General features: G+C 44.3%; 2 protein-coding genes across 2 annotated transcripts; both read right to left on the bottom strand.

The window, feature by feature from the left end:
* Positions 1-1,241: 1,241 nt before the first annotated feature.
* Positions 1,242-82,704, bottom strand: huwe1 (HECT, UBA and WWE domain containing E3 ubiquitin protein ligase 1). The gene is made up of 84 exons (XM_084187819.1): positions 82,583-82,704; positions 79,975-80,024; positions 79,670-79,739; positions 79,309-79,407; positions 78,607-78,813; positions 77,495-77,647; positions 75,637-75,699; positions 75,397-75,474; positions 75,214-75,261; positions 74,788-74,956; positions 74,372-74,472; positions 71,080-71,230; positions 70,695-70,822; positions 70,161-70,301; positions 64,896-65,016; positions 60,969-61,076; positions 60,705-60,806; positions 55,930-56,010; positions 55,602-55,708; positions 52,121-52,313; positions 51,829-51,920; positions 51,013-51,233; positions 50,783-50,840; positions 50,258-50,434; positions 48,958-49,203; positions 48,507-48,640; positions 48,217-48,326; positions 47,732-47,920; positions 47,254-47,470; positions 46,825-46,947; positions 46,280-46,517; positions 42,497-42,719; positions 38,098-38,282; positions 37,664-37,726; positions 36,732-36,854; positions 36,531-36,626; positions 36,014-36,283; positions 35,692-35,844; positions 35,434-35,561; positions 35,104-35,185; positions 34,745-34,921; positions 34,386-34,527; positions 33,791-34,037; positions 33,318-33,498; positions 32,825-33,020; positions 32,346-32,513; positions 31,888-32,036; positions 29,769-29,877; positions 29,385-29,608; positions 28,733-28,944; positions 28,279-28,461; positions 27,733-27,908; positions 27,320-27,541; positions 26,178-26,279; positions 25,917-26,044; positions 25,523-25,682; positions 24,840-25,068; positions 24,296-24,474; positions 23,983-24,072; positions 23,588-23,791; positions 22,108-22,464; positions 17,190-17,400; positions 16,763-16,887; positions 16,267-16,490; positions 14,587-14,796; positions 14,225-14,409; positions 13,444-14,107; positions 12,486-13,197; positions 12,142-12,233; positions 11,705-11,861; positions 10,402-10,537; positions 9,224-9,426; positions 8,736-8,962; positions 7,647-7,749; positions 6,725-6,874; positions 6,175-6,420; positions 5,769-5,886; positions 5,376-5,516; positions 4,775-5,062; positions 4,350-4,455; positions 3,589-3,706; positions 3,044-3,225; positions 2,411-2,601; positions 1,242-2,140 (listed from the first exon to the last, which is right to left on the bottom strand). The coding sequence occupies exons 3-84, from the start codon at positions 79,712-79,714 to the stop codon at positions 2,038-2,040; spliced, it is 13,950 nt and encodes a 4,649-aa protein (XP_084043945.1). The 5' UTR covers positions 79,715-79,739; positions 79,975-80,024; positions 82,583-82,704; the 3' UTR covers positions 1,242-2,037.
* A 9,069-nt stretch (positions 82,705-91,773) lies between these two features.
* On the bottom strand, positions 91,774-119,812 carry LOC311150382 (histone lysine demethylase PHF8-like). The gene is made up of 21 exons (XM_084187823.1): positions 119,535-119,812; positions 118,358-118,730; positions 117,420-117,505; positions 117,005-117,125; positions 116,408-116,568; positions 114,210-114,351; positions 113,753-113,939; positions 113,278-113,440; positions 112,936-113,023; positions 112,481-112,587; positions 112,275-112,366; positions 110,420-110,509; positions 109,906-110,181; positions 109,645-109,727; positions 109,376-109,551; positions 107,243-107,450; positions 106,530-106,873; positions 99,026-99,121; positions 98,708-98,817; positions 97,197-97,554; positions 91,774-93,707 (listed from the first exon to the last, which is right to left on the bottom strand). Exons 2-21 carry the CDS (start codon positions 118,453-118,455, stop codon positions 93,619-93,621), a joined length of 3,075 nt encoding a protein of 1,024 aa, XP_084043949.1. The 5' UTR covers positions 118,456-118,730; positions 119,535-119,812; the 3' UTR covers positions 91,774-93,618.
* Between the last annotated feature and the right edge of the window lie 3,302 nt (positions 119,813-123,114).

The following is a 123,114-nucleotide window of genomic DNA, read 5'->3' on the forward strand; positions in this document are numbered from 1 at the left end:
GTCGGCCCACCAGACACCTCAGACCACATGACCAGTCTCTCTCCTCTTCATGTGTCCTTCTGACCAGGGGTGGACGTCACAATCTCATCAATCACTCAGTCGATGGGAAAATCATTATGAACCAGCTCAAAATGTGACACCGCACTGGAGATTGCATCTGCAATGGAGTTGTGGTTGTTACTGTCAACTCCAGAGGACCACATGATGAAATGATGAATCCTAGTGATGCTGCAAATCAATACCTTCATGGGTGAATGAATTAGAACGATATGACAAAATGCCCCAATCAAAATTCCACTCACTGTCACCCAGTCTGTCCAAGTGAATGGTCCAGACTCTTGGTCCTGTCAATTCCCTCAGCAGTGAGAGTGGCGCTGAGGGCTGAGATGAGGCCCAGACTACAGATCAGTAGTACTGCAGGCATATAGTCGCTGTCTGTGTAACATGACCAAGGGTGAATACAACACAGCTGTGGCTGGAGGACTCGCGGTCATCTCTAGTTGCACCAGCATGTCTGAACAGGAGAGCTAGCCTGGTCCCAGATCGGTTTGTGCTTTCTTGGCATCGTCACGTCGTGACAACGCCCAAAGGAGTTGGCAAGACAGCACAAACAGATCTGGAACCAGGCCAGGAAAGGGCTGATGTGAGATGGTGACAGCTCCGGGCAAAGTCAGCCCACTTGCTTCCTTAGCTGCACCCCTCCCCTCTTTCCTCTCCACAGCCCAGTGGCTCCTGTCTGGTACAGTACCCATGGGAAATGGTCCTTCCTTCTCCACTAACACATAGCAAAGGCCAGGACGGGGGACTGAGGAGCATGATAAAGATACAATACAAAACAGTTTTTCCTCTTATGCCAATGAACCAGTTAAAAATGTGTAGATTGCGATTGCTTGTGGACAGCGTTGACTTCAGTGACCTTGTGAGGATGGATTCCGACTGGTCCCACACCTTGACCCATTCATGCTCTTTGGAAAGGTTCACCATCACTGGTTCAATTTGATCTGCCAGGGAAATCTCAATTACAATTCAAAGGATGACCACACCATCTTCAGAAAGATACTTCACAAAATGAAACAATTGTCTCCAATTTGCATCAGTGCGACAGCACACTAATAGAAGAGTAAATACCTTTATAATTAAGGTATAGTATGATTGGCTATAGTTTGTTTCAGATGAAGGGTGAGATAGGTTGCTACATATATAAGAATTGGTAAAACAATGTTAAAAGAGACAAATGGGACTCAATTTTATGCATTTATTCATGTAGTTATTTCACTGATTCAAAGGCTCAAGGCTGGGTCAGCGATTTAATAGCCAAAAATACTCTAGAATTGGTGGTTAATTTCTTTATCTGCTTTCTTCACTTGTACTCTTCATTTTCTTTGTACCATCCTTCCTTAAAAATGCCACAACTTTGAAAAGTGCATTTCTTCAAAACTTCTCAAGTACTTTTTTCTCCTTCCTTCCCCATAAAAACATTTCCCCCATCTTCAAGGCTTATGAGGTCACAAATTCGCAACAAGAAACAACCAACATTTTCCCCCAAAGGTTTTATAACCATCCTGTTCACACACAAACAGCCTTCTCCTTTTTACACAGCCAGAGAAGAACAAAAAAGATTAAACATAAACTCCCAAACCTTTTGTACAGAGAAATCAAACTAAACAGAGAATGTATTTTATATTAGTCCATGTTTTAATCCTCTGAATCCACTCCCTCTCAGGTTTCTACCATTTTAATGTGGGAGGGGAAGGAGACTCACATACCAGATACAGGTCTGTGTGTCTATCGACATGAGGCTCTGTGTGTAGTAGGTAATATCAGTCAGTCAGTCCATCATATACCGCTCTGCTGGTCTGTCTTTCTTTATATGGATTAGGAACCAGTTGTATGTCTAGAGGCCATTTTTCCAACAGGTCACCCAGTAATGTATATCATGGTGCGTCTATGTGTCATCAGTTTCAATCTTTCAGAGCAGGCAAGTTAAATCATGTGTGTATCCGCGTGTATATGTTAAGAGTCTCAGTGTGGGTAGGTCTAAGCCAGTCCGAAACCCTCTGAGCATTCCTGAATGGCCAGCAGCAGCATGTGTCTCAGTTTCTCATAGCTCTCGTAGGCTGGGAGGTCCAGCTGGTTAAAGCTATAGGAGAGAAGGAGAGGTTAGGAAGGAATCAACATCAATGAACAATAGATTAGATATGTTAATTAAACACATGGATGCATGGGGTGAATCTCCAGTCTCTCTCCTCACCTCAAAACATCAGGGGGAAGAGAACATAAGAGTATTTCCTTGCTTCACGTTTTGAGGAGGACAGGAGCACTAGACTAAGGACTTTTTGAGATCCAGTTGTGTGTGTGTGTGCTTGTGTTATTTACCAGGTATGAGCTGTGTGGGTGTATATTTCTTTACCAGGTGTGAGCTGACGGTAGGCGGTCGGTGGAGCGGTCGTCACGGTGGATCTGGAACTTCTGTATTCCGTTCATGCCCTCCAGAGCTGCAAAGCCCTGCAGAGGAACCTTGGACGTGCCCGTCACGAACTGCAGGAACTTGGCTCTGTCCGCCTGGTCAAAGGAACGCAGGGCCCGCCAGAACCACTGGATCTGAGGTGAGAAACAGTCAGGTTTACTCCTACACTACACAGACCAGTAGCACACAATCAATATGAATGCATAGTATATAATACAACCAATAGACTCATCTGGCATGTGTGACATCATTGGTGCTATTCATCAGGCACCAAACTACAGACATCTGACTGCAAAAGGAAGGGACTACCTGGAACTTGTCCAATAAGATTTCCCTTTCTGTTGCTAAATGTTTCGCTACATTTTGCTCTAACGAATACGACCCTGGTGTCTATGTGTCTCTGTATGCACCTGTATGGAGCTGGACTGGTACTCTGTGTGAGTGAGAGAGTGAGTGAGAGAGTCAGTGAGAGAGAGAGAGAGAGTGAGAGAGAGTGAGAGAGTGAGAGAGAGAGAGAGAGTGAGAGAGAGTGAGTCAGTGTGCATTGTACTGTAGCGTGTGTCTGTCTCTCTCTACCTGTATAGAGCTGGACTGGTACTTGTGGTACTCTGTGTTGGCCTTGAGGTCGTCTATATCTATAGTGGGCAGGCCAGATATGAGCAGCTCCAGCTCCTGCTCTGTGAAGATGGAGATGAGCCTCTTGGGGATGATCTCATAGAAACCCTCCAGATAGGCCGACAGCTGCTTACGGATCGCACCTACAGAGGGAGGAGGAAGAGAGGGAGTGAGAGTAGAGACTAACACACTTTTACAAAGCTACCATTTCACACAAGTAGTACTTCACTACTACAAGACATTCAGCTGTGCAACATTTGACTACGTATGCACCTATTTTATAAGGCTACCTCTAATAAATTATTACTATGTATAAACATTTATGATATTACTTTGGGTGCTTGACTGGACGTTCACAAATATACCGCGCCAATTAAATATGTACTTTTCAATGCTGGGTATCTGTAAAGCACTTTGTGACAACTGCTGATGTAAAAAGGGCTTTATAAAATACATTTGATTGATAAATGTGTCCGGTTCCTATGTGGTGGTGTGTCTGTTCTCACCAGTCATCTTCATCTGACAGACCAGGTGGACATACTCCTTCTTGTTCTCCTCGGTGACAATGATGTTGCCTCCGTTAGGCTTCAGGTCCCGCACCTCACACACACCAAACTCCTGGACCTGGAGGGAGAGAGAGGGGGGGGGGGGAGGGCGGAAAGAGAGAGGAGGGAAGGAGAGAGCGACAGAGATGGAGAGAGATAGATTCTATTTAATTCTGTGGCGGCTCTGCTGAACTATGAGGGGTTCACTGGCGAGGGCGAAAAGATAAATGTAACTATTTACCATAATCTATCCAATTAAATTTTTAGTCATGGCTGGCATCTGTTAGTCATAATTTAGGCAAGTCAGATTTTTAATAAGCATCCCGAGGCACTCAGTCGCATACTTAGCAGTTTTCTGACTTTGGTTAAAGGGACATTTTAAAAATGTTCAACTTCACATTCATCATGTCCAGCACTACCCCAACATCATCAAATGTGAAAATGGCGTGTTTCTATGGTTTGTAGTCAAAAATAAGCTGCTTTGCATCATGTGATTTCAACCAATTAGTTGGCAATTAGTAGGCAACGCCTACGCATAATTGGTTGAAATCACATGATGCACACAAGATGATTCCATTGGAAAAACATATCTTCCTCCCATCTTTTTTCATACAAAAGATACATAGAAACGCGCCATTTTCACATACGTTGGGTTGGGGTAGAGCTGGACATGATGAATATGAAGTTGAACATTTTGGAAATTGCGCGCACACACGACGTACCTCAGTGCTGAACGTCAGCTCATAGCCCAGAGTGGAGACATCATTCTCCAGCAGGTAGACCAGGCCCTGGAAGAAGGGGTAGTCCTCACTCTCCATGTCTGTGTACCTGAGGACACAACACAGACACACAATAACACCAGCAGCTAAATCAACTACTGAAATACTCCACAAATTAACAAAACACTTGCTACGTACAAGTACATCTCGATGATCTGAACACCGTTTCCCTTAGTGGGATAAAAACGTTGTATTGAATTGAACAATCGTTCACAGATGAAGGGTTATACTGAGTACATGTCATTGTCTGTGTATCTGGAGCCGAGAGGTAAGGCACAGTACCTGCCGCTCTTACCCAGGAACTGCTTGTAGAAGCTACTTGTGAAGTAGTATGTGTGTGTGTGTGTTTGTGTCCACAGCCCCCCTACCTGACACTCTTGCCCAGGATGTGCTTGTAGAAGCTACGTGTGAAGTAGCACTCTAGCAGTCTGTTGTCGTAGACGGCCTTGGCCACCACGCGACCTACGAACTTGAAGTAGCTGAGGTGGTTGGGGTTGCAGTGGGACGAGGGGTTAATGGTGTAGGTGACCCTGTCGCCGGGCGAGGTGCGGAACAGAGCGTACATGGCGTTAAACATCTCCCTGGAGATGATCATGTACCACTCTCTTAACAGGCCTCCGGCATCCTGACCCTCCTCCCCTTCAAACACTATGTACCTGGAAGGTGGGGGAGGGGATTGGAGGGATGAAAGAGAGAAAGGGGGGAGAGGGAGAGAGAAGGAGGTCAGTACACTTGACTGTCATTATGTCATGTGGAGAAATAGGCAGAGAACAGAAAGAGAAAGAGGGATATGAAAAGAGAAAAGGAGAGGCAAAAATAGATGGAGAGAGAAAGACCAAAAGACACAAAGACAAGACAGATAGAGAGAGGGAGAGAGAGAAAGACAGACCGAAACAGAGAGAGAAAGACAGACCGAAACAGAGAGAGAAAGACCAAAACAGAGGGGGAAAAAGAGTCCCTGTTCCTTACAGTCTGTTCTTCATGTCCTCGGGGCTCTTGCGGTGCAGCTCTCTGTAGGAGTCTTCAAATACGTGATCTCTCCTGACATGAACAGCCATGTCCTCCTTCCTCAGACCCTCGTCCAGACGCTCCAGCTCCTGACGGAAGTACCTGGAGGGAGTCAAATTAGTAAAGAAAGAAGCTACAATGTTATCATGAAAGAGACACGTGTTCCACCTAAAGGACCAGTGTTTGACCTGGAGCGATCAGTGGTGTTCATTAGGGCAAGTAACCGTATTAAAATGTTTTGCAACGGAAGATGAAATTATAGCTTTTTTATTGGGCAAGTCCAGGATGTCCCTCCCGGTTTCATTCTATTTTCTTCCATTAGGTGCCTGAAAACAAAAAAGAAGCCTTCCTTACTTTCGCTTGACGTCAAAGTCGAGGATGCGGATGTAGTCGACCAGCACAGCGAAGGGTCCGTCGGCCAGGTGGGTGGTGGACTGGCGCAGAATCTGGTTAAGCACGGTGCGGTGAGTCTCTGTAGGGGGAATGAAGGAGGGAGGGAGACAAAGGGAGAGAGAAAGAAAGGAAACATGTCAGTCGCATTGTAGGTCTTCAATGATCCAGGGTGAATCTCAACATTTTCCTTGACTCCTCACGTCCGCTCTCCTTGTCTCCAAGGGGGAAGCAAGGAAATCACTGGAGGAAAATATCAGCTTTCCTTTTGATGTTTTGAGAGACTGGCAAGGAGAGTGGATGCAAGGAAAATACTTGAGCCACCCCCTGCTATACCCTCCCATCGCTCCTCTCCAGTCCCAAAACTCACCGGCGAAGCGGAGGAACTTCTGTGTGTCCGGAGGCAGGTTGGAGGAAATGTGCATGGAGGAGGGTTCCCTGGAGAAGAAGGGGTCCAGAGAGGAGGGGGTGGCGGGGGTGAGGGGCGCGGGGGACAGGGGGGGAGGCTCGTCTTTGATGTGGGACAGTTGGCTCTCCCTGGTGTCCCTGACGGGGGGCTTGCTCTCCCTCTCTGTGGCGTGGACCAGGAAGAAGGCCTCCACCGCCGGCTGAAGAACTGAGGGAGAGAGAGAAAGAAGGGGAGGGATGTGAGTAGACTGCTGAATTCAAGTACCCAAACTCGTCCAATAACACTCATTTCAATTTTTACAAAGTCGTATTTGTACCATTTTGTGGCTATTAACAAAACCCAGTTCCAACGTTTCATTGCCTGAATGTAAAATCAATACCACTACTTTTTAATACTTTAAGCACATTGGTTCAGGTTACACCATGGACGATAAACACTGAACATATAGTACCCAGTAAGGTGTGGTAAAACTTAGTGCCACACTTTGCGGTTTACTACTGTTAACACATACCCAAAACGGCGTGCTGATCATGTGACTCCTCCAGTTCCTTCAGGCACTCCCCGAGCATGTCCCACAGCTCGTCCAACAGCAGCTGCTCGCTTAGCAGGGGGAGGTCTGGGAGACGCTCTTCTGTCTCCGATTGGTTGTTGCCTTCTTCATCTGCACAAGAGAAGGAAATACAAAGCACACGTGTTAAGACTAACTGAACAAGGTCAAATTACACCCATAACATGGTATTTATCTTGTAGTTCGATTGGCTCTGGCTGCATTCCAGGTCCTCTTTTTGGCAGTTGTGCCGCACATCTTAGAAAATGTATGGTTTATCATGTGAATATAGGTCCTGAGACGTTAACATCTTTAAGTATTATGAGATGTGATAATCTGTGCAGTGTGACTGCAATGAAGACGTCCTGGAACACACCCACTGTGGTGTGTTTAAAGGCTCAATGCAGCCATTTTATATCAATATCGAAACATTTCTGGGTAACAATTAAGTACCTTACTGCAATAGATTTCCATTAAAATGGGCAAAAATAGCTTTTTAGCAAAAAACTATTTCTCAAGCAAGAATTTAGCTAGGACCGTCTGGGAATGGTCTGAGCGGGGAGGGGAAAACTAGCTGTTATTGGCAGAAAGGTTTAGAACGTTTTGTTATTGGCCAATTAACCAATTTACCGCATGGTGACTTCACCATGGAAAGACGAAAGTCCCACCAATGTAAACTTGCTGATCATAAGATCCAGTTTAGATTTTATTTTCAACCACCAACTATCAGGAAATAACACTGATCAAATGTTTTAACACTTTTACAGTGTTCGTTTCATCAGCTGTTGTACAATATGATACAAAACACAGAAAAAAAATATTTTGACTGCACTGGGTCTTTAAGTGATTAGTGTTGTGGTAGTGATCAACTGAACGCCAGTCTTACCCAGGGGTGCAAGGTCCTGCTCCAGAGGGGAGGGCTGGTCTACATCCATGGGAGACTCATCCCTCTGGGCTGCCTGGGGCTCTGATACTGACCCTACCTCCGACTGGAGAAGGAATGGGGGGGGGGGGGTAGGGTGACAAAAGTAGGTGCAGAGATGGGGAATATTTGGGCAGATGGGAAGAAAGAGAGAGAGACAGAGATAAATATGATCAATATAAAGGCAGACATTTTTCCAGCAAACCGTAAAACTGAGTGTGCCATGCTGATGCATGACGACATTGACATTCTCATAAACCTGCAGACAGAGAGAGGGGGAGGCTAAAAGCATGAAGTCATGACAGCTAGCCAATACAGACCTCATCACATCATACAGTAGAGAGAGCAGGCATCACATCCATACCAGAGCTGGGTTCAAACACTATTTGAAACCTTCCAAATACTTTCAGCGTCTGCTCTAGCCTGCCTGGTCATTCCAATACAGAATGCAGCGGATCATTGGCAGCCCAGTCTTTTTTCAGCTTTCATCATGTCAGCACATATCTCCCAGTCTGTTTTCAGCTTTCATCATTCATCATGGCAGCACATATCTCCCAGTCTGTTTTCAGCTTTCATCATTCATCATGGCAGCACATATCTCCCAGTCTGTTTTCAGCTTTCATCATTCATCATGTCAGCGGTATTGAGGTTGTCGGTGTGAGATTGCGGGCAGTACGGTAGGCTGATTTCAAATGCAACGATGGTGTCAGTAGCAGTGTGTCAGTATACGTGTTTGGAGTAAGATCAATATGCATGCAAATGTAATCGATAGTGTGAGCGTATGGTCAGTATGCATGTAATCAGACCTTGGTTAAAACAGTATTTGCTTTCTTTTAATTACTTCAGCTACACTTTAATGAGTGTGACTGATGCAATGGAACCAATGCTAAAAGTACTATTTGAACACAGGTCTAATGAATAAGCATGTAGTCAGTATGCATCATGTAGTCAATAGCAGTAATGTGTGCTTGCGTGATCAATATGCATGTAGTCATGTTTGCTCAGAAGCAGCAGTATTTGGTCAGTGCGTGCGTTGCAGCCCATCATGCTAACCGTTGCAGCGCTCGCCGTGCCGGGGGCAGGGGGGGCAGCGGCAGCGGCATGGGGTGCAGCCACGGAGGATCCGGCGGAGGCGGCGACAGAAGCGGAAGGCGGGGGTGCCTGCTGGAGGCGGCGTGCCCGCTGCCCCTCTCTCACCATCTGGATGATGGCATCGGCCTCGGCTTCTAACTGACGTACCGCCGCCTGGATACTGCTGGCAGAGCCCAGACTGGTGGAGCCTGGATACACAGGAAATAACAGTTACATAACACTAACCCAGAGCTGAGAAAGTCTAGACTAGAAAAGCTGTCATTCCTGATTAATCAGGAATATCACAACCTTGCTAGAGAAAGCTCTCAACCAGTCACGTCTATAAAAGGTCCTTTTTTTGTCTAATTATATTAAACTTTGGTTAATTTCGAAAATGAACAGACGGATGACTCAGCCATTACTATGAATGATTTGAGTAAGACATGAGTAGTAGTGTACGTTTGTCCTACCTAGTCGTCCGGTCTGCTTGGCCTTCTTGTTGGCGCGGCGCGTGTCCTCTCGAAGCTGGATGATGACCTGCAGGACCCGCAGGAAGAACTTCTGGGTGGACGTCTTGGAGGTCAGGGAGGACATGCAGGGCAGCTGCAGCTCCCGCCCGCCCAGCGTCCGCTTCTGGGCCGCCACGATCACCACGCTCTCCGAGCCGTCGAACCTGCGCCCCCGCCAGCACGCGAGGATGGGCGACAAGGCGAAGTACAGTCATTATACAAACACGGACCAGTGGTAGAGCAGTAGACACGCAGTCAGACAGACAAGCAGGCAGACAGACAAGCAGGCAGACAGACACCAAGGCAAAAGTTGTGGGTTATATGATCAGACCGACGGATTGTCGAGTAAACGAAACCTTACAATTACTGCCTTGCATTTCAACACTTTTTGAAATGACCATGTAAAACTAAAATAAATATATTATTTCCATTTCAAGCCTTGATTTGTGTTTTTCCTATTTCTCAACACCGTGTGGGTCTCTCTATTCTCCCACTAGGAGGCGAGAACCAGTGATGACTACCCATTAATATGACACTGTAATCTCCAGAGAGCTGTGTCCTTATGACAGCTAAATGTCAGCCTAATCACAAAGCTGCCTCTAAAAAGCTGCTCCAACAGGACACTGTCATTAATACTGTGCATTTAGCCTCAAAATACTGAAATCCTCTAGAAGCAGTCACTTCACACTACTTGAGTTAATAGACACTTAAGCCCAGTTTGCCAGACACATATTAAGCTGTCTAAAAAGCAACTGAAAAGCCTACCCCTGGACAAACATTTAAAGTGATTTTTAGTCTAGGAATTAGGACTGGGATGATACCAGTTTAGCCATATTTTTTCCATGGCAAAAATTAATACACGAAGCAGACCAAACTCTTTGGTCCTTTAAAATCCTGCTGTATGTAAAATATTGAGTGCTATAGCTTGGAAAATAAATTAATGTGACTCTGGAAGAGAACATGTTTGTTTCGAACATTAGGGCTGTTAAATCCGCTTTGTGTTTTGTTTCCTTGCCACGATACTAACGAGTATTGCGATACTGGTATGGTATCGTCCCGGCCCTACTAGGAATGGGCTTAATCTTGGTCCAGAAAAACAGCTGGTACTATTTTCCTCCCCAGACCCGCTCTCTCTTCACCTGCTAGAGAGCTTGCCGGCATTCAGCCTGGCAGAGAGGGAGGTGTCCTCGGCCGGGGCGTCAGGTGACTGGGCGTCGGCCCGGGCTCTCCTCTGCTGCTCCAGGTTGTACTCACGCAGCTCAGCCAATAACGTGCCTGGAGGAGAGAGGGAGACGAGTTAGCAATAGCTCAGCCAATAACGTGCCTGGAGGAGAGAGGGAGACGAGTTAGCAATAGCTCAGCCAATAACGTGCCTGGAGGAGAGAGGGAGACGAGTTAGCAATAGCTCAGCCAATAACATGCCTGGAGGAGAGAGGGAGACGAGTTAGCAATAGCTCAGCCAATAACGTGCCTGGAGGAGAGAGGGAGACGAGTTAGCAATAGCTCAGCCAATAACGTGCCTGGAGGAGAGAGGGAGACGAGTTAGCAATAGCTCAGCCAATAACGTGCCTGGAGGAAAGAGGGGAAGAAGATAGTGAGTCGGTTGTGTTTGCACATTTTAGACCATCAATTACCAATCAATTCCAAAGCTGTGGGTTCCAAGTTATTTTATTTGTTTCATGCTGTTGGCGGTAGGTGCACTTGATTCAGCAGCCTTAGCGCCGGGAAGGCAAAGTGTTCCCATTTTGAACCATTACATTTGTCTGAGGGTAGAACTACGCCTACCGGGCAGGCCCAGAGAGCAAATCAAGTGCACCTATAGGCCTACCACTGGCCAATCAGATAGCTCAGACCACTGTGTTCTCGACCCTCACCCCCAAAAAAGCAAATTATTATGCTCACTCAGCTGTGCCTCACAAGTAATACAACAGATGATCTATTACCAGTGTAATCATATACCTACATTAAAAAAAATATAATTTCTAAATGGTCTGAGAAGAACAACATTGGCAGGGCAATTCAAGTGATAATGTATTGGGCCTATAGCCTACTGCACAAACCTCATTGCTACAGAACTGTTTTTAATTGGTTCATGCTGCATACGCATAACACTAATCAAATTTGCTCATACTTTTACAGTGTTAGTTTAATCAGCTGTTATACACTATGATTTAAAAAAACTGGATAAACTGAATTTTGACTGTAATGGGTCTTTACGTAAAATCTTAAAGTGAAAATGAAAACATATGCACCCATTGGTATTGTGTGTAGTGTCAGCTTTGTAAGGCTTTGAATAAAAACAGCTCGACCGTGCATGGTTGTGTGCGTATGGTGTAGCCTACTGACGCATCTGTGTGTGAGTGCGTCTCCCAGGTGTCTAGCCCCTGATGTCAGTAGACAGCACGGTGTGTGTGTATACAGCACAAGTTTGTGTGTTCGTACCAATCTGTTTGCAGAGTGTGTATCCCAGGTGTCTAGCCCCACTCAGTAGCAGACGAAGCACAGTGTCTCTAGTGGTTCCATCTCCTCTGGACAGCTGGAGCAGGATGTTGGCTGCATCCTCCAGACCCTCCTCTGAACACGAGTGACTGGTCAGCACCTGGGAAAGGGAAGGGAAGTGTTACTCAAGCCCGGGGGGTGTTCATTTGGTACCAAATGGAAGAAAAGTGACTGAAACTGGGAGGAAGGTCCTAGGCGCTGGTCAATAGGAGTGCACAGTAGGGGGAATATGGTGCCATTTCAGACGCAGCCATGAATGTCCCTTTCTTTGTGCCACACTGCTTTTGAACGGTTACACCAACACATGCATCTAACCACGTAGAGAGCGATTAGCTTTCCCAGTTAGGGAACCAGTGTTAGTTTTAGGGGGCATTTGGTACCTCGACAGAGAGCTGTAGTTGTTTCTCAGTGAGTCCAGTGGAAGCCAGCTTGGTGTCACTTTCAACACAGAGCACGGTCGCTCTATGCTTCCCTGTTGAGACAAAACACACACATCAGTATTCTCTTCTACTATGGTGCGTTACCTTGTAGGGTGCACATAGATAAACACACTCCTTAGTATTGCTCGATGTGTATTATTTGCTGTGTATTTTATGTGGGAGCAGCAGCGCTTGTAAGACTAAATTCCCTTCTGGGACAATACAGTTGATCTTTTCTTATCCCACTCAAATAGAAACTGATGTCACTGTATTGCTTGTGAAGTGAAGATGCTAGTTGTTCTCACCTGTGGAGCTGGCTCCAGTAGTGGTGGGTATAGACACTATAGCAGTTGAGGTCTGGCCTGTCCCTGAGGACGAACCCTGCGCTGCAGCCACTACCGAGGCCCCCGACACCACCCCGACCCCTGAGACCACCCCTACAGTGGTCCCCTGAGCAGAGGCAGAGACAGAGCCTGGAGCGGCGGCTGCTGCACCGGCGGTGGTAGTCTGCGGTGTTGGGTGTCCGGCGGGGACTTCCGTAGCCTTATTATCAGGCAGGGCGATGGAGATGAGGGAGAGGAGACGCAGGAGCTTCTCGGTTAGCAGGGAGGAGCGTCGTATCACTGGGTGGGACAGCATATTCATCAGCTGGCCCAGCGGAGAGGCCTCCAGGCTGAACTGAGCACCGTCTGCCTCCCCTCCCGCCCCCAGGGGAACCGTCTTCATGGAGGCCTTGCCTTTCCTCGACACATTCATGTTGTCCAGCTTCACCAGCAGGTCCCAGAAGTCGGTGGAGATGCCCAGGGACTGGGGGGTGATGGCCGTGCCACAGGCGCCCCCGCCCAGGGAGTTCTGGGCTGAGGTGGGGGTGTTGGAGGAGGTCTGGGTGGATCTAGAGCCTCCTCCTGCTGTTCCAGTGACGATGGAGGCAGCAGCACACAGACGTGAGTCCAGATCAGAGGTGGAGGAGGAGAGCAGGTCCTTACAGCGCTGCTGGGTGAAGTGACTTGGGAACACCTGGAGATAGGAGAGGAACACAAGAGACACAGATTACATTGACAATTTACACTTTGCCTGAGATTTTCAAACACCCATTCAAAGTAATAACATAACTAACAAAAGCTCTGGTCAACTGGCAGTTATCTATCAAACACACCATTCAGATAAACCAGCAAAGTTTTGGACCCCCAAGATGAATGACTGACAGACTCCTGAGCAGTAACGTGTTCATCCACCCATCCAGAGTACTAAACAGTCTCCTACCTTGGCCAGTTGGATAAGAGTATCCAGTACGTGTCGACAGACCACAGGGGCGGCCTGAGGGTGGATGTGTACGGTCGACCCTCCTCCCCCTGCACATGTCATCCCCGCTGCACCCCCCTGGACCCCTCCTCCCAGGGTCCCCCCGGGCCCTCCTGACGTCCCCCCCGCAGAGTGCCGGTCGGCGTGCTTCCGTCCCGACACCCGCTGGATCTGGAAAATGTTTGTACGGCAGCCTAGCGCCGCGTCCATGGAAACGGACAGCCAGGAGAGCTGGGAGGAGCTACGAGACTCCACCCGATTGAGCAGCTCCAGAGAGGAGGAAGAGAGGGAGGCGGCAGCGGTAGCTGTGGTCGTAGACCCTTTACTCCCTCCGTAACCTCCCTGACCGGCGGCAGTCCTCTTGCCTCTGGCGTCTTCCAGGCGGGTGGTCTCGACACAAACCTCGCTCTCGCTGCTGCGCTGCAGGATGGAGAGGAGACTGCGGATGACCCAGCCACGCGTCTGAGAGTGGTAGCACAGGTTGCGGAGCACGCGGTGCAGACGGCTGGTGTTGAGTTTGGGTTCATCTACAAAGAGGAGGACCAGGAGACAGGACAAGGCCTCGTGGTCCAGGAGCAGACGACCGCGCAGACGCAGCAGAGAATCCACACTGGAACTGGACGGCCTGAAAGGACAGAGAACAGGTTAGATGGGAGCTTAAGATGTCACGCACGCATACACACTTTAAACAGATTCATCTCTCACAGACCTTATCCCCTCACACCAATCTTCGCCCTCTCACCTGCTCTGGTTGGCCCCTCCACCCATCTGGAAGGTCCCTCCTCTCTGCACGGCCAGGCGGGTGTACTGTACCCCCCGGTTGCCCCCCAGGCGGCTGGTAAACGCAGGCGACCTCAAGATGGCCGACAGGGCCGAGCTGGAACTATGGCCGAACAGCCTCTCGTGCATCAGCTGTCTCTGACGAGCCTGGTGATGTCAAATTGACAAAACACGCAATCATGAAATGACTCCATAATATGGTTCACATCCCAGCCCGATGTAGCCGGAACAGTATGGTACATTTTATTTTTAAGTAATTCTATGCAAGTTGACTTTTGTTACTTGGTGCTAGTGTGTAGTAAAACGTTTGAATCTTACACTCACCTCCTGCTCGCGGCGCAGCGCGGCTGCCTCGGCGGCGATGTCCGGGGGCATGACGGCGAGCACGCTGTCCTCCATGTCTTCTAGGACAGAGCGACGCAGCTCCGAGGGGAGGGTCTGGATGAAGGTGACGGGGTCCAGGGGAGTGTCGCCCTGCGTGGGCTGCTGAGACAGCTCTCTACGCTGCTGTTCAGCACGTTGTTGGGCCAGGACCTGTGGAGAGGAGAGACAGACGAGACCTTTCTTTCTCCAACTAATGATCCCACTTTTGAAAAAAAAAACTGATTAAGGCTTTAAAGCATTAAGGCCCTACATATAGGCTTCAACAGCTTGAGTCCAATGGAAATGTTAGGTGTTAGACCAAGATCACTAAATCTCCCCCTCTCTACACAACTCATAAGTATGTACAATACATAGCTAAAGGTATGTGGACACCTGCTCGTCGAACATCTCATTCCAAAATCATGGACATTAATATGGAGTTGGTCCCCCCTTTGCTGCTATAACAACCCCCACTCTTCTGGGAAGACTTTCCACTAGATGTTGGAACATTGCTGCGGGGACTTGCTTCCATTCAGCCACAAGAGCATTAGTGAGGTTGGGCACTGATGTTGGGCGATTACGCCTGGCTCGCAGTCGGCGTTCAAATTGTTCCCAAAGGTGTTCGATGGGGTTGAGGTCTGTGCAGGCCAGTCAAGTTCTTCCACACCTATCACGACAAACCATTTCTGTATGGATCACGACAAACCATTTCTGTAAGGACCGCGCTTTGTGCAGTGGGGCATTGTCATGCTGAAACAGGAAAGGGCCTTCCCCAAAGTTGGAAGCACAGAATCGTCTAGAATGTCATTTCCCTTCACTGGAACTAAGGGGCCTAGCCCGAACCATGAAAAAAACAGCCCCAGACCATTAATCCTCCTCCACAAAACTTTACAGTTGGCACTATGCATTGGGGCAGGTAGTGGGTCTCCTGGCATCCGCCAAACCAAGATTCATCTGTCGGACTGCCAGATGGTGAAGCGCGATTCATCACTCCAGAGAACGCGTTTCCACTGCTCCAGAGTCCAATGGCGGCGAGCTTTACACCACTCCAGCCGACGCTTGGCATTGCGCATGGTAATCTTAGGCTTGTGTGCGGCTGCTCGGCCATGGAAACCCATTTCATGAAGCGCCTGACAAACAGTTCTTGTTCTGACGTTGCTTCCAGAGGCAGTTTGGAACTCGGTAGTGAGTGTTGCAACTGAGGACAGACGATTTTTACACGCTATTCGCTTCAGCACTCTGCGGTCCTGTTCTGTGAGCTTGTGTGGCCTACCACTTCGCAGCTGAGCCGTTGTTGCTCCAAGACATTTCCACTTCACAATAACAGCACTTACAGTTGACCAGAGCAATTTGACGAACAGACTTGTTGGAAAGGTGGCATCCTATGACGGTGCCACGTTGAAAGTCACTGAGCTCTAAGTAAGGCCATTCTACTGCCAATGTTTGTCTATGGAGATTACATGGTTGTGTGCTCAATTTTATACACCTGTCAGCAACTGGTGTGTCTGAAATAGCTGAATGAACTAATTTGAAGGGATGTCCACAATATTAAGCCCTACATATATACTTTACAAATAATTTATAAGACAAGTCATACTACATAAAGGATGATTATAAGGGTGATGTATTTTCGTTCCTCACCTCCTCCTGTATGGCGGGTGGCAGGGCAGCCAGGAACTCAGGGCTGACCTCTGTGACCCCGGGTCCTCCTCCCAGTACGGGGGCAGTGGTGGAGGGGAGGGTGGAGGCGGCAGGGGGGCGTGCTGGGGGTCGGATACCCAGCTGGTTCTGGAGCACCTCACGACGGATGTCCTCTGGAAGAGCTGCCAGGAAGGATGGGTCCACACCCTCTGGTAGACTGATGCCTGGAGAGAGAGAGAGAGAGGGGGGGGGGGGTTGTGAGTGTAGGGCTCTACTGTGCATGACGTAACACAAGGGTGGCCAACCCTCCCTCTGGAGAGCTACTGTGCATGCTTTTGCTCTAACAATCGAGGTCCAAACAAGGTCCTGATGAGCAAAAGGTGATTAGAAGAACCAGGTGTTAGAATAGGGTTGGAAGAAATGTGCCTTTTCCAGGAGGAATGCCCACCACTGAGGTAGAGGGGACAGAGAAACCAATCAATGAGACTCTTCTAACCTGCCAGTGGGTCCTCATCCTCGTTGCTGGTGGATGGGAGGGGCTCTTCCTGGATGGCCTGGGATTGGCTGTCGGCGCTGTCACTCCGGGGCATGGTCTCTCCAGGGGAGGAGACAGAGGTGGAGCTACAGAGAGAGGCAAAGCATGAGAGAGACAGAGAGGGGGAAGTGAATGCCTTGGCATGTGATAAAGAGTTTGGTTTAGCTCATCTTCCCAGTGTCCCTGTGTAGATCTGAACAGATCACATTGGTATAAGTAATATGGAACAGTAGCAGCTCCATCTTTCCTTCTGATAGGTTAGGTAGAATTTTGTTCATGTTTGATATACAACTATCCAAATCTTTTAGATCTAGAGAAGTGCCTACAGGGTAGAGGCTAGGGTTTGAATTTGGAATGTGTCGTTAGCATTGTCCTCCAAGACCCTCACCCTGACTCCGCGTCTGTCTGCCTGTCCGTCAGTCCGCTGTCTCCACTTCCTGACAGCTCCTGAGACAGATGGACAGCCTGGGTGGGGTTGGGGGCAGGCTCTTCCTGCGTAGCAGAGGCGGGGCTACTGGTATCCATGGGAGACCCTTCCAGTTGTGACACGCCCACCGCTGCAGGCTCAGAGGTCTCCACGATATCTGGACTCAGGGATGCTGGGCAGGGAGAGAAGACGGGAGAAGAGAAGAATGAGTGAAAGGAGTGGGGAAGAAAATAAGGGAGAGAAGGGGAGGGGAGAGAGGACAAGGGAGAGGAGAAAAATGGTCAGTTAACACACTAAACAACTATGCATAGGCTGACGGCAACAACGTGGGTAACAACGGTGGCATTAACATATATATTCCATTCCAAAATCTACACTAGCACAACACTTTAAAGCAATGTGTAGCTAGCCATGATTAGGGCTGTGGCGGTCGTGACATTATGTCAGCAGGTGATTGTCAAGCAAATAACTGCCGGTTAATGAACATAAACACGTTTAGCGTATAGCCTACAAGCCACTGATGCAGACCTTGGAACATCTACATTTTATAAAGGTCTAATAAATCCATGTAATATAGCCTACACAATCACAATAAATCCATTATATATTTTAGACGGGTCTAAAGAAACATGATATGAAGAAAACGTAGTCTATTTCAGAAGAAAAGAATAGCATACTCTGAGTTGTCCTTCTGTTAGGCCCTGATCTGGCTATGCCATATGGCTGTGGGCTACACTAGTTCGTTTAGCAGACAAGATTTGCTTAGAATATGAAGAATACAACTGAACAAAGCTGAATAAAATAGATTTTCTCCAAACGATTTGAGGGAGTGCGCACATGCGGCAATTCTGTGTTGAGCGGTTAACAAAGAAACAGGTCCTCCTATTTTGCTTAATTTGGTTATTTATGCAACTTCAGTTGTGATACAAACGTCGGGCTATATGTTTGGATTTTTTATACATTCTAAGGCTGCATGATGCAACTAATGATATTTTTTTTAAAGTCATGAGCTCTGCTTAGTTTTTTGCTTAGGCTGCACACACTTCATAAGTCTCTCATTCACAACTTGACAAGCACTTTGTGTGGCTGTAATGCCCCCTAAAAAAATCCATGCCTTTTGCGGCCAGTGGCAGTTGTGCCCTTGGGCTGAAAATAGTAATTATAATTCCCGTCTCCCGGCTGCGTGCGCCAAAGCGCCACTCACTCACATGGCTTTCTCAGATAGCTCAATTCTCATTAGCCAATGCCCATCACGTGATCGAGTCTTTCTCACAGGCTACAAGTGAAGACAGACACATTGTGGATGCAACTGCTCGCATCCTTATTCAATTCCGAGCTGCATATTGAAGATACTGGAAGATCTTAGCCAACAAGATGAGTAGGTCTAACGAACAGAAAAAGCACTAGTCTATGTCAATCTACTATCCCCCATAGTGCAAAAGTCGACCTACTTTATTCTGTGCGAGAAATAAACAGTCTGACAGTTGTGGGATGCGATAGACCCCAAATTAATACAACCATTAGCATCAAAAAACCTTTTTAAAGCAATGAGGTTGACAACAGATCAGAATGTTTAGCTTAAAATGTTGATAAACTATTAGGCTATTTCTTCACATAAGTGCAGCAACGCGCACACGGCAGTAGGCTATAAGCGCGAATGTTCCAAAATGCTATCAATTAGGCATGTAATGCTTTTATTATAAAGGTGCATTTTTACTTGAAACTCGCATGTACACTACCGTTCAAAAGTTTGGGGTCACTTAGAAATGTCCTTGTTTTCGAAAGAAAAGCAATTTTTTTGTCCATTAAAATAACATCAAATTGATCAGAAACACAGTGTAGACATTGTTAATGTTGTAAATGGCTATTGAGGCCTCCCAAGTGGCGCAGTGGTCTAAGGCACTGGATCGCAGTGCTAGCTGTGCCACTAGAGATCCTGGTTTGAATCCAGGCTCTGTCGTAGCCGGCCGCGACCGGGAGACCCATGGGGCGGCGCACAATTGGCCCAGCGTCGTCCAGGGTAGGAGAGGGTTTGGCCGGCAGGGATGTCCTTGTCCAATCGCGCTATAGCGACCCCTGTGGCGGGCCGGGCGCAGTGCACGCTGACTGGGTCGCCAGGTGTACAGTGTTTCCTCCGACACATTGGTGCGGCTGGCTTCCGGGTTAAGCGGGCACTGTGTCAAGAGGCAGTGCGGCTCGGTTGGGTTGTGTTTCGGAGGACGCACGACTCTCGACCTTCGCCTCTCCCGTGTCCATACGGGGGTTGCAGCGATGGGACAGGGACTGTAACTACTACCAATTGGATACCACGAAATAGGGGAGAAAAAGGGGGTAAAATACCCAAAAATAAAAAAATTAAAAGTAAATGGCTATTGTAGCTGGAAACGGCTGGTTTTTAATGGAATATGTACAGAGGCCCATTATCAGCAACCATCAGTCCTGTGTTCCAAAGGCACGTTGTGTTTGCTAATCCAAGTTTATCATTTTAAAAGGCTAATTGATCATTAGAAAACCTTTTTGCAATTATGTTAGCACAGCTGAAAACTGTTGTGCTGATTAAAGAAGCAATAAAACTGGCCTTCTTGAGACTAGTTGAGTATCTGGAGCATCAGCAATTGTGGGTTCGATTACAGGCTCAAAATGGCCAGAAACAAATAACTTTCTTCTGAAACTCGTCAGTCTATTCTTGTTCTGAGAAATGAAGGCTATTCCATGCGAGAAATTGCCAAGAAACTGAAGATCTCGTACAACGCTGTGTACTACTCCCTTCACAGAACAGCGCAAACTGGCTCTAACCAGAATAGAAAAAGGAGTGGGAGGCCCTGGTGCACAACTGAGCAAGCGGACAAATACATTAGTGTCTAGTTTGAGAAACAGACGCCTCACATGTCCTCAACTGGCAGCTTTATTAAATAGTACCCGCAAAACACCAGTCTCAACGTCAACAGTGAAGAGGCACTCCGGGATGCTGACCTAGGCAGAGTTGCAAAGAAAAAGCTATATCTCAGACTGGCAAATAAAAATTAAATATTAAGATGGGCAAAAGAACAGACACTGGACAGAGGAAGATTGGACAGACGAATCGAAGTTTGAGGTGTTCGGATCACAAAGAAGAACATTTGAAGAAGAACATTTGTGAGACGCAGGCCAAATGAAAGGATGCTGGAGGAGTGCTTGATGCCATCTGTCAAGCATGATGGTCTGGGGGTGCTTTGGTGGTGGTGAAGTGGGAGATTTGTACAGGGTAAAAGGGATCTTGAAGAAGGAAGGCTGTCACTCCATTTTGCAACGCCATGCCATACCCTGTGGACGGCGCTTGATTGGAGCCAATTTCCTCCTACAACAGGACAATGACCCAAAGCACAGCTCCAAACTATGCAAGATCTATTTAGGGAAGAAGCAGTCAGCTGGTATTCTGTCTTAATGGAGTGGCCAGCACAGTCATCGGATCTCAACCCTATTGAGCTGTTGTGGGAGCAGCTTGACCTTACGGTAAGAAGTGCCCATCAAGCCAATCCAATTTGTGGGAGGTGCTTCAGGAAGCATGGGGTGAAATCTCTTCAGATTACCTCAACAAATTGACAACTAGAATGCCAAAGGTCTGCAATGCTGTAATTGCTGCAAATGGAGGATTTTTTTTTCGAAAGCAAAGTTTGAAGGACACTATTTCAATTAAAAATCATTATTTCCAACCTTGTCAATGACTACATTTCCTATTAATTTTGCTATATTTCCTATTCAAACTCATTTCATGTATGTTTTCATGGAAAACAAGGACATTTCTAAGTGACCCCAAACTTTTGAACGGTAGTGTATGCCAGTTAGGCTCTACACCCGTTGTAAAGCGGATTCATGTGATTAATTTTAAAGAAGTTATTTGGCCACTTTAGTTGTGATACAAACCTTATCAAAACATATAGGCCTATGGGCTAGGCTACATGAGGTGTGCAACTATGATTTGAAAAAGTCGAGAAAAAAAGCATGCACTGTTTCCTGCCTTACTGCACACAAGCTGGGCATCATTCACAAGTGATAGGCTAATATTGTCACCCATCAGATTATTCTTGATTTAATCTAGTTTTTACATATACTAAATAATATATGTGTGAAATTTGTTTTGATTTAGAATGGACCATTATCATGCACCTGTCTCGAAACAGTAATCTATGCACTTAAATAGTGGATGGAGGACGCTTTTCCCATGGTTCATTTTCATGCCAGCCAGGTAGGCTATACTCCTGTTGTAAAGAGAAGCAATGTTCCTTATTTTAGGAAAGTTGAGAAATAAATATAGTATGCCTAGCCTATAGAAAAGCTGATGGGATCCTCCTCTCCTTAATAGAGGCCATCACTCTGTTTTCTTGTGCAATTGCATAGTCTATAGAAATGTTGCGCAACATGAGCACTCATGAAGTGTTTGATTAGATTTTCGATTACATTGATGTCAGAGTGATTAGAGGGACAATAGAGTGCTGAGTACCAGGCAGTTAGCAAGTTTGGTAGAATACTAATGAGCATCAGCAGCATCAGAGCTTGGAGAAGCCTAATTACCGTGACTAAACAGTCACGTGGAATTTGACTGCGGTCATGACTTGTGACCGCCGGTGTGGCGGTAATATGGTCACCGTAACAGCCCTAGCCATGATGGATATATTCAAAAGGAAACTGCTTAGTCAACAGCATCACTGCAGATACAGACGTGTGCCCTTAATGCTCGTCAGTCACTCTGTGGAAGAGGGTGCATTCGTTTTAGCTAGCCTGGTGCTCTGGGTGGATGAGACCAATGGAATGGTCTCAAATGTGCAAACTCCGCCAACCGGTGCTCTGGGCAAGCAAAACAAACACACCTACACTTTTTACAGTTTCAAAGTTAGTCTACCTTCCCTGCCTCCATCCATCGCTCCTCCTCTCCCTCTCTCACCAATAGTGGGCGCCGGGGACATTTCCATCTGTGACGCCTCCGCTTCGCAGGTCGGCCTATCGGATGCCGCCGCAAGGGCAGGAAGACCCGCCCCTGCCAGGGCGGTCAGCGAATTGGAATGCGACTCGGCCAGAAGCAGGTCTGCGATTGGCTGGTGGACCTGCTGGCTGATGGCAGTCTCCAGGGAAACCAGGGCCTGTTTGTGGGGGGCGGGGGTGGTAGGGGTGACCTCTCCTGAGGGGGGCGCGGTGAGGAAACCATCCGAGACCCGGGGGGGGTCCAGACACGACACGCCACTGCCCTGGGCCTCACCTTCTGAGCCAGGGGAGACACATAGAACAGAGAGGAGAAGTCAGACAAGAGTTTGGGAGTACTAGGTTCACTTGATGTCCTTCTGATGTGACAACACACAGAACAGGAGGGATGCGTCAAACTAACTCAATAGAGAGCAATAGATTCACCACTTCAGTTACATAGGAGTACAGAGACAGGTCCTACAGGTGTGCTAGTACTGGAATAGATTAAATAAGGGGAACTGGCTGGGGGAACCAAGGATTGGTTTGGGGAGCACCGAGTTAGAGGGATAACAATGACATCAACGGTCCAAAGCTTATTTTTCCTGAGTGAGATTGCTGTGAGTTTGGCAGCACTGAGGAAGGCAGTAAGTTGTATAGTTATCTCCCGTACGGGGTGCACTATCCTGATCCCCAACAACAACACAACTTACTACCTCACCACAGCACAGCCACAGAAGGGTATGGGTTCCACATCCGTATAACACACGCACAGAAGCACATTGGGCTACATAATCAACATCATCGTGTGGCTCACTTGGTAGAGCATGGCACTTGCAACGCCCGGGTTGTGGGTTTGATTCCCACGGGGGACAAGTATGAAAATGTATGCACTCACTACTATAAGTCACCCTAGATAAGAGCGTCTGCTAAATGACTAAAATGTAACTACCGTGTAACATTTGTTCCCCAACTATTAGTTGCAGAGTAAACGTCCAAGCCAAGATGTCAGTCTTGCGGTTTCCATGGTAATAGGGTCCTCTGGGTCGTTATGGCGTTGCCGTGGGAAAGACAGTAGACTGTATAGTTATCTCCCAGATCTGGTGTGATCCTAAAACTATACAAACTACTACCTCAGCCCACAGCACGCTACGCTGTGTCCGTCTGTCTGTTGGATTCAAGAGGGTCCAGACAGAGGACACTTACTGGGCCACTGTCCATTCAGACATTCACAGAAAAAAAGACTAAACGTGAACAGAAAGTTATCTGAAATGAAAGGATTCACTTTTGCAAAATGGTTCAAAGTTACAGCCCCATTGATGAATCAGGTAAAAGCACTTGCACTCTTACAAAAAAAACACTCTTATAGTTTAAAAAGTATATACTTAGTATAGTGTTGGCATTTAAAAACAAGGTGCCAGTACCAGCAGTGTTCTCTCCAGCCGCACCGTTGACCGTCCCCTGTCCTGAGCCCTGTAGACTCTGCTCCCTGGCCTCCTCTCCCCCTGTCCTGTCGTTCTGCTTAGCCTCCTCCTCCTCCGCCAGCTGTCGCCTTTTCTTCTCCCTCCTCTCCTCCAGCTCCTCGTCTCTCAGGGTCTCCAAGTGTTGCAGGATAGGAACCTTCACCACTGGGAAGGAGAGAGATGGGGTTAAAGGGATGGGGTGGGGTATACAGTATGTGTGTCTGTGCATAATGTGTGTGCGCGTGCATTTATAAGTCTTCATGAGTAACTCTGTATGATTCAGCAACAATGTGAGAATCAGGGAAAATAATATTCTCTTAGTAGTCCAATAGCAGGCTAGTAGAGGACTGTCGTACCTGCTACACAGTCGTGCATGCTCTCAGCGTCCAGTACTTTACACTCATCAGTCCATCGGGTTAAGGCAGTGGGGATACTGGACAGAGTGCCTGGAAAGACAAGATACATAGTTGAGAGGAATTCAACATGATTCAATCAAAGTTAGGGATCCCAGCACAGACTAAGCCCCTAGGGCCAGTTACCCCACACAGATTCAGCCCAGTCCTGGACTCATTCTCCAATGACAGTATTTCTTAGTCCAGGACTAGGGTTAACTTGGGTCTGGTAAAGCGGCCAATATAGTAGACTGGACTGGTGGACAGCGTGTCATACCCGCTTGTCCTCCGGTGCTGCTCTGCTCGTGGAAGAAGTCGTCGAGCAGCTCGTCGTCGGAGCGGGCGATGATGTGCACGTCCTCGTTGCCCACCAGGAGACGTGCGCGGCCGCGGGACTGCAGGGGCAGAGAGCTGGACAGCTGCAGGATGTCTGCTGCAGCACTGGGACCTAGCAGTCTGGAAGGGAGGAGAAAGAAGGGAAGGGACATTTAATATACAGCAGTTTATTGTCTTACAACACTGATACATACACATTCACACATTTAAGTACACTCATTCTCATCTAACACACCGACATTAACAAACACTTTCAGAACCTAGGACCTTGGAAATGGATACACGAGTATAGCAACTATTGTCAATACTTTGTTTTTGAGGTGCGATTGATTTAGCTCGGAGAATGCATTTGGGGGACTATTCCATTTGTTCCTTTGTACGTGGCAAACAAAATCAAACGCTGCTTAAATGTTTGACAAAATCTGACCCATGACCTAGGAAAAGTCCCATTCATTCATTCATTCATTGTAGCATCTCCATCTCACCTCTGCAGGATGAGTGGGGGGTTGGGCTGTCTGTTCCCGGGGTAGTGGACGTGTATCGTGTGGCCCGTGTTGGCGGTGAGCTGGCGTAGCGTTCTCTGGCTACGACCCATGCCCTGCGCCAGGCGGTTGTTGGTGCCAGCTCCACCCAGCGTTAGGGAGCCGTGGTCGGCGTGGCGCACCATCAGGGGGTGGGAGCTGGGGATGTTGCCTGGGGAGGGAGGGATGTCAGCTGATGGGAACACGATAAACAGAGAGAACAGTTGCAGACATTAGGGGGACACGTAGTGACACAACCCCGTCATTCTACATACTGCTATATGGCCATTATAATATAGGCTATATATTATTAAAGCTACATAGCTATTCGAAATTATATGTCTAGTGTTAGTTGTTCATTAGGACTTAAGAGACAGACTAGAAATCTTCTGAGATATCAGGGCCCGTATTCGTAAAGCGTCTTACAGTAGGGGTGCCGATCTAGGATCAGTTCTGTCTTTTAGATTCTAATGAATATATGGACAGGGGGACCTGATCCTAAATCAGCACTTCTATTCCAAGACGCTTTATAAATTTGGGCCCAGTAAATTTGGGCCCAGTTCAATAACATAGAAGTTGCCTTCTAAATCTATCCATCCATTCAAAACAAAGACTGAAAACAAAGAGGAATAAAACACCAGACTCACCGGTGCTGGAGAACATGTTGTCAAACTCTATGATGAGGTCATCGTCGCGGTCAAACCTCTCGAAGCGGATGTGTGGCGCAGCGTTGATGTCTGGGAAATCTTCATCCAGCTCCATCTCCGAACCTTCATCATCGTCATCCTCATCTCCTTCTTCATCATCCTGAGAGAAACAGGAGATGGCATATTTAGATGTGATTTTTTTCTTCTCTACACATTTTCCATTACATATTATAAGACTCATTCTAAAGTAAGTAAATGGAGACCATTCGAACCCAGGTCTCCTGTGTATTAGCCTGCTAAGCCAGAGCAAATGCAACTACTCAGGACTCAGACAAGTTAATTGAACACAGACACAAAAAAACACTCCTTCCACAGTCTTCAAACTCTTCCTCACCTGGTCCTCCTCCTCTTCCTCTTCTTCCTCCTCCTCTTCGTCCTGGCTGTCTTCTTCATCGTTGCTACCACTGGAGTCTTCCTCCTGCGTGTGCTCCTCATCCTCAGGCTCCAGGATGTTCATAGAGTCTACGGAAGGAGAAGACGGGGAGAGAGAGGACAGTGTACTGTACTGTGCTGGCCTGGTTACACATACACCATAATTGTTGGAACCATGCTGGAGAGCACAATGTAAAAAGAAAATATTAGAGCCAGCACTGACCTTCTCGGTTGGCCTGTAGAGTAGAAGCCTGACTGATATTGGAGGGCGCCTCATCCATCAACACGTCCTCTTGAGATTCATCCTCGCCGCTGCCACGTCCCACTGAGTGACAGAGCAAACAACCAATCAGAAACAAGACCATGTATCGCATGTGCCCGCCCCTTTCTTTCGACACCATACCATTTCACTCTGTGGAGTCCAGTGGTGTATTCATACAGGTGAAACATTAAAGTAACTGTCCAGTGAAAATCTGTTTTCAAAGTTTATATTCTGTTAACTCGTACCCAAATAATGTTATTGACTCATCCTATACTCATTTGTTGCCAAAGCATAAACTTGTATCTGAAATGCTTGCCATTTCCTCAGAGGATGAGGTCATCCTCCTGAGGAGGATGAGCTGGCCAATCAGCAGTCTACATGCATGAATATGTGTTAATTCATTGTACCGTAATTTTCGGACTATAAGCCGCGCCTTTTTTCCCATTTTTCGACCCTGCGGCTTATATAACGGTGCGGCTAATCTATGGATTTTTACAGCTAACGGCCACTAGAAGACCTCCTAAATCTATGGATTTTACAGGTTACAGTCCACCAACTTTAACTCTATGGGCTCTATGACCGGTCCGCGCCCCCCACCTTTAAGCGGCGGGCTCCAGCAGGAAAAGCTGGAGGCCGGAAAAGAGTGAGACAGGTAGCGCGCAAAAGTAAAAGTGGAACCGAGAGTGGTACGAGAGCAAGACAGACAGACATTACGAGAGCGAGACAATTTGTCTCTTTCCCGACAATCCCCTCTGTGCACGAACCCTTACATATGGTAATTAAACATTAAAACACCTGCGGCTTATAGTCCAGTGCGGCTTATATATGTACACATCATTCAATATCATTCAATTTAGCTGCTGCGGCTTATACTCCGGTGCGCCTTATAGTGCGGAAAATACAGTAATTAATTATAGGTCATATTTCATAGAAATCTGGAAACTTTTAGAATGTTGCCAATAGAGATTTAATAAATAGAGCTGAAATGATGCCCAATTCTGCAGAAAATAATCAGCTGTTCTACAAAATGCTTTTCTAATCTGAACATTTTGTAAAATTTCACCCTTTTCAACAGACTCCTGGATTCCAGAATCCCTGCTTACCGATAATGGAGCTATTGACGGCGCCAGCGTCTCTCTCCAACAGCTCGTCTATCAGATCCACCAGCTCGTTCTCCACCTGCATGGCCGTTGTGCTGAGCACCTCCGGCTGACCAGCGATGACCACCGTGTCTCCCTCAGTCTCTCCGTCCATCAGGTCACTGTCTGTCCCCTGGACCCTGTGACTGCCCTCCACCAGAGTCCCCTCAGCCTCACCAGAGTCACCTGCAATGAAAATGGATTCAGTGAGTTGAACGGTAAGCCTAGAACAGTCTAAATGTGAGTTTTCTAATTCCCTGTGGTTCTGGGGAGTATGTGGGTGTTTGTGTGTAGTGTGTACATATTTGTTACTACATGTGTGTATGTCTACTATGTGTATGCGTGTTTATGAGTGCAAACGTGTGTGTGTGTATCACCTGAGGTACCTTGTGTGTTGCTGTTTGAGTCCCTGGCGGCTCCCACAGTGTCGTGCTCAGTCTTGTTCTTGCTGGATCCTCCCTTCCCTCCAAACAGGCTGCTGGGCTGGTTGACGATGCGGGACAGAGTCTCCAGGGGCTTCAGAGCTGCATTCACTGTGTTTGCCATGTTGGGACTGAGATAACAAGTCAAAGGTGAGAAAATATGCAGAAATACCAGAAATCAGTCAGTCATTCTCAATGGAAGGAAGAGACAAGGAGACATTCAGCGATTTGACCATTGGGGACAAGATAGTTGAGCATATTTGAACTCTATGCAAATGTAAGCAATGCGACGTTACAATAACCAAAGGGGGAAGAGAAGCTCTTAAGCCAGCTTTGGCACCGTGCTAGAAAGGCTACCAGTCAACGTGCAGTTTTGCATGCTGTTTGGAATAAACACCCACAGGGGGAGATTTCACAGATGCCTTACTATAAAGTAGTAAGCAATGTGAATCCTCTGTAAGAGGGTGAGTAAGGGGTTTAAGAGGATCAGTGTGTGTGTACCTGGACAAGTCGAGGCTGTGTGGTACTCTAGCCAGGTCGTTGACCAGTCCCTTCTTGAGGAAGAGGCGTATGATGTTGTTCATGCCGTTGTGCTGCGTCTTGGATGCTGCCGTGCTGTAGAAGCTAGAGGTGGACGGACACGACTCCATGATGGTGCTGATGATACACATCACCGCCTGGAGCCTGGGGAGGGAGGAGGGGAGGAGAGAGAAAATGGGGGAGTTTTCAGTGAAGCCACAAAGGGACAGATCAAATGCATAAAGAATGCCCTATGAATCTGACCATCTGTCAAATACATTCGACTCATTTCAACTTTTGACGCACATCAAAATGACAAATAACGCATGGTCATCTGTAGTCTCCGCCTCCGTCAAAAATATGCGCTCCATAGAAAAGCCATCAGCTCAGTTGGTTTTTGACAGATATGAAATCTCTGCCCAGCCCACTGCCTCACCTGGCGTGTTTCTCCGTGCCCTCTGCCATGGCCAACGCCCGGCTGAGTGCGGCCTTCACCTCGTTGACCAGGGCCACCTGTGCATCGGTGCCCGTGCCGGCAGCTGCCAGGCTGGCCAGGAAGAGGCGTGCCAGGGCCGGGGTGTCCTTGTCCTCAGAGCTCTGGGTGTGGGGCAGCAGGTGGTCCAGCACAAAGGCTAACACACTGCAGTCCTGCAGGGGAAGAGAGAGAGAGAGAGACAGAGAGAGCGAGACGGGAGTCAGGAGGACAAGACTTATAAATAACATATTACAAATATAGAGCAGTACAGTGGTGTAGCAGAGGGTGAGGAGAGGGACAAAAGAGAGGACTGGCGGAACGTATTGTACATACTTCTACAGAAATGATATACATAAATCTATACAGCACACAGAGAGAGGACTAGTCATGTTAAATAGAAACAACACAAGATATATTACACATCTCTAATGAGGTTGGAGTAATAGCTATGGCAATACAGGGATGGGAAGAGGAAAACAGGAGTTTGTCAACATCGTGTTTAAAGTCAAAGCATTGAGCCCTTGAGGCAAATTATGCCAAATGTATTTCAGTAGTAAAACTCTATAGATTGTGAAAGCTGGACGTTTTGCCCAATCCAGGCGAACCAACCCACCTCCTTGATGAGCTCAGACTGTCCGGCCGTGTAGCAGTAGGATGCTATGAGGGTGGCGATGCCCACGTAGGACCTGACCAGCTCTGCCAGGAGACGCAGGATGGTGGAGGTGGGCATCAGGGGCTTGGAGGCTTTAGCCTTGGCCCCCTTACCCTCCTCTGAGCTGGCTCCCTTCTCCCCCTCCACCTCCTTCTTCTCCTCACGCATCTCCTCTGGAGTAGAGGCTGAGGAGGGGAGAGAGGGTGGGAGATGGAGGGAGGGGAAATGGACGGGAGGAAAGAGAGAGGAGAGTTAGGATCATTCATTTGGTTTAAATACAGTATCTTGTATATTAGCATCATATAAATTGACCAAACTAAGGAAATAAGTGTATTGTAAAAGTACCAGTGGAGGCTGGAGGTGAGGAGGAGGGAGGGAGTGTCTCACCTTCTCCCTGGGGTGTGCCAGACTGAGAGGAGTCAGCCACAGCTCCATCTGCAGCAAACACTTGGGGCTGAGAGAAAAGGGAAGGGGGAGAAAAGATGACCTACAATATCTAGACCAATACAGCAGCTTTCAAAACATACATATCAATGTTTTGATTCAAGACAATCACACTCCTGGGTCCTGTTCAAGAAGAAAAACGTTTTGAAACGGAGAGGTAATCACCTGAAATTGTCCAACAAGAACACAGAGTCCTGCATCGGATACCCACCGTTCCCAGTGATTGACCCAGCAAAAAAATGAGTAACTGTACATTAGTAGGCCTATGTGTAGTGCTGAAACATTCCTAATTTGTCAGAGTGCAGAGCTTATGTTACCTTCCACCACGCGACAATACGTTGCCAAGTTAATTTTCCCTGACTCCATAGCTCACGCGAAAATGGCTTGCGTTCTTTTTTTTTTTCTCTTTTCGGCAGTAGGTGCACTTGATTCAGCTGCCCTAGCGCCGGGAAGGCAAAGTGTTCGCATTTTTAACCATTTCATGTGTCTGAAGGTAGAACTCCGCCTACTCAGCAGGCCCAGAGAGCAAATCAAGTGTACCTATAGGCCTGCCAGAAAGCTCAGATCACCGTGTCTGCAGTTTCCCTGAGCCATAGACCGTAAAAAGAAGCCTCGAACGCACAGCAAAGTTGATACTGTGACATTTCAAAACTAGACTCAACGAATACAGTAAAGAGCTGCTGTTTATATACGTAGCCTAAGTTCCTGTTTAAGTTGTTATTCAGCACTGCACGTTCTCCCTACTTCCACTCACGCTACAACCAGCACTGCAGCTGCAATGAATGAGTATATCAAAATGTTTCGATAAGCTTGCATTGTTATTATTAGTGGCTTGTGTCTTTTTTAATATTGAGGAATATTTCACTTTGTCTGGTCATAGGAGTAACAATATGAATTGGTGCATGAGGCAGAAATATTGTAGTGAGTTTCGCCATTAGCTGGAAGACTGTGTCCCCTTTTCTCAGCAGAGGGAGGGAGAGAGGAGGGCCGGTGAGAGGCAGCCTCACCACTGCCCCCTCCCTCCCCTCAGACTGACCATCAGATGCAGGCCATCAGTCCAGTAAAAATATTATGCTCACTTAGCTGTGCCTCACAAGTAATAAAACAAATGATCTATTACCAGTGTGATCATACATCTACATTTAAAAAATATAATTTCTAAATGGTCTGAGAAGAACAACATTGGCAGGGCAATTCAAGAATAGCCCATATGCAGTGATAATGTATTGGGCCTATATCTTACTGCACAAACCTCATTGCTACAGAACTGTTTTTAATTGGTTCATGTTGCATAGGCTTATGTTTTTTAAGTCATGTTTAAAAAAAAAAAAATCTGAGCAGTAGATCAGCTTGCATTTTGACTCAGAAAAGGTTGTGACCACTGATTTAGACCATACACAGGCTATATAAAGTTTAAACCTGTCCGGTTAGTCAAAGTTTGAGTACCCTACTAAAAAAAGCTAGTCTATTTTTGCAACCTATAGCCTATTCGATTCAGGGAATTATTTAAGTTTCAATTAAACTATTTGATTATCTAAACAATATTGAATGTAAAGGTATTGTTTTGTTATGTCGGCTATAGGCTTTCATTAGGTAAGAAGACGGCTAATTAGAAGGCTCTTCTTCAAAGCGATTTGAGTTGTCAATGTGCAGCATTGCATTGTGAAAATAAGACAGGCCTATCGTTCTTAATTCATGGCATGGTTTCCTTTTATCCTAAATGTTAAATAGACATGCAGGGAATGGGAATAGCATAATAGTGTACTACTCTGGAGTCATAAACACAATTAGGTCTAAATAAATCTCTCAGAAGAATTCTATGCGGGTGGGTCGGGTTGCGGAGAAAAATTTGTCCTGATGTCAGATGGGTCTCAGAATTGATGTGATCGATGCGGCTTCAGAAAACGGACCCATATCTTTTGTTTCCCGATGCAAAACGTTTTGCTACCGTGTGCTCTACTTAAACAGGACCATGGCCAGAATGACTCTTACAAAACAGCCAGCCAGACATGAAACTTACGTTGATATGGAAAGCGGACTGTGAGTCGAAGTCGCTGCCCTGTCTGGTGAGTCTGTACTGCTGGTAAACATCGTCGCCCACATCCTGGAGGATCTGACACAGGTCCTGCCCCGCGGGCACCGCCACCGCACGCTCCTCTGGACGCTCCGCTATAGGAGAGAGACACACACACAGTAAGTTAGCCCACAAAACCATCCACTTTACACAGGTGTAGCTACAATGCAACATTGATGTTGGAGCTTCGTTATCAGATATTCTGTTAGATCACATGGCTCCATAACTCGCTGTCTCAATGTATCTTTTCCTCGCTTCCTCTCTCCTCCACTCCTTCTCCTAATGCATTGGACAAGAAGAACCGAGGGGAGGGACCTTGGACCTTTTTGTCCAATACCGTTGAGAAGGAGGCAAGAAGATAGGATGCGAGGAATCGGGATAGAGCGCTTGTGTGAGGGTCTTACCCTCTTCAGGTGCGTGGTAGGCGGCCAGGGCATTAAGCATGTCATAGATGACCTCTTTGATGGTGTCAGGGATGGGGGGCAGCGGAGACATTTTGAGGGGGGTGGTCTTCACCAGCTGCACCGCATTGGGCCCCTTGATACGCAGGTTCTCAAATTCATCATCTGAGGCTGAGCAGAGGAAGGGAGAGAGAGAGAGAGAAACACTTCGAGCAACCATATACACTTCTAATCACACAGTCACATTGTTAAGACGCACTGTAAAATACGGAACTAGCCGAGAGCTATATGTGCAAGCAGATAGTTGAATGGCCACAGGTCTGTCTGAAATGTCCAAGATGTATACGGAAGTGGTTTAAAAAAAGATTTGGTCACCATACCACGCTGCTTTGCATGGTCCATCCAGCTAGATAGACCTGTAGCCATTTAACTATCCACTCCTATAAAATATGGATTTTTCCCATGAGAGTATTTTAACGTACCCGTACCAGCTCCGCGGGGTGCGGGCAGGGCGATGCGGACGCAGCTGTTGGCCGTGTCAGCGAAGCAGTCCGGGTTCCGGCAGGCGGCAGGGCCCAGAACACGCAGGATGTAGTTGATCTCTCTGGAGCCCAGGGAGCCTGATACCACACCTGACGTGGTGCTGCCTGCCCCACTGGTCACTGCTGACCGCACCACCTAGAGAGGGTAGACAGGCGGCACTGTCACTCAGTGCAAAACCCTAATGGCTATATTGCACTACATTTTAACACTGACTGGGAGTGTATCTCAACAGTCTAACATGGGTTCCTCTCCATTTCCTTTCCTTTAGCTGCACAAATCAGAAAATACTGTAAATAATAGGTGAATGTGCAATGTGTTGGAGCTTTCGCCTGTCCATTTCTAGCACATTGTGCAGATGAAGGAGACAAGGAGAGGGCTGTTGAGATGCATGCTGGGTAGGTATCAGCGAGGGAGGGGTTTAATATCCAGTACCTTCTCCATGGTGTGCCGTAGCGTGGCAGGGTCCTCAATGATGTGTCTGAACAGCAGGGTGACGAGGGGCGTGAAGCCGTTGAACCCTGACCCCTGCGTCAGCCCCAGGATCATCCTGGTACTCTTCAGCTCAGCAAACATCATGGCGTAATGGTGGGTCCTCGTCAGGCGCAGGCATAGCCTGAAAGAGAAAAATACATAATTTTTTTTATGACACTAACAAAATATTCCAGAAGTACATTTTAGTCATTTAGCAGACGCTCTTATACAGACAGAGCGACACACAGTCAGTGTATCCAACTAAGGTTAGGTAGGTAAAAACAACCACATATAACAGTCATTGCAAGTAAACCCTTCTACAAAATCGCCACTGTCAGCTAAATGGTCTAGAGCTTTTCATAACACTCAGACACTTTTAATAACAAAAAAGATTCAAGAAGCAAACAAGAAGAATATAGAAGTAAAGCAGGAACCTTAGTGTGGCGTGGAGGGTGTCTGGGTCCACAGGGACACTGATCATGGAGACACAGGCTCTGATGAGCACTGTGGTCATTTCCTCCGTCAGGCCCTGCACCACGATGGCTCCTCCTGCCCCGGTGCGTTCCGACGTGGGGTCCAGGGGAGCGGGGGGAGCAGAGGGTCCAGAGGAGGACTCCTTTAGTTGGGGGGTAGCGTTGTCCTCTTTTGGAGCACTCATCTCCACGGCTACTGGGGCAGAGTCTGAAAGAAACAGAGGGGGATGTTACTATGGTATACAACTAGAGAAACGGTATAACTGGTCTAATGGCACACATACATATCATCTAAACAGAGTGAGTGCAGTTTGTGGCTATAGCAATGGCTAACAAAAGGTAAAGAACACACTGCACTTTTAGCTGAAAATGTGCTTTAAATCTACCGTAACTGCTTATAAACACTGGGGTTGTGTTCCCATCTAGAAGGCCGTTATATGAGTGTCTGTGTGTCTCCTCTGCCTTGCCAGTCTACCTCCTCCCTCTCATAAACCGGATTGAGGCTATACTAGAACGATAGCTCCTCCTATCTAGTAGTAGTTGGTCCAGTCATCACCTGGGTCTGTCTGGGTCTCCTCTGCCTTGCCCCTGTCTCCCTCCGACTCCGTTAAGCTGCTCGTCTTGGCCGGTTTAGGAACGCGAGGCACTCTCTGGACCGTGAGCATCACCGGACGACGGTTACCAGTCTCCTCATTCACCTGGAATAGAAACATTAAAAGAAATCTGAGAAGGGAAACGGTTTACCAGACCCAAATTAAGCCCATTACTGAACTGAAAAGCACTTTCAATGAATACTCTCCATTGAGCATGCTTTTAAAACCAGGATTTTTTACAAAAGTTTCAATGTTTGTCGACTCTTATTTTCTTTGAGTTGGAGTGGCATATATAAAAGAGGCTATGAGGAAGAGTTCCTACCTGGACCATGGTGTTGAACTGTACAGTGTATCGCCTGCGTCCGGCGGTGAATCGGACGCTGCTCTCTCCGGCCCTCCAGGCTGAGTCTATAGTGCTGTTGTTAGAGGCAGAGTAGCTGCACCAGCGGCCGGACCGGTCATCAAACCAACGCCAGTTATTACCATTGGGCTGCAGGTACTGGAGGGAGGGGAGGAGTGAAGAAAGATATGATTTTATTGTCCATGGGAAACAAGAAGAACTGTATTTTCAGTGAGAGAAGGGTGAGGAAAAGTCCAGATATGGCGACACGATGGTAATCATATGCATATCCTATAGTGTGGGTTAATCTTTATGGGGCACCCGGAGGACATTATTCTTACCTTGTTCATCTGCGCTCTGCGTTTGGATGAGACTGCCATTTTCTCGTAGAAGTCAATGATCAGCAACACTGGAGTGATCCACCTATAGAGAGTCACAGACAACGTTCAGCCGTATTGTACATCGCAGTTTGTCTGGGAGGAGCAATGCTTATACATTTACTTCACCTAAAGTAATTATCTCTCTCGTAAGGCATTGTAAAACGAAATAGATCGTTTATCCTGTTATTTCTAGCTGGACAGTGTATTTTTGAAGGGCATTCCTGCAGGTGTGCCAGCTAGCTAATCTCTAGCGGTCCTCTCATCAGAGCCAGGGGAGGGGGTGGTACTGACTTGGGTGTCTGGATGTCCTTCTGCTCCTTTGCAGCCTGCAGACAGGGCTGCACCACCTCCAGCAGCTTGATGAGAACATTGAGGATCCCACTGTTCTCCACCACCCTGGCACACGATAGCTTCAACTCCTTAAGGAAAACAAGACAGGATGGATCAGCATACAGGGCCAGTGAGTGAGTGAGAAAGGAATTGCTGTGCATCTCTTTCTCTGCCACTACCTCAAACAAATATTTTGAGCAGTAGTATGTCTGTCTGTACCTCAAAGAGCAGTGTGAGCAGCAGGATGCGTGTTGCCAGGTTGGAGGCTTGGGGCAGGGTAGCCATCTGTCTGGTCCACTCAGACACCGTCTTGGTGTCGCTAGTGGTCAGGGGTACTGCTGCCTTGATCAGCACATCTGCTGCCTCCCACACCTACAGATCAGAAACATGACATTATATATGAGGCTGGTACACTGATACTTACTGCATAATAACAATGAAGTCTCTGAACAACACATTTGACTGCACCTATCTGGTGTATGTGACAAAACTTTTACTCAGGGCAAATCACACCTAACTACACACACACCATGTTACGTACCTGGTTGACGACCTGTCGTAGGATGAGGTCCCTGTACTCGGGGCCACTCCTCTTGATGGCGGTCATGAGCAAGTCACAGAGGCGGTAGACTGTGTCTGGCAGCTCGTCCAGCAGATGGAAGCAGCCGGGGAGCATGGAGTCAGTGAAGGCGTGGAGCTCCGTACTGTCCAGGGGCTCGGCCTCCAGGAACCTCTCCAGGCAGCGAGCCTCCTCCTCCTCCGTACGCTCCCTCGCTCTCCTGTCGTCCTCCTCACGACGACGCGCCGCCTCCTGAGAGAGAAAAAGACAGAGGGAATGTGAGCGGATGTGGTGGTGAAGTGGTGGGCCCTGTCCAGATCTGAGAGCACTGTATAGACAAAAGCAATATGGCTACTATTCCACTGAGCCGATCAACTGAAATGTTCATCTACGAGCCTTCATCCATCTTCATCCATTCATGTTTCAATTCATTCAGCAGTTTGTTCCCTCCGTATGCCTGTGCGTGGGGGTGTGTCTAAGTGTGTGTGTGGCGGCGCACCTCGGGCGAATCAGAGCGCTGCTCCATGCTGACTTCTTGTCCCAGAGACATGGCGATGGCTCTCATCATCTGGTCTTCTTCTGACATGGTCATGTCCTACAGACAGAGGGACATGCAAGTACACTTAATATACACTATGGGAGGGGTCACGTGTGTCTAATATGAGCATCGCTCCCTCTCTCTGCGTTTGTGTGGTCGTACCCTGACGGCTCCGCTGAGTAGAGGAGGAGGGTGTGTGAGCAGGTACTCTGTGGCCTGCTCCATGGTGCTGGTGTTGACCAGGGCCTCCATGGCATGCTCTCTGGAGAAACCCATGTCCATCAGCTAGACACAGGAGAGAACAAGGGTTACATAAGGTTAGAGGAGAGAGAGAAAGAGAGATGGGGCGAGAGTCACAGGACAGGGTTAGAGCAGAGTTTTTCCTAGCCACTGTGCTTCTGCATTGCTTGTTCTTGGGGTTTTAGGTAGGGTATCTGTAGAGCACTTTGTGGCAACTGCTGATGTAAAAAGGGCTTTATAAAATACATGTGATTGATAGAGGAAGGGAGGAAGAGAGGACAGAGGCACAGAGAGATCAGAGTGACCAGGGAAAATGAAAAAGAGAGCACAAAAAATGGATAGGGACAGAGAGAGACCGAGAGAAAAGGAGCAGACAGTGGCACAGTGTGATCAGTGGATCTCACGCATACATTCTTCCAGACATTCCTAAATCCTCCTTTATTTTCTTTAATTGTTCCAGAGTGACTTCCTTCCAGAGTGACCTCCTACCCATCCTCCCTAACCTCTACATAGCATGATATCCTACCCTCTACCCAGATCTTATGCCTCAATGTTTTGAAATTCCATCCATTTGATTTAACACAGGTCTCTTTCCACATTTATCCCCCAAAATGTGCCTCCATCCTCCCACTATCTCTCCTTTCCCCCTTAAGCCGTGACCCCATTACAAGCACAAGAGAACAGATTCAATTATATTCAAATGTGCGCTCGCGCCAGTTCGCATCGAAAAGAATGTGCAAGTTCAGCACAGCGTAGAGAAAACATATACAGCTCAGAAAATAGAGTAAATATAAAATGGACTCTGTTCCTATTTTTCAGATTCACACAGGATGTGGAGCCAGCTAGCTGTATACCTGCTGTAGCTGCTGCTGGTTGACATTTGGCTGCCTCTCCCGCTCTCTGCCTCCTCCCTGACCCTGTCATAACGAGACAAAGTGGAGCAGGCCACGCCAGGGTGAGGGTTCAAGGGGACAACAGGTTGACAACAAAACCAGTCCAATTAAACTTATTACAACATGACCACCTTATTAGTTAACAATACGGTGAATGTGCAACAGAGGCTATCGAATCAATGCTTTCAATCGTATCTAGCAACGCAAGCAATTATATCTACCGAAGCTGTCAAATGTCTAATGTCAATCTGTCTATGAGAAAAACAGTCTGTCAAAAAACAGACATTTCTATGAAGAAACAGTCCCAAAGTTAATGGAATCCAAAAACGCAAACTGATCAACAACCACACACACCCCTTGACAACCCCACACACACTTCCCTCCTGTGCCCTTACCTGCTGTAGCTGAGCCTGGTTAACCTGTGGTTCTCTCCTGGGAGTAGAGTTACTAGAGTCCTCTGCTGCTCCCCCTGGTGCAGGTGGTGCTGTACTGCCTCCGGTAGCCGGTCCTGACCCGGAACCTGCTGGCCCCTCTGCTGCAGTCACTGCTGCTCCAGGGGCCCCTACTGCTCCACCTCCACCTGGATTTTAAATTCAAGCATTTGAAATTATAGTGTCGTTGGATAGTTCTTGTATGTTAATCCTTAATGTGCATAAACATTGTAAATTGCATTAAATAATTCAGCTTTCGCTGCTTTTAAAACACAAAAAATATGTTTTAAGTGAGAAGGAAGCATTGGTCTGAAACCAAAAAAAGAAGCAAAATTCCCATGAGCATCACAACTACTACTTCATCCATGCTCTACCAAGGTTTTCCAGCACAAAGCTTTGACCTACTACAATAGCCATTATATCCACGTGACAGGTGGGTTTAGGGTCATGAAACATTATGTGGATCGGGTTGAAAAAAAAAAAATTTTTCCATAAATGTTAGTTTTGGAGAAAATAAAATCTTCTTGAGGCCAGCTGAAGTTTGACGGCCGAAGTCAACGCTCCTTTTTCCGTGATTGGTCAACTGTAGGGATTCTTCGATAAAGTATTTGTAGTCATTTAACTAGAGACAACTCGTTTTCATGAACATTTTTTCAAAGAGAAATACAGCACCAAACATCGACTAAGATCGGTTTCTTGAGTCATCTTAAATTAATCCTGACTATTTTGAGGAAGTGTATACTGGCTACGGTGTCTCAAAATAGACAAAAAGTACTATTACCATTTCTACTCATTTTTCAAGCAGAGCTCTTTTAAGGGAGTATGCTAGCTCACTCGTTTGGTTCCCCTAGCCGCCAGCCGAACTGAAGCAGGCTGACGCCTTTAGGCATTAGTGCGTAAGCCAAAGCATTAGGGCCTAACTGTAAACGCGCCATGTTATTAACGTCATCCAAAGGAAGTTTAATTCAATAAGAGAAACTCTGAAACAGAGAGTTGAAAATAAAGAGAAGGGAGGGCCAGAAAAGTTATGTTTGGGAAAGATTTGGTGAAGTGGTAAAGGAGTGCCAATGTTGTGTGTGATGATTGTGAGGCGCTCTACAAATTCGACAGTCACAAGATGGGGACTTCAAATAGGCCTATGGCACATCAAGGGAAGTAGCCTACTGTTCAGATGGGTTAAATGGAAACTGAAATCTGGACACTGACTGTAGGTCTATAACCTCTGTGTCTTCATATTAACTCTTGCAGAATTAAACATTTCTTGCAATCAAATGTTACACCAAATGTAGGCAAAATGTTGACTTGGGAACAGGAGTGGAGAAATATGATTTATTTATTTCAGCATCTTGAGAGGATGCAAATGTACAGTTAGATACTGTCTGTAGAGGTGCTATCTTTATCAGCATCATAAAAGCTGATAGTATTTCAACCCCATAAAATGTGCACCAAGCCAAACTGAAATCTTATCAGAAACCTGTTGCGTCCATTTCACCGCTTTCTATTTCCTTACAACCAGTCAAACGGATGTCATTTCGAAATTCTGCACAGAAAGTCATTCCGACCCCTTTGCATTTTCTTCCGGGTCCCTACATGTCTTTTCTCCACAAAAGAAGCAAATATGACAGAAAAAGTATAGAATGAATATCGATATAGATGACATTCTGGTGAGCAATTGTTTATTAAAATCTTCTTGGGCAACATGTAATGACAGAAGAGAAGCTGCATGTATCTAGTTGACTAACAAACAGCCTACCAAAATGTCAGAGATGATAATAAATGTCTAAATTAGGCCCAGAAAATTCCTGCACCCCCGGTCAAAAAATCATTCCACCATTTGACTGTAGCCTACAGCGCATTAATATATTTGAGGGTTAGGGTCGGGCCTCAGATTTTAACTTTATCACAGTCTGGTGATTGCGGATGGGTTATTAGCTGGTAAACAAACAGCTGACCCACGCAACACTACTATGTTGGTCTATTGTCCTTCAAACAATGTGTATGCAGGTTGGTTAGGATTAAAACCTTCTCAAAACAGTCTAATTCATATTCTTAGAGGTGCTCCCACAATAATTGTATTTATACTGTATACAAGGTATTGGATTCTTTCACCCCACACCAAGACATTATCCCATTCAACTACTTTTAAGCTTTTTTAATTATATGAAAGCAAACTGGGCTTCTATACTTACAAGTCCATTAGGCTTGATTTGAGTTTTGTCTTGTAGTAACGCACCCTCAACGGGGCGGGTAGAAACCGGAAGCATCCGGTAATCAGGGGAAAACCAGAGAAGAGGTGAAGCTTGAAAACCGGATACTTCCGGTTTATTCCGACCCAGCTCAGGCTTTCTTTTTTACCTGCCATGTTTGGTTAGTAGTAATGGGTCTTGTAGTAATGTATGTGGCGCCTGCCTGTAGCTCCTTAAACATTTATTTTAGCAATATACAGTGTACAAAATACTGAGTTGCACCACCTTTTGCCCTCAGCACAGCCTCAATTCGTCGGGGCATGGACTCTACAAGGTGTCGAAAGCGTTACACAGGGATGCTGGCCCATGAATCCAATGCTTCCCACAGTTGTGTCAAGTTCACTGGATGACTGGTGGACCATTCTTGATACACAGGAAACCGCTCCGCGTGAAAAACCCAGCACGTTGCAGTTCTTGACGCATTCAAACCGATGCGCCTGGCACCTACTACCATACCCCGTTCAAAGGCACTTACATGTTTTGTCTTGCCCATTCACCCTCTGAATGGCACACATACAAGCCATGTCTCAAATTTCTTTCTTAAAAATCCTTCTTTAACCGGTCTCCTCATCTTCAACTACACTGATTGAAGTGGATTTAACAGGTGACAGCAAGGGATCATTGCTTTCACCTGGCCAGTCTATGTCATGGAAAGAGCAGGTGTTTCACACTATGTACACATACATTAAAATACAAAAAAGCCATGACTTTATAGACATGGCTATTTGCATTTATGCAAAACATATGGATTCTCCCTTTAAAGAGGGAAGGGAAGGTGAATCTCAACAGCTGCTTTACACATTAAGCACATCATTCTTGTGAATAATTGCTGTTATTGTGAAGTGGAAATGCCTAGGAGCAGCAACGGCCCAGCCATGAAGTGGTAGGCCACACAAGCTCACAGAACGGGACCGCCGAGTGCTAAAGCGCGTCTGTCCTCGGTTGCAACACTTACTACCGAGTTCCAAACTGCCTCTGGAAGCAAAGTCAGCACAATAACTGTTCGTCTGGAGCTTCATAAAATGGGTTTCCATGGCCGAGCAGCCGCACACAAGCCTAAGATCACCATTCGCAATGCCAAGCGTCGGCTGGAGTGGTGTAAAGCTTGCCGCTATTGGACTCTGGAGCAGTGGAAACGCGTCCTCTGGAGTGACGAATCACGCTTCACCATCTGGCAGTCCGACGGACTAATCTGGGTTTGGCGGATGCCAGTAGAACACTACCTGCCCCAATGTATAGTGCCAACTGTAAAGTTTGGTGGAGGAGGATTAATGGTCTGGGGCTTGTTTTTCATGGTTCAGGCTAGTCCCCTTAATTCCAATGAAGGGAAATCTTAATGCTACAGCATACAATGACATTCTAGACGATTCTGTGTTTGCAACTTTGTGGCAACAGTTATGGGAAGGCCTTTTCCTGTTCAAGCATGACAATGCCCCCGTGCACAAAGCGAGGTCCATACAGAAATGGTTTTTCAAGATCGTTGTGGAAGAACTTGACTGGCCTGCACAGAGCCCTGACCTCAACCCCATCGAATTCCTTTGGGATGAATTGGAACGCTGACAGCGAGCTAGGCCTAATCGCCCAACATCAGTGCCGACTTCACTAATGCTCGTGGTTGAATGGAAGCAAGACCCCGCAGCAATGTTCCAACATCTTGTGGAAAGCCTTCCCAGAAGAGTGGCTGTTATAGCAGCAAAGGGGGGACCAACTCCATATTAAATGCCCATGTTATTGGAATGAGATGTTCGACGAGCATGTGTCCACATACTTTTGGTCATGTAGTGTAAATAAAAACTAGTAAATCAAGTCTGAAAATTAACTGAAACAAAACTGAATTAATAATAATAATAATAATAACAACAACAACAACGAATAGAAAAAACGACATCTAGAACTCAAGCTAGGTGGGGGCAAATGCTAATGACCCTATCAAAGATCCGGTATGTGGTTCTCGGTAACGGCTTACAGGAACACGACGAGGGGGAGTGTGTTGTGTACTTCCAACCAAGTTGATTTGCAGAGTTTCATCGACAGAAGATTTGAATTTAACATTGAGCATCAACCAATCCTTAATAATGTTGCCTTACTGAAAATGAGAAAATGAAGCGCACTCTCACCTCCAGCTCCAGAGCTGGGACCTACAGGCACCATTGTGGCCCCTGGGCCCCCCTCCTCCTCTGACCGGGCCGTGCCCTCCCTCTCCTTTGCCAGCCGCTCCTGGATGACTGGTTCACCACGAAGGATGTGGCAGAGTATAGCCAACATGGACTCAGCCATGCGGCCCCCGTACACCTTGAGGGGTTTCCTGTTCCACAGGCTACGGATGCAGTTGAACGCCGCCTGAACACAGTGAGAGAGTGGGTTAGTATTACATAGATTACATCAAAATATACACTGACATTGAAACAAACATTGATGTGCATACACACACGAAGACACAGTGAAGAGTGGACACACCTACTCATTCAAGGGTTTTTCTTTATTTTTTACTATTTTCTACATTGTAGAATAATAGTGAAGACATCAAAACTATGAAATAACACACGGAATCATGTATTAACCAAAAAAAGTGTTAAACAAATCACAATATATTTTATATTTGAGATTCTTCAAATAGCCACCCTTTGCCTTGATGACAGCTTTGCATACTCTTGGCATTCTCTCAACCAGCTTCACATGGAATGCTTTTCCAACAGTCTTGAAGGAGTTCCCACATATGCTGAGCACTTGTTGGCTGCTTTTCCTTCACTCTGCGGTCCGACTCATCCCAAATCATCTCAATTTGGTTGAGGTCAGGTGATTGTGGAGGCCAGGTCATCTGATGCAGCACCATCACGTTCCTTCTTGGTCAAATAGCCCTTACACAGCCTGGGGGTGTGTTTTGGGTCATTGTCCTGTTGAAAAACGAATGATAGTCCCACTAAGAGCAAACCAGATGGGATGGTGTATCGCTGCAGAATGCTGCGGTAGCCATGCTGGTTAAGTGTGCCTTGAATTCGAAATAAATCACAGACAGTGTCACCAGTAAAGCATCCCCACACCACCTCCTCCATGCTTCACGGTGGGAACCACACATGCGGAGATCATCCGTTCACCTACTCTGCGTCTCACAAAGACACGGCGGTTAGATCCACAAATCTCAAATTTGGACTCATCAGACCAAAGGACAGATTTCCACCGGTCTAATGTCAATTGCTCGTGTTTCTTGGCCCAAGCAAGTCTCCTCTTCTTATTGGTGTCCTTTAGTAGTGGTTTCTTTGCAGCGATATGACCATGAAGGCCTGATTCACGCAGTCTCCTCTGAACAGTTGATGTTGAGATGTGTCTGTTACTTGAACTCTGTGAAGCATTTATTTGGGCTGCAATCTGAGGTGCAGTTAACTCTAATGAACTTATCCTCTGCAGCAGAGGTAACTCTGGGTCTTCCTTTCCTGTGGCGGTCCTCATGAAAGCCAGTTTCATCATAGCGCTCGATGGTTTTTGCGACTGCACTTGAAGCAACTTTCAAAGTTCTTGACATTTTCCGGATTGACTGACCTTCATGTCTTAAAGTAATGGAGGACTGTCGTTTCGCTTTGCTTATTTGAGCTGTTCTTGCCATAATATGGACTTGGTCTTCTACCAAATAGGGCTATCTTCTGTATACCACCCCTACCTTGTCACAACTGATTGGCTCAAACGCATTAAGGAAATAAATTCCACAAATTAACATTTAACAAGGCACACCTGTTAATTGAAATACATTTCAGGTGACTACCTGATGAAGCTGGTTGAGAGAATGCCAAGAGTGTGCAAAGCTGTCATGAAGGCAAAGGGTGGCTATTTGAAGAATCTCAAATATAAAATATATTTTGATTTGTTTAACACTTTTTTGATTACTACATGATTCCATATATGTTATTTCATAGTTTTGATTTCTTCACTATTATTCTACAGCGTAGAAAAAAGTAAAAATTAAGAAAAACCTTGAGTAGGTCTGTCCAAACTTTTGACTGGTACTAATATACACTGCTCAAAAAAATAAAGGGAACACTTAAACATCACAATGTAACTCCAAGTCAATCATACTTCTGTGAAATCAAACTGTCCACTTAGGAAGCAACACTGATTGACAATACATTTCACATGCTGTTGTGCAAATGGAATAGACAACAGGTGGAAATTATAGGCAATTAGCAAGACACCCCCAATAAAGGACTGGTTTTGCAGGTGGTGACCACAGACCACTTCTCAGTTCCTATGCTTCCTGGCTGATGTTTTGGTCACTTTTGAATGCTGGCGGTGCTTTCACTCTAGTGGTAGCATGAGACGGAGTCTACAACCCACACAAGTGGCTCAGGTAGTGCAGCTCATCCAGGATGGCACATCAATGCGAGCTGTGGCAAGAAGGTTTGCTGTGTCTGTCAGCGTAGTGTCCAGGACGTTTGGCATTTGCCAGAGAACACCAAGATTGCCAAATTCGCCACTGGCGCCCTGTGCTCTTCACAGATGAAAGCAGGTTCACACTGAGCACATGTGACAGAGTCTGGAGACGCCGTGGAGAACGTTCTGCTGCCTGCAACATCCTCCAGCATGACCGGTTTGGCGGTGGGTCAGTCATGGTGTGGGGTGGCATTTCTTTGGGGGGCCACACAGCCCTCCATGTGCTCGCCAGAGGTAGCCTGACTGCCATTAGGTACCGAGATGAGATCCTCAGACCCCTTGTGAGACCATATGCTGGTGCGGTTGGCCCTGGGTTCCTCCTAATGCAAGACAATGCTAGACCTCATGTGGCTGGAGTGTGTCAGCAGTTCCTGCAAGAGGAAGGCATTGATGCTATGGACTGGCCCGCCCGTTCCCCAGACCTGAATCCAATTGAGCACATCTGGGACATCATGTCTCGCTCCATCCACCAACGCCACGTTGCACTACAGACTGTCCAGGAGTTGGCGGATGCTTTAGTCCAGGTCTGGGAGGAGATCCCTCAGGAGACCATCCGCCACCTCATCAGGAGCATGCCCAGGCGTTGTAGGGAGGTCATACAGGCACGTGGAGGCCACACACACTACTGAGCCTCATTTTGACTTGTTTTAAGGACATTACATCCAAGTTGGATCAGCCTGTAGTGTGGTTTTCCACTTTAATTTTGAGGGTGACTCCAAATCCAGACCTCCATGGGTTGATACATTTGATTTCCATTGATAATTTTTGTGTGATTTTGTTGTCAGCACATTCAACTATGTAAAGAAAAAAGTATTTAATAAGATTATTTCATTCATTCAGATCTAGGATGTGTTATTTTAGTGTTCCCTTTATTTTTTTGAGCAGTGTATATATATTTCCTGCAAGACAGGAATGTCAGTGTTCTGCCATGGCCAGCGAAGAGCCCAGATCTCAATCCCATTGAGCACGTCTAGGACCTGTTGGATTGGAAGGTGAGGGCTAGGGCCATTCCCCCCAGAAATGTCAGGGAACTTGCAGGTGCCTTGGTGGAAGAGTGAGGTGCCTTGGTGGAAGAGTGGGGTAACATCTCACAGCAAGAACTGGCAAATCTGGTACAGTCCATGAGGAGGAGATGCACTGCAGTACTTAATGCAGCTGGTAGCCACACCAGATACTGACTGTTACTTTTGACCCCCCCTTTGTTCAGGGACACATTATTCAATTTCTGTTAGTCACATGTATGTGGAACCTGTTCAGTTTATGTCTCAGTTGTTGAATCTTGTTATGTTCAAACAAATATTTACACATGTTAAGTTTGCTGAAAATAAACGCAGTTGACAGTGAGAGGACGTTGCTTTTTTTGCTGAGTATATATATATATATATATATATATATATATAAATAAAATGACCTTGAGCCCACACACAAGCATTCCACAGATGCCAACCAACCAACCACGTAACACACACACCCTCTACCTTCTGAGTGACGATGAGGAATCGCAGGGCGCTGAACTGGGGGGTGGTGGGGGTGACCCCAGGGACCTTGACGGGCAGGCTGTGGGGTGAGTCCAGCACAGTACTGGGATTCACCATCTTCTCCACCAGCATCAGCCAGGCATCCAGGAACTCCCCTGTCCCATCTGGAAGCTCAGCGTGTTCCAGGCCCTCAGAAACAGGCACCTTACCACCCATAGTAAGAGCCCAGTTAAATGTCCTGGGGAGAGAGGGGGGAAGGAGAGATGTGTCAGTGCTGCTGGGCAGAGAAACACAGAATTACAGCCCATAATTGTCCTGGTCAACTCACACGATCAGGTAAAACAAGTCCATACTCATAATGATTGTACTGATAATGCTGACAAAGTAGTGCCAAATCCCAATATGTATGTACAGTCAGTCAAGTAGTCAGCAACAGTAGTAGGGTTAGTTGTAGCTAGAGGGCATCGACAAATTCCATGTAAAGAAGTACCAACAACGCAAGTCTGTCAGATATTAACAGAGCTAAGCAAGGGTGCTCCACTCACTCGAAGAGTGCGTCGTGTCCTCCGGAGCAGAAGAACTTCTGCAGCATGAGGTGGTAGGGGTACTTCCTCTCATCAAACAGCATTGGGGACGTGAAGCCCACCGAGCAGATGAAGAACGTCAGCCTGGAGAAAGAAGTGATAGTGTTAAAATTGACACTAGGAGCAATAAATCAGCTCGATAGATGCAGTTGGAATCGTTCAGACAAGAGTAATGCCCAGTACCCAAACTAACCCCTTGTCCCTCCTACATGTGACATGATCGATGTACACAAGCGAACAACCCACTGGGCTTATCAGAAGCAAGACAAAACTATTACCAAATCTTATCCACCCTCTCAGAACAATAGAAGAGGTTAGCTTGTATGGGCTTATGGGTTGATTCTCTTGGAATTTGGGTCTGAATGAATTGATCCTGACTGAGTAACGTACCGGAAGCGAGGGGTGGGGGTGTAGGGCGGGGGCTGCCAGCTGAGGCCCTTGGTAAGCAGCTTGGTGAGGGAGGAGGCAGTGGCCCTGGCGGCGGGGGTGGGGGCAGTGCCCGTGCTGGTGGCATGGTGAGAGCGGCGCTGGCGGACTGGAGAGCCCACACACAGTTTCACCAGCAGACCAAAGAGTTCAGCCAGAGCCCGGCCCAGGCGAGACGACGCTGGAGAAGAGAGGGGAGAGTTACACACCTGTAGGAAAAATACAGCTAGCACTCGCAAATAAAGAATCAGGAGTCACAGTGGACGTGTTTCGACCTTCATCAGAGAGACATCGGACACACCCTTCTCACGAATGCAGAGATTCTGACTACATTTCTGTATTTGGTGGGGATACCATTCTACACTTGACCTATGCCTACTACATGACTATAATTAAACTAAAATAACATGAAAATAAAGAGAAAAATCCTGGTTTTCCTTACCGGAGAGCAGTGGTTTGATCTGCTTGATACGTGTGGCCATGGCGGGGGTCAGTTTAGACTTTGTCTTGGGGTCAGCGGTGCCGGCTGTCGGCTCGTCTGTCTCCATTGGGGCTAGCGTGTCCCCGTCCAACCCCATCCCCTCCAGGAGACCCGTGGCAGAGGGGTCCAAAGCAACAGCCTCAGACTCAGCTAGGGAGAGAGAGAGGCCTCGTGGTTAGAGCTAGTGGTGGACGGGCTGGAAGAAAAAGTTTGGCTAAAAGATGCTTCTTCATTTCTTTCTTTGCACATTGCTCAAACGATGGCCGACAAACTCCAACATTCCGAAGTTGGCAGTTTTCAGAATGTAAAAAAAAAAAACTGCCTGACGCACACTGCCAAACATTGCCCAACAAATGTCCCATTGCATATTTCATGAATTATTGTTCATAAATATTTGATAATAACATTTTCTGCTGGCTGTTTTTCCAGTAGGAGGTCTTCATTACCAGTTCTCCTGGATCCTGAAGCAGTAGTGGTGGAGCTGCCAGATGGCTTGTCCTCCTTGGGAACCAGCTTCTGCATGTCAGCCTGGCCAAACTCACAGCCTGGGGGGAGACTGGAGGAGGAGAGGAGGTTAATGTGTGCTGCTGGCTGACTGCTGAGGAAGAGATAAAGCCAGACAGAGGGGGGGAAAGAGATAGAGAACCAGAGAGAGAAACCCAAGGCCAAAATAGAGGGATAAAGCAAGAGGGGGATAGAGAGAGCCAGGAGGAGAAAAAGTATCAGTTTAGCGTACCTGTTGGGTGTGCAGAGGGACAGCAGCACGGTGCTCTCCCAGACCAGAGAGCAGTAGAGCTGGCTCAGCTTGTTGAGAACACTCAGACCCAGCTGGGAGCCCCACTGGTTCACACTGATGGCCCTGATCTCACTCTGCACAACACAAACAGGGGAAAAGAGGGGACGGTTAATGCACACACCACTATTAACCCACTCACAGTCAAGCAATTCCTTCCCAACAATTACCTAAAAACCACAGAGATGGTTCTCTTGAAATCCACAGAGACAATAAAGCTGCAATACCTCGACAGTTGGTTGGTTATATGCTGCTGACATTTTCAAATCAATAGAATATATACTTTTTTTGTGTGCAAAATATCAACACCTAATTAACAGCCTTTACTTTGGGGGCTACTGGTGTGGTGTGACATAATGAGAGGTCCTTGCTGATTGATTTCCAGGCTTCTTACCTGTCCTACCCTGCAGGTGTGCACGAACATCAGGATATAGGCGTGCGCGGCGGTGAGTGCGTGTAGCAGGGGCGTGGCCCGGGCCGACAGCGTGGCGTCGGTCATGTGACCGGCGGTGGCGAGCTCTCGGAGGAGCACGGAGCCCCCGGGGACCTCGATGGGGCGGTGGAGCGGCTCGAGGGCCGACAGGATGCTGTCCAGCTGACACAGCCCTTCCTGGAGCACCTTGGGCTCATGGGACAGGGTCTGGGGACCACGGGACGACACACGGCGCTTCAGTATCAATACAGCACAGTCACAGGGATCAGAGACTGAAGTTGGTTACATTTAACAGGTCTCCCTGGAGTTTAGTCACAATACAGAAGCACCACACACAGCTGTCAGATATTGAAGACCAGCACAGGTCTGGGATGCCACCAGGAGCTTAGTCACAATATACCACAGTTACATCAATGTAACATGTACGTTTATATTCTATTTTCTAAAGTGTATAGTTGTTCAGCTCTGCTTGAGCTCAGTCATTAACAAATTCATTGAAATCATATCCCCACATCTCCCCGTCCTCCCAGTATAGATTTTTAGACCCCGGCTACAGCCTGGCATGCCTCCTACCCCTTTATTATAACCATATCCCCATATCTAGGGCCAGTTGTATTGGCTGTATTGAAGAAGAAAAAAAACCACCTATTTCCAGCATTATCCACTAGGTTTGCTGCAGGTAAAAAATCCTAAGAAGTTATTTAATTGACACAAGCTGTCTCCAATCGATCAATCAATGTCTGGTTGTGCGTGTTAATCGTACAAAGCCTATTTGGCAAGGAATACTATTTGTAGATCAGTGATTCTACGCCTCACTTTGCTGAAGCTGATCCTCTCCAACAGACTCAGAAGTTTTAGCAAAAGATTGGTCAATTACGGGCAGTTTAAGGGGAGAGTCAATTAAACCAATCATGGAAGTATGTTGTAGCGAACTCTGGGTATAGCCCTGACCAGGACTCAAACCCAGGTCCAGCGACTGCCAAGCCAACACCTTAACCATTACGCCAAGAGGTCCCAACCTCTTGGCCAACACCTTAAAAGGGCAATTCTACCACGTTTCAATCTCTTTTCTTTTTGTGTGTCAATTCATTGACACAATTGGAGTTTGTGTCAATAAAATGTCCTAGGATTTTCTACCTGCAGCAAACATAGCGGATAATGCTTGAAATACCGGTGAAATATTTTTTTTTATACTAAAAACTACTAAAAAGAACTGGCCCTACCCATATCATGTCCCCATATCCCCAGTGTCAGGTCTCACCAGTATGGACTTGCAGACCCCGGCTACAGCCTGACAGGCAGCTGATGTGGGGAAGTCAATGGGCAGGTTGGGCAGCCCCAGGATCGAGACCAGGGGCAGGAGGCCCTTCTGGTTGACAAACTCCTGACAGTGGTCATCGGTCGTGTTGTTACTCAGGATAGACTCCACAAACTTCATCTGAGAGGGAACACCAGGGAGGGTTAAGGTACAGTATGTGAACGTCTCAAAAAGTGCTTGATTAGACGATAGTAGAAAACAATAGTTAACAAAAGTGAGTCTACACACTGGTATATGCTCCCCAAAGTGATTATTTGTTTCAACCCTACCCCAACCCAATGTGCAGATTTATTTTAAACACACACAAGGGAAACAATCTGATAATATGGTTTTGGAGACTAGAATTGTTTAATTGACAAGTTTTGTTTAGTGGAAAGGGACTTGATTTAAGTGTGCTTTTTTATTGCTGGTGAAACACTCAACACATCGCATAACCAGAGAATGTGAAAGAGCTTCGACACCACGTACCACATTGAGAATGTAATCCATCAGAGGAATGGGTATCCTCTCTTCTGTGCCAACAACCCTATAGGAAAAACACCATCAGCATTCCAACTCCCCACCGCAAACACATGTAACAAAATGTGAAAAATACATTCAAATAATTGATGAATATAGAGAAAGAAATGTAATATCAGAGGAGCAATAAATCCTGAATTTATCAGGAAAAATCACATCTCTGATTTGGTATGTCATACAGTTCAACTGGCACTGACTGTCTGTTGCTCTCTGGCTCCCCCTGCTGCTGGGTGAAGGTATGGAGTGCCTCTTCTTCCTCCTCGTCTTCGCTGGAGGCCTCCTCGGCGGCGTGGGAGGAGCGTGCCGGGGGCGCGGTCACGGTGCCATCAGTCTTCTGGATAGAGGGCTTCTGACAGATGTACTCTGGGGCTCGGCCCAGGTTACAGATCTCCTCCAGTAACTGGGAGATAAGACAAGCATGTGTTCATTTACTATACCGTGGAAAACTCTAGGGCTTAATAATGAGTTGTTCCTGTTCAGATCACACTGATCCAGGTTAGTTTACTATGCAGTGAACATGGTCAATCTGTATGATTAAGGACCTAGGTTTTTTCGTGACCACGTGACCTGAACCAGTTCAACTCTGGGCCCTAGTTAAAAGCTGTAACAAGAGAACATATTTTCTGATCAAGTCATATGGTGAGGTAAAACTAGTAGTCTAGACATTATCAATGGTAGGGTAGGGCATTTTAGAGAGTTTGTGTACTCATGAAAATAATAAATTTGAGTACTCGAGTACCATGAAATGGGGCATAAGGCAAAAAGGTTAGCGGTATGCCAACAGTTGTTCCAATTACTGGTTGTTCTGGTCATTAACCAATTTTTACTGCACTTGACATTCAATAAACATCGTAGAGTTTGAAAGTTTGTCAGTACTTGTAACCTGCTAAATAGTTGCATTTGTACATTGAGTACTTGTATTCCATTATCCCTGATCAATGGTGCTGATCATTTCTGGTTTTCCAGGACTCCTGTACATGTCATTGTGAACCCACCTTGATGATGGCAGTAGTGGCGTCTGTCTTCAGAGTGGGTTGGTGTCTCATCAGTTCATCCACAGCACTGCCCAGGTTGGATGCAGTGTCTCCTGTAGACAGACACATTAGAATGGTTACAGACAAAGAATCTCAACCGAATCAACAGCGTAAAGTGTCGCCATACAACATTCCTAGAACACACACCCGTTTTTCAACAGTGTAGTGTTCTTCCTTTAAGTTCATACTCCTCTCAAAAGTCTCTCACCATACTAGATTCCTATAAACACACACCCACATCTCCTACACTCACCCAGAGGGTCAGAGCTGCGGCGTCGTCTCATGGCAGGCAGGTAGTCCGGTGACAGCAGCACCTTGAAGAGGCGCTCAAAGGGCTGGCATTGGACAAAGGAGTGCAGGCCTCGCGCGTTCAGGCACAGGGCACTGAACACGTTAGGGAGAGAACCAAGCACCTCCCGGGTGGCCGGGACCTGCAGAGAGAGAGACTGTGAGAGAGAGAAAAGGGAGAAAGAGAGATAAAAAGAAGGGGAGGGAGAGAGTGAGAGACAGAGTGGCGAGGGGTAGGGAACAACTAGGAGGAGAGGGACTGGGGAAGGAGGGTAGGGGGAGGCGCAGGGAATCAAACCGTAAAGGCAATCCGGGGGGGGGGGGGGGGGGGGGGTAGAACAGGAGGGAAGCGTGAGGGAGGAAAGGAGGAGAGGAAGTGGTGAAACCAATGAGGGAGAATGACTATTTATTGTAATGCTGTGTGGCAGAGGAGGATGAGGGAGAGATGGAGTGAAGTTGGAGGAGGGCTATGTGAAGGAAGACAGTGTTTTCCATAAGATAAAATATTGTCAGCCGGCTACTTTTTCATTTAAAAGTTTTAATTCGCTAGTCAGAAAAGTCTATTAACCCTACTCTCACTAGAATTAACAATATTCATCTTCTAGTGATCTATTGATAGGACAGGCACCTGTCAGTCACAAAGCGAGCGATGACAGGGGAAAAACTGCTGGTTTGTCAGTCTACTGTCTGTCCCGCCTCTCGGTACCCGTGTTATTTTTGTGCGCTGAGGTTGAATTTCTTTTCACGGAGGAGGGAGAGCATGATAAGTCTCCTGTGAATGAATTAACACGCCCCATGTAATGTACAGTGCCTTCAGAAACTATTCATACCCCTTGACTTATTCCACATTTTGTTGTGTTACAGCCTGAATTCAAAATGGATTCAATAAAAAAAAAATCCCCTCACCCATCTACACACACACACAATACCACATAATTACAAAGTGAAAACATGTTTAGACATTTTTGCAAATCTATTGATAAAGAAATACCTCATTTACATAAGTATTCACACCCCTGAGTCAATACATGTTAGAATCTCCTTTGGCAGTGATTAAAGCTGTGAGTCTTTCTGGGTATGTCTATAAGCGCTTTGCATACCTGGAATGTACAATATTTGTACATTATAATTTTTTTAATTCTTCAAGCTCTGTCAAGTTGGTTGTTGATGAATGCTAGACAACCATTGTCAAGTCTTGCCATACATTTACATTTTAGCCGATTTAAGTCAAAACTGTAAATAGGCCAATCAGGAACATTCAATGTTGTCTTCGTAAGCAACTCCAGTGTATATTGTGTTTTTGGTTATTGTCCTGCTGAAAGGTCAATTTGTCTTCCAGTGTCTGTTGGAAAGCAGACAACAAGGTTTTCGCCTGTGCTTAGCTCTATTCCGTTTATTTTTATCCTAAAAAAAACTCACTAGACTTTGCCGATGACAAGCATACCCATAACATGATGTAGCCACAACCATGCTTGAAAACATATATAGTGGTACTCAGTGATGCGTTTTCCCCAAACACGCTTGGTATAACAAAATGTGGATAAAGTCAAGGGGTGTGAATACTTTCTGAAGGCACTGTAAGTGTTCACAATTAGTTGAAATCCACTTAGGCCCAATTATTGTTTTGTTGAGCATTCATTCCTTTCCATTTCATAGGCCTATATAGCCAGCCACGGAGTTGGGGCGCATAGGCTATTTACTGTTCTTTGATTGACAACAGAACAGATTGTGTTGACTAGTTTATAAAAGGAGTCGAACTAACTGAATAAATTAAATCGCCAACATCCCTTTGCTATTCATAAATCATACAATGTTGTTATATGTCCACGGCATCGAATCGGGACAAGTAAACCAAAGATCTCGTTTGTATTTTCCTAGGATTTGAAGCCCATTTTAAGACTTGCCAGTGACCGCTTAAGTGACTCGTCAGTGTAGCCTAGTGATGTATTGGGTTGTTCGGGAACAGCTCTTTTTGAAGAGATCTTTTAGGTGAACGGAACCAAATCGCATTGGTGAGAGCCGTTCATGTTTAACACCTGCTTCATTCCTCAATCCTGTAGGTCTATTCATGGATGCCAGACTTTGTATAAAAGTGGGGGCGCACAATCTGGTGGGGCATCTGTGGATCCTCCCCCTGAAGATGTTGGCATTTTAAAACCTTTTTCCTGCAATTCTCTTGTTTCTCAACAGGGAATCCATGTTTAATTGACACAACACAACCTTGAAAGAGTAGACTAGATTTAGTTTTTGCCACAATACATTTAAAGGGTATACTAGATTCATTTTTCTGAATTGATTACTAATCTACCACCTTCACTCAAAGTCCCACCCACTTATTGACAGGTCTGAAACCCTACCAACTCTGACTTCCAAATATCCTGCCCCCTCCCCTGACAATAGCACCCACAGTGATTGATTGACAAGCCAAACTGTTAAAGGGACATTTCACCCAAATTACAAAATGACACTATGGTTTCCTTACCCTAAGTGTCCACAGCAGCAGAGCCAATAAAATACATAAATTGAAGAATATACAATTATGGCAATTCATATCTTGCAATAAAACTAAATATGATTTGAATCTCAAGAGAAGACAACCTATTTTTAACATTAAACCTACCTTACTTAGAAAATAGTCATGATCATATAGGCCTAGGCGTTACCCAAAACAACAACACACTGCATTCATACCTTTTCAGTCATTCTTATTGCACAGTCACGTATTTCTACTCAATACCACAACTCATTTGACCAATCTGGGAGGTAAAGTCGTTAGAGTATTCAATAACTTAGCTGTGTATTTTTGGATGGAATCAAGGCATTAGAATGTACCAGAGGCCACCAGAATAGAGCTTGTTCATGACCCCCCCCCCGGACCGGAACTCCCTGGCTGGCTACTTCTTCTATTTGGCTGGCTACTCAATGTACTTACAAACAACACTGAAGACTAGCTAGTGTAGGCGCACTGGCTGCACTGCTGTTTATGTATGACCCTGCTGTAAAATAAAATGTGACATTTAAACATGTCAAATATGTGTATAAGAAGAGGGGGAAGGACAGGGGGAAGCAATGAGAGGGGGGATCCGGTGAGCGATCAAAGAGAGGGAGAGAGAGGAGAGAGAGAAAGAGTGACCCCGCATTCAGACACTAGCGGCAAAAATGCTCGCCGCACTTATCAAAGCGAACCTGCATTGAAGACCATGGAGAGTGGAAGTTCCTATTCCACACTGCTCTATTTTCAACACTCCTGTTGACATGTTCCGCTTTCGTCCAGCCAACCAGAAAAATGTTGGAGGGACAGTGATCCTTTTAGATTGGTTTAAATTCTTCCAAATACAGGAGGGGGAGAAACATTATATTAACACTTTCACTTGCAGAAAGGGTTTTTGCCATTAGTGTCTGAAAGCGGGGTGAGCCGAGAGGAGAGGGAGTGCTGTGTGACTCACGTCTTTGATGAGCAGGGCATGCAGCATGACATCAGTCAGACCGTTATCCTGCAGGGAGGAGAGCAGAGACGGCTCCTGGAACACAAACACTGTCACCACCTCCGTTGCTGTGGAGGCAAGAGAGAGGAGGAGAGGAGACGGAGGAAGAACGTTTTAAAATCAGACCAAAAACTGAACAGACAATTTCTACCATTACCTTTTCGCTTAACAGCAAAATGGCATATGATTTGATCGACTTTGGAGAATTCTCTCAAGTGATATTACTACGCAATCTAACACATCTCATCAAAGATCACTCTGAAGCATGTTGTGTGACCTGAGTACTCACCCAGTAGGAAGAGAGAAGGTCCATAGTACTCGGCATTGCTGATGATGTGCTTGAGTGAGGTAGGCAAGGACCCGTCCATGACTGGAGAATAGAGGCCATACATAGACAGGAAGGTTAGTCAGGCTGTCCAGAGGGCATTCATGCAATACATTTACATAATGGAATATATACAGTGCCTTCAGAAAGTATTCACACCCCTTTACTTTTTCCACATTTTGCTGTGTTACAGCCTGAATTTTAAATGGATTAAATTGAGATTGTGTCACTGATCTACACACAATACCCCATAATGTCAAAGGGAATTTTGTTTTTTGAAATGAAAGCTGACATATCTTTACATTTACATTTTTGTAATTTAGCAGACGCTCGTATCCAGAGCGACTTACAGTTACTGAGTGCATACATTTATTTTTTATTTTTCATACTGGCCCCCTGTGGGAATCGAACCCACAACCCTGGCGTTGCAAACGCCATGCTCTACCAACTGAGCTACATCCCTGCCGGCCATTCCCTCCCCTACCCTGGACGACGCTGGGCCAATTGTGCGCCGCCCCATGGGTCTCCCGGTCGCGGCCGGCTACGACAGAGCCTGGATTCGAACCAGGATCTCTAGTGGCAGCTAGCACTGCGATGCAGTGTCTTAGACCACTGCGCCACTTGAGTAGATCCCTTTGTTATAGCAAGCCTAATTAAGCTCAAGCGTAAAAATCACAAAATTTTTGATTTTCACCATGACGCCATGGTGATTTTAAAACAGTTAAGAGTTTAAATGGCTGTGATAGGAGAAAACTGAGGAAGGATCAACAACCCTGTAGTTACTCCACAATACTAACCTAAATGAAAGAGTAAAAAGGAGGAAACAATACAGCTAAGCACAGGAAAATTCCTAGAGGAAAACCTGGTTCAGTCTGCTTTCCAACAGACACTGGGAGACAAATTCACCTTTCAACAGGACAATAACCAAAAACACAATATACACTGGAGTTGCTTACGAAGACGACATTGAATGTTCCTGAGTGGCCTTGCTACAGTTTTGACTTAAATTAGCTTGAAAATATATGGCAAGACATGAAAATGGCTGTCTAGCATTGATCAACAAAGAACTTGACAGAGTTCGAAGAATAATTTTTTTTTATTCTTCGAATATTCTACCATACAGGTGTATTTGTACTTATTAAGAATCCCCATCACCTGCTGCCAAGGCAGCAGCTACTCTCCTGGGGTGCAAACAAGATTAAGGCAATTATACTTAACAATTTCAAAGATTTTACTGAATTACAGTTTATATAAGGAAATCAGTCAATTTAAATAAATAAATTAGGCCCTAATCTATGGTTTTCACATGACTGGACAGGGGTGCAGCCATGGGTTGGCCTTGGAAGTCATAGGCCCACCCACTTGGCAGCCAGGCCCAGCCAATCAGAATGAGTTTCTCCCCACAAAGGGGCTTTATTACAGAAATAAATACTCCTCAGCACCCCCCCTCAGACTTTGTTTCATTTCAGCTCATGAAACATGGGACCAACACATTACATGTTGCGTTTATATTTTTGTTCAGTGTACATCACAAAAAATAAATAAAACACTGTACATAATTCAACACATTATTACATCACTACTCTACCATTACATATCTACAATACAACATTTACAATAACACAATATTACAACGCACGTGTGTAGAGTGTGTGCGTGTCTCTAATCACAGTCCATAAGGTGTAGTTTGATCTGTTTTTACTGCTTGCATGAGTTACTTGATGTGGAATAGAGTTCCATGTGGTCATGGCTCTATGCAGTACTGTGCGTTTCCCCAGAGTCTGTTCTAGAATGTTCTGGGAACGGTGAAGAGACCCCTGGTGGCATGTCTTGTGGGGTATGTGTGTATGGGTGTCTGAGCTGTGTGTTAGTTGTTTTAACAGACAGCTCGGTGCTTTCAACATGTCAACACAGTAGTGACGCAGTCAATCTCTCCTCTACTTTGAGCCAGGAGAGATTGACATGCATGTTATTGATGTTGGCTCTCAGTGTACATTTAATGGCCAGCTGTGCTGCTCTGTTCTGGGCCCACTGTAATTTGCCCATGTCCCTCTGTCTCTTGACCATAGGACTGGGTAGTCATCCAGATGCGACAAAACTAGGACCTGTAGGACTTGTTTTGTTGATAGCGATGTCAAGAAAGCAGAGCTTTATTAGGGACAGACCTCTCCTTATCTTAGCTACCTTTGCATCTGTATTTTAATCATGACAGTTTACAATCCAGGGTTACACCAAGCAGTTTAGGCTGCTCAATTTCCACAGTATTCATTACAAGATTTAGTTGAGGTTTAGGGTTTAGTGAATTATGTCCCAAATACAACGCTTTTAGTTTGAAATAATAAACTGACTGCAGCTGTTTTTTAAGCGTTGCTGTGATTTCACTTGCTTTTGTAACTGACGTGTATAATGTTCAGTCATTAGCACAGATAGACAAAGGATTTACTCAGTGACAGGGCATTAGTAAAGATTTTAAAAAGTAAGGGGCCTAGACAGCTGCCGTGGGCATTGCCCTACTCTACCTGGATTATGTTGGAGATACTTCCATTAAAAGAACACCCTCTGTTCTGTTAGACAGGTAATTCTCGATCCACGATATAGCAAAAATCATACCATACATTTTTTCAGCAGCAGATTATGATCGATAATCTCAAGTTGAACTGAAGTCTAACAAAACCACTCCCGCAATTTTTTTAATATCAATTTATTTCAGCCAATTATCAGTAATTTGTGTAAGTTACGTACATGTTGAGTGCCCTTCCCTATAAGCATACTGAAAGTCAGTTAATTTGTTTACTGTGAAGTAGCATTGTATGTGGTCAAAGTAAATGTTTTCCAAAAGTTTACTAAGAGTTGGCTGAGCTCTTAGAGACTTAAACCAAAAGATTCATAGCTGTAACGTGCATCAAAGCTGGGACCGAGAGAATGAAAAACAGCTTCTATCTCAAGGCCATCAGACTGTTAAATAGCCATCACTAGCACATTAGAGGCTGCTGCTGCCTATTGAAATCACTGGCCACTTTAAGAAATGGAACACTAGTCACTTTAATAATGTTTACATATCTTGCACTACTCATATGTATAGACTGTATTCTATAATATTCTACTGTATCTTAGTCCATGCCGCTCTGTCATTTCTTATCCATATACGTATATATTCTTAAATTCCATTCCTTACTAGATTTGTGTGTATTGGGTATATGTTGTGAAATTGTTAGATATTACTGCACTGTCGGAGCTAGAAGCACAAGCATTTCGCTACACCCGCAATAACATCTGCTAAACACGTGTATGTGACAAATAAAATTTGATTTGAACAATTGCCAAAGGTTTTTCTAAAATGTTTTTACTCAGGGGGGTGAATACTTATCTAATCAATATGGTTTTATTTTTCATAAATGTTATTTATTTAATCCCACTTTCTGAAAGCACATATGGCCTTCATGGTTATGAATAGTCTTCCACTTCAATTTGTTGAAACACCATTACCTACTATCAGCATTTCAATCCCTTAACCCTTAAGGGTGGCAGGTAGCCTAGCGCTTAAGAGCATTGGGCCAGTAAGCGGTCGCTGGTTCGAATCCCTGAGCTGAAAAATCTGTCAATGTGCCCTTGAGCAAGGCACTGAACCCTAATTGCTCCTGTAAGTTGCTCTGGATAAGAGTGTCTGATAAATTACTAAAATGATCATATAGGGCCAGTTTCCCCAGATAGCTTAAAATAGCTGGCCAGAGTTACAATATGAATTAAATAGATTTCCTTCTAAAAAATGATAATTAAGGATGTTAAGGAGATTCTGTTCCCCTGCTAGGCCTGTTAGGAAACAGAATGTTGTGGGTGTATACCAGTAAACAGCTGATTTGCCAGCTCAGCCAATGGGATGTGCATACACTTGGATATTCAAATGAGCTACTAAATCCACGTGGGGCTAGCTGGCTTGCTTTGTTTTACCCATGCGGCAGCTCCACCAAGTCATATAGTGTGGATTGAATCAGGATTTGGAAAAGCATTATGGAACTACTAGAGTACTTTACTATAACAGCAATTAATGCAGACTGATTATTTCACAAAGGTTGAGTCTATTTCTGATATTTTTGTTGTTAGTTAGCTAGACTATATCAGTCAACAAAAGCTAACTAGGTTTCCTCGACATCCAAACCACAGGACTTGAAATAGAAGTGACTGGTGAGGTAGTTGTACAGGCTTTGTCCCTTTTGCTAACACAAGCTGTGGATTGATATTGATAGCTGGATTCTGTGTAGTGTGCACTCCTGAACCCATGGGAGATTCTCAATAGATTTTGCCCACTCCTCCGTCCTCTCCTACTTTTGAAAAAGGTCAAAGATAATCAAGGAGAGGAGGCAAGGAGGAAATATGGAAACAAATGCGCTTTTATTAAAACCCCAAATGTGTAAAGTATTTCACTTGTGGCAGACATTTTATAGATAAAAAGGCAGCATATGGAGCTTTCCTCTTTTGTTCTCTATTGCTCCTCTAGTGTCTCAAGCAAGGGGGGAGGCCGATGACATCACTGATTTCCATCAGACCAACTCCTTGAAGTTTGCAGTTGTCTAAAGAAACACTATTATGCTCAAACGCGTATTTTTTTTCCTTTAGTGTGTTACTGTATTTATACTTGGGATAACACTTTCCAAAAGTTCAATAATCGCTGTAGGACGTCTAAGTCTAGAGAATCTCCATTTATCATGCTTTTTAGAGTGTGGTTTTTATAGCTCACTCACCGTTGCGGATGCCATCAGAGAAGGCAGGGTCCTGGATGGCTTTCTTTAAAAAGTTTAACATTGACTTCAACAGAGCGGCCCTCTGGGGAATACACTGGACGCCTGGACGGAGAAAAGGCATGGGAGTTGGTCAACATGGGAGATGGTCAACATGGAGTGTGTGCGTGCGTGTATGTGCTTGAGTCTGAGCGTGTGATAGTCTAAGCTGTGTGTGTGCGTTGTATGTGTGTTCCTCTGCGTGTGTATGTGTGTGTGTGTGTGTACCTGCGCGGGGCGTGCTGACAGTGCTGCTGAGTCCTCTGGGATCTGTCTCAGGTCTAGAGCCAGAGGAGGTTGAGGGACCAGGGCTGCTCTCCATCCTCTCTTCTGACACTGTTAGGAATACACAGTGTTAGCAACCACAACACAAAGCCAACAGCCATAACACCACGACACACAGCCAACTCTGGACCTATATTAGCAACCGTAACGCAGACATGGAAAAAGTTGTAAATTGACGCCATTTAACTTTTAATTCTAGTTTAGGGAGAGCATTAATAGTTACCAGGAAGTAGCATTGTAGTTTTTGTTGGCTTTTTGAATGGTCTTCAAATGGGGGGAAAAAATAGCGCAATGGTCTTCAAGCCAAACACTTTATAAAAAGACATCTGGCAGAAGTAAATTCATCCCCCAAAAATTTATTTTACCTTTATTTTAACAGGGAAGACATATTGACACCTAGAACTCTTTTACAAAATGCGCCCTGTATACACACATACCACACACAGTGCATTCGGAAAGTATTCAGATGCATTGACTTTTTCCACCTTTTGTTACGTTACAGCCTTATTCTAAAATGGTTAAAATTGTTTTTCTTCCCTAATCTACACACAATACCCCATAAAGAAAAAGCAAAAACAGGTTAAGATTTTTTTTTTTTTTAAAGGATTACAAATAAAAAACGGAAATATTACATTTACATAAGTATTCAGACCCTTTACTCAGTACTTTATTGAAGCACGTTTGACAGAGATTACAGCCTTGAGTCTTCTTGGGTATGACGCTACAAGCTTGGCACACCTGTATTTGGAGAGTTTCTCCCATTCTTCGCTGCAGATCCTCTCAAGCGCTGTAAGGTTGCAGGGGGCACATCTCTGCACAGCTATTTTCAGGTCTCTCCAGAGATGTTTGATCGAAGCAACTCCTGCATTGTCTTGGCTGTGTGCCAAGGGTCGTTGTCCTGTTGGAAGGTGAACCTTCGCCCCAGTCTAAGGTCCTGAGCACTCTGGAGCAGGTTTTCATCAAGGTCAATGTACCGCTGAAAAACATCCCCACAGCTTGATGCTGCCACCACCATGCTTTACCGTAGGGATGGTGCCAGGTTTCCTCCACATGTGACGCTTGGCATTCAGGCCAAAGAGCAATCTTGGTTTTCAACTGAGCAATCAGGGGAGAAGGGCCTTGGCTAGGGAGGTGACCAAGCACCCGATGGTCACTCTGACAGAGCTCCAGAGTTCCTCTGTGGAGATGGGAGAACCTTCCAGAAGGACAGCCATCTCTGCCGCACTCCACCAATCAGGCCTTTGCGGTAGAGTGGCCAGACGGAAGCCACTCCTCAGTAAAAGGCACATGACAGCCCGCACAGAGTTTGTCAAAATGACTCTGACTATGAGAAACAAGATTCTCTGGTCTGATGAAACCAATATTGTTCTTTGGCTTGAACGCCAAGCATCACGTCTGGAGGAAACCTGGCACCATCCCTACAGTGAAGCATGGTGGTGGCAGCATCATGCTGTGGGAATGTTTTTCAGCGGCAGGGACTGGGAGACTAGTCAGGATCGAGGGAAAGATGAACGGAGAAAAGTAGAGAGATCCTTGATGCAAACCAGCTGCAGAGCGCTCAGGATCTCAGACTGGGGCAAAGGTTCACCTTCCAAAAGGACAACGACCCTAAGACACAGCCAAGACAACGCAGGAGTGGCTTCGGGACAAGTCTCTGAATGTCCTTGAGTGGCCCAGCCAGAGCCCGGACTTGAACCCGATCGAGCATCTCCGGAGACACCTGAAAATAGCTATGCAACGACGCTCCCAAGCCAACCTGACAGAGCTTTAGAGGATCTGCAGAGAAGAATGGGAGAAACTCCCCAAATACATGTGTGCCAAGGTTATAGCTTCATACCCAAGAAGACAAGGCTGTAATCTCTGCCAAAGGCGCTTCAACAAAGTACTGAGTAAAGGGTCTGAATACTTATGCAAATGTGATTCCAGTTTTTTTTTTTTTTTATATATAAATTAGCAAAATGTTCTAAAAACCTAAATTTGCTTTGTCATTATGGGGTATTGTGTGTAGATTGATGAGGGGAAAATAACAATTTAATCAATTTTAGAATAAGGCAAAATTTAACAAAATGTGGAAAAAGTAAAGGGGTCTTAAATGGCCGGGTTTTCACAAATGTTATGATATAATCGTCAAGCCCATTCAAAAGATTAGGGGACAGGACCCTGATGTATAGCGGAAGGGGTGGTTACTTTCACAGGGTATCATAGCCATGTAGATCCCTCAATATGGTCTGAACAAATGTAGGCCTATACCCAAATACAGTGGGGGAAAAAAGTATTTAGTCAGCCACCAATTGTGCAAGTTATCCCACTTAAAAAGATGAGAGAGGCCTGTAATTTCCATCATTGGTACACGTCAACTATGACAGACAAAATAAGAAAATAAAATCCTGAAAATCACATTGTAGGATTTTTAATGAATTTATTTACAAATTATGTTGGTCAATAACAAAAGTTTCTCAATACTTTGTTATATACCCTTTGTTGGCAATGACACAGGTCAAACGTTTTCTGTAAGTCTTCACAAGGTTTTCACACACTGTTGCTGGTATTTTGGCCCATTCCTCCATGCAGATCTCCTCTAGAGCAGTGATGTTTTGGGGCTGTCGCTGGGCAACACGGACTTTCAACTCCCTCCAAAGATGTTCTATGGGGTTGAGATCTGGAGACTGGCTAGGCCACTCCAGGACCTTGAAATGCTTCTTACGAAGCCACTCCTTCGTTGCCCGGGCGGTGTGTTTGGGATCATTGTCATGCTGAAAGACCCAGCCACGTTTCATCTTCAATGCCCTTGCTGATGGAAGGAGGTTTTCACTCAAAATCTCACGATACATGGCCCCATTCATTCTTTCCTTTACACGGATCAGTCATCCTGGTCCCTTTGCAGAAAAACAGCCCCAAAGCATGATGTTTCCACCCCCATGCTTCACAGTAGGTATGGTGTTCTTTGGATGTAACTCAGCATTCTTTGTCCTCCAAACACGACGAGTTGAGTTTTTACCAAAAAGTTATATTTTGGTTTCATCTGACCATATGACATTCTCCCAATCCTCTTCTGGATCATCCAAATGCACTCTAGCAAACTTCAGACGGGCCTGGACATGTACTGGCTTAAGCAGGGGGACACGTCTCGCACTGCAGGATTTGAGTCCCTGGCGGCGTAGTGTGTTACTGATGGTAGGCTTTGTTACTTTGGTCCCAGCTCTCTGCAGGTCATTCACTAGGTCCCCCCGTGTGGTTCTGGGATTTTTGCTCACCATTCTTGTGATCATTTTGACCCCACGGGGTGAGATCTTGCGTGGAGCCCCAGATCGAGGGAGATTATCAGTGGTCTTGTATGTCTTCCATTTCCTAATAATTGCTCCCACAGTTGATTTCTTCAAACCAAGCTGCTTACCTATTGCAGATTCAGTCTTCCCAGCCTGGTGCAGGTCTACAATTTTGTTTCTGGTGTCCTTTGACAGCTCTTTGGTCTTGGCCATAGTGGAGTTTGGAGTGTGACTGTTTGAGGTTGTGGACAGGTGTCTTTTTTACTGATAACAAGTTCAAACAGGTGCCATTAATACAGGTAACGAGTGGAGGACAGAGGAGCCTCTTAAAGAAGAAGTTACAGGTCTGTGAGAGCCAGAAATCTTGCTTGTTTGTAGGTGACCAAATACTTATTTTCCACCATAATTTGCAAATAAATTCATAAAAAATCCTACAATGTGATTTTCTGAAATTTCTCAATATGTCTGTCATAGTTGACGTGTACCTATGATGAAAATTACAGGCCTCTCATCTTTTTAAGTGGGAGAACTTGCACAATTGGTGGCTGACTAAATACTTTTTTTCCCCCAATGTATATGATTGACAAAGAAAAAAAGAGCTTACTGCTTTCTGACTGGCCGTCCATGTCTGTGTCCATGTCCTCAGATTCTACGGTAGAGTTGGGTCTCTGGATCTTTGGCTTGATGACAAAAGGGCACTCTTTCCTTGACAGGTCCACCTCATGCTGCAGAAAGAGAGACAGAGAAAGAGAGACAGAGAGAGAGAGAGACAGAGAGAGAGAGACAGAGAGAGAGAGAGAGGGGGCATGAGAGATGGCGAGAGAGAGAGAGAAGGCAAGAGAGAGAGCGCGAGAGAGAGAGGGCGAGAGAGCGCAAGGGTGTGAGTGAGTACAGGAGTTTGGCACACGTTTGTTCCAGCAGTGAATGAGCTGAGTAGCCAGACCCCTAGAGTGCTGTGTCAGGGACCCGGGCAGCGAGGTGCGTCACACACTCAGTCTTTCCCAGGTTATTTATATAACCAACTTCCAAGCCCTCTGGCAACATGTCAATTGAAACTAATAGAAGTGTTTTTTGCTGGGGCAACAGAGATAGGCATTGGAGCCTGCCCTGCATATACAATGGTAGGGAAAACACGTGTGTGTGTGTGTGTGTACATGACCCTACGTCCCCTGCTGATAAAGATGGTAAGGCGCGTGTGTGTGTGTGTGTGTTTGTTTGTGATGGGCATATTCGAACAGACGTTAGAGTATTCATATACAGTACCAGTCAAGTTTGGACACACCTACTCATTCAAGGGTTTTCCTTTATTTTTACTATTTTCTACATTGTAGAATACTATGAAATAACACAAATGGAATCATGTAGTAACCCAAAAAGTGTTAAACAAATTAAAATATATTTAATATTTGAGATTCTTCAAATAGCCACCCTTTGCCTCGATGACAGCTTTGCACACTCTTGGCATTCTCTCAACCAGCTTCACCTGGAATGCTTTTCCAACAGTCTTGAAGGAGTACCCACATATGCGGAGCACTTGTTGGCTGCTTTTCCTTCACTCTGCCGTCCGACTCATCCCAAACCATCTGAATTGGGTTGAGGTCGGGGGATTGTGGAGGCCAGGTCATCTGATGCAGCACTCAATCACTCTCCTTCCTGGTCAAATAGCCCTTACACAGCCTGGAGGTGTGTTGGGTCATCGTCCAGTTGAAAAACAAATGAGTCCCACTAAACCCAAACCAGATGGGATGGCGTATCGCTGTAGAATGCTGTGGTAGCCATGCTGGTTAAGTGTGCCTTGAACTCTAAATAAATCACAGACAGTGTCACCAGCAAAGCACTCCCATACCATAACACCACCTCCTCCATGCTTTACGGTGGGAACTACACATGCGGAGATCATCAGTTAACCCACACCGCGTCTCATGGCGGTTTGAACCATAAATCTCCAATTTGGACTCCAGACCAAAGGACACATTTCCACTGCTCGAGTTCCCTGATCCAAGCAAGTCACTCCTTATTGGTGTCCTTTAGTAGTGGTTTCTTTGCAACAATTCAAAATCAAATGTATTGGTCACATACACATGGTTAGCAGATGTTATTGCGAGTGTTGCTAAATGCTTGTGCTTCTAGTTCTGACAGTGCAGCAATATCTAGCAAGTAATATCTAACAGTTCCACAACAAAAACCTAATACACACAAATGTAAGTAAAGGAATGAAATAAGAATATATAAATATATAGATGAGCAATGTCATTACCAGAGTGGCATAGGCTAAGATGCAATAGATAGAATACAGTATATACATATGAGATGGGTAATGCAAGATATGTAAACATTATTAAAGTGACTAGTGTTCCATTTATTAAAGTGGCCAGTGATTTTCAAGTCTGTATGTAGGCAGCAGCCGCTCTGTGCTAGTGATGGCTGTTTAACAGACTGATGGCCTTGAGATAGAAGTTGTTTTTCAGTCTCTCAGTCCCAGCTTTGATGCACCTGTACTGTCCTCGCCTTCTGGATGATAGCAGGGTGAACAGGCAGTGGCTCGGTTGGTAGTTGTCCTTGATTATCTTTTTGGCCTTCCTGTGACATCGGGTGCTGTAGGTGTCCTGGAGGGCAGGTAGTTTGCCCCTGGTGATGCGTTGTGCAGACCGCACCACCCTCTGGAGAGCCATGCGGTTGTGGGCGGTGCAGTTGCCGTACCAGGCGGTGATAAAGCCCGACATGATGCTCTCAATTGTGCATCTGTAAAAGTTTGTGAGGGTTTTAGGTGACAGCCTCCTGAGGTTGAAGAGACGCTGTGGCGCCTTCTTCACCACACTGTCTGTGTGGGTGGACCATTTCAGTTTGTCAGTGATATGTACGCCGAGGAACTTAAAACTTTCCACCTTCTCCACTGCTGTCCCGTCGACGTGGATAGGGGGGGTACTCCCTCTGCTGTTTCCTGAAGTCCACGATCATCTCCTTTGTTTGTTTTTTACGTTGGTGAGAGGTTATATTCCTGACACCACACTCCCAGAGCCCTCACCTCCTCCCTGTAGGCTCTCATCGTTGTTGTTGCTAATCAAGCCTACTACTGTTGTGTCGTCTGCAAACGTGATGATTGAGTTGGAGGCATGCATGGCTACGCAGTCATGGGTTAACAGGGAGTACAGGAGGGGGCTGCACACACCCTTGTGGGGGCGGCCCGTCAGGAAGTCTAGGACCCAATTGCACAGGGCGTGGTTGATTCCATATGTGTTATTTCATAGTTTTGATGTAGTCACTATTATTCTACAATGTAAAAAAATTGTACAAATAAAGAAAAACCCTTGAATGACTAGGTGTTTCCAAACTTTTGACTGGTAGTGTGTGTGTATATATATATATATATATATATATATATATATATATATATATATATATACACACACAGCTCAAAAAAATAAAGGGAACACTTAAACAACACAATGTAACTCCAAGTCAATCACACTTCTGTTAAATCAAACTGTCCACTTAGGAAGCAACACTGATTGACAATACATTTCACATGCTGTTGTGCAAATGGAATAGACAACAGCTGGAAATTATAGGCAATTAGTTAGACACCCCCAATAAAGGATTGGTTTTGCAGGTGGTGACCACAGACCACTTCTCAGTTCCTATGCTTCCTGGCTGATGTTTGTCACTTTTGAATGCTGGCGGTGCTTTCACTCTAGTGGTAGCATGAGACGGAGTCTACAACCCACACAAGTGGCTCAGGTAGTGCAGCTCATCCAGGATGGCACATCAATGCGAGCTGTGGCAAGAAGGTTTGCTGTGTCTGTCAGCGTAGTGTCCAGAGCATGGAGGCGCTACCAGGAGACAGGCCAGTACATCAGGAGACGTGGAGGAGGCCGTAGGAGGGCAACAACCCAGCAGCAAGACTGCTACCTCTGCCTTTGTGCAAGGAGGAGCAGGAGGAGCACTGCCAGAGCCCTGCAAAATGACCTCCAGCAGTCCACAAATGTGCATGTGTCTGCTGAAACGGTCAGAAACAGACTCCATGAGGGTGGTATGAGGGCCCGACGTCCACAGGTGGGGGTTGTGCTTACAGCCCAACACCGTGCAGGATGTTTGGCATTTGCCAGAGAACACCAAGATTGGCAAATTCGCCACTGGCGCCCTGTGCTCTTCACAGATGAAAGCAGGTTCACACTGAGCACATGTGACAGAGTCTGGAGACGCCGTGGAGAACATCCTCCAGCATGACCGGTTTGGCGGTGGGTCAGTAACGGTGTGGGGTGGCATTTCTTTGGGGGGCCGCACAGCCCTCCATGTGCTCGCCAGAGGTAGCCTGACTGACATTAGGTACCGAGATGAGATCCTCAGACCCCTTGTGAGACCATATGCTGGTGCGGTTGGCCCTGGGTTCCTCCTAATGAAAGACAATGCTAGACCTCATGTGGCTGGAGTGTGTCAGCAGTTCCTGCAAGAGGAAGGCATTGATGCTATGGACCGCCCGTTCCCCAGACCTGAATCCAATTGAGCACATCTGGGAGATCATGTCTCGCTCCATCCACCAACGCCACGTTGCACCACAGACTGTCCAGGAGTTGGCGGATGCTTTAGTCCAGGTCTGGGAGGAGATCCCTCAGGAGACCATCCGCCACCTCATCAGGAGCATGCCCAGGCGTTGTAGGGAGGTCATACAGGCACGTGGAGGCCACACACACTACTGAGCGTCATTTTGACTTGTTTTAAGGACATTACATCAAAGTTGGACAAGCCTGTAGTGTGGTTTTCCACTTTAATTTTGAGGGTGACTCCAAATCCAGACCTCCATGGGTTGATAAATTTGATTTCCCTTGATAATTTGTGTGATTTTGTTGTCAGCACATTCAACTATGTAAAGAAAAAAGTATTTAATAAGATTTCATTCATTCAGATCTAGGATGTGTTATTTTAGTGTTCCCTTAATTTTTTTGAGCAGTATATATATATATATATATATATATATATATATATATATATATATATATATATATATATATATATATATATATATATATATATATATATATATATATATATATATATATATATATATATATATATATATATATATATATATATATATATATATATATATATATATATATATATATATATATATATACACACACACACATTTTATCATACGTGTATTTTAACAATTAAAATAGTCTGACATTGCTGCACATAAGGATATACCACGACATTTACATTTTTTATTTCAGTAAAACAAAACTTTTGAATGTCACAATGCGCCCAATAAAAATACATACCGTATCCCTACACTGGTTTCATTCCTTTGTTATTGTCAGCCAATCAAAGTGACTGCAGACAGTTGCTCTACGTGCATCAAGCAACGTGGAAGATCTCTAATCAATGCAAAATGGAATTTAAATGACGGAATTAAGTTAGCTAAATGAGGAGTAGGCTACAACAACCAACCATCAGGTAGGCTGTTTAATCTGAATGGAGTTGTTGTAGACAAGGACAAGAAGCACAGCAAAATAGCCTCAATTAGCCTAGGTAGCTGGCTATCTTAGCTAGCTTCTTTACATTGATTTGATGCAGTCAAGACAGGTACTACCAGATGGGATGATGGATAACCTATTGCATCTACAAGTTTGTCTAACTAGCGCGAGTCTGTATGGCTACCCTCACTCTCCCTCCTGTGTCAAACACATCCCCGCACTGCTGCAAGCAAGCAGAGCGGCACCTCTTACAAGTCGTGCAGCAAGTTAGTTCCCAAGTTTAAACAACGTATTTACTATCCGGATATCCAAAAATATTTCAGGATATTATTTGAATAGTGAAATTATTTCAAATGCCCATCCCTAGTGTGTGTGTGTGTGTATGACCCTACCTCCAGCCTGCTGATGAAGATGGTAAGGCCAGTGTGTGACTGGAAGGCTGCCATGTCCAGATTGGTGATGAGGTCCACCACTCGGACCGCACGTGTCACAAACGTGATCTGGTCCTGCTCGTCCCCCAGGAACTTGATCACCTACAAAGAGGGGAGGAAGTAGGCAGGCAGGGGGGGAAAGGGAGATAAGATTATGTGCATACAAACAGAATGGGCCAGATTCCCAGTAGCTCCTCTACATTAAGCATGCCTTTTAGTGCAGAAGTAGACATAATTGGCATACCTATGGGCACATAAGCAGGACGGATATATTTAGGGCTGCTCAGCCTTTTTGCAGAGCGAGTCATTCAGAATGCTGGACCGGACATACAGATTCTGTGCCGATCAACAGATCTTCAAAATGTCAAGACACCTGCACAGAATATGTGCCCATCGAACATACTTAGTGAAACCAGGCCAGCTCAGCAGAATGATATGGATAGTTTGCTTGGTGAGTAGACGCCAGCGACAGAGGTGAGAGAGGGTTTTCTTTACCTTGAGCAGGGCCTCCATCATCCCACAGGAGACCAGGGCCTCCCCCCCAGCGTCGTAGCTAGCCAGGTGGTAGAGGAAGGAGAACAGCGCTGTGGCAAACTGGTGCGGGTAAGGCTCCATCAGAGGGTCTGAGGAGACAACCACAACAACAGGTTACAGAGGGGACTAGCTTCCAAACAGTGAAGCCAAGAGCAGGAGCAGGGTGCAGCTGTAGTGTTGCAAACTCACAAACACACATCGCCTAAAATGGCTAGGGATTGAATCCCACCCTACCTATGACCTTCATGCTATATCTCCTCTAGAACTCTATTGGCATATCCCATCTCCTTTCAGAACGGTCTAGATCAAACTAAAATAGACATTCCACTGTATGTCTGTGACTCACCGATCATGGCTTGTATGCAGTTGCGCACCAGTACAGGCAGGAAGCCGTGGTAGGAGGCTGTGCCAGTGCAGTCGATGATGTTGGACAGCTTGGGTGTCCTCTCCAGGTGCACTATGGATGTTAAGGTGCGTAAAGACGCTGCCTTTATGTCCTGATGAGAGAGACAGGAGGACTCATTACAGAGGCGCATGGACTGACGACTACATATACCATTCAGGGATCCCACACAAATCACATTTACATTTTCCGTTACATTTTTGACTTTCAAAAGTTGTTTTATGACTGGGGGAACTCTTTAGGGATGTATACAACACCAAGACAATAGTGATTGTATTATAATTTCATTCAAAATAATTGCCCAAAAATGTACTACACATTATACTACAATTATCAACATCATATTGTTAAATTGTCAACATCACCATCTTGTATAAATTACATAAATACTGAATCAACAACAACTACCATTCATAGAACATGACACATGACACGATTGCAGTCACAATACGACATAGATAACATACAGTTGGCGGTATATACGCTACAATGGCAGGATAGAACAGCTGACGGTCTGTGTATATTTGTAAACAACAGCTGGTGCACAAACTATAATATTAATGAAGTCTCTAGGTTTTGCTCGCCTGAGGTAGAGTATCTCATGATAAGCTGTAGACCACACTATTTACCAAGAGAGTTCTCATCTATATTTTTCGTAGCTGTCTATTTACCACCACAAACCAATGCTGGCACTAAGACTGCACTCAATGAGCTGTATAAGGCCATAAGCAAACAGGAAAACGCTCATACAGAGGCAGCGCTCCTAATGGCCGGGGACTTTAATGCAGGGAAACTTAAATTCCTTCTACCTCATTTCGACCAGCATGTTAAATGTGCAACCAGAGGAAAAAAAAACTCTAGACCACCTTTACTCCACACACAGAGACGCATACAAAGCTCTCCCTCGCCCTCCATTTGGCAAATCTGACCATAATTATATCCTCCTAATTCCGGTTTATAAGCAAAAACTAAAGCAGGAAGCACCAGTGACTGTACGTACATACCCCAACCAGAAGCCATGGATTACAGGCAACATCCGCACTGAGCTAAAGGGTAGAGCTGCCGCTTTCAAGGAGCGGGACTCTAACCCGGACGCTTATAAGAAATCCCGCTGTGCCCTCCGACGAACCATCAAACATGCAAAGAGTCAATACAGGACTAAGACTGAATCGTACTACACCGGCTCCGACGCTCGTCGGATGTGGCAGGGCTTGGAAACTATTACAGACTACAAAGGGAAGCACAGCCACGAGCTGCCCAGTGACACGAGCCTACCAGATGAGCTAAATCACTTCTATGCTCACGTTGAGGCAAGCAACACTGAAGCATGCATGAGAGCATCAGCTGTTCTGGATGACTATGTGATCACGCTCTCTGTAGCCAATGTGATTAAGACTTTTAAGCGGGTCAACATTCACAAGGCCGCAGGGCCAGATGGATTACCAGGACACGTACTCCGAGCATGCACTGACCAACTGATCACTGACATTTTCAATCTCTCCCTGTCTGAGTCTGTAATACCAACATGTTTCAAGCAGACCACCATAGTCCCTGTGCCCAAGAACACTAAGATAACCTGCCTAAATGACTACCGACCCATAGCACTCACGTCTGTAGCCATGAAGTGCTTTGAAAGGCTGGTCATGGCTAACATCAACACCATTATCCCAGAAAGCCTAGACCCACTCCAATTTACATACCGCCCCAACAGATCCACAGATGATGCAATCTCTATTGCACTCCACACTGCCCTTTCTCACCTGGACAAGAGGAACACCTACGTGAAAATGCTATTCATTGACTACAGCTCAGCATTCAACACCATAGTGCCCTCAAAGCTCATCACTAAGCTAAGGACCCTGGGACTAAACACCTCCCTCTGCAACTGGATCCTGGACTTCCCGACGGGCCGCCCCCTGGTGGTAAGGGTAGGTAACAACACATCTGCCACACTGATCCTCAACACGGGGGCCCCTCAGGGGTGCGTGCTCAGTCCCCTCCTGTACTCCCTGTTCACCCATGACTGCATGGCCATGCACGACTCCATCACCATCATTAAGTTTGCCGACGACACAACAGTGGTAGGCCTGATCACCGACAACGATGAGACAGCCTATAGGGAGGAGGTCCGAGACCTGGCCGTGTGGTGCCAGGATAACAACCTCTCCCTCAACGTGATCAAGACAAAGGAGATGATTGTGGACTACTGGAACAAAAAGAGGACTGAGCACGCCCCCATTCTCATCGACGGGGCTGTAGTGGAACAGGTTGAGAGCTTCAAGTTCCTTGGTGTCCACATCACCAACGAACTATCATGGTCCAAACACACCAAGACAGTCGTGAAGAGGGCACGACAAAGCCTATTCCCCCTCAGGAGACTGAAAAGATTTGGCATGGGTCCTCAGATCCTCAAAAGGTTCTACAGCTGCACCATCGAGAGCATCGTGACTGGTTGCATCACCGCCTGGTATGGCAACTGCTCGGCCTCCGACCGCAAGGCACTACAGAGGGTAGTGCGTACGACCCAGTACATCACTGGGGCCAAGCTTCCTGCCATCCAGGACCTCTATACCAGGCGGTGTCAGAGGAAGGCCCTCGAAATTGTCAAAGACTCCAGCCACCCTAGTCATAGACTGTTCTCTCTGCTACTGCACGGCAAGCGGTACCGGAGCGCCAAGTCTAGGTCCAAAAGGCTTCTCAACAGTTCTACCCCCAAGCCATAAGACTCCTGAACAGCTAATCATGGCTACCCGTACTATTTGCACTGCCCACCTACCCCATCTTTTTACACTGCTGCTACTCTGTTTATTATCTATGCATGATCACTTTAACTCTACCCACATGTACATATTACCTCAATTACCTCAACTAACCTGTGCCCCCGCACATTGACTCTGTACCGGTACCCCCTGTATATAGCCTCCCTACTGTTATTTTATTTTATTGCTGCCCTTTAATTATTTGTTATTTTTTACTTACCTATTTTTTACTTCACACTTATTTTTCTTAACGGCATTGTTGGTTAAGGGCTTCTAAGTAAGCATTTCACTGTAAGGTCTACCTGTTGTATTCGGCGCATGTGGCAAATAAAATTTGATTTGATATTGGCTCCAATTTCACACCTACTATGGTATGTGACACAGACCCAACAACCCGTGAGTAGCCCAGTGGACAGGAAGACAGAGGTCGAGAGAGATAAGTGGAGCGAGAGAAAGATGAAAAAAAGTAATCTTACCACTAGCTGTTTATCTGTAATCTGTAGCACATCCACCAGCTCCTCTATCAAGCCGTTGTAGAGAATACTGTTGGCTGACTCCTGGAGTGCATTGGAGTACACTGGAGAAAACGAGACCGTCATAATACAATTAAGTTAGCGAAGGTGTTTCAAAGAGTCATTGACATAAAATGTATGATGAAAAGTATTGAATTCATTGATCCGCAGTTACAATACAGACACCGGCAAACATTAGAACACCGAGATACGAGTACTGATGGCCGATTTGGCACTGAACAAGGTGGTGGAAACTGTTGAATTATATTGAGCCAGTAACTCAATATTGGGACTGCAGATGAGAATTGGCCATGTAGCTCCAATCTGGTGTGGTGTATGTGATCCGGGTCAAATAAACAAATCAATTAAAACACGCTTACCCAGTATAGAGATGGCATGGAGCCTGGCCTGTACAGCCTGTAGTCTCTTCTTGTGGTTGGAGAAGCCGTGGGCCAGTCTGATGTGTGTGAACAGAAGGGTCTGCTTGTCTTTAGGGATGTTGTACATCACCGTCAGAGACTCCATGATCTCACTGGGACTCTCAGAGATCTGGAAACACCACAGGGAGGTGGTGTGAGCAGGACAAGATAGAACATCTGAAATCCACATTTTAGCTGGGGGATAGGTCAGTTTCAACTATATGAATGTAGGATAAATGTCAGAAAAGCAGGAATTCATGATCAGAAAGAATCACATTCCTGGTGGACTTAATCCCAAAATAATTAAAACAGTACAATAGACTAGTCCTCGCAATCTTTGGTTAAATTCATTAAATGCTCTGAGAATAGACAATATTTGTCCATTACCTTGTCGAGCTGTTCGATGTGAATGTAGTGTAGTGTGTTACTACTGGTCTGTTGGGGGGAGAGAAAGTTCACAAATGATCAATCATTCCACTAATAACAAGACATAGCCTAACAAGACCAGGGACATACATTAGTTGCACACTAATATTTGTTTCCTGATAAAGGAAATGTGTCAGTCTTCACCTTCCTCTCCACTTTGACCTCGGGGCCAGGTTCAGCGTAGAACTCAAAGTGCAGTGTGGTGGCACTGGGAGGGTACTTCTGCTCAGGCCACAGAGGGATGCCGAGAGAGGAGATGGGTGAGGTTGGGGGTAGAGATCACAAGTGATAATGAAAAATGTAATCATTAAAAAGCAAATGAGCCAATTGTATGGAGACGGCAAGCATTTATAGATTGCGACAAGGACAAAGTGTGATGCTCACCGTCATAGCCAGGTCCCTGCAGCACTCTGCCAGGCCGAAGCCATTCTCCTTTCCTCCCCAGCTCTACACAGGGAACATCACAGACGTCAGAACAGCATGTATACAACTTTATAGCCTAAATATCAAGGCAGGGCACATACATTGGGGACACTAACTTCCATATTGTTTGTAGTTGTTTTTTAAATACAGCAACATTGGCTTAGAACATAGGCCAGAAAAAGGCCAAGGCAATCCTTCTGTGATCCAAATTAAAAAGCCTTAAAAATCAGGTTGGCTTACTACCAGCACACATTGACAACGGCCTACAGTGGGGGAAAAAAGTATTTAGTCAGCCACCAATTGTGCAAGTTCTCCCACTTAAAAAGATGAGAGAGGCCTGTAATGTTCATCATAGGTACACGTCAACTATGACAGACAAATTGAGAAAAATAAATCCAGAAAATCACATTGTAGGATTTTTAATGAATTTATTTGCAAATTATGGTGGAAAATAAGTATTTGGTCACCTACAAACAAGCAAGATTTCTGGCTCTCACAGACCTGTAACTTCTTCTTTATGAGGCTCCTCTGTCCTCCACTCGTTACCTGTATTAATGGCACCTGTTTGAACTTGTTATCAATATAAAAGACACCTGTCCACAACCTCAAACAGTCACACTCCAAACTCCACTATGGCCAAGACCAAAGAGCTGTCAAAGGACACCAGAAACAAAATTGTAGACCTGCACCAGGCTGGGAAGACTGAATCTGCAATAGGTAAGCAGCTTGGTTTGAAGAAATCAACTGTGGGAGCAATTATTAGGAAATGGAAGACATACAAGACCACTGATAATCTCCCTCGATCTGGGGATCCACGCAAGATCTCACCCCGTGGGGTCAAAATGATCACAAGAACAGTGAGCAAAAATCCCAGAACCACACGGGGGGACCTAGTGAATGACCTGCAGAGAGCTGGGACCAAAGTAACAAAGCCTACCATCAGTAACACGCTACGCCGCCAGGGACTCAAATCCTGCAGTGCCAGACGTGTCCCCCTGCTTAAGCCAGTACATGTCCAGGCCCGTCTGAAGTTTGCTAGAGTGCATTTGGATGATCCAGAAGAGGATTGGGAGAATGTCATATGGTCAGATGAAACCAAAATATAATTATTTGGTAAATACTCAACTCGTCGTGTTTGGAGGACAAAGAATGCTGAATTGCATCCAAAGAACACCATACCTACTGTGAAGCATGGGGGTGGTAACATCATTCTTTGGTGCTGTTTTTCTGCAAAGGGACCAGGATGACTGATCCGTGTAAAGGAAAGAATGAATGGGGCCATGTATCGTGAGATTTTGAGTGAAAACCTCCTTCCATCAGCAAGGGCATTGAAGATGAAACGTGGCTGGGTCTTTCAGCATGACAATTATCCCAAACACACCGCCCGGGCAACGAAGGAGTGGCTTCGTAAGAAGCATTTCAAGGTCCTGGAGTGGCCTAGCCAGTCTCCAGATCTCAACCCCATAGAAAATCTTTGGAGGGAGTTGAAAGTCCGTGTTGCCCAGCGACAGCCCCAAAACATCACTGCTCTAGAGGAGATCTGCATGGAGGAATGGGCCAAAATACCAGCAACAGTGTGTGAAAACCTTGTGAAGACTTACAGAAAATATTTTTTCTCATTTTGTCTGTCATAGTTGACGTGTACCTATGATGAAAATTACAGGCCTCTCTCATCTTTTTAAGTGGGAGAACTTGCACAATTGGTGGCTGACTAAATATTTTTTCCCCCCACTGTACTTACGACACCCATACAGTACCTCAGCCCGTTGGGCTAAAAGAGATCCTAATAAACATGTTTGTTTAATTCTGACACCCGTACCTCAGCCAGATGTTGTAGGCGTGCCAGCAGAGGGGTCCTCTTGTCAGAGCCCAGTCTGGTAATGTAGTTGGAGCGTTTACTGAACACGTAGAGTAGGTTCAGCACAGACAGGACCACCTGCATGTCACACGATGCTAACAGGGTGGTCAAGTGCTGCGAGGGAAGAGAGCGAGGGGGGAGAGAGAGACAGAGAGAGGGGCGAGAGAGAGCGAGAGAGGGGGGAGAGAGCGGGGAAAGAAAGAGGGGGGAGAGAGAGGGGGGTTGGAGAGAGAGCGCGGGGGGAGAGCGCAGGGGGAGAGAGAGAGCGCAGGGGGAGAGAGAGAGCGCAGGGGGAGGGAGAGAGGGGCAGAGAGAGAGGGGGGAGAGAGAGCGAGAGAGCGCGAGCGTGATAGAGGAGAGGGGGGAGAGAGAGAGGGGGGGAGAGAGAGGGGGCAAGAGAGGGTCAGGGGGGAGAGAGTCAGATAATTTTTTTTTAAAACATTTTAGTCATTTAGCAGACGCTCTTATCCAGAGCGACTTACAGTTAGTGAGTGCATACATTTTTTTTAATTTTTTTTTTATTCCACTCCATACTGGCCCCCCGGGGGAATTGAACCCACAACCCTGGCATTGCAAGCACCATGCTCTACCAATTGAGCTACACGGGACCATGGTCAATGGCCCCTAGTGGATGATGAGTGTGTACTACACTTTAGAAGAACTGTGTTAATAAAGTGAGAGACTGATTGGCTCATTCCACCGTGGTTTGTGACAGGTGCATCACCCAGAGAGGAGAGTTGATTAATTTAACCTTTATTTACTTAGGATATGTTATTGCAATGTGTCTCCTTTTCCAAAGGCCCCCAAAGCAACATCTAGGCCCTCTGGCAACAGAACCGTCAATATAAACCAATAGCAGTCAAACTCTTTTAGGCAGGGTGATCCCAACAGAGCTAGGCAGGGAGGCCCGCTTTACCCATACAATGGGAAGGGAAACGGTGCATAGTCAAGGGAGTTGGCCCTAAACTATCTGAACTTGTCAAATAAGAAGTTGTCCACAGTTTACATTTCAGTATGCCCTACTGAACACGACCCTGTCCCTGGTCGTTGTGTTAACTGCAGAGGGGTCCTACCTCTATGGAGCTGTAGAGGTGCCTGGAGAAGCTGTACTCGATAAGCAGGGCTGTGAAGTTGAGCACGGCCAGCAGCAGGGCTTTGAGCTGCCCGTTGTCCGGCCGGTCACACACCAGCAACCAGGACATGTTCTCCACCGTCTGGCCTGCGTCACACAGGATCCCATCGAAACGGTCCAGCAGGTCCACCCAGTGGTACAGCTCACACTGATGGGGGGGAAGAGGAGAGAGACAGGTAATGACTCTGGGGTTCACTTTAGATAGAGGCCACGTTCTGCTGATTGAGCATTAAACACCAGGACAAACGTTGTGGAACGCTGCAGATAGAACCGTCATGAATATAGCTGACATGATTCCTTATTTTACGTTGGAGGAAAGTTTGTTCTACATAATATTCACATCGGAACGTTACACAATATTGTGCCCTGCTGAGCGCAGCCCAGGTGAATAAGGATATGTCCCTGGTGACCCCAAAATCTGGGTAATGTCGGTTAAATACACAGATGGAAGGTTTCCCAGACCCAGATTAAGCCTGCTCTTGGACTAAAAAACATTTACATGTATACATTTACCTGATCAGGTAAGGTACCGCCTCTATGAAAATGTGATCTAATACAAAGATAATGAACGTCACCCAGAGGACATTAACAAATAATTGACTAAGTGCCTCTCCCTCCCACAGGTATTTCCCCTCATGCTCACCTTGCCAATATTCCAGGTCTTGATGTGCTGCAGCTCCAGCAGCAGTTGCTCGTCGCTGCATCCCTTGAGCTTCTCTATGAGCGTCCTGCAGTCCGCAGGCTGTGAGAAAGGAAGAGAGAAGGTTGGAGGGTGGTGTAGAGAGAGAGTGAGCGAGAGAGAGGGGGAGAAGATTAGAGAGTGGTATAGGGAGGGGGGGAGAGAGATAAGGGAAGGAAGATTGGAGGGTGGTGGGAGAGAGAGAAAAATAGAGCGAGAGAGAAGGCTGTTCAGGACATGTACAGAGAGCGCAGGCCCAAGGAACTCCTAGCGAGTCAAAGAGGGACTACAAACAGTCAGAGCCAACATTATTATGCATACTCACAGCTTCTGTGGGGGTTTTCTTTAACTTGCTTCTGTCGACCTTCATTGTTGCTAGTTTCTATCTGATGCTCCTGTTGGGAAACAGTATGATAGATTAGCATGCAGCCTGTAAGGAAACAATGAATGTGTATGTATGGAATCTGCTGCTTGCTACTACAAGTTGCACTGATAGGCTACATTAAGCACAGCAACAACAAAATGAGCAGTGACATAGTATGCATGCTGGATTTTAGACAAACAGAACTTGTGAAATACAATAAAATATATGCAATGTGTATTCAAGCGAAATGTAAAAGTCACACTTACAGTAAGTAATTTGGCAATACACACTTAACAGCATGTTTCATTCACAATGCCTGAAACAAGAGAAAACAGTCATTAACATTATGTAAACAATGGCATCATGAAGGACTCATAACAATTCTCTCCTGTGTCAAGGCACTGTAAATTCCCTACATGTCTTTCAACACATGTAAGGGAGGGAATAGTTTCAAACACTTGTCAAAATGTGTTAGTTATGGTTAGACAATAAGAAATCATTCGTCAGATGAAAAAGGGGTCTCTTGTCAACAATTCAAAACAAACAGAGACTGAGGAGGGCCTAGCTAGACAAAATCAATTTGCTCAGTGGTGCAGACTCCAATAAGGTAGCCTATAAACAATTAGGTAACAGTCTAAACACAGCTTTGAGAAAGACAGCCAAATGTGGGTTCAAACGTATAGGCCAAAGAGGTGAGGAGGTGACAGTTAGCCAGACAGTTACAATCAATACAATATTGAGAAACATGGCGCATGTCCACTAATACTTCACTGAGCAACATATCAAACAGGAGTGATTTTCACTTTCACATTTTATCTCTAAGGGTGTTGGTCCCTTTCAGCAAATCTTTGTGAACTCAGTGTGGTTCCCTTAAATTTTTGTGCAATGTGAACACTCCAAAGGAGTTTGGTTCGCTTGAAGTCTAGGGTCCGGTTCCCTTTAAGGCAATGTGAACACAAAGCTCCCCAGGTTCGTTTGTCATTATTCCCGGACCACACACTAGACTACTACAACACAATTTCCCCTGCCATACAAAATGTGCAGAGTTTTTAGTTCAGATAGTTTTTTTAATATGTGATCAATAGGCTAAGAGAGCTTCATAAGCTGTTGATTCGATTGTGGGGTTTGAATAGTGTGAGAAGAGAACATATTTGGTGAGAATCACAACATAGGGAACAAAATCAATGCTAGCTCTTAAAAGGGTCTGTAGCCTAAATTGGGAGTACAATTTGCAATTACAGCATTATTTAATCTGAAGTTATTCTTCTGCCATTTATTCTGTTACCAATAATATTTACATGTTAATATTATCTTCTGTTTACAATTATTATGTCTCATTCTTTAACTAAATGCAATCTACTAGCTTCCAAAATGTAAGTAGGTATATCTAGCTGTCCGATAACACGTTTTGATGGAATGACTGTTAATGTTAATGTTAATGTTGGAAAAAGAGGTTGGTTCCTTTCGAAACATAGCAATGTGAATGCAAAGAGGACTCAGACCACAAAATAGGTGAAGTGAACTGGCAAAAGAGTTGAGACCTCATTCAATGGCAAGGGCTGTGTGAAAACAAATAAGAGTTTTTTATTTATTTATTATTTTTACCTCAAGAGTTCACTTTAAAGAGGACTGAGATCAGTTATTTTAAAGGGGATTATGTGAAAACACCCTAAAAGGCTTGGTTCACTAACGTTATCAGAGCACAACAAACCCCAGACAATCAGAAAGACTATGGCTGCCTGTTACCCTGTCTGCAATTGACTGGATTCAGGGGCCTTGCTCAGCTGGTTCTAAACATTTGAAAACTTTACTGATAATGCTGATACATTATTTTGATGAACAATATAGTACATTAGCTATATTAATATACATTACAACATAACTAAATAGCTGAAAGATTCCCACACTTTACGAGTCAAGAATGTGCCAGTTTAACGTACTGAACCTGTCAAGAAAAGTGTTTGCATTGAAATGGTAGCTAATGAATGTTCACCAAAAGGGTCAGCCTCAAAGTAACAAAAGTAGCTAGCTAGCTATCTAGAATCTAGCCTAACATCAGACAAACATGAATGATTGCTATTCCAAACAAAATGTACGTTAGCAAATAAACATACAAAGTAAAACACACCATCAACCGAATGCTAGTTAGCTAGGCAACTGTTAGCTAGCTAACGTTACTGCGGTAAGGAAATAACATTAACGTTAGCTGACGTTTGTGGGCTAGCTAAAAAACGGGAGAGTTCCCTACTAGCTAACGCGGCTAACTGGCTAATTGGAAGAACACACAATTTCGCTGACAAGTCAGGTACCTAGCTAAACTTTAATCATAAATATGTATTTCATACCTCATCGAAAGAAAACCAGTAAATTCGCGGTAAACCAAAATGTCCGGTTGGGAGGTTAGCTAGCAGCTAGTTAGCCACTTGGCCCTACCTAGCTAGCTAGCTGTCTGACAGGGAGAACTGGCTAGCTAAGTAAGCTAGTTCAATCAATATTGCTTTTGAGGATGTCAAAACAAAACATTCAATGATTAGAGGCAATAGAAAACAATACGTATCTTACGAAGTGTGTGGTAAACTAGCAAACTAACAAGCTATACTTTGGCTAGCCTGTAAAGACAAGTGAGCGATTCAACCACACCACTACCACGAGTATTTTCCCCATTCCTCAAACGGTTGAACACGCTGTTGTCAAATCTAGTGCCCGGCTGCAGGCCTCACCAGAAGCCCTTACTCTCCTCCCCTGCATCCTTACCAATTCTCAAATGTACACATTCCGTAAACACAACTCGCTAGCTGGCAACAGTCAGACCCGACCAGCCGTGAATTAATCTGTCTATTCATACATTAATGAAATAATTATATTCTACCATACCTCCTCCAATATGCGTGAGGCGGATAAAAATATGCTCGCACTTTACCGCACACGCGCTGGCTAGCCTATTGGTTAGCTAGCCGAAACGTATAATATCTCGCTGAATCATTCCCCCATACGGGCCTAACGTGACAGAGCGAGTTTGTGGTGCATTTCAGAGTTTTTGTTGGGCAAATTTACGTAGCTACCTGTGATAGAATAGGGGCGTTCATTTCTCCCTCCCGCTGAAAGATGTTCATATTTCTGTGTAAATATCTGCTGCAAGTTCATATAAAAAAATGTATGTCCTTTTTATTTAATTTGTATTGTCACTGCAGAAATATTCAGGATTCGAATTCCTGTGTGTTACTCAGTATAAAAATACATTGTGGGGTGAAGATTTTAAAAATAAACACAGCTCCATTTGCATTTTCCAGAGTAAGTTACTGTCATGCACCTTTTATCTAGCTCCTATCAGCAACTGGAAAATCTCAACAACCAAAATGTCCAATTATTCTCTTTGTCATAAGACTTAGCCTAAAGAATTACACAACACAAGTCACCATTCATTCATCCCATCATCCATCCACCCTGTAACTACTGAATAAGCCAAAACATCAGCAGGTGACCAAACATACTTTTGGCATTTTGTCAGGAAATACCATATCTCTGTATGTATACATCTACATGTATACATCTACAATTTATTAGATAAATGCAATTAACTATTTTTTCTCTCTTCTATTTACCCATGCAATTGCATCATTAGAGCCCAGCTCAGAAACCCTGCAGCAAAAAGGATAACCACACTACTTGACAGGAGGATTTCAGAAGGCCAACATTGGTCTCTAGAAGACAGTGTGCCACATAAAAGCAAATCACAGGAAGAATCTTGATCTGGCATTACTGCTTACTGCTCTTTGTCTGACATCAATTAGACAACATTGCTATTCAATGTCTTTCTGACACTCAAACCAAAAGGCTTTTAGTTACAATTCTTAGTCAAATGAAACATGTAAGAATACAAATGCTCTCAAGTAACACACTAATTCTTAGTGTTAGATAAATATTATAATAATACAATTATAAAATGAAAATGACAAAATTGTCAAAAGAGTTTAATAATAATTGTAAATGGTAGTAGTTTACAATGCTACTACTAGTTTGTACATACCATAAACTGCTTCGGTTCACTAGCGCCATCATTTCCTCCTCCTCAGCATAGTTTTGTGTGGTCTCCTAAAACAATCTGAAAGCATAAAAACAAGCACATCTAAAAGGGGGATTTTGGACAGCTTGGGTCCCGGGGAGACATTCCAAACCTATAGATGAACAAATAATTACTAAAACAATGGTAGGCCTATCTATTCAATGAAGCTGAATGGTATGAGGGAACGGTCATAGCAGCAAATGGAATATTGGGCAGATTGTGAAATTGGATGAATATAAATCTACAGGCTCATGAGATTTAAAAAAAAAGACTGGACATATTAATAACACATGACAACTCAAATGGTACTGACTAGTCCCACAATGTCAACAATACATAATTTTATTTATTTCAAATCCAATGGGCTGATCTGACCTAAATCAACTAACTGTTCGTAATACATTCACGTGGGCTCGCTGTTCTGCTCATGAAACAAACGACCTCTCGCGCACAGTCAAAGGACCTGTCAATCAAAATACCGGCAAGTCATGTCCAGAGATAGCAGCAGGTCTCTTTTTACATGGGGTGTCGGTTTCTTGGTAAACTTTCATCTGCAATCTCGACTAACTCATTGTAAATTTCAAAGTTAAGGGCATCTGCCTCTTGCAAATGCCTTTATCCCACACAACAGAAAATTCAGGAAACATGTAGCTTTTCACAGAACGCAAACTGCAGTGTGTGTACCGGTATGTGTTTCGCGCGTGCATAGCGCACCACAATGCTCTTTCAGTCCATGGTTAAATTAAAAATGGCGGTTCACACAGCAGAATGTCCGTACTTTAGCCGAAAACGACGCGCCATTCAGACCTCTGCTTAGCACTATCAAACACACATTAACACTATCAGTTTTTAAAGACTCCTAATTCAAACAATTAATCATACTATTGCCCAGTGTTAACGCAGATATGCATAGAGTTGCTTACCTAGATGCGTGTACATTTCATTTCTCCATCTTGCACTAGCGTCTAGCGAGCTGGGTGGATTTGAATCTCGCGAGAACAACTACGCTTCCTATTTTAGCTAGGCTAGCCTTCTGGCGAGGCACTCTCCGTGCCCGTCAAATGAGGCTGCATGAAAATGTTATTGGGATTTTTTTTTTTAATGGAATTTCAGTAGGAAAACTTCGAATGGGATCAAGCAAGCAGTGATAGAAAAACCTCATTTTCTAGGCTCTTCCTTTCAAGACAAATACTACAAAATGATCTATCTATAGATGTTCAGTGCATTCCACATAATACTGTATGTGGGCGATTACTCTGATGGTCATAGTTGATGTAGTATTCAATAATCTTGAATAGATCTTTGGAATAGAATACATACTTGAACCGTTACTTTATTGCCCATCTTGTGGCACACGCGTTGAGGCAGTCACAGAGCAGCACCTCTGGATGGAGAGCAGTTTAGGGATTAAGTGCCTTGGTCAAGGGCACAACGGCAGGAAACTGTACATTGGGAGTGCTGATATAGGATCAGTTTAGCATTTTAGATAATGAATAAGATTATATAGACGGGGGACCTAAATCAGCACTCTTTGTGAATGAGCCCAGCCGCCCTCCGGTTACCAGCTTTAGACCTGTCTTTAGAAACAGTTCCTCAATAATTATGACCTGAGTCAGACAATAATATTGAAACATTCAAGACTGAGCTTTTAAAAATATCCTTTAATTCAGCTTAATATGAAAATTCATTCGTGGCAAAGAATAAACACCTGACATTCAATTCAGTCCATGGAATACAAATGCTATTTAAGTCCAGTTTCAAATGTGATTGAGATTTTTGTGATATTTTTCTACTGCTTGTGTAAATGTAAGTATCACCATTACAATAATAAGCACAATATAGATACAAAATAAAAACCCTGAGAGATATTGTGTGACCCACACTATAACAGACCATTGCAATATAAACATTGAGTAAATAACCATGGCTAGTAAGAGATACACTTACAGTTATTTAAAAAAATGTAATATCATCTAATGACAAAGAATGAAAGACGGTACAGACCTATCCTCTGAAAGTCCTTGGTAGAACTGTTATAGGGAGGAAAGGAAACAAATGTATGTCCAAAATAGACAGGGGTGGGGTCTACTAAGCTAACATATGGAATTGTTTTAAGATCGTGATACCATGGATCATTTGTATTTTTAAACAGATATATATTTAACCCCTTATTTTTGTTGCCACAAAACTACCTCCATACTTCCATTCATTTGTATGGGTTAGCTTCAGACGAGTCCCGTGACACTTGTGGGGGTCATAGAGCAAAACGGACAACACCATCGTGAGAGTCATCTTTCCATAGAGTGGTCATATTAGTTTGTAACGCTACAGACGTTTTTGTGAAAAGACCGGTTTTCGGGATATCTCACGGTCTAACCTTAACAAATATCTCTGTAGCTCCGCCACCTTCCACCGCAGATGCGGCAGGCCGACCTAGGCTGATGCGGCAGGCCGACCTAGGCTGATGCGGCAGGCCGACCTAGGCAGATGCGGCAGGCCGACCTAGGCTGATGCGGCAGGCCGACCTAGGCTGATGCGGCAGGCCGACCTAGGCTGATGCGGCAGGCCGACCTAGGCTGATGCGGCAGGCCGACCTAGGCTGATGCGGTAAATTGAGACGCAGCCATGCAACAAAACATATCTCTCGTTTAAATTGACGGAATTTTATTGGGATTTTTTTTTTTTTATTATGTTACTTAGATTGACGCACAGGTGCATCAATAGACTCTTCAGGATTTTAATACGATGCAAAATGTTCCTTGTTATATCATTACGATAATAGCAGTCAGAACCATCTTGAGAAGATACAGGTTGTGTTACCCCTGCTCATCAGTTGCTGACGAATGCCAGATTTTACAACGCCTGGATTGGTATTTTATGTATCAGCTAACCACATCATATGTTATAGCAATCTGGTGTCCGACCCCACAGTCGATGACGTAGCACGTAACTATTGGCTGATGCATGCAACGTCTGAGCAGGGGAACACGACCACAGGGTTGCGATTGTGAAATGCACATCAGTGTTGACACTACCGGTCCAGTTATGAAGCTGTAATGGTGTAATAAATCAGATCTGAGTTCAAATACTATTTGTAATCTTTCAAATACTTTGAGCATTTGCTTTAGCCTGCCTGGAGTCCCTGGTCTGGTGGGAAGGGTTTGAACTATTTTGACATTTTCTATTGTTTCCATTGCAACAGGCAAGCTCAATTAAGCACAGCTAAAGTATTTTCAATTATTTCAAATAGTATTTGAACCCAGGTCTGGTGTAAGCGAGGTCTACCGTAGAGAAAATAGCAATACAAATAACATTAATGTAACAGTACTGGCCCACTAAATTAAATGGTTCCACTATTTGGCCCCGTACACACTTAAATTGTACAACACATTTGACACAACAGTTGTGATACAATGGAATGTTTTTCTGCACAAAAATTATTACAGAAGCGATGTGGTAAACGGTATGGATAGGAGGAAGCACAGTGCTGCCCTGTTTAATGATGTATCGAAGGCTTTCGATACGGTTGACCACTCTTTATTAATTCAAAGATTGTCTGCAATCAGTATAGATCAGGCGTCATGTAGTTCGAAAATTACTTGACAGACAGGACACAATGTGTTTTGTCTGATGGTGTTAAGTCCGGGTTCCTTGATATTATGAAAGGTGTCCAACAGGGATCGATTTTGGGTCCTGTACTTTTTACTGTCTATATAAACAATGGTCTATCTGCAAAAAAAATTAACATATACCTGTATGCAGATGACACTTGTGTATGCTATTGCCCCCACAGTTGACCAGGATCTTTCGGGCATCAATCTGCCTTCATTGCTTTGCCTTTGTTGAACTGAAATTGGTACTTAATGCTGGTAAAACCAAGTATATGTTATTCTACAAATCACATAAAAATGTATCTGATGATTTATGCATATATACCCCGCTTATAAATATATGGGCATCTGGATTGACGAAAAGCTATCTTTCAAAAATCATGTTGTTGAGTTAGTTAAGAAATTAATAATTAAAATGGGCTTATTTCATTAAATAGTAGAAAACAAATCCTTCAGTCGACATTGATACAGGTTATAGACTATGGGGATATTGTCTATATGAATGCAGCTGCCACTGTATTGAAGCCATTGGACGCAGTTTATCATAGCGCACTACGCTTTATTGTGGCGGATAAGTTCAGGACACATCACTGCATTCTGTATCAGAAAGTAGGCTGGCCCTCTATGAAGTCTCAAGATCGATGCATTGCACTCTTTTTGTTTCTAAAGCCCTCCTGTATAAACTTCCGCCGTACCTTAGCCATCTCTGAGACCGGGTTTGTAACTCTGAAGATGTAGATCTGCTTTTAGTTTTGTTTTTTTGCGCACCTTAAGTGTGGAACGATCTCCAATGCACTTTAAAATAGGAGGAATTGGTGCCTCTAGGGCAGGGCTGACCAACCCTCTTCCTGGAGATCTAATGTCCTGTAGGTTTTCAGTCCAACCCTAATTTAGCATATCTGATTCAGCTAGTTAAGGTATTGTTGAGCAGCTAATAAGTAGAATCAGGTGTGTTAAATTAAGGTTGGACTGAAAACCCACAGGATGGTAGATCTCCAGGAAGAGGGTTGGGCAGCCCTGCTATAGGGCATTTCAGAAGGCTGGCTGTTAAAGGATATTTCTACTGAAGAATGTGTCTTTTTTATGATTGTGTATAATAATATATTGATATGTATTGTGCTAAACAGGGCTTATCTGGAAAATAAACCTTGGTCTCAGCATTGACTCCCTGTCAAAATAAAGTTTCAATAAATACAATGGTTGTGTAAAGACAAACTGTTGTATCACAAAATGATCAGTTGTATCATCAAATGCGTTGTACATCAGTTCAAGCTGAGTGTGTATGGGGCCTTTTTGGTACTGGTGAAAAACTGCAGAACACACAAGAAATTGTTACATTCATAATGTCATTGCTCACAAACAGGGAACTAACAAATGAGCCACGCAAAAGCACTAAAGCGAAACAGGTAGGGTTTTAAGAGGGATTTTCAAAGACACTCAACTGGGTCCTAAAAGACACCCACCATGAGTGCCCACTAAATTCGCCCCAGAAAAGGGAAACCACAATAAAAACCCACACCACCTTATATAATATGGAGTTAAAGGTAAGTGGAACTAACCAAAAGGGATAACACAAGATAAAAGGCGTTGTTTTGACAAACTTAAAAGAGGAAGACATATAGCAGTCAAGTAATTCCAACAGATCTCCTACCAACTGGCTCTGCAGCTTTTTTTAAATATCACCTGCGCCAGCACAGGTGAAACTAACGACAGGTGCAACACATCCTGACAAACAAGGATGATTCCAATCAGTGTGCGTCACACCCATACAGAACCAACCTCAAAATCGAACTTCCAACGCAAATTCGAAAAAAATAAACATAGCCTGGAACACCCTTAGTCAACAAGTATTTTCCATGTACTTGTTGGACAAGTCTGTTCACAACCAACAGAAAACTCCCATTTCACAACTTAAATGCATTACTTTCTCCAATATAAACATTTTGTTCACTACCTGTCAACACTCCAATACAATCATAAATCATATACCAAAACAGCCAAAAAAAAGTTAAGTCAAAACAAAATGTGCGCCAGAACAAAACACTGGCTTAACGCTGAACAAAAATGTACTACACACCCTTGAAAGACAACCAGTTAACAAGTTGTCCTTATCACGGACATGTCTGATGTCAAGGGGAAAGAAACTCCTGCAATGTCCGTTGTAACTTTCCTTGTGATTTTCCTTAGTAGAATAACCTCAGGGAAACAAGTGGCAGCACACATGCTGGTTAAGAGAAATTGGTTACCACTCTGTTTTTGGCAAAGGACCAACAGTCCACCAGAACCCTGCTGAAAGGTTAGTCAAAAACAGATATAGGCTGCAAAGTTGCAACCGGCAGTTTGGTTCAGTTTACCCATCACCTGGCAAACGTGACAGGATTTACAGTAAACCACAACATCCTGTTCCAGGCCAGAAGAAGTTACATATGGTCATACGTCTTCTTTACCCCAAGATGGCCTGACATATTACCATCATGAGCCAACCTCGGTATCTCTTGTCGACGCGTAACTGGAACGACAATTTGAGATACACTGGGCCAATCGTCTTGCCCAGAAGTGGCGCTGGAACGCCACTTCATCAGAACACAATCTCTGTCAACGTAACCCACAAACTTCAAACTCCTCCTCTGGATCGATCTCAGCAAAAATAGTGAAGAGTGAAGCATCTTTTCTCTTTTCAGCTGCTTCCTAGACATTAAAGTGTCAACTGTAGGGACCCTCTTCTTTCAGCGGCCCTACAAACTCACTCACCTTTGGGGTTTTCAAAGGAGCGGTCAACTCAGGAGGTTCACCGAAATCAGGACCACACAACCCTCTGACAGATCGAACTTGGTGGGATCGCTGATATCCTAAACACTACACTTGCTCTCTGCAATCTTCTTAGACATAGCATACGCTAGGAACACTCTAGGGTACTTTTCTGAAAACTGTCTGGAGTACTCCCACAATAAGAAACGTCTCTCTCGCTTTTATGTTTAAACTTAGGCCACAGAGAATGTATCCTTTCTCTCAGCAGTAATGACAAACTGACAGATATGAAGAACCAGTTATCTGCCGGTCCTTGTCTTTGGGCACTGGGGAAAAAGCCAAACCTCGTGGTAGGACTTCTCTGGATTGTTTTTTGCAATTCTGTCTTTCATAATTTACGGAACTTTTGTCTGTATGCCTCTGGGAACAACTCATAAGCCCGAAGGATAGCAGCTTTAACAATATCATAATCTGAATTTCACTGCCATTTTAAGGACGTTGCAATCCTCTCAAACAGAGTAAAATAGACATCCAACTCCTTTTCAGTGAAAGGCGGTACACGCTGGCTGTTCCGACCAAGAGCAAACTCTGTTGAGGGTGCAGGATGGCCCGACTTGATTCAGAGTACTTCCAACGCAACCTCTTTTAATCGAATGGCATGTTCACGTTCCTGTTCTTTTTTTTTTACCGAATGGCCTGCTCAAACTAATTTCTGTTGCTCCAATTTTGGCTTTAGTTCGATCTCTCGCAATTTCACATCTACAGGGTATACTCTACCAACCGTAGGACCCTTTTCATCATCCTCCCTCTCCAGGAGGATTTCCTCCCCTCCACCAAAGCAGTATCGATGAACTCTGACTACCGCTTTTGAGTCGGCAGGTGCCACTTTGATGTCAATGCTTTGCAATGAGCAGATTCGCCTTTGTACATTCATCAAGTATCTCCCAAGTACGGTACCCCAAAAATGCTCCCAATTCAGTCTTTTTTTTTTTTTTTTACCCTTTGAGTGTTCATGCAACTTCCAACTGCTTCGGAAAGATTTGAAAGACTACAAAAAACCTGGGACAAGATCCCGGACGAGCCCCCCTTTCGTTAGGTTCCCACTAAGACGAACTCATGACGTCGTCGCTCACAAAAAGGGAACTAATAAATGAGCCACGGACAAGCGCCAAAGCGAAACACGTGGGGTTTTAGGAGGGGTTCTCACACTCATGTGGGTGGCCACTGAAAGTTCACTAGCAACAAGAAACAGGGTCCTAAAAGACACCCACCATAAGTACCCACTAAATTCACCCCAGAAAAGGCAAACCAAAATAAAACCCCACAGCAACTTATAATCACAGCAATTTATAATATGGAGTTAAAAGTGGAGCTAATCAAAAAGAACACAAGATAAAAGGCTTAATTTAAAGAGGACGACTTAAACAGCAGTCAAACACTTCCAACATCTCTCCTGCCAACTGGAGCATTGGCTCTGCATCTCTTAAATATCACCTAAAGTGAAACTAACGACTAATTAACGAGGCAACAGGTGCCACACAACCTGACCAACGAGAATGACTGAAATTAGAGCGCGCCACACCCACACAGAAGCAACCTCGAAATCGAACGAGAGAAAAAAACAAAGCCTGTAACAAAATGAATAAGAAAAACAAAAGTATATTCTATCTCCTCCAGGCCAATGATTTTCACGTCTAACATATACATTGACACAAGACTAAATATAATTAATACTAAATTATAAAACATTAACTTCATTATTACATTATAACAATACATGACCAACTAAACAGAATTACATAATTATTACTGCATACAAATAAAAAGTCAACTTTTGAATATGTCATACATTTTTCCAAATGACATGTATTATATACAAGGTATGTTAAGCAATAACAACAAAAAGACTTCTCCTTTGAACTATATAAAAACAAAATTACAACAATGGTGTACATATCAGAATCATTATCAAATCCCTTGCTTCCCAACTTCAATATCATTACATAAAACTACAACTCTGTATGTCTATATGTGTAGCACATTCCTTATATAAAACGTCATTCTACATCTGGCTGCGTCCCAAACAGCACCCCATTTCCGAAATAGTATGCTACTTTTAACCAGAACGCATTGAGCCCTGGTCAAAAGTTGTGCACTACAGAATAGGGCGCCATTTGGGACGTATTCTACAACTGCTGGCTCAAGTCTATAATACTAAAGACTTGAATACAAACCATGGTGGATTTGAAAATGATTAGGAAACAGACTCTTCATATCATGACAGTACTGCTTTGACCGGCTGGCTATATAAAATCAAAAATATACACATCTAAAAACACAGAACTTCATCCAGAAGTGAGTTAAATGTAGCTTGGGTACCAGTCTGTTTGTGACATGCCATGACAAGGAGTGACATGATGGCACACAGACTGGTACCCAGGCTAAGTTAAATGAATACAATAAAAAACACAAGTGAAATCTTTCTTGAGGTCATTAGCACACTGATAATTTCGTTTTAAATATCTACAGAAATTCTGGTGAAGGGATCCCCTTTCTAAAAGATTTGGTTGCTATCTACATTGGAAAAATAAAAACCTGGGTGGTGAATTAAAGTAATAACCTAGGTTTTGTAGAAATAAAAAAGTAAATTAGAGGAGTTGAAAGTGAGGTAAGAACATAGTTGTGAACACAGAACTGTAAAGGGGGTGAATGGGAGGCAAGCCTACTAGCACATAATACATATAAAAAGCTATCTAAAAGTAAGTAATCCAAAACTACATTAGTTAATCTCAAACAGATTCAATCAAAATCATTAGAATGATTTCATTTCTAAAAATCCCATTTGGTTGAATTGTCTGGAAATAAATGTATATTTAAAACATTCACCACTTCTGACTTCAAGCACACCCGCCCACCTACCCACATAGAGAGACCCATGTCAAGTGAAGAATGGGTCATATTATTGGTTACATAATAAACTTTTTTTTAAAAACTTTTTTTATTTTATTTTTACTATAAATGAACTACAATTTATTTCAGAAAATGTTCATTGCCAATTTGATGAATACATGCTTCTTGCATGTAAGTTAAATGGGTTCAATGACTAGATAGATCATATACCAATTAATTGATCCATACATGTTCAATTGATTTGAGCGGTGCAAGACCAACTAAATGTTTACATGCTTCTCAATATAATGTATATATATTCATATCAAAGTATGAATAATACCAAATGTGAAAGCAGAGTACCAAAGTAGAATGCTGACTATTTCAGCGCTACAAAACAGCTATATAGATTCAATCAATTCTGAATTATTAAGAGAACATGAGTGGATGACAGGTGTAGGTGAAGATATCAGATGGACAAAAGTTGAATTATAGATTAAAAAATATAAACAGTCTCTCTTAAAGCAGTCACATCTTTCAGGTCCTCTTTAATTTACATCCATCTGTCCTCCATCCGTCCATATCTCCCGAAGCACCTCTCACAGGAGAAGCTTCCCATTGCGGTGTATTTTCAGAATCTTTCCTAGTCTCTGTTTTGCTGTTGCAAGTCCTTTCTTTGGACGTTTCCCTGAGATGGAGGTAGAAGGAAGGAATGAGGCAATGGGTAAGAAAACAGTTTGTCACATTTGTGAATCCTGTTCATTAGGCACTAAATGGAGGAAAACAGACTGAAACAGGGAGGGATTATCTGGACAGGTCATTTTCATTTTCCGCTCTGAAATGTTTTCTGTTATATAATATAATATGCCATTTAGCAGACGCTTTTATCCAAAGCGACTTACAGTCATGCGTGCATACATTTTTTTGTGTATGGGTGGTCCCGGGGATCGAACCCACTACCTGTTATGTGCCCTAATGAACACAACTCACAGGGGTTAAGGCAACAAAAAAATCCCATGACTGAAACTTAAGTCGATCTCAGATCGATTGTCTGTGGGGCCAAGTTAACTTCCGCTTTCATGTAAAAAAATAAAAATCATGACCATCATGCTTTTAGGGAAAGAGGATCATTTTGTACATGCAAACTGCTAGTTTGACCAATTCCAGTCCTTTTCAAATTGGATAAAAAAATTAACAAATTATTTAAATAAGAATGAAAAAAATAAATCCATATGACAGAAATCCGTTGCAGTGACGGAGAAAGAACTTTAACCCCTGAACTTATGTCTATGTGCTGTGAAGTTACCAGTGTGTTTCTACAGTCATTACCAAAATTATTTGCACCCTTGATAAAGATGAGCAAAAAAAGATAACACAAATACTTAGGGCAGTGACGATCATGACATTTTAGATGACGGTAATTGGTCAGCCAAATGACTGCTGTCACCGTAATAACTGTTTGGGGAGGGGGGCACATTTTCTCCTCTCCTCCGCAACTGACCGCATATGCTACCATAGAAATATAATTAAAAGAACAGGCGTCCTCATTCTATGATGGCATAATGGGTGGACTGGCGGCCATAGATGTGGTAAAGGAATCATTGGAACGCAGAAGTTCCATTGACCAGTTTGGCGAACATTCAACAAATCTGATCTAACAAAGTGGATATTCGCCAAATCTGACATGTTTTCTGTATTGTAACAGGCCCAAAATGTGCTTACTTAAGTCCTATTTGGATATATTTGGCTGTTTTCGCTGCATAACATGTAGAAGTTGTCCCTTTTCTAGTTTAGAAGAAGTGACTGCTAAATGCTAACTCCCGTTCGTATAAGCTGGTTAGCATAGCTATCATACAGAAATCGTTGATGGTGGTCAAAATCGTTTTTAACTGTAATGTAGTTGATCGGTAACGATGACATGAACATGTGTTTGGGTTGACATCCATACAAGCATTATACTCCGATTTTTACCTCAACATAGTGTGAAATACGCATACAAACAATAGCCTAAAAGTAGACTAATTCTGCTGGGGGGTAATGAGGAGACTCGGGATCTTTCCCCCATAGCCCTTTACCCCACGCGTTTCCATGGCAATTCCATTGTTTTGGTCTAGTTTGATTGACCTCTTTACCGCATCTATTGTGAGTGTACCCATAAGTCAAATATGTGCTAAAATATGTGCTGTGATTTGCTGATTCAACTCAACTGACATTACAAAAAATACATTCCATTGCATGAGCCACATCAGTTAAACATCATTTGAATGAACATTCTACATTACCATGGAAGTTATTGCATCAATACCAGGCAGCCATTGCAAGTTTACCAGTCAAATTGCCAGGGTTAGATGTTGCAACCCTATTCAATTCATTATATATTTCTATGTGTGCTGCTTTTTTAGACAAAAAAAGTTTATTTAATTTTTATGATGTTTGAACTATATTGTGTATAAAACAAAAAAGGAAAATTACACTGAACAAAAATATAAAAGCAACAAGCAACAGATTCAACGATTTTACTGAGTTAACAGTTCATATATGGAAATAAATAAATTCATTAGGCCCTAATCTATGGATTTCACATGACTGCATAAAGATATGCATCTGTTGGTCATAGATATCTTTAAAAAAAGGTACGGGTGTGGATCAGAAAACCAGTCAGTATCTGGTGTGACCACCATTTGTCTCATGCAGCGTGACACATCTCTTCGCATAGAGTTGATCAGGCTGTTGATTGTGGCCAGTGGAATGTTGTCCCACTCCTCTTCAATGGCTGTGCGGTTGCTGGATATTGGCGGAAATTGGAACACGCTGTCGTACACGTCTATCCAGAGCATCCCAAACATGCTCAATGGGTGACATGTCTGGTGAGTATGCAGGGCATGGAAGAACTGGGACATTTTCAGCTTCCAGGAATTGTGTACAGATCCTTGCAAAATGGGACCGTGCATTATCATGCTGAAATATGAGGTGATGACAGTGGATGAATGGCACGACAATGGGCCTCAGGATCTCGTCACGGTATCTCTGTGCTACCAATCATTGACAGAGCCCTCTGTTTACAACGTGGTAACACGTGGTCTGCGGTTGTGAGGCCGGTTGGACGTACTGCCAAATTCTCAAAAACGACGTTGGAGGCGGCTTATGGTAGAGAAATTAACATTAAATTCTCTGGCAACAGCTCTGGTGGACAATCCTGCAGTTAGCATGCCAATTGCACACGCTCTCAAAACTTGAGACATCTGTGGCGTTGTGTTGTGTGACAAAACTGCACATTGTAGAGTGGCCTTTTATTGTCCACAGCACAAGGTGCACCTGTGTAATGATCATGGCGTTTAATCAGCTTCTTGATATGCCACACCTGTCAGGTAGATGGATTATCTTGGCAAAGGAGAAATGCTCACTAACAGGGATGTAAACAAATGTCTGCACAAAATGAGAGAAATAAGCTTTTTGTTCGTATGGAAAATTTCTGGGATCTTTTATTTCAGCTCATGAAACATGGGACCAACACTTTACATGTTGTGTTTATATTTTTGTTCAATGTTTTTTATTTTATACTTTTTAACAAGTAATATGTTTTCTCTCAAAAAGATAGAGGTCAAAACTATTGGCACCCCTATTTTCAATACTTCGGCACCCTCCCCCTTGCGAGGATAACGGCACTGAGCCTTTTTCTAAAATGTTTTATGAGATTGGAGAACATATTGGGAGGGATCTTAGACCATTCATCTATACAGAATCTTTCCAGATCCTTGATATCCTTTGTCTGTGCTTATGGACTGCCCTCTTCAATTCAAACCACAGGTTTTCAATTGGGTTCAAGTCCGGACTGAGATGGCCATTGCAAAATGTAGATTTTGTGGTCAATTAACCATTTCTTTGTGGATTTTGATGTGTGCTTGGGGTTATTGTCTTGCTGGAAGATCCACTTGTGGCCAAGCTTCAGCCTCCTGGCAGAGGCAACCAGGTTTTGAGCTAAAATGTCTTGCACTCTTTGGTGTTGAAAGAAGGATGCATATACAGAAAATAACCCCATAAGGTCAATGGCATCATGAACTTTACCCAGTACCAGGACATTTTTGCCCAAAACCTTGTTGTCTCAACCAGGAGGCTGAAACTTGGCCGCAAGTGGATCTTCGAGCAATACAATAACCCCAAGCACTTATGTACTTACCTCCACCAGCTCCAGCGCTGCCGGGGCTAGCTTGCCCAGCGGGGGAGGCTGCCGAGGGGGAGTAAGTGCTGCTGTTCTGGGGGGAGAGGGAGGGTCGTCTGGAGGTGAGGAACACCCCAGGAGCCATAGCAGCACTCCCTCTGGGGCCCCCAGGGCCCGCCGTGTACTCATGGTCCAGTAGGCTGGCAGAGTAGCACTCCACCCTCTGCTCAGGGCTTAAGTCAGGGGTGGGAGGCTCCGGGGCCAGAGGGGGGGAGGGAGGGGACGGCTCGGCCTGAGGTGGGGGCTGTAGTGCGGCAGGAGTGGCAACGGGGCGGGGCTTTTTGGTGTACTTCCTCTTGGTGGGTTTCTGGATCTCCTGGATGAATAAACAATATAAATATTAGACAGCAGTTGACATTCAATCATGTTCCCTAGCTCCTCAGAGGGTAGCATCTCAACATTTGGCTCTCATTTGAACGTTTTTGGTGATTGTCTCATCTATTTGAATGTGTATAAGATTTAGTAAAGGGCACTACCGCTACCTGCCCTACCTCTCTCAGAACATTAACTTGTCCCAAACTGCCCCCCAACATACACTATACATTATATACAAAAGTATGTGGACACTGCTTCAAATGAGTGGATTCGGCTATTTCAGCCACACCCGTTGCTGACGTGTGTAAAATCGAGCACACAGCCATGCAATCTCCATAGACAAACATTGGCAGTAGAATGGCCTTCCTGAAGAGCTCAGTGACTTTAAACGTGGCACCGTCTTAGGATGCCACCTTTCCAACAAATCAGTTCATCAAAAATCTGCCCTGCTAGAGCTGCCCCAGTCAACTGTAAGTGCTGTTACTGTGAAGTGAAAACGTCTAGGAGCAACAACGCCTCAGCCGCGAAGTGGTAGGCCACACAAGCTCACAGAACGGGACCACCGAGTGCTGAAGCTCGTAGAAATCATCTGTCCTCAGTTGCAACGCTCAATACAGAGTTCCAAACTGCCTCTGGAAGCAACGTCAGCTTGAACTGTTTGTTGGGAGCTTCATGAAATGGGTTTCCATGGCCGAGCAGCCACACACAAGCCAAAGACCACCATGCGCAATGCCAAGCGTCGGCTGAAGTGGTGTGAAGCTCGCTGCCATTGGACTCTGGAGCAGTGGAAACGCGTTCTCTGGAGTGATGGTTTGTTGAGATCGGTGTGGAAGAACTTGACTGGCCTGCACAGAGCCCTGACCGCAACCCCATCGAACACCTTTGGGATGAATTGGAACGCCGACTGCGAGCCAGGCCTTATCGCCCAACATCAGTGCCCAACCTCACTAATGCTCGTGGCTGAATGGAAGCAAATCCCTGCAGCAATGTTCCAACGTCTAGTGGAAAGCACTCCCAGAAGAGTGGAGGCTGTTATATCAGCAAAGGGGGAACTAACTCAATATTAATGCCCATGATTTTGGTATGAGATGTTGGACGAGCAGGTGTCCACATACTTTTGGTCATGTAGTGTATTTCTCCTCCTCTCATCTCACCTGTTGTGCCAGTTTGGCAGCAGCTGCAGCAAGGCCAGTCTCTACAGAAGCCACTCTGGCCCCCTCCCTTACTGGGCGCTCCTGTTTTGGCAGGGTGGGTGTTACCCGGGCTGAGGGAACAAGAAAATATGTTAGCGGAATTAATAAATGATTGGTAACACTTTATTTGGAGAGTTCGCCTACAGATGGTTTCTAGATGTTCAACTAAGTATCAACAAATGTCCATTGCTGTCGGTTTGGTCATGAAACATGTCCACTGTCTAACATTCAGTGACTTTAAGTTGACAACCCATTGAAAAGGGGTTGTGTAGTGAGTACCTTTGGGGCTCCAAGGAGTGTCGTCCCAGTTTTTCTTCCGCTTCATCTTGGCCTTGTTGGCATGGTCCTCCTCATCAGACTCTAGGGAGGGATAGACTGAAACACACACAGGGGTTGGTTAGGAGGTTGAGCAGGCAGGCAGGGTAATGACTGTGACATCATTGGATCATTTAGTGTAGTATCCATCATAGTGTCTTGATTAGACCATGACTTAGTTCCCAGGTGAGCTAAACCCAATGTTCGTGAGTAAAAATAATTTTTTTTTAGGGGGTAGATCAGCTTTAATATTGCAGATAGATTGTAACTTCCATCAATGTAATTGTCTGCATCACTTCCAATCCCCCATATGTTGTTTTTTCCCCCTCGCAAATATAAATATTATATATATATATATATATATATATATATATATATACACATTTCCATTAAAAAAATATATTTCCCTTTATTACTTTCCAACCCCACCACCCCTTCCCTAATTGGAGTAAACTAGTGAACAACAATGCTTAGGCCTCCACTTCCAGCTTATACATCCTATATACATTTTATGGACACAGTCAATTTTACAATAATTCTATTTTGTTTGTTTTTACTCCTGAACTTCCTCTACCCTCAAACTCTCATTTTCATGATGTCCATCCGGTTTGCTTCTATATGCCATATCTTTCTAACTGTGCTCTTTCACAAAAGCTCTCAACCTATAACCTATATACTTATTATGGACACAGTATGCTTACATTATTTGTTATCTTGTTGTTATTAGTTGTTATTAGTCCCATCCTTCAACACTACCCATCTATCTCTTAACACCATCCATATTGGATTTCTATTGGCCATATATTTTTCAACTATACTGTGATGTTTTATAAGAGTTCTGAACCTTTCTATTCTCATTGTTTCTACAGATTGTAAATTGAAAATAAACATTTTTGCTAAAAGTATTATTAATCGATTGACTATGACTTTTCAGATCACCCAGTAATGCTATCTGCAGGGTTAGCTCCAGGTAAATATTGCAATCTTTTAGCCATTCCTGGACCTGTGTCCAAAAACAAGCTACAAATGGACAGTACCAAAACAAATGATCTAATGATTCTGTCTCTTCGCAGCAAAATCTGCAGAGCTGGGAAGATTGTATCCCCCATATAAATAACATTCTATTGGTAGCAACATTTTTATATAATACGTTTTGAATCCGGCGTCGTTTTGCGTATCAGTTCATAAACACTATGCCATGGGATCGGTACGTCAAAAATCTCTTCCCAACTATTTTGCAATCTATATGGGATGGCTGTCAATCCTTTGGTCCTTAAATAAAACTGGTATACTTTGTTATTTCTCACAGTTTTCTTGAACCAATTATATTATTTAATGCAAGGCCGACAGACACTTTCCTCTTCCATTTTTGCGATAATGCTGCAATTATTTGGTTGTAATTTTGGGTAGAGCAGACATTTCCATATGTTTTTGTTAGCTGCATGTGCGACATAACTCCACCAGTCCTACCGATGATATTCTTTACGAAGATTATACCTTTTTTAAACATTGTGTAAAAAAATTAATGGTTTTTTATCAATTAGTATATTTGAGTTTAACCACAATATTTGTTGCATGATTTGTTCTGTCGTTTCTGGAGGATTAAATTGAAATTGCAACCAACTTTCTATGGCTTATTTTAGAAATAGTGATATTTGGGAGATTATTTCCTTTTCAAATAACTGAAAGTGTGAGGTTGTAATCTGAATAAAGGGAAAAAGGCCATTCTTGAACATTGGGTGAGACAATCTTACTAATTTGCTAGAGAACCAGTTCAGATTTAAGTATAACTTTTGTATGACTGAAGCTTTTAGTGATAGGTCTCATGCTTTAATATTTAATCATTTCTGTCCTCCGAATTCATATTCATTATATAAATAGGCCCGTTTAATTTTGTCTGGCTTGCCGTTCCAAATAAAATGGAATACTTTTTTCACATATAATTTAAAAAACTGTTCGCTAGGCATAGGCAAGACCATAAGCAAATAGGTAAACTGGTATAATACTAAAGAGTTAATCAAGGTGATTTTTCCACAAATTGACAGGTATTTACCTTTCCATGGTAGCAAGATCTTATCTATTTTTTTTTTTTATATATTTATTGGAGTGAGATCATTTATTTCATTTGGGATATGTATTCCAAGTATATCCACATCACCATCAGACCATTTTATTGGTAAACTACATGGTAATGTAAATGTTTTATTTTTTAGTGATCCAATACGTAATATAGTACATTCATCATAATTTGGTTGTAATCCAGAGAGGTTAGAAAATGTATCTAGATCCTCTATGAGGCTGTGGAGGGATTCAAGTTGTGGATTTAAAAGAAAACATGAATCATCACCGTTGTTTTTAAGCCCTGGATTTCTAATCCTTTGATATTATTGTTGGATCTGATTTTAATAGCTAACATCTTGATGGCCATGATAAATAGATATGCCGAAAGTGGACAACCTTGTTTCACTCCTCTTGACAGTTTAAAACTTTCTGAGAAATAGCCATTATTTACTATTTTACACCTAGGGTTACTATACATGATTTTAACCCATTTTATAAGAGATTCTCCAAAATTGAAATGCTCCAGGCATTTATATATAAACCCCAGTCGTACTTTAACAAATGCCTTTTCAAAGTCTGCTATGAATAGCAGGCCTGGTTTCCCAGATTTTTCATAGTGTTCTATTGTTTCCAATACTTGTCTTATATTATCTCCAATGTATCTTCCATGTAAAAAACCTGTCTGATTAGAATGAATAATGTCCGACAATACCTTTTTAATTCTATGAGCTAGAATTTTTGCATCACAACACTGAAGTGTAAGGGGCCTCCACTTTTTTAAATGGACTGGATCTTTGTATTTTCCACTTGTATCCTGTTTCAGTAATAATAAATCAGACCTTCTTGAGTGTCTGATAATCTACCATTTACCATTTACATAGGAGTGGTTAAAACATGCTAATAATGGTCCTCTGAGTATATCAAAAAAGGTGTGGTATACCTCAACTGGTATGCCATCCAACCCTGGAGTTTTCCCGGACTTAAAGTATTTAAATGCATCCAGAAGTTCCTCCTCTGTAATTTCACCTTCACATGAGTCTTTAACTTTACATTATCAATAGAAAATACATCTCTACAATTAGCTTCAGTTAGAGGAGATGGAGGCGACTGAAATGAAAACATATACTTAAAGTACTTTGTTTCCTCCTTCAAAATATAATTTGGTGAATCATGGGTGACTCCGTCATTTGTAACCAGTTTCAGTAAATTATTTTTGGTTGCATTCCTATGCTGAAGATAAAAAAATAATTTGGTGCATTTTTCCCCATATTCCATCCAGTTTGCTTTATTTTTTATAATATATTACACTTGATCTTTCTTGAATAAGTTTCTCAATTTATTTTTGTTTTTCCTCTAATTTATTCTGAGCCTCTATGTTACGGTTTTTATTGCTATCTATCTGTTCTGTTAGACCTATTTCCTTTTGTTAGTATGGACTCTTTTGACCTATATTGCTTTTGTTTTCGAGATGAGTACTGAATTGCATGGCCTCTAAAGGCACATTTAAAGGTGTCCCATACAATAAGGGGATTTGCTATACCTATGTTATGTTGGAAAAAATCAGTTATGAATTCCTCTGTGCTAGTTAAAAACAAGTTATCATCCAATAGGCTTTGATTACATTTCCAATATCCTCGCCCACGTAGAAATTAAGTAAGAGTAATGTATATGCCAATTATGGTCCGACCGCATTCTGTCCCCTATCAACACTTTTTAAACTTTTGGTGCCAACGAGAATGACATAAGAAAGAAGTCAAGACGACTAGCTTGATTTGAGTCTCCACCATGTATATCTCACTAGATCAGGATATTTAAGCCTCCATATATCTACTAGTACTAATGTATCCATGACATTCATGATTTCCTTAAGCGCATGAGGGTGATTGTTTGTAGTGTGATTTCCTTTACGGTCCATTGAGCTATTTAAAACGGTATTATAATCTCCCACCATAATAATAGAGTCTTGAATTGCTTGCAGGGTTGATCATTTATTATATATATTGTCAAAGAAGTGTGGATAATCATTATTTGGTCCGTAAAGGTTAACGAGCCATATCTGTTTATGGTCAAATAACATATTTATAACAATCCATCTACCTTGCGTATCTGTATTGACAATTTGCACATTCGGATCGAAATTACTGTTAATTAATATCATCACCCCTTTTGAGTTTCTTTGCCCATGGGAGAAGTATATTTCGCCCCCCCCCCAATTCCTTTTTCCACGCAACTTCATCTAGAATTGTTGAATGAGTTTCCTGTAAACAATAGATATTATATTCCTTCTCTTTGAGCCATGTAAATATTGTTCTTCTTTTGTTATCTGCTACAATTATAACTGGCTATATTTATTTCAACATATACCATAATGAGATACAAGTTTCAAAACTATTTATCATTATATATGTTTGTAAATTTACCCATAAAAATACCATAGTGATTGAGTGTCCATATAGCTGTACCATGATATTTGCATTGCTACTATGTAACCCTCCAATTGTTCTCCACTAATTCCCCCGCTAAAGCCCCTCCCTGTCCCAAGTTGGGCCGTCATCCCAGTGATCAGCATACCACCCCTGTCCCTCCGGATCCCTAGGCCCCCGAGGCCAGGACCCATCCATCGAAAACAGCACACAGTGCCACCCACAAAACAGAAGCAGGTCAACCGCCAAAAGCATTTCCAATGCTCTCACCTCAATATATATGTAAACTTCAGACTTACATTTTTACATTTACATCATTTAGCAGACGCTCTTATCCAGAGCGACTTACAGTTAGTGAGAGCATACATTATTATATATATATATATATATATATATTTTAAAAAATTCATACCCCCCGTGGGAATCGAACCCACAACCCTGGCGTTGCAAACGCCATGCTCTACCAACTGAGCTACATCCCTGCCGGCCATTCCCTCCCCTACCCTAGACGACGCTGGGCCAATTGTGCGCCGCCCCATGGGTCTCCCGGTCGCGGCCGGCTATATATACACACAGTTGAAGTCGGAAGTTTACATACACCTTAGCCAAATACATTTAAACTCAGTTTTTCACAATTCCTGACATTTAATCGTAGTAAAAATTCCCTCTTAGGTCAGTTAGGATCACCACTTTATTTTCAGAATGTGAAATGTCAGAATAATAGTAGAGAGAATTATTTATTTCAGCTTTCATTTTTTCCATCTCATTCCCAGTGGGTCAGAAGTTTACATACACTCAATTAGTATTTGGTAGCATTGCCTTTAAATTGTTTATCTTGGGTCAAACGTTTCGGGTAGCCTTCCACAAGCTTCCCACAATAAGTTGGGTGAATTTTGGCCCATTCCTCCTGACAGAGCTGGTGTAACTGAGTCAGGTTTGTAGGCCTCCTTGCTCGCACACGCTTTTTCAGTTCTGCCCACACATTTTCTATAGGATTGAGGTCAGGGCTTTGTGATGGCCACTCCAATAGCTTGACTTTGTTGTCCTTAAGCCATTTTGCCACAACTTTGGAAGTATGCTTGGGGTCATTGTCCATTTGGAAGACCCATTTGCGACCAAGCTTTAACTTCCTGACTGATGTCTTGAGATGTTGCTTCAATATATCCACATAATTTTCCTTCCTCATGATGCCATCTATTTTGTGAAGTGCACCAGTCCCTCCTTCAGAAAAGCACCCCCACAGCATGATGCTGCCACCCCCGTGCTTCATGGTTGGGATGGTGTTCTTCGGCTTGCAAGCAACCCCCTTTTTCCTCCAAACAAAACAATGGTCATTATGGCCATTAAGTTCTACTTAAGTTTCATCAGACCAGAGGACATTTCTCCAAAAAGTACGATCTTTGTCCCCATGTGCAGTTGCAAACCGTAGTCTGGCTTTTTTATGGCGGTTTTGGAGCAGTGGCTTCTTCCTTGCTGAGCGGCCTTTCAGGTTATGTCGATATAGGACTTGTTTTACTGTGGACATTGATACTTTTGTACCTGTTTCCTCCAGCATCTTCACAAGGTCCTTTGCTGTTGTTCTGGGATTGATTTGCACTTTTCGCACCAAAGTACGTTCATCTCTAGGAAACAGAACGCGTCTCCTTCCTGAGCGGTATGACGGCTGCGTGGTCCCATGGTGTTTATACTTGCGTACTATTGTTTGTACAGATGAACGTGGTACCTTCAGGCGTTTGGAAATTGCTCCCAAAGATGAACCAGACTTGTGGAGGTCTACATTTTCCCATGATGTCAAGCAAAGAGGCACTGAGTTTGAAGGTAGGCCTTGAAATACATCCACAGGTACACCTCCAATTGACTCAAATGATGTCAATTAGCCTATCAGAAGCTTCTATTTTCCAAGCTGTTTAAAGGCACAGTCAACTTAGTGTATGTAAACTTCTGACCCACTGGAATTGTGATACAGTGAATTATAAGTGAAATAATCTGTCTGTAAACAATTGTTGGAAAAATTACTTGTGTCGTCCACAAAGTAGATGTCCTAACCGACTTGCCAAAACTTAGGTTGGAGTTTTAATGACTCCAACCTAAGAGTATGTAAACTTCCGACTTCAACTGTATATATATATATATATATATATAGCTATTTATAAATATATATCTATTCAAATATCTTGCATATCTTATTTTCCAGCATTATCAATTAATATGCGTAATAATGTCGGCAGTACATGCGTAGGATTTTAACCTATAACCCAGATTGCCATTGTATTACATCACATTTTTGACAAGCAATTATTATTTTAGCAAACAGTTATTGTGGTTCATCCTATATTCTCCCTAACATCCTTACCCCCCTTGCAACAGATGTGGGATAAACACACACGCACATACTCTAACACACTCAACCCCTTTCCTCCACAATCAACCATAAAATCAGATACTCAACGGTTGTTACATCCCAGAGCCCAACTCAAGAAAGGACCTGATTTACGAATGCATATACGAATGCATATACAGTTACAGCTGTTTGAGAAAGCATGCAAGATTGAGCAAAAATTGACAACAATGTGAAATTTGATTAATCTATTTAATCTATGTCAAGTCCTAGGTGATGGAGATCAGATCCACCCTCTTCACCTGAGACACGAAAAAATTTCCCAAGCATCTCCGTGCAGTCAGACCTTTGATTATTTTGTGCCACCTGGGGCCACAATGATAAGCCCCCTCTCTGATTGTTAGTTTTAGCTCGCCTGAGGAACCAGTTTGGCGGAGGGTGCATATTTGAGACCACTCCAAAACTAATTCGGCCAGGGCGAGGGGAGTAGTCTCTGAGCAATAGCCAGGCCAGGGGTGTGTTCTTGTGTTCTTTCCTCCAATGACTCACCTGGTCAGAAGTAGTGCACTATATAGGGAATAGGGTGCCATTTGGGACGCACACAGCCTATGGGAGAATCTCAATTGAGACTCTTCCTCTGACTCACCATACTCGGCGTCTTTAAAACAGGTGCCAAGAGTCTCCTGCTCATCTGGGCTGTCCTCGTCGCTAAGGTGACGGGCCGGCCGCTTGACAGGCCGTTTCCCAGGGCGTTGGAACATCGTCTTCTCTTTGGAGGCTCCTCCCCCTCTGCTCTTATTGGCTCCTGTCACCCACACGGCCCGCCCTCCTTTCTCTTTGACCACGCCCAGGCCCTCAGAAAGACCTCCGGAGACAGACCGAGGGGAGGAAGAGGAGGAAGAGGAGGAGGAGGAAGAGGAGGGAGGGTTGGCCATGGAGAGCATGCCCTGGATGGCATCTCGCGTGCTGGGAGAGGATGGGGCTTCCTCACTGGAGGGTGGAGAGGGAGGACAAGAGATGATTACCACCCAAACAGCACTAAAATGTAGAGGAGATATATTTATATTAAGCAAGTTAACAGAGGTTATCTGTTCTGTTAATGAAGGCAGCGAGTGAAACATTCATCCTCCCAACTTCATTGGCTCCCATTTTGTATACATTTTTCCATTGGCAATCTGATGCCAAGGCAGAATGCCAATACATTTTTCGAATGATTGACTTGAGTTCAAATAGATAAGACAATACGTGGTAATCTGACTTCTCAGAATATCTGAACACAAGTTGCAGAGGGCTGGTATTGAGAATAAAACTATATGATTGAGGTTGCTGAAATGTCCAGAAGTGTCAGTCAGGCCCTACCTGAGTGCAGAGTCCAGCCCTGCCACCTGTTTGCTGGCTTTCAGCAGGTCCAGGATTCCCCCTGCTCCACCCTTCACTCCATGGACAGTCATGGTCTCCTCCTCATCTGTGGTGTAGTCCTCCTCAATGTCGAAGTCCACCTCTCCTGGTTCTCTGATGCGATTGGGGTCAGAGCATGGCTTGGCCCTCGGCAGCTTCCTAGGAAGACCTGACGGAAACAGGGTCATGTTCAGTAGGCACAAAACGGAAGAATACTATTCAAAACTGTGTGAAAGGGGGAGGAACTATAAGAAATGCTACATTTTTACGTTTTCCTTAGCAAAAGGTTTTGTTACAACATGTGCCCTGATGGAAAACGATCCAGGCATACATACACAAGTTTATAGTTTGTTCCTTGCTCCACCAACCGACCAAACCTGCCCCAGACAGATTACGTCACTCCCAAAGGACTCCTAAAAAGGTTTTGTATTGCTTTCATATCGATTTAGCCTAAAGGCTCAGAAGGCTTAACCGAACGCCCCAACAAGATCAGAAAACATATTTTATTGCTTAGTAATGCTATCCCGAAAGAAGTGCTCTCTAAGTAAACTCAGCAAAAAAAGAAACTGCCCTTTTTCAGGACCCAGTCTTTCAAAGATTATTCGTAAAAATCCAAATAACTTCACAGATCTTCATTGTAAAGGGTTTAAACACTGTTTCCCATGCTTGTTCAATGAACCATAAACAATTAATGAACATGCACCTGTGGAACGGTCGTTAAGACACTAACAGCTTACAGACAGTAGGCAATTAAGGTCACAGTTATGAAAACATAGGACAGTAAAGAGGCCTTTCTACTGACTCTGAAAAACACCAAAAGAAAGATGCCCAGGGTCCCTGCTCATCTGCGTGAACGTGCCTTATGCATGCTGCAAGGAGGCATGAGGACTGCAGATTTGGCCAGGGCAATAAATTGCAATGTCCGTACTGTGAGACGCCTAAGACAGCGCTACAGGGAGACAGGACGGACAGCTGATTGTCCTCGCAGTGGCAGACCACGTGTAACAGCACCTGCACAGGATCGGTACATCTGAACACCTGCGGGACAGGTACAGGATGGCAACAACAACTGCCCGAGTTACACCAGGAACACACAATCCCTCCATCAGTGCTCAGACTGTCCGCAATAGGCTGAAAGTGGCTGGACTGAGGGCTTGTAGGCCTGTTGTAAGGCAGGTCCTCACCAGACATCACCGGCAACAACGTCGCCTATGGGCACAAACCCACCGTCGCTGGACCAGACAGGACTGGCAAAAAGTGCTCTTCACTGACGAGTCGCGGTTTTGTCTCACCAGGGGTGATGGTCGGATTCGCGTTTATCGTCGAAGGAATGAGAGTTACACCGAGGCCTGTACTCTGGAGCGAGATCGATTTGGAGATGGAGGGTCCATCATGGTCTGGGGCGGTGTGTCACAGCATTATCGGACTAAGCTTGTTGTCATTGCAGGCAATCTCAACGCTGTGCGTTACAGGGAAGACATCCTCCTCCCTCATGTGGTACCCTTCCTGCAGGCTCATTCTGACATGACCCTCCAGCATGACAATGCCACCAGCCATACTGCTCGTTCTGTGCGTGATTTCCTGCAAGACAGGAATGTCAGTGTTCTGCCATGGCCAGCGAAGAGCCCGGATCTCAATCCCATTGAGCACGTCTGGGACCTGTTGGATCGGAGGGTGAGGGCTAGGGCCATTCCCCCCAGAAATGTCAGGGAACTTGCAGGTGCCTTGGTGGAAGAGTGGGGTAACATCTCACAGCAAGAACTGGCAAATCTGGTGCAGTCCATGAGGAGGAGATGCACTGCAGTACTTAATGCAGCTGGTGGCCACACCAGATACTGACTGTTACTTTTGATTTTGACTCCCCCTTTGTTCAGGGAAACATTATTCAATTTCTGTTAGTCACATGTCTGTGGAACTTGTTCAGTTTATGTCTCAGTTGTTGAATCTTGTTATTTTCACACAAATATTTGCACATGTTAAGTTTGCTGAAAATAAATGCAGTTGACAGTGAGAGGACGTTTCTTTTTTTGCTGAGTTTATATTTCCATTTATACTATATCATGTAGAAAAGGCAGGGGTCTTTCTCTCTCTTACCACTAAGTTTCTTCTTGCTGGATCCCCCAGCCTTGCGTCGTGGAGGAGGTGTCTCGTCAATCTGTAGCTCGTCCTCTGTCTCAAAGTCTGACAGGGCAGACCCTCCCATAGCATGGTGATGGAAGTGCGGGGCACGGCCGGCACAGTTACTGCTGCCTGAACGACCACCCTTCCTCCTGTGGTCAGAAAGAAAGAAATGTATATGAATGTGTTGATGACACAATGCCAAGAGATAAATAACAAGAGGTCTCCTGACATCCCAGTCTTACCCCTGTATTTTGCCATTGGTCAGCACTAGCTTCAATTTGCTCTTGCTCATTTTCCCTGCAAACTCCTCCAAGGGTAGCTCAAACTGGAGATGGAAAGAAATCACAAGCAACCATTAGCATCACAACTCCATGCAAACAAACACTGTACTCAGGTTAAGAGCTGAATCAAACTACAACTTTATTTGTACCAGAGGGAAATGTTTTAGGTAAAAGGACCATTTCATTTACAATGCACATCAATCACCAATTGAACATACATACCTTGTTCTTGTTTTTCTTGTTACCAGATTGGCATTTCTTCAGTGTGTGTTTGGTGTGGATCTCCAGGAGGTCCAGCTCTCCTGCCTCTTTCATTAAACCCTTTTGGCCCTTCTTTTTGGGGCTGGGGGACACATCCTTGGGTTTGGGGCCTCTCTTCTTCCCCGGGGGGCGGCCAGGGCTCTGGGAGATGGCTAGAGGGGAGGCTTTGGGGAGGGGCGAGGGGAAGCCCTGTGTAGAGGTGAAAGGAGCCGCAGGACGGCCTTGCTGGAAGATGTCCTTGGGTGGCAGAGAGGAGAGGACAGAGTACTCTCAGTAAGCCAGACTGAAATTATTTAATACACACTCATATGCCTGATATGGACTCACTATAGTGGCGACCTGAACTGTGCTGGCTCAGATATTATGGTGGATGAACAACCAGGCCAGTCCAGTAGCTTGGCTCGGTTTGCCTCAGTCAGTGTACTCTATGAAATGTTGTCAGATAAAGTGTCTCCACCTCCCCAGGCCGGCTTACCTCCACCAGTCGTATCTCCTTGGCCAGGTCCTTGACCAGCTGCTGAGTCTTAATGGTCTCTGGAATCTCCACCTCGTGGTCAGTCAGCGACTGGTGGGAGGACAAAAACATAACATCACAATAAGACACAAAGGACTATAGCGCCCATTATAACTAGCTTCCTGATATCTTATGCCATTGTTCATTATGACTGCCTATGACGGATGTTATGTCTTCAGTGGCTGCTATAAAGGCTTGATGAAATCAAATCAATTTTTATTTGTCACATGCACCGAATACAACAGGTGTAGACCTTACAGTGAAATGCGTACTTAAAAGCCCTTAACCAACAATGCAGTTTTAAGAAAGAATACCAAAAAAAATCACTAAAAAATACAATATAAAATAATACGAAATAAAAGTTCCAAAAAATTAAAGAGCAGCAGTAAAAATAACAATTGTGAGGCTATATGCAAGGGGTACCGGTACCGAGTCAATGTGCGGGGGCACCGGTTAGTCGATGTAATTGGGGTAATATGTACACGTAGGTAGAGTTATTAAAGTGACTATGCATAGATTATAAACAGAGAGTAGCAGCAGCGTAAAATAGGGGTGGGGGGGACAATGCAAATAGTCTGGGTAGCCATTTGATTAGATGTTCAGGAGTCTTATGGCTTGGGGGTAAAAGCTGTCTAGAAGCCTCTTGGACCTAGACTTGGCGCTCCGGTACCACTTGCCGTGCGGTAGCAAAGAGAACAGTCTATGACTAGGGTGGCTGGAGTCTTTGACAATTTTGAGGGCCTTCCTCTGACACCGCCTGGAGTAGAGGTCCTGGATGGCAGGAAGCTTGGCCCCAGTGATGTACTGGGCCGTACGCACTACCCTCTGTAGTGCCTTGCGGTCGGAGGCCGAGCAGTTGCCATACCAGGCGGTGATGCAACCAGTCAGGATGCTCTCGATGGTGCAGCTGTAGAACCTTTTGAGGATCTGAGGACCCATGCCAAATCTTTTCAGTCTCCTTAGGGGGAATAGGTTTTGTTGCGCTCTCTTCACGACTGTCTTGGTGTGCTTGGACCATGTTAGTTTGTTGGTGATGTGGACACCAAGGAACTTAAGGCTCTCAACCTGCTCCACTACAGCCGCTTCGATGAGAATGGGGGCGTGCTCGGTCCTCTTCTTTTTCCTGTAGTCCACAATCATCTCCTTTGTCTTGATCACGTTGGGAGAGGTTGTTGTCCTGGCACCACACGGCCAGGTCTCTGACCTCCTCCCTTTAGGCTGTCTCGTCGTTGTCGGTGATCAGGCCTACCACTGTTGTGTCATCGGCAAACTTAATGATGGTGTTGTAGTTGTGCCTGCCCATTCAGTCATGAGTGAACAGGGAGTACAGGAGGGGACTGAGCACGCACCCCTGAGGGGCCCCCGTGTTGAGGATCAGCGTGGCGGATGTGTTGTTACCTACCCTTACCACCTGGGGGCGGCCCGTCAGGAAGTCCAGGATCCAGTTGCAGAGGGAGGTGTTTAGTCCCAGGGTCCTTAGCTTAGTGACGAGCTTTGAGGGCACTATGTGTTGAACGCTGAGCTGTAGTCAATTAATAGCATTCTCACATAGGTGTTCCTTTTGTCCAGGTGTGAAAGGGCAGTGTGGAGTGCAATAGAGATTGCATCATCTGTGGATCTGTTGGGGCGATATCCAAATTGGAGTTGGTCTAGGGTTTCTGGGATAATGGTGTTGATGTGAGCCATGACCAACCTTTCAAAGCACTTCATGGCTACAGATGTGAGTGCTACGGGTCGGTAGTCATTTAGGCAGGTTACCTTGGTGTTCTTGGGCACGGGGAATGCATACATAAGGGGGCCTACAGTAAAGAGCTACCTCTTTGCGTGTCCAGGTGCGGAAAGCGTTGTTGAGGGCCTTGGCTCCGTGGACCAGGTAGGTAGCAGGGTGTCTGCGGTTCTCTCTCAGACCTGCAACGTAGACCAACATAGAAGTTATCAAGGTTCTTGACAAACATTGCCCAAAGAAATGCAGTTCATTAGAGAGCAGAGGGAAAAAGCATGGTTTATGATGAAGCGCCTCACCTCTGAATGTGTCAAGCAGGTGCTTGCCAACATACCAGCACACCGTCTCAAAGTTTGGGAAACTGAACAGGTCGGCTGTACTCAACCTCTTCTCTATTTCATATGCCCTGATGGGGAAAGAAGACAGAACACAGGGTGTTCAGTTGGTAGAGCATGGTGCTTGCAACACCAGGGTTGTGGGTTCGATTCCCACGGGGGGCCAGTATGAAAAAAAATGTATGCAGTCACTAACTGTTAAAATGACTAAAATGTATATGTAAAATGAATGGTTATAAACATTTGGTAATTGGAATGTATAGTACAATGGTAATGGAAATGTATTGAGTGAGCCATTTTCAAAATGGCATTGTAGTTATGAATGGTAGAGAGAGGTTGCAATGATAAGTTCAGATGAACTGAGTACTGCAAGTGATGTGACTCACGTTTTAGGAGGAGGCAGGAGGGAAGGAACTTACCGGAGCTGCATGTCAATGTTGAGACTGTGTAGGAAATTCCCTCCAAAAGCCACGCAGTCCACAGGAGTCAGTACAGCGTGGATCCATCCTGAGAGAGAGACACACAGGTACATGTGAACAAGTCAGACATATACAGGTAAAATACTATTCATATATGCATGTAGAACAATCACACATAATATACTAAGTTCTGACACACTCCACCAGGAATGCACTGTATGTAAAACACATCACCAGAAGAAATAACAGGCCTGTCACAGCACTAGTCCCTCTACAGAAGATTAAACTATAACATCTGACCGCACTTTGTTGAATACCTGGGTAAATGAAGAAGGTGAATACCTGTTGGGATGAATAGTGTGTTCCCCTGTTTGACGGAGCACTTGTAGCACATGTCCACCTGGTCCCCGAAGAACATCTCGTTCTGATTGGACGAGGAGCTCCAGCGTTCAAACAAGGCAAGGTTGGCTGGTGTGGGGGAGATCAGGTAGAAGATCTTCTCACCCTGAGACACACATAGACATTTATCTAACAGCGACAGTGCTCATTAATCAACCTTTCCGTTTCCACAGCAACGTAAAAGTGGAAGAGTTAAAAGGAGAAATCATTTTCATTCGTCAGGCAGACACAGCATTACAATGATGAACAAGGTAAAGGCAGGCATGGATATCATACATTCAAATGTTATATCTCTCTTAAGCCTCCTAGTGTATAACGCTCCAATTATGCATGTCAGCACAGAAGGAAGAATGCCCAGTTCCAACAGTCCCTTTCCACAATCTGTCCCAAATATGTCCCATAACTGCCCTCTTCTTACCCGTAGTACATGGTACCAGACAGAGGTACCTCCGAAGTCGATGTGGAAGTCTGTGTAGCTGTCCTTGACCCCCATGAGGCAGTACTTCTGGACGTTGGGCCGCTCAAACACTGACTCCTCAGGCCACAGGTTCTCCACCCACGACAGCTTCCTCACTATCTTTGGAGTCTCCACCAAATTTGACAGCCTGTGACAGACAATTGACATTTTGTATAATTAAACACCAAATTCAGTCCAAGTATTCTAGTATTTTATACAACTGCAACAACAGTACTTAAATAACTTTATTCTGCAAAAAAATATATTATACAGAGCCATATACTGTCTCTTTCTCTGTATGGCTCTGGCAAAACGTAACTTTTGTTCAACCAAATTATGTACTGGTGACAAGGAAGACCCCTAGAGAGCAATACCAACAAATGAGTGGACTGAATTGACACAAGAACAAGCAGTGTACCTGGTCTCAGAGAACTCTAGGCTGATGACGTTGAGGACTCTGTCTCTGTTGGGGCTGTTGTAGTACTCTACAAAATCCCCTAGGCGCATCTTCAGGTCAGCTTGGCGACACACGTCAATCACATCAATCTCCCTGTCCGGACCTACAGACAACACACAATCAACAAACACACACATCTTGCTGCTCCCCAGACAGTGCTTTATTCCTGCACCATGATCATATACAACATCTCAACTTCACGAGGTCTTGTTGTGTGAGATAATACAGTAGGTTACTCTGGTAACCTACAGTAGGTTACACTAGGTGACATCTCTTATGGTAATGGAATGTCAAGTTGAGACGTAACTAGTTAAAGAGCAGGTATGACAGAGCCTTGTACTGTATGTGGAGTGGCAGGTTTCCATTGACATTTTGATCATTGAGCAGATGCCCTTATCTAGGGAGACTTAGAGTCAGTGCATTCAACTCTAAAAAGGTACCATAGAAGACAACATATAAATCAGTGTTCTATTTAATTATATGGGGAAAACAACCACATACAGTGAGGGAAAAAAGTATTTGATCCCCTGCTGATTTTGTACGTTTGCCCACTGACAAAGAAATGATCAGTCTATAATGTTAATGGTAGGTTTATTTGAACAGTGAGAGACAGAATAACAACAAAAAAATCCTGAAAAACACATGCCAAAAATGTTATAAATTGATTTGCATTTTAATGAGGGAAATAAGTATTTGACCCCCTCTCAATCAGAAAGATTTCTGGCTCCCAGGTGTCTTTTATACAGGTAACGAGCTGAGATTAGGAGCACACTCTTAAAGGGAGTGCTCCTAATCTCAGTTTGTTACCTGTATAAAAGACACCTGTCCACAGAAGCAATCAATCAATCAGATTCCAAACTCTCCACCATGGCCAAGACCAAAGAGCTCTCCAAGGATGTCAGGGACAAGATTGTAGACCTACACAAGGCTGGAATGGGCTACAAGACCATCGCCAAGCAGCTTGGTGAGAAGGTGACAACAGTTGGTGCGATTATTCGCAAATGTAAGAAACACAAAATAACTGTCAATCTCCCTCGGCCTGGGGCTCCATGCAAGATCTCACCTCGTGGAGTTGCAATGATCATGAGAACGGTGAGGAATCAGCCCAGAACTACACGGGAGGATCTTGTCAATGATCTCAAGGCAGCTGGGACCATAGTCACCAATAAAACAATTGGTAGCACACTATGCCGTGAAGGACTGAAATCCTGCAGCGCCCGCAAGGTCCCCCTGCTCAAGAAAGCACATATACAGGCCCGTCTGAAGTTTGCCAATGAACATCTGAATGATTCAGAGGAGAACTAGGTGAAAGTGTTGTGGTCAGATGAGACCAAAATGGAGCTCTTTGACATCAACTCAACTCGCCGTGTTTGGAGGAGGAGGAATGCTGCCTATGACCCCAAGAACACCATCCCCACCATCAAACATGGAGGTGGAAACATTATGCTTTGGGGGTGTTTTTCTGCTAAGGGGACAGGACAACTTCACCGCATCAAAGGGACGATGGACGGGGCCATGTACCGTCAAATCTTGGGTGAGAACCTCCTTCCCTCAGCCAGGGCATTGAAAATGGGTCGTGGATGGGTATTCCAGCATGACAATGACCCAAAACACACGGCCAAGGCAACAAAGGAGTGGCTCAAGAAGAAGCACATTAAGGTCCTGGTGTGGCCTAGCCAGTCTCCAGACCTTAATCACATAGAAAATCTGTGGAGGGAGCTGAAGGTTCGAGTTGCCAAACGTCAGGCTCGAAACCTTAATGACTTGGAGAAGATCTGCAAAGAGTGAGACAAAATCCCTCCTGAGATGTGTGCAAACCTGGTGGCCAACTACAAGAAACGTCTGACCTCTGTGATTGCCAACAAGGGTTTTGCCACCAAGTACTAAGTCATGTTTTGCAGAGGGGTCAAATACTTATTTCCCTCATTAAAATGCAAATCAATTTATAACATTTTTGACATGCGTTTTTCTGGATTTTTTTGTTGTTATTCTGTCTCTCACTGTTCAAATAAACCTACCATTAACATTATAGACTGATCATGTCTTTGTCAGTGGGCAAACGTACAAAATCAGCAGGGGATCAAATACTTTTTTCCCTCACTGTATCACAATAATTGCATGTAAAAGCAAAATAGCCGTTATTTTACGGAGAGGTTTACCGATGTAGTGCTCTACGTCATTTACTCCAAAGTTCCCCGGGGGAAGGTTCATGCCCAGGCCGTCCCTCCTGAGGACCATGACAGGAACACTGAATGAGCGCTCCTCCAGGAACTCCACTGTCAGCTGGGCCCCCGACGGCTTTAACAATACCTCATCAGCACTGACATACAAAGAGAGATTGGAAAATAGTGAGGGGCACATAGAAATAGAATAAGTGTCCCAGACTGCTGCAATATGACAGTACACTCAATATGGCTGATATGGTATTATGATGCAAAATTCGACTTCTATGGAGGGAACCAGGTCAGAACTGTAAAGGTAGAGAAAATTATTAAAGTGCCACACCACATGATACATTATCTGACAAAACAAAATGCAGATTTAAAAGCCATATTGTGGACCACTCAGCTAGTTGAGACACTATACTGTATGGACTCAAGCAGAAGGCTCTACACATGAAATCATTTACATTGTAGGTGTCAGGTTGGGTTCTTTCTCTGCGAGGGGGTCATTTTAGGTGAATGTTCATGCTAGATATAGAGACAGTGTGGAAGAGAATGAACATGTATAGACATAATGTAATATGGGAGGTTTACCTTGGGAAGGTGCGGCTTCGTAGCTCTCTGACAAACTGTGGACTGCCTGTCTTTACCGGTCGACCAGAAGTGTCTCTTCCTCCAGCATCAGCCTGCTTGGTACCTCCACGCCGCTTCCTCACTGCGGAACATACAGGGGACAACAACAGACTTGCATTACAACCACGCTACTACTACTGTACTATTACTACTACTATTAGGCCTACATTACTACTACTAGTATTACTAAAGGCAGACCAGGTAATAAAACAGACAGAAGTGAGGAATTGGTATGTGTATTGGCATGTGTATTTCTGTAGAGCCTGGGTTTCCTAAACCTGTCCTAGAGTACCCAGATTCAAACAGGTCTGAAATATGGGTGAAATATAAAAAGATAGCCTGGGAAGCAAATTGAAAGAGACTGAGAGGGACTTACTGACAGAAGGCCCATGGCTGACCTGACAGTTGGGACAGTGGTACAGGTCAATCTCTGCTGCTTTGTCCTCCTCCACTCCAACACAACTAAACAAACAAAAATGTACTCATATCCTACTGTAAACAGTCAGCATTGATTTTACTGAGATACAGTTCATATGAGGAAATCAGTCAATTGGAATAAATTCATTAGGCCCTAATATATGGATTTCACATGACTGGGAATACAGATATGCATCTGTTGGTCACAGATACCTTTAAAAAAAATGGGCCTCTGGATCTCGTCATGGTACTTTTGTGCATTGAAATTGCCATCGATAAAATGCAATTCAGTTCGTTGTCCGTAGCTTATGCCTGCCCATACCATAACCCCACCATGGGGCACTCGGTTGACAACGTTGACATCCGCAAACAGCTCGCCCACACGACGCCATACACGTGGTCTGTGGTTGTGAGGCTGGTTGGTCATTCTGCCAAATTCTCTAAAACGATGTTTGAGGTGGCTTATTGTAGAGAAATTAACATTCAATTATCTGGCAAAAGCTCTGGTGGACATTCCTGCAGTCAGCATGCCAATTGCACGCTCCCTCATAACTTGAGACATCTGTGGCATTGTGTGACAAAACTGCACATTTTAGAGTGGCCTTTTATTGTCCCCAGCACTAAGTGCACCTGTGTAATGATCATGTTGATTAATCAGCTTCTTGATATGCCATACCTGTCAGGTGGATGGATTATCTTGGCAAAGGAGAAATGCTCACTAACAGGGATGTAAACAAATTTGTGCACAACATTTGAGAGAAATAAGCTTTTTGTGCATATGGTACATTTCTGGGATATTTTACTGCAGCTCATGAAACATGGGACCAACACTTTACATGTTGTGTTTATATTTTTGTTCAGTGTAGTAACGCTCAATGACACTGAAATGTAACTTACCTTCCATGGAACCAGTCTTGACATATGTCACACTCGATCATAAAGCGTGTGACATCGTAGGGCAGGCGACACAGGCAGTACACTGGAACCGATGCCATACTGTGAGTGTAAGCACTGCTCTGCGTCTGACTGACAGTTAGGCTTAAATCTACTCTGAGAATATGGCAGCACTACACTAGTTTGCAATTAGAATTAGTTTACGGTTGCATTGAGCTCTGAAAAAACATCTATAGTTCAAATGGTGTTTGTACTGAAGCAGCACAGGGCAGTGCCAGTAACAGGTTAACTGTGGTGTGTCACTTCACTGAGAATAGGTGCCTAGCTCACTGCTTGCTGTCACACACTGTGCATTGTATTCGCCATGATTAGGCACCTGTTGAAAGGGGAATAAGAGAGCACAAACATATCTGTCAAACAGTCTGCAGGGATGTCGGTGTTAAGTTGAAGATAGAAAAATAGGCTAGTCTAAGTAGTTTTACTGACTGAAAGTTTCTCACTGTAAGTTGCTATACTTGGCTCGCTAGCAGTGGGTCTGAATAGCAAGCTAGCCCCCGATTAGGCAATACAAAAGTTAGCTAGCTAATAATAACACTGCTAAACTGGCTAATACACGTATGGGGAGGGGTAGGTCTTGCAAAATGTCTGACAGCTCTCACATCTGAATTGGAAATCAGACAAATATAACTGGCTAAGTAGCTAGCTAACTAGTACTAGGAGGTAAAGTAACAGCCAGTTAGCAGCTTAGCTAGCTAACTATAGTAGCTAGATTTGTAAACACTACAGCCTGGCTAACAATGGCTTTTAGCATGTAACTATGCTAACGTAACTAGCTAACGTAATCTAACAAACGAAAAGCGCAGGTAAATGAACGTTACCGACAGATAGCAAGTTGGTAATAATATGTATTAGTTAAACGCTACCTATTCGTTGTTAGTTGTAATTCAAGACCACACAAAGCCAGTTGTTTATTCGCTACAGTAACTTAGTTGTTAGCACAACATTGGCTAAGCTTAGCAACTTAAGTTAGCTAAGTTAGCTGGTAACGTTAGCTAAACAGTGGATAAGTCTATATTTAGCTAAACATCTTGCATTTGATATTAGTTTATGGGGTAAATAGTATTGAATTACCTATAAGTAAGTTGTACGTTCAGAAAATCGGTCCGAAATAATTTCTTACCGGGATTTAAATTGTCTGGTTGCTGCAGAGGCCACCGGCCAAGCATTCGAAATTGGTTGAAAGGCTGAGGATCGATGAGGCCTTATTATGCAGCGCAAAGTATTGAAAAACAGACCTTACTGCATTGTCTTTTTCCCCAACAAATTATGTCCAGGTGTGAAGTGTAAGTCCCAAAATGTATATTGCAATGTTTGAAAAGATTAAAAGACCACTACATGAGCACTGGTGTTACTATAAACAACTCAGAAATACAGACATTTGTGATGGAGCAACGCCATTTCAAAGCACTCGCATAGACTGTCTGTAGTTGAAGGAACAATAAAGTTGCGCTAGTGAAGAACTACAGTAGCAGCACATCAAGACTTCAAATGTAGGCTTACACACAAAATGAAACAATATTTACATTACAGTTGAGTAATTAGTGTAATAACCAGCTATTACACTGTAATAACTGCAATAACCACCTGGATCTGAATTATACTGAACAGAAATATGCAACAATTTCAAAGATTTTAGAGTTACAGTTCATATAAGGAAATCAGTCAATTGAAATTAATTCACTAGGCCCTAATCTATGGATTTCACATGACTGGGAATACAGATATGCATCTGCTGGTCACAGATACCATAAAAAAAAAAAGTAGGGGTGTGGATCAGAAAACCAGTCAGTATCTGGTGTGACCACCATTTGCCTCATGCAGCACGACACATCTCCTTCGCATACAGTTGATCAGGCTGTTGATTGTGGCATGTGGAATGTTGTCCCACTCCTCTTCAATGGCTGTGCGAAGTTGCTGGATATTGGCGGGAACTGGAACATGCTGTCGTACACATCGATCCAGAGCATCCCAAACATGCTCAGTGGGTGACATGTCTGGTGAGTATCCAGGCCATGGAAGAATTTGACATTTTCAGCTTCCAGGAATTGTGTACAAATCCTTGCGACATGGGGCCGTGCATTATCCTGCTGAAACATAAGGTGATGGCGGCAGATGAATGGCAAGACAATGGGCCTCAGGATGTGGTAATGCTATCTCTGTGCATTCAAATTGCCATTGATAAAATGCAATTGTGTTCGTTATCCATAGCTTATGCCTGCCCATACCATAACCCCACTACCACCATGGGGCACTCTGTTCACAACGTTGACATCAGCAAACCGCTCGCCCACACGACACCATACACGTGGTCTGCGGTTGTGAGAACGGTTGGAAGTATGGCCAAATTCTCTAAAACAATGGAGGCGGCTTATGGTAGAGAAATTAACATTAAATTATCTGGCAACAGCTCTGGTGGACATTCCTGCAGTCAGCATGCCAATTGCATGCTACCTCGAAACTTGAGACATCTGTGGCATTGTGTTGTGTGACAAAACTGCACATTTTAGAGTGGCCTTTTATTGTCCCCAGCACAAGGTGCACCTGTGTAATGATCATGCTGTTTAATCAGCTTCTTGATATGCCACACCTGTCAGGTGGATGGATTATCTTGGCAAAGGAGAAATGCTCACTAACAGGGATGTAAACATATTTCTGCACAACATTAGAGAGAAATAAGCTTTTTGTGTGTATGGAACATTTTTGGGATGTTTTATTTCAGTTCATGAAAGATGGGACCAACACTTTACATGTTGCGTTATATTTTTGTTCAGTGTATATAAATTATTTCAACCATATGACAAGATTGGTGAAATTGAGGACAGGTGTGGGTCCAATAGAATAAGCAATAAAATGCCCATTAACAGTTTGATGTTTAACACCATTTATTTTGATTAGTTACAAAACATAAATAAAATCAACAATTTAATTAGTTACAATTTTACAGAGGCTAAATCATCAGAAACATACGTTTTATTTCTAGGTTTTTCTATTTAAATGTCCTTATAAATCATTGGTTCTCAGTCAGGTGTAATATCAGGACTCTCGAGTGTGTGTTAGATGAGCCCAATGGCCTAAAGGTCTAGGCCTACCCTTTGATGGTGTTTCATTGTTTGTCCAGTGAATCAAGTTTCCGTAGAGATAAAAACAAGTTGATACAGTATCTCTATTATTAGAACTACACTGACAAAACCGCTCACAATTGAATTACTCTGTTTCAACACAAAGTCTGAGAGGAATAGAATATATCCTGGGGGGACTCCATCAACAGAGATGAGAAGCAATGTTTTCTGGTGTCAGATAACCTCAGACATATATTTTAAATATTGATCAATAGAACACGATTTTACATTTTGTACAACCCCATTTCAAAATACAAAAATAATATTTTCTTCTTTTAGATTACATTTTGGTAACACTTCAGGGCGAGTTCCACATTTCCTTTTCATGAATATCATCAAAGCTGTGACATATGGTCAACATGTTAGTATTGACTTGACAGCACAGTAACTTCCTCCCCTCCACTAATAATCATCAATTATTTTACTGTGAAAATGTGGGTTGTCTCATAAAAAAAACACACATAAATACCGAAAACTATTATGTTAAACTCTATATTCATATGCAATTGGTAAAGTGTTTAGTTTGTGAACAACCATAGGCGCCAACTGTTTTAGCTCCCCAATAGAAATGTGAATGTTTTGTTTTTCCTCCTTCCACTTTCAGTAGTTTTAGTGAGTTTTCAACTCACTATGAAGCAGTCTGTCACATATGCTGTACAATCTCCTCTTTGCTGTGGCACAAAATCTCTCTATCATTAGAAATATAAATAAAAACAGAAATACTGCTTTAACTATAAAACATGTTGTACCAAGTAAGCTTCAGAAAATGTATTTATCAATGGTCAAATTTGTATATATGGCTAAATGCAATGACAATTCTACTGTATCTCATTGTCCATGTATCTGTCACTCTCTGGACTAAGTTGAGAAATGGAAGTCAGTAAACCTTTTGCAGCGTGCATGCAGCACTAAACAGGCCCTTATAGTCTAATTTACAAAATAGTAATTCACACTTAAAATAACTTTTGTTTTTAAGGACAAAAATAGTTCACTAATAATGAAATCCAGAAACAGTACTCTGGCTTGACAAATAGCCCAGTGAGGCTCTCACAATGCTGTTTAACAACAAACTATGGCTATGTCCCAAATGGTACCCTCCTTTACAAGATTAGGGTGCCATTTGGTACGCACACAATAACTATGGCCTATATGGGTCCGAGCAGCACTCACTTAACTGTGACTTCTTTGACGTCTTGAGGAGAGAGAACCAATACATGATGGGCTCTATAGGTAAACAATGCGGTACAGTAACAGCTAATGTGAGAGTCTGCTTTCTATGGAAGTAAAGTAGTGGGGATACGATTTGTGATGCAGTGCAGCAATATTACAAAGCTTTTGTCACACGAAAGAAAAAAAAACAGTCACACATACAGTAAAGTATTAATTCTAAAAGGCAATATGAGGACAGCCCATATACAGTTACATGGTTTCCCCATTCCATTAAATTACTTGGCAGTTTGTTTTCTTACCAGTTTTCCTTGTATGACACATTTGATATGCAGTGTGGAGATTGGTAGTGAGGAAATTAAACATTTCCCTAAAACAAATGTATTTATTTTAGCTCAAATAAAACAGTGATTT

This window comes from Coregonus lavaretus (genome assembly GCF_964263955.1).
Source record: "Coregonus lavaretus genome assembly, chromosome: 22".
Classification (NCBI taxonomy): domain Eukaryota; kingdom Metazoa; phylum Chordata; class Actinopteri; order Salmoniformes; family Salmonidae; genus Coregonus; species Coregonus lavaretus.

Bases quoted from the DNA above. Each gene is read 5' to 3' on its own strand.
- huwe1 (XM_084187819.1), bottom strand. From the start codon at position 79,714: ATGAAGGTCGACAGAAGCAAGTTAAAGAAAACCCCCACAGAAGCT. The intron at 70,823-71,079 runs GTGAGTCACAGA...TTGTCTCCTCAG, and splicing joins CTGCATACAAGCCATGATCG to ACCCTCTGATGGAGCCTTAC. The intron at 25,069-25,522 runs GTGAGTCTGGTG...TGTTCCCATCAG, and splicing joins CAACATGTTCTCCAGCACCG to CTGACATCCCTCCCTCCCCA.
- LOC311150382 (XM_084187823.1), bottom strand. From the start codon at position 118,455: ATGGCATCGGTTCCAGTGTACTGCCTGTGTCGCCTGCCCTACGATGTC. The intron at 117,506-118,357 runs GTAAGTTACATT...TTGTTTGTTTAG, and splicing joins CAAGACTGGTTCCATGGAAG to TTGTGTTGGAGTGGAGGAGG. The intron at 109,728-109,905 runs GTATGTATGTTC...TTCCATCTCCAG, and splicing joins ACAAGAAAAACAAGAACAAG to TTTGAGCTACCCTTGGAGGA.